This window comes from Wyeomyia smithii, chromosome 2, assembly GCF_029784165.1.
Source record: "Wyeomyia smithii strain HCP4-BCI-WySm-NY-G18 chromosome 2, ASM2978416v1, whole genome shotgun sequence".
In the NCBI taxonomy this organism is placed as follows: domain Eukaryota; kingdom Metazoa; phylum Arthropoda; class Insecta; order Diptera; family Culicidae; genus Wyeomyia; species Wyeomyia smithii.
Genome location: NC_073695.1, coordinates 73,025,587 through 73,169,765, shown reverse-complemented (window position 1 = coordinate 73,169,765; position 144,179 = coordinate 73,025,587). Strand labels below are relative to the sequence as shown.

At 38.6% G+C, this 144,179-nt stretch overlaps 2 protein-coding genes across 8 annotated transcripts; one reads left to right on the top strand and one right to left on the bottom strand.

Annotated features, from left to right (window-relative positions):
* Positions 1–75,417: 75,417 nt before the first annotated feature.
* LOC129723403 (uncharacterized) lies at positions 75,418–75,869 on the top strand. Its single transcript, XM_055677600.1, has one exon. The coding sequence runs from the start codon at positions 75,466–75,468 to the stop codon at positions 75,796–75,798; it is 333 nt and encodes a 110-aa protein (XP_055533575.1). The 5' UTR covers positions 75,418–75,465; the 3' UTR covers positions 75,799–75,869.
* An 11,514-nt stretch (positions 75,870–87,383) lies between these two features.
* On the bottom strand, positions 87,384–142,083 carry LOC129726205 (calcium-binding mitochondrial carrier protein SCaMC-2). Of its 7 annotated transcripts, none has more exons than XM_055682950.1 (7): positions 141,469–142,083; positions 134,459–134,700; positions 134,284–134,395; positions 133,766–134,149; positions 91,831–91,989; positions 91,198–91,765; positions 87,384–91,103 (listed from the first exon to the last, which is right to left on the bottom strand). In XM_055682950.1, exons 1-7 carry the CDS (start codon positions 141,673–141,675, stop codon positions 90,889–90,891), a joined length of 1,887 nt encoding a protein of 628 aa, XP_055538925.1. In that variant the 5' UTR covers positions 141,676–142,083; the 3' UTR covers positions 87,384–90,888. The 7 variants fall into 7 exon arrangements, with proteins under 7 accessions (XP_055538925.1, XP_055538926.1, XP_055538928.1 ...); XM_055682951.1 differs by having other exon boundaries at positions 134,459–134,673; XM_055682953.1 differs by lacking the exon at positions 133,766–134,149.
* Between the last annotated feature and the right edge of the window lie 2,096 nt (positions 142,084–144,179).

The window sequence follows — 144,179 nt, the reverse complement described above, 5'->3', positions numbered from 1 at the left end:
AAGAAAGGTGCACATACACACGTACACACCCACACACAAACACCTATACATGCATATATGCATATATGCAGAAAATGCTCGATTCGTCGAACTGAGTTGAGTAGTATATGACATTCGGCCATTTCAATCATTTTTCTACCTCTTAATTAGCCAGTGATCGTTAGGAGAAAGTCAATATATTTACTTTCATTATGTCATTTCACATTTTTATGAACAACGGACAAAGTTACAATCCGATTGCAGTGAAATTCAATAGCAACCTATGGGGCAACTAGACCTTTCATTTGACACTAATTTTATGAAAATCGGTTCAGCCTTCACTGAGAAAAATGAGTGAGCTTAAACAACCTCATGATAACTTTTCTTTACATAACTTTTAAACCATATGTTCAATCATAACGAAATTCAAAAGTTAAGGGTTCTGGGGACAGCCCAATCATTTGAAACCAATTTTATTGAAATCGGTTGTGAGGTTTCTGAGATATTGATGTTTCGTGATTTTTGCATTTTGATACATAACCTCTAAACTAAAAATCCGATTACAATGAAATTCAATAGCAACCTATGGCGCAACTAGACCTTTCATTTGCATTTAATTTTATGAGAATCGGTCCAGCCATCTCTGAGAAAAGTGAGTGAGAAAAAAAAGTTGCACATACACACACAAACACACACACACATACACACATACATACATACATACATACAGGAAATGCTCAGTTCGTCGAAAGTAGTCGAGTGGTATATGGCATTCGGCCATTGGGACCACTTTTATACCTTCGGTTTATCCAGTGATTGCTATACCTTTCTAGGAGAAAGGCAAAAATGATTTCCTCGGATTTTTATGCTGGACGAGTGAATTAGGGTGGAGGATTGGAGTACAATTGCTGAGATATATTCTGTATCATCGTACGACACTGCTATGGAATGTAGAACAAGGATTTTGTGAAATTCCTAATTCTTGTAAATTTGGTTTAGCTTACTATGACACACCTGTTCTGAGGGGAACCATAGAATAATTACACAAAAAGCGAAGCATTTCTGCAACTGCCACTCAACTAAAAGGCTGAGGATTACACGGACAACATCGGTGGAACAAGCATCAAATAAGAAAGAAATCAGGTTCCAGGTTCCAATTACAGGGAGTTTAACCTTACAGACAATTTATCTGGTCTACCACGTCGAAAAGCTTGTGTTAACTAGTTACATCAGCCGGCCAACGGCGGTACAGTGGATTTGGGAACCGAAGTGCGGAACCTCTTGTAGAGCACACGCTCACACTGGCCATGAGAAAATTGGTCTCCTCTCGCGTCATTAGTTATATCCAGCTGTTCAACAAAAAATCCGACATTAGTGTGGCCAATGAATGGTTTGTGTTTGCGTTGTTTACCAGACCAACCCAGACGAGTCGACTTTAAATTAGGTTTCGCGCACTTTTGGCCCTCAATACTCGGAGGGAAGCAAGCTCCAATTGGCCCTAAGCATACATACGGGAGAAAGCATGGAAATTTCTTCCAAAGGGTTATACGCAAAGAAAGCTAGGAATTTGAATAAATTTCGACTTGATGTGACCCGGCGACAAAGCTTTTATAGTCATATGATTTACTTCCACATCGTTGAAATAAGTTTCTCCGTGACCTCGTTAGAACTGAGTTGGATTAGTTGGGATTTTACGATTGACTTCTGGTGGATCAAAATATCAAATTGGTCTATTTTGGACGGACAAAAGCAGAGACGACGAGAAAAAAAACGTGAACTGAACATGAAGTTCGTTCGTTTTAGGCATTCAAGAGCATTTTCGAGGCCATCAAATGTTTGTCAGCTAATCAGCAATAATCCATGCTTTGGGTTGTGTTATCTGTTCTGCGACATGGATCAGTTTGAATTGATGTGAGAAATTGGTTGGACTAATTCGGTGATGCATTGGAGTAGGTACCTATGCCTGTTGGTCTGCTTGCACAGTAAATTTATGTCAATCGTTGAAATGAAAAATGTGTAAGATGAGACGAGAAAAGGATTTTATCAGTTTGATGTGCATGGCCCATGTAAATCTACGTAAATTAGAAGCGTTGAAAGTAGTGACTATGTATCTAAGCGGCAGAATATTCGTTCGAGGGCGAAAAAGATTTTTTTAGATGAAATTTCAGGTTTTCGAAATTAGTTGATAAATTTTTACTTGCTCGATTGACTTTTTTACTCAATCTCGATTCTACCTTATTTGTTTTTGTCAGTGCTCTATTATTCATGTAAATTTGTGACTGCTGTTTTTGTTTTATGAATTGTCTCATCATATGTAGGCGGTACGTTTAAAAACAAAACACTGAAGGTCTTTCGAGGGCACGGCAGAAATAAACCCTCGAGTGGAAGAAAAAAGAAAAAAAAAAACCGCTTACCTTCGTTGATCCACTTGCAGGGCACCTGGTCGGAAACCTACAGCAACGGCACTTGGAGCCTTTGTTTATTTGCTATGCTCTGCCTCCCCCGAACTCACAATTGGCACAAAATTGCGATTTTTCTGTTATAGCAATTTTTTCGCGCGCGCGCATCTGCTAATGTTTTCTGAAGTACATCCATTCCGCAGCTACTCTTAGTCTTTTTTTTAGTTGTATTTTCCAATCAGTAGCAACAACACACATCGAATTGCAGTTTTACATGTCAATAGTGGATGTGTCCGAACGAGGAAGGCACTCGGTACGTCCGAATTCAAGTGTGGCACTCAGGTGGCCTCTCGACTTACCTCTACAGGTTTTGGGAGGCTGAAGGTACATTCGAACAATTGTTTGCTGTGATGAAAAGAAGTACTACTGCAAACATTGTTTTGCATACCGAAGGCTCGGCTGCTTTGGGTGATTTTCAGCTCTCGTCCACTGGTCAACACTAATGTATTGAATTTCCCCCCACTGCTCGACTGGAGAGCCCTCCTTAACCTTGAGTGCGATGGGAAGTGGACCGGGCGAAACGTCTCGGAAGAAATTATTGGATTTTTGTTTCGCTGCATATGCAAGCCACTGTTTGAGAAGTGAAATTTACCTTCCGATGATGAATCCGATGGCGATTCGAGTAATTGGAGTAAAAAGTTACCATGCATTGAAGTTTTCGTTAATTGAAAGAAGTTTCTGCTGGCTTCACTGAATTTTAGTCTTTCTCATGCATTGTTGGTACTTCACCAATATTTATGATGCCACCTGACGATGCATTTAACATTCAACGAGTAGATGCAATTTGATGTTGAAGCAGTCTATATGTACGCTTTTATGTTGTGGTTTTATTCTTGTTTTCGGTGTTATGGTTTGTGAGGTCTACTGCCTCATTGTGATTTAAATTTGCAGTAAATAAAACATAAAAACAATAAAAATCACGCAACTAGATAAACATCCGCTTATAGATTCCTGAATCAATCAAGTGCCTATCATAAATTTATTTTTATCTGCTACAGGTCCAAGTAAATCGAAAGCTAGTCATTCCAACGTAAACGATTAGGAACAAAATTGAAAATAAAATTGAATCAATCTGCTACAACTTCAATGAAAACTCATGAAACTTTGAGTTTGTTTCCACCGATTAAAAATGCATCAGCCAGTTTGAAATTTTCCACTAGATTTTGCGTGTATTGTAATATTTTGGAACTGCTAAGAATGTTATACAACATCAATATTCATTGTAGAATTTCGACTAATTTTCCAAATCATGTTAGAAATATTTGAACTAAATTCGTAAAATATGAAAACATGAGAACATCTGGGGTCAAATGAACAACAATGTATGTTAAATCTCAACCCAAATTGAGACAGAATAAAGTTTCCATTGCAAGGGAAAAAATAAGCCAAAAAAGCAAGAAAATTTAAACAAGTTCAGCAATTTTACCACAATAATAACAAAAAAAGTTTAAGCCTGAATTAGTTGCTATTATTTCCAAAATTTTGTTTTGCCATATAGAGCGAACTAAAAAGTATGGGTACCTTGAAAAAAGGGCACCTTTCAAACGTAAGTCGATTTCTGTGGTTCGAATTGGCTGCGTACGTTTGTTTACATTAGTCAACTCCGTGCGACCACAGTGTTTTTTCCGGTCTAGTTTTAAAATGCGAGGACTTTCCCCAGAACGCCGTAAAATACAACAAGGTATACAGCCCTATGGGTTGTATGAAATGGTGACGTAGGACTTAATGTATATATTATATGCTGCGATAAACTTTTCATAGGCAACACTACCGTTTATTTGATTTGATGATTTTTGATGGTCGTTATTGTATAACTAACGATGCATGAATACATGAAAATTTTACACTAGTAGTAGTTGCGAAAATTCTCATAACTCTTATCTTCAAGCATCTATAGTTCTAAAAAGAACCCATTCCATAATCTTCAGTTAGAAATTCGTGCTACAGAACGCTGATGATTGCACCATCGGTAGCATTGAATATTTTGCTCGACCGCGCATAATAAAATTTGCTCTCCGCTGTGCCCTCCAGTAGCTGTGCCAGCTAAATATTCTGCAGCGTACGATGGTAACTGTTGCTGCCGTATGCAAAATAAAGGTAACATGTTCCGCAGTGCCTGGAAGATGACTCGTATGCAGCTCTCGTTTCTCGATATCGCGTACCTCCACTCGCTATTGTATGACAAACTAGACTGAAGCTGAATTTTCTACACGCAATGTTTTGTATCGAGTTCAGCGTAGATTTTTGCCATGAGGGCGTGGCCATCACTCAATTTAGCAGTGAAAATTCTTGAAATGAGAGTTATATGTTGCTGAGATAACCTATTCATAGGCAACACTACCATAATTCTTTGGTGCGCCCTGGGCGTTATTGTAAAAATTATTATTGAAAAATAGATGAACATTTCACACTAGTAGTAGTTGTGAAAATTCTCATAACTCTTATCTTCAAACAATTATAATTCTGAAAAGAACTGATTCCATAATCTTCAGCTCGAAATGTGTGCTACAGAACGCTGATGATCGCACCACCACCGTTAGCATTGAATATTTTGTTGGTCGCGCATAAAATTTGCTCTCCGCTGTTCCCCTCAAAACATCCTGCAGCGTACGATGGTGCCTATTGCTGCCGTATGCAAAATAAAACCGAACCGATTCCATAATCTTCACGTGTGCTACAGAACGCTGATGATCGCACCAACGGTAGCTTTGAATATTTTGCTTGGCCGCGCATAATAAATTTTGCTCTTCGCTGTGCCCTCCAGTTGCTGTGCCAGCAAAATATCCTGCAGCGTACGATGGTAGTTGTTGCTGCCGTATGCAAAATGAAGGTGACGTGTTCCGCAGTGCCTGGAAGTTGACTCGCATGCTGCTCTCGTTTCTCAATGTCGCGTACCTCTAACAGCTCCACTCGCTATTGTGTGACAAACTAGACTGAAGCTGAATTTTCTACGCGCAAACTTTTGTATCGAGTTCAGCGTAGATTTTTGCCATGAGGGCGTGGCCACGCAGTTTCGAGAAAGACAAACGGAACAAAACACTTTTTTGGGTCGAAATATATAGGCCGTGGAATTTATTCCGTTCATTTTATTGTTATCCGTGCTCGGGAAGCAAGCCAATAGCGAGGGAAATGTATGGGAAATCTTGATCTTGGAACTTTTCATCTTTTTCCACCAGCAAGCAGTAAAGCAACAATGGTAAACATTATTTTAAACAATTGTTACACATTTTATCTATCCACCGACATACGAATGACTAAGATTCATTAAGTCGTACGCTTGCTATAATCTTTCGAAATCTAACGTAACATTTGCCAGTTTAATTTTAAATTTCACAAAATGTAATCTAGTATAGAAAACAAAGACGTATTCCTACGTCAAAAATCGTGCCCAAATGGTCTACTGTGCCAGGATTGTCGCTGAGAAAGTTGGCGAAAGATGAAGGAGTAAGCGTCTAAGCCGTTCGTACTTCGATCCGCAAGTATGCTAAGGAGAACTCTTTAAAGGATTTACCGAAAAGTAACCGAAAAAGTGGTCCAGTATGACCGGAAATTGACAAGAAAATCAAGGAAATGTTTGATCGTAAAAGCCCACTGTCTGAACGTGATGAGGCGTAAAAAGTGGATATATCTGTATCGAACGTTGTACGTGCTAAAAAGAGACTTGGACAGACGACATACAAGAAAGAAAAAACATATGCCGAGAAGTCTGAAACGACACGCAAAAGTTGGATGGAGCGAAACCAGTACAGAGTTGTGCGTTTTTAGCGCATTTGTTAATGTAGTTTGGAACAATGATTGCCTGTTGTGCATAACGCAAATCATACTCTAGCGTTTTTTCAATGTATTTGCGGCTCCTATTTACTACACTTAAAAAGTTTCCACTGGTGTTAGTATCGTCAGGTAGATTTGTACTGGTATTGATAATATTTTTCAGAAGGTTGCTCTCGTTGAAACAGTGCAACCATCAATCAATACTGATAATTTGAATACTGACTAGATTAATGAAAATATTAACTGATCGGTTCACTTTCATGAATCCGTTCTTTCGAAAACATCATTGAATCTTCTTACTTTACTTACTTCACTTTTACGGCGACAGACCGATTATCGATCCAATGCCGAATCCAAAATACGTCGCCATGTCACTCGGTCTTGGGCTGCTATCCTCCAATCTCCCCTAACACCTATTTTGTGGGCATCCTCGTAATCAGTTACTCAAAATGTAATGTTATGGGTACTTTTACGCTGAAAAAGAATAAAAACTCAACGGATTATACTCAAATTTTGGAATTTTGCCCCAGAAGGATTAAGGGGTAATATCTACCAAAAAGATTTTTTTCATGTCATTTTTTTTACTGGCTTAAATCATGCTAAAACTAACCTAGAATCAAAATCTACATCGTCCAAGGACTGATCTAAACTCAAAATTCGTTCAAATCAATTTCTATCGAACAACTTTTATGCTCCAAAATAACATTTTTCGATTGTTTTGGCGATGCTCGTCTTTCTAGGCTTTGTAAACTAGCAGAAGTTACCTCTGATCGTTATCGTGTTTCAAATTTGAAGTACAGAGGTCGCTGCATCAAGTTTCGATCGTTATAGCGTCTCTACAGCACGTGTTTACTCACAATTTCCCTTTGTTACGTCGATCAGTCATTCTCGTTGTGTACGTTCTTTGTTTGAGTTTTTCCATACTTGTTAACTGTGAGTTATATTCAAAAGTACTCAAATATGAGTGACAAGTTTGAGTTTTGCGTGGGATTAAACGCCAACCACGTCAAAGTCGCTTCGCATCGCATGTCTGATATCGCGAAAGAGGCTAAACCTAACACCAGATAACAAAAAGGAAGAAGAGGAAAATAAAGCCTAGGAAGGAAAACTTTACGGCGCAGGGATAGCTGACTGAAGTTAGAAAAATTATTAGAGGCTTTTTTTTGCGATTTTAAAGATTTTTAGCATATTGAAACTTTGAACGCGTTTTTACAAAACCATGTTTTCAAAATTGGCGAGCAGTAGAATTGAAAAATTTTTACATCCGATTGACTTGAAATTTCAGCTGTAGCTTCTTCGTTAGATTATCCAGTGAAGTACACACGATGTTGGTGATTGATTAACAACAACAAAGGTTATAAACAATAAAAGTCGATTTTTTGTCTAAAGGTTTTTTTTTTTTTCAAACCGTTGCCATTTCTCGAAGAAAAAATCTATAAATCTAATCATGTGTACTTCACTAGCAACATTTATGTAGATAATGAAAAACTTTTTGTTTTGTTTATAGGTGGCGTTGGGCACGACTTCTACTGCTCGCCGCGGAAAAGCGTTTCACGGCAATCGCTGCACAGCCGCCGTTTTGTAAAAAAATAGCAATACATTTTTTTTTCTATTCTCCAAGAGTAACTTAATCCAATGATATATTATTTATATACCTTACATCTCAAATATCCTTAAAAAAAATCACGAAAATAGCCTTGGTTTTTGAGCATTTGGTAGATATTACCACTTAAAGAAGCCTTGAAAGATTTAATTTGACAAATTGGTTCACTTTGACTTTTGAGGTTTTGGCTGCCCTTGGACCACTTTGCACTGGTTACGCAATCCGTAGAAGGCCCTATTTGCAGCTGCTTTCCACCTTTTTATCTCACGACTAACCTCGTTGCCACATGTCACTCATGTACCCAGGAAAAAAAAATTCGTCGACTACTTCAAAAGTTTCCCCATGAAACACCACCCGTTATGCATTTCACAAATTTATTGTGCGATTTCAGTGCAAAATTTGTGCGAATCGGGAAGACACATTGATTGTACAAGACTTGAACTTTTGCGTGAAGCAGCATCGGTCACCACGAGAGCCAGAAAGTTGTACGACGACATCTTTTGCGAAAATGATACCTGCATTATAATGGATGATGAGACCTACGTAAAACTGGACTATAAAACTTTACTAGGACCACAGTTCTACACGCTACGGGAAGGAGAAACCCTTGAGAAAGAAAAGACGTCTATTTACACCGAAATATTTGGGAAAAGGCTATAGTATGATAAGCAATATGCGAATGTAGTGAATTTTCTCAGCCCTTCATTACAATTGATACTATGAACACTAAAACATACATTAAAGAATGCTTGCAAACGAGATTTCTGCCCATGATTCGTCAACAGACAGGCTCAGTAGTGTTTTGGCCTGGTTTCGTACATCACGTTTTTGTCATCGGCAGCACAGAAAGGCGATAATTTTGGAGATCAAAACCGACGAGCTGATTGTCGTTTGACTAAATTGATTTAGAAGATGGCTAGTTTAAGATTTCTTCTTACTTTAATGTTCATATTCTGTTAGAAAAAATAGAAAAACAGAATTCATGAAAAGCTGAAGTTTTCTAGGATTTCATCAACTTCTCTCTTCTTTGTCTCTACCTTCTGGACTATTATTTTGTCGCAATTCTGAGACCCAACCCACACCTACACGATGATAAAAACTCAAATTAATCCACCTAGCGGTCAGACCAAGCCTTTTTCATTCGAACTTATTATTTTTTAAAACAGATTTACACGAACACTTCAATTTTCAGAGAAAATACCCCGTAATAACATATACAGGATTTATTTTTCACTCTAAGTAACAAATTTTTGGTAGCCAACAGTGAAACTATATCGAACATTTAAACGTAACATTCAAACACATATGAACATACATTAACACATGCAAATGACATGAAATAAAAATATTTCAAATATATGACGCGATTTTTTTTCAATCGTAGTATAATCGATGTTTAAGTTGGACTCGGTTATATATAGACTTGATTATATATCATACGATAAAATATCATTTTAGATTGGGTTATTAAAAGCAGGATTTTTTTTCTATATCAAATATGACTTTCTTTTCACAACTTTTAAACCACTTGTTCAATCATAAAAATTCAACAGTTAACTCTCACCTATCCCGTACATCTGATACCAGTATTGTTTTAATCGGTTGTGAAGTTTCAAGATAATAAATTTGTGTGATTTTCACATTTTGATGCATTAGAGACGAAGTTACGGTCCGATCACAGTAAGATTCAATGGGGAATTATGAGGCAACTAGCCCTTCCATATGATAATGATTTTATGAAAATCGGTCCAGCCATCTCTGAGAAACATGAGTGAGATTGAATAGTCTCCAGAACACGTTTCTTTTCATAACTTTTGAACCACACGTCTAATCTTTATGGAATTGAAAAGTTAAGGGTTTTTTGGGTAGCCCGTTCATTTAAAACCAATTTTGTTGAAATCGGTTGTGTAGTTTCTGAGATAATGAACTTTCGTTATTTTCACACTTTGATAAATAACATACAAACTAAAAATCCAAATACTATAAAATTTAATAGAGTTTTATGGGGCAATTAGACCTTTTTATTTGAGAAAAACTAAAAAAAAATATTCAACTGTTCTGATCGTCATGACTCCATTCCATTTTTTTTTACATTCATCATAACTACATCAGTGACGATACGCCCGTAGAAATCACAACCCTTTTTGACTGTCAATCTGACGTGGCCTGTCATCAGATGGAAGCGGGCGAACGTCCGTGCCATCTTTGCGAGATAGAAGTAGCAAGGAAGTCTGTGCGCAACTGTACAATTATTATCAAATTAAATAATAATGAACAATATCTATTATTTAAAATTAAAGAAAATCTATTGATTAAATGATATTCGGGTAAGGAGTTATGGTAAATTATTGTTACAAACTAGTTATCAATTATCAATCTTAATGATAGAAAACACAAATCTTAACCTTAATTTTCTCAAGCATAAAACGTGCAGAATGGAATTAGTGGCACTAAACGTAATTTTATGTTAAAGAATATTTTAACCAATCAAAAATCCAGTATGTTCAACCTACATACATATCAAACACAACTGTTTACGAAATCATGTCTAGGGTGAAGAAAAAGTTGGTGGTCCGTACTCGTGAACAGATTTACTTCAATTATTTGCAAATCATCAACCTAATTGATGGAGAAAACCTCCCAAATTGACCAAAGTAACAACTGAACTGCGCACAAATTTATGTACAACCGGATTCGTTATTCGGAAAATGATGTGAATTGTAGATATTGTCGAGCAGAGTAAAACAAATCTAAAAAATGACGAAATTTAAACCAATCACGGCTAGATTGTATTTTTTTTCTTCATCTATAATTTATTTGACACGGCACAAATACAAATTAATGTTTAACGACGCTAATTATATCTGGTAACTTACTTGTTAAAGTATCTTAATAACTAGAAGCAAATTTTTTATCCTCGCTGCCGACTACGAGCTGAAACTAAATCTAACTTAAAGCTAGAATGTTTTGCGTTAAAAGCACTGTTTTGTTGTTTGATGGTTTTCCATTATCATAGGTAAGCAGCATATGTAATATGTTCCGCTACTGGGCCAAGATATTACGGACTGGCATATTGGGCTGTCTCTCTCGGGCCCTGAGAGTATCGTGCGGGTCTGGTTGCTTTTTCCGGATCCGGGGTTCTCATGTGTTCTTGTCGTTTGGTTGGATGTAGGCGGAAGGGAATAGGACTAGACTGGGGCGTGGATGGATTTCCATCCATCGCCAGTACATCACGAACAGGAACAGCCGGCTGTCTACCCTCGGCCTGCAGGGAAGCTATTAATTTAGACCTGGCGTCACGGTGTACAGGGCATGACCAAACAACGTGCTCTATGTCGTGATAACCTTCACCACAGGCACAGATACCACTTTCCCCGGCCCAACACGACGGAGATGCGCGTCAAATCTATAGTGATTGGACATGAAATGAAATCCCGACCTACATCCAACCCCTTGAACCACGGGTTCGTCGATACCTTGGGGATTATGGAATGTATCCAACTTCCCAGTTCCTCTTTAGTCCATGAATTTTGCCAACTGATCATCGTATTCTGACGTACAAATGCGATAAAATTCATTGTAAGCAATTAGTCTTTCATAAATATCGCCGTTCGTTGCGCCCACCTTAGCCAAAGAGTCCGCTTTCTCATTGCCCGGTATCGAGCAGTGAGAAGGGACCCACGCTAAGGTAATCTGAAACGATTTTTCGGATAAAGCACTCAGATGTTCCCGTATTTTCCCCAGGAAATACGGAGAGTGCTTAACATCTTTCATCGATCGGAGAGCCTCAATGGAACTGAGACTGTCCGTAAAGATGAAATTATGGTCCGTGGGCATTTTTTCGATAATCCCTAGGGTGTTCTTAATTGCAGCCAATTCTGCGACGTAAACAGAAGCAGGATTATCGAGATTATGGGAGACAGTTAAATTGTTATTGAAAATACCGAAGCCAGTGGATCCATCAAGAAGTGATCCGTCAGTGTAGAACATATTGTTGCAGTTGATGTTTCGATATTTATTGGAAAAAATTTTGGGGATCTGCTGCACGCGTAAATGATCCGGGATTCCACGAGTTTCTTCTATCATGGATGTATCGAAAAACACAGTAGAATCAGAAGTATTTGATAAGTCGACACGATTTGGAATATTCGAAGAAGGGTTAATATTTTGGAACATGTGATGGAAATACAATGTCATAAAACGGGTTTGAGAATTAAGTTCGATTAACCTTTCAAAATTTTCAATCACAGGACGGTACATTCTGTGCCGAACACGCATCAGTACTGGACGTGTTTGGTGATCGGTCCGATAGAGTATAAAACAAAAGACGTGTGAACAAGTGTTGGCATTGTTTGCCTGGTCGAGTGAAATAAATCCGGGTTCAAGGTCGTTCCTTTGTGCAACTGTTTCGCATCGTGACTGCCAGCTGGTGCGTAAGCCGATTTGGCTGCTGGCTGGATTGTGCTACAGCAGTGGACGAGACACAAACGAGGAAAAAGAAGAAGCCATCAGTGTCAGCGAGTCGTATCGCTGTGTGGAGTGATCTCACACCTGGCTCGCTGCTGGTGGCTGTTTGGTGCTGCTGTATTGGTGCTGCTGGCTGTAACGGCTGCTACTTCGAACGATCGGACAACCAACCTTACTGGAAGGGAGAAATAAAAAGGTACGTGTTCTTGTCAGCGCTAGTGCGCTAAACATAGCGCGATGGATGTAGATCCCTCGCCTCCCGCGCCACCATCCCCGAACCCCTCTGACCCTGACCCTTCTGTTACCCCCTCCCCTGTTCATTCTTCAGTCCCCCCTCGCCCCAGGCTTTACCCAGACGGAGCCCAGGGCAGCTATACTGTTTATTTTCGGCCAAAGGCAGGACCGAAATCGAAAAAGTTGAACCTCTTGCAGATTTCTAAAGACCTGACGAAGGAGTACAAGGGCGTGACCGAAATTTCCAAGGTCCGGCCTAACAAGCTCCGTGTCGTGGTCGGTAACCTGAAAGAGGCCAACGATATAGCTTGCTCTGAGCTCTTCACACGCGAGTATCGCGTTTACATACCCGCACGAGACGTGGAGATCGACGGTGTCATAACCGATTCGAGTCTGTCCGTCGAGTGTATACTGCAAAGTGCCAAAGGGTGCTTTAAGAACAAAACGTGTCCCGAAGTAAAGGTGCTCGACTGCAAGCAATTGCGGTCAGCATCGATCATCGGTGGCAAAACAGTATACACTCCGTCAGACTCGTTTCGAGTTACGTTCGCCGGGTCTGCACTACCAAGCCACGTCTCGATCCACCGGGTTCGTCTCCCTGTGAGGCTCTACGTGCCCCGCGTCATGAACTGCCTGAATTGCAAGCAGTTAGGCCATACAGCCGCCTACTGCTGCAATAAGGCACGTTGTGGCAAGTGTGGGGAGTCTCATGCGGAAGACTCTTGCAGTGTTAACGCTGAAAAGTGTATTCACTGCGGAGAAAATCTGCATGAGCTCTCGACATGTGCGGTGTACATGCAGCGCAGGGATAAAATAAAACGGTCTCTCAAAGAGCGTTCAAAGCGTTCCTACGCTGACATGCTGAAGAAGACCGTTACCACTTCTCCCGTTACTTCGAACCCCTTCGATCTGTTGCCCTCTGAGGAAACCGATTCTGACGATTCACCAGCGGGAGCATCTTACGCCAATCCTGGGGAGTCTAGAAAGAGGAAAAGTGTTTCCTCTCCTAAACTTCCCAGAAAAGGTCCTAAGATTTCTCAAAGTGAAATGAAGGTTACAAACAAACCAAACAGTGCTGCGGAAAAACCGAAGCAAACTCCTCCTGGGCTGGCAAATTTAAAGTCCCAGAAGGAGTTCCCAGCACTGCCAGGAACATCTAAAACCCCAGTTGCTCCTTTTACACTCCCAGTTGATGAAACAAACTCTGGATTAGTGAAATTTTCTGACATTGTGGACTGGATTTTTGAAACTTTCAATGTACCCGATCCAATTAAAATTTTTCTTACAGCATTCCTCCCAACAGTTAGATCATTTTTGAAGCAGTTGACTGCCCAATGGCCTCTCCTTGCAGCGATTGTATCCTTCGATGCCTAATTCAACTGCGTATATGAAGGATTCTATCTCTGTCTTACAGTGGAATTGTAGAAGTATTTTACCAAAAATTGATTCGTTTAAAGTTTTGATAAATAAAAACAAATGCGATGCATTTTCCCTTTGTGAAACTTGGCTTACTTCAAATATTGATCTCAACTTCCATGATTTTAATATTATTCGCCTTGATCGAGACACCCCATATGGAGGAGTACTTTTAGGGATTAAAAAGTGCTATTCTTTCTATCGTATTAACCTCCCCTCGATTCCAGGCATCGAAGTTGTCGCATGTCAAATGACAATACAAGGTAAAGAGCTTTGTATTGCCTCAATATATATTCCCCCCAGAGCACAGGTTGGGCAACGGCTGCTCTTTGATTTAATAGAACTTCTTCCCTCGCCACGTTTGATTTTGGGAGACTTCAACTCTCATGGCGTGGCTTGGGGTTCCCCATACAATGATAACCGCTCCTCTTTAATCTATAACCTTTGCGATGACTTCGACATGACTATTTTAAACAACGGTGAAATGACACGTATCCCGAAACCTCCAGCGCGCCCAAGCGCTTTGGATCTATCCTTATGTTCGACGTCGCTACGGTTGGATTGCACATGGAAGGTAATCCTCGATCCTCACGGTAGCGACCATCTGCCTATTCTTATTTCAATTACTAACGGGTCAACTCGCATGCGACCAATTGACATTCCGTATGACCTCACACGAAATGTCGATTGGAAGTTATACGAGGAAATGATTTCAAAAGCGGTCGAGTCGATTCAACATCATTCACCACTTGAAGAATACAACCTCCTCGCGGGCTTGATTCTCGACGCCGCGTTGCAAGCCCAAACGAAGAAATATCCCGGCGTAACGATCAAAGAACGGCCTCCCACTCCGTGGTGGGACCAAGAGTGCTCCGATGTCTACACGCAAAGATCCGACGCGTTTAAGGCCTACCAGACGGGAGGTATACCTGGCGACTATTTACGGTACTCGGAGCTTGATACCAAGCTTAAAAGCTTGGCTAAAGCAAAGAAACGTGGATATTGGCGTCGGTTCGTGAACGAGACGTCGAGGGAGACATCGATGAGCACTCTTTGGAACACAGCCCGAAGAATGCGGAATCGCGTAACGGTCAACGAAAGCGAGGAGTCTTCAAGTAGGTGGATATTTGATTTTGCCAGGAAAGTATGTCCGGACTCTGTTCCTGAGCAAAATATTGTTCGCGATGCGTCTCCGGGCCACGACGCGATAGAATCACCTTTTACGATGGCAGAACTTTCAGTTGCCCTCCTGTCCTGTAACAATAACGCGCCTGGATTAGATAGAATCAAATTCAACTTGTTGAAGAATCTACCCGGCAATGCCAAGAGGCGCTTGTTGAACTTGTTCAATAAGTTCCTGGAGCAAAACATTGTACCGCAGGATTGGAGGCAAGTGAAGGTGATCGCCATCCAAAAACCAGGGAAACCAGCTTCTAATCACAACTCTTATAGGCCGATTGCAATGCTATCCTGTATCCGGAAATTGATGGAAAAAATGATACTCCGTCGTTTAGACCACTGGGTCGAATCAAATGGTCTACTATCAGAAACTCAATTTGGCTTCCGCCGTGCCAAAGGGACGAATGATTGTCTTGCGTTGCTTTCAACAGATATTCAGCTGGCGTATGCTCGTAAAGAACAAATGGCGTCTGCGTTCTTGGACATTAAGGGGGCTTTTGATTCCGTTTCTATTGACATTCTTTCGGGTAAACTTCACCGACAAGGATTTTCTCCAATTTTGAACAATTTTTTGCACAACTTGTTGTCCGAAAAGCACATGCATTTTACGCATGGCGATTTGGCAACTTTTCGCATTAGCTACATGGGTCTTCCCCAGGGCTCATGTTTAAGCCCCCTTCTTTACAACTTTTATGTAAATGACATCGACGAATGTCTGGCAAATTCATGCACGATAAGACAACTTGCAGACGACAGTGTAATCTCTGTTACAGGAGCCAAAGCTGCCGATTTGCAAGGACCATTGCAAGATACCTTGGACAATTTGTCTGCTTGGGCTTTACAGCTAGGTATCGAATTCTCTCCGGAGAAGACTGAGATAGTAGTTTTTTCTAGGAAGCATGAACCTGCTCAGCTTCAAACACAATTAATGGGTAAAACGATTTCTCAGGTTTTGGTACACAAATATCTTGGTGTCTGGTTCGACTCTAAAGGCACCTGGGGTTGTCACGTGAGGTATCTGATGAAAAAATGTCAACAAAGAGTGAATTTTCTTCGTACAATAACCGGACAATGGTGGGGAGCCCATCCAGGAGACCTTATAAGGCTTTACCAAACAACGATATTGTCTGTTATTGAATACGGGTGTTTCTGCTTCCGCTCCGCAGCAAACACACATTTGATCAAACTGGAGCGAATACAATATCGTTGTTTGCGTATCGCCTTAGGTTGCATGCAGTCGACCCATACGATGAGTTTGGAGGTTTTAGCTGGAGTACTACCATTGAAAAACCGCTTCTGGAGCCTGTCTTCTCGTATTCTAATCAAATGTGAGGTCTTGAACCGTCCCGTGATTGAAAATTTTGAAAGGTTAATCGAACTTAATTCTCAAACCCGTTTTATGACATTGTATTTCAATCACATGTCCCAAAATATTAACCCTTCTTCGAATATTCCAAATCGTGTCGACTTATCAAATACTTCTGATTCTACTGTGTTTTTCGATACATCCATGATAGAAGAAACTCGTGGAATCCCGGATCATTTACGCGTGCAGCAGATCCCTAAAATTTTTTCCAATAAATATCGAAACATCAACTGCGACAATATGTACTACACTGACGGATCACTTCTTGATGGGTCCACTGGCTTCGGTATCTTCAATAACAATTTAACCGTCTCCCATAAGCTCGATAATCCTGCTTCTGTTTACGTCGCAGAATTAGCTGCAATTCAGTACACCCTAGGGATTATCGAAAAAATGCCCACGGACCATTATTTCATCTTTACGGACAGTCTCAGTTCCATTGAGGCTCTCCGATCGATGAAAGATGTTAAGCACTCTCCGTATTTCCTGGGGAAAATACGGGAACATCTGAGTGCTTTATCCGAAAAATCTACTCAGATTACCTTAGCGTGGGTCCCTTCTCACTGCTCGATACCGGGTAATGAGAAAGCGGACTCTTTGGCTAAGGTGGGCGCAACAAACGGTGATATTTATGAAAGACCAATTGCCTTTAATGAATTTTTCGCACTTGTACGTCAGAATACGATCATCAGTTGGCAAAATGCTTGGACCAGAGGGGAATTGGGAAGGTGGTTACATTCCATAATCCCCAAAGTATCGACGAACCCGTGGTTCAAGGGGTTGGATGTAGGTCGGGATTTCATTTGCGTGATGTCCCGGCTTATGTCCAATCACTATAGATTTGACGCGCTCCTCCGTCGTGTTGGGCTCGGGGAAAGTGGTATCTGTGCCTGTGGTGAAGGTTATCACGACATAGAGCATGTGGTTTGGTCATGCCCTGTACACCGTGACGCCAGGTCTAAATTAATAGCTTCCCTGCAGGCCGAGGGTAGACAGCCGGCTGTTCCTGTTCGTGATGTCTTGGCGAGCCGTGACCTATCCTACATGTCCCTTATATACGTTTTCCTGAAATCCATCCACGCCCCAGTCTAGTCCCGTTCCCCTCCGTCTACACCCAACAAAACGACAAGAACACGTTTGAACCTTAAGCACAAAACCAGCAACCAGACCCCGCACAACAGAACCAGGACCCAAGGACTACGAGCCTCTGTCCCAACTCACGACATCGTGGCTCAGCAGAACGAATCCATACATGCCATTCGACGATTATCAGACGACCATTGAACAACAAAACACTGATTGGAAATCCTATGCTAGTTTTAAGTTAGACTTAATTTCAGCTCGTAGTCGGCAGCGAGGATAAAAAATTTGCTTTAGTTTTTAAGTCATCAGATATAATTGGCGCCGTTAAACATTAAATTGTATTTGTGCCGTGTCAAATAAATGTTATGTAAAGAAAAAAAAAAAAATCACAGGACGGTTCAAGACCTCACATTTGATAAGAATACGAGAAGACAGGCTCCAGTCGCGGTTTTTCAATGGTAGTACTCTAGCTAAGACCTCCAAACTCATCGTATGGGTGGGTCGACTGCATGCAACCCAAGGCGACACGCAAACAACGATACTGTATTCGCTCCAGTTTGATCAAATGTGTGTTTGCTGCGGAGCGGAAGCAGAAACACCCGTATTCAATTACAGACAATATCGTTGTTTGGTAAAGCCTTATAAGGTCTTCTTGGTGGGCTCCCCACCATGATCCGGTTATTGTACGAAGAAAATTCACTCTTTGTTGGCTTTTTTTCATCAGATACCTAATGTGACTACCCCAGGTGCCTTTAGAGTCGAACCAGACAGCAATATACTTGTGTACCAAACCCTGAGAAATCGTTTTACCCAATAATTGTGGCTGGAGCTGAGCAAGTTCATGCTTCCTAGAAAAAACTACTATCTCAGTCTTCTCCGGAGAGAATTCGATACCTAGCTGTAGAGCCCAAGCAGAAAAATTGTCCAAGGTATCATGCAATGGTCCTTGCAAATCGGCAGCTTTGGCTCCTATAACAGAAACCACGCTGTCGTCTGCAAGATGTCTTATCGTGCATGAATTTGCCAGACATTCGTCGATGTCATTTACATAAAAATTGTAAAGAAGGGGGCTTAAGCATGAACCCTGGGGAAAACCCGTGTAACTAATTCGAAAAGTTGCCAAATCGCCATGCGTAAAATGCATATGCTTTTTGGACGACAAATTGTGCAAAAAATTGTTCAAAATTGGAGAAAATCCTTGTCGGTGAAGTTTGCCCGGAAGAATGTCAATAGAAACGGAATCAAAAGCCCCCTTAATGTCCAAGAACGCAGACGCCATTCGTTCTTTGCGAGCATACGCCAGCTGAATATCTGTTGAAAGCAACGCAAGACAATCATTCGTCTATTTGGCACGGCGGAAGCCAATTGCGTATCTGATAGTAGACCATTTGATTCAACCCAGTGGTCTAAGCGACGTAGTATCATTTTTTCCATCAATTTTCGAATACAGGATAGCATTGCAATCGGCCTATAAGAGTTGTGATCAGAAGCTGGTTTCCCTGGTTTTTGGATGGCGATCACCTTCACTTGCCTCCAATCTTGCGGTACAATGTTTTGCTCCAGGAACTTATTGAACAAGTTCAACAAGCGCCTCTTGGCATTGCCGGGTAGATTCTTCAACAAGTTGAATTTGATTCTATCTAACCCAGGCGCGTTGTTGTTACAGGATACTAGGGCAACTGACAATTCTGCCATCGTAAAAGGTGATTCTGTCGCGTCATGGCCCGGAGACGCATCACGAACAATGTTTTGCTCTGGAACAGAGACCGGACATACTTTCCTGGCAAAATCAAATACCCACCTACTTAAAGACTCCTTGCTTTCGTTGACTGTTACGCGATTCTGCATTCTTCGGGATTTGTTCCAAAGAGTGCTCATCGATGTCTCCCTCGACGTCTCGTTCACGAATCGACGCTAATATCCGCGCTTCTTTGCTTTAGCCAAGCTTTTAAGCTAGGTATCAAGCTCCGAATACCGTAAATAGTCGCCAGGTATACCTCCCTTCTGGAAGGCCAAAAACGCGTCGGATCTTTGCGTGTAGACATCGGAGCACTCTTGGTCCCACCACGGAGTGGAAGGCCGTTCTTTAATCGTTACGCCGGGATATTTCTTCGTTTGGGCTTGCAACGCGGCGTCGAGAATCAAGCCCGCGAGGAGGTTGTATTCTTCAAGTGGTGGATGATGTTGAATCGACTCGACCGCTTTTGAAATCATTTCCTCGTATAACTTCCAATCGACATTCCGTGTGAGGTCAGACGGAACGTCAATTGGTCATGCGAGTTGACCCGCTAATAATTGAAATAAGAATAGGCAAATGGTCGCTACCGTGAGGATCGAGAATTACCTTCCATGTGCAATCCAACCGTAGCGACGTCGAACATAAGGATAGATCCAAAGCGCTTGGGCGCGCTGGAGGTTTCGGGATACGTGTCATTTCACCGTTGTTCAAAATAGTCATGTCGAAGTCATCACAAAGGTTATAGATTAAAGAGGAGCGGTTATCATTGTAAGGGGAACCCCAAGCCACACCATGAGAGTTGAAGTCTCCCAAAATCAAACGTGGCGAGGAAAGAAGTTCTATTAAATCAAAGAGCAGCCGTTGCCCAACCTGTGCTCTGAGAGGAATATATATTGAGGCAATACAAAGCTCTTTACTTTGTATTGTCATTTGACATGCGGCAACTTCGATGCCTGGAATCGAGGGGAGGTTATAACGATAGAAAGAATAGCACTTTTAGCTAGATCGAATCAAAATCGAATTCACACTCCAAAAGGCAGTTCAGTTGTCTTTTATTAAGGGGATTCAATATATATATATATATATATATATATATATATATATATATATATATATATATATATATATATATATATATATATATATATATATATATATATATATATATATATATATATATATATATATATATATATTATATATATATATATATATATATATATATATATATATATATATATATATATATATATATATATATATATATATTTATATATATATACATATATATATGAAACAACAATGTGATTCAATCACACTGAGTACTAATAACTTGCCTATTATGACTACCTACTGATGGAAACAGAAAATTACCCATTACAGTGTAATATTAAATCATAAAAAAGGAGATGAGTCAATTTGCACGCAATCCTATTTACCTGATGCAATTGACTTTCTTAAGAACCTGTGGCACTACAAGTGTGTAACAATAATGGGGCATAAACTGGAATGTAAATTATACCAAAAATTTTCAAGTGATCTCTTAACGATCTAGACTGATAAATATTATGTGAACAAATGATTGTCTCCAATCCTCCATGGCAAACATTCTCTAGCATTTTATATCACAGCTGAATAAAAGGTGGCCTTACCCGTTAAAGGAGATTTCAATTAAGTTGGAAATTGGCACTGTGATTGACAGACTATCATAAAATGTATTTTTATAAAAACAAAAAACCTATGTTTATATATACTATAACCATTGTTTATGTCATATAAATAGCAGCTGTTGTTGCTGTACGACTTAAAAAAAAGTCCATTGAGGTGAAAAAAGGTTATTTCACAACCCGTTCTAACCTACATTCCGCAATGAAGCACTTTTTCTTGTTTCCTCCGAAGCAAGTCGCACATACATCACTGCTACTATGTATAGGAAAGTTTTTTTATCACCGGATAATTGGGGTAATTCAGTGCAAAATAAGTTCGCTTCCTTCTACGGAACTGGGTGATTAGGTAAATTTGCCCGGCCTTAGGGCAGCCTCGTTCGACATGACATGATTTGTCCGAAAGCTCAGCCGAAAAGAGTTGAATAATCTGCTGCTCTAGCAAATCACTCTGGCTATGCTACGCAACAATGTAGGTAATGGTCAGGTACTAAGCCATTAACGTGTGGAGAAATTCGCTAACCGACGATAATCTATCGTGAATCGAATCGGGAAATTGCGATAAGAGTGCACTCGAACTTTAAAATAATGGGAGTTTTTTGATGAGTGCGTTCAATTTCCATTCAACTACGGCTCCCCGTTTCGGGATAGGTTTTTTGTTATTTGTGTTTCGAGGATGATTTAATTCTATGTTTCCGCAGATGCACGCGCTTTCGGTGCACTAGCACCATTTTCACTGCTCCCGAAACTAACATTTTAATTGTTAAATATTCGCATCAATCCATTCGCCATGCAGCAGCAGAAATGGAACTTGCAAGTATGGCTTTCTAAGTCAGTTGCTGATTTTTACTAGACACGAAGGCGGGTTTGTAGATGGGGTTTTTCCTTTTTGGTTCATAATACAATCAGTATCAGAAAAACAGCAGCCAAATGAACATTGAACCTAAACTGGAATTTAAACTAGAACAAAATAATAGAACTAAAAAAACTGAACAGTAAATCAATGCAGTTGAACTATCTACGACTAGTAATTTTAAAAAACTATAAGCGATTAGAATTATGTATTATTAAATCATTAAATTAAAAATTTTAATCTAATTTTGCATCCACACAAAGCTTCCACATGACACTGAAAGCAGCTGGGACCGGGGTGCTCAATTAGCCCTAAAAGCTTTTTTTTCGGCTATTCAAAAACTGTCGGATCTTTTGATGAAGATTGACTTGTTAAGCCGAACACCTCAACTGTGCTGTGAAAGAGTGACGTCGGCATTTCAGGTCACGACACGAAAAACCTCACCAGCCAAAGTAGTAACTGATTACACTGCCTGCTCTACGTCCCGAAAATGCAAATCGCTGTCAGATCGAAAATTAAATTCGCAAAATTACCCGAGCTTAGGTGTTAGATTACAGTTAGACAAAACTTGTTAGACTTCCCGTCTATTTGTCCTACTGATTTGACCAAAAGGTGATGACCGAAACCATCACTCAAATTTGCATACTTGTAGTTATTGCTACTTTTACCACCCACAGCCACATCTGATCATTCCGCCGGAGAAGAAATTCGGTCATCCAGTATGATCGGCTCGGTGTGAAAATAGGTTATTATCATGTAGGTTAGCCGACGAAACACCATTGAATGGGTTGCTTACTGAGGGGAACCTTTCCGACTCAAGGGGATATCGCATTCGAAAGTGATGGTCATACTTCCCGTAATGACCACCAAAAACATTGGTTTGAGTATCTCCGCCCAGTACGCACTCTTTGGGTTGAGTCGCGACGGTCCCAAAATGAGAAATGACGTCCTGTACTTATGGGTGGCACACACTTTGTGTTTATAGGTATACATAAACAAATTGAAATTTCGAACCTGCTATGCCTCTTCACTTCCACACGGAAAAAATTGTTTAAACTGTAGCAGAATCAAATTGCAAATAAGGTAGTTTAACGCCATAAACAAATTCGAGAGAATAAGTATGGGCCAAATTAGTTTTACATATGGTTTATGATTTGCTTTTCATCAGTTGTCAGTACTTTCATACTTCGTCCTCAACGGACGATTAAATTATAATGCCGATTCCTCTCTATCCAATGGAAATGTGCGTCTTGTCGGCACGAATTAATACCTTAATTAAAAAGTGGGTAGCAAGTGGATAATTGTTTACTTCGCTCGGTTCACACCGTGTAATTTGGGAGGATATCAAATTTGATGTTGATGAAGCGAGGAAATCGTTGGTCCGAAACGTATAACACTGACCTGTGCAGGGTACAACGTCGTCATCTCTTCGACACGGCTCAGGTCAGTCATCTTTTAGTTGACTACGGGAGAAGTCGATGCGATTCAGTGCCTGGAGCTAATCGAAAAGAAATGCACGATGTGGGATTTAAATTCGGTCAACGAAAAGATGCTGATGAATTTTATTGACGTCATCTAGTGTGATTCTCTGCACTTAATAGCAAGCTAAAAGTAAAGGATGAAGTATTAAAATTTGCCATTAACATCAGCTGTGCAGTAGTTTCGATATCTTAATCTTCTTACGCTTTCAACTGGTATTGATATTTCTACTTTCAGACTAGCATCCCGTTCGTAGAAAGGTTTTATTGTTTTTTGTTTTTTTTTTTTGTTGCTGGACCGACACAAAGCTTGAACTTTTCTATTTGCGAATTATTGACCTTGTACTTCGGATGCTTTCCATTCACTGCGGCATACCAAATTCGGAAACCGCTAGACCATTGACGGTGCGCGTAACATCGGTACATCAGTTTTGCCTCCTTCTCTGATTCAGCTCAGTTTCATTTGACAAGTCACCTGCCTCTTAATCTAGCAAAATAACAAAGTCATTTCACCTTTGGAAATCTTCATATTGACCCATTAAATGTATATATTCTCAATGATACAGAGATACAAAACTCTACGCTTTCACTTTCCTGCTGATTCACGCAATCATTAATATATTGTGCACCTACTGTCAATTTCGTTTGTTGCGCTCTTTTCTGGTTGGTGCAATTTTTGATTTTCGCGACCACTTTGGGTGGATGATTTATTACCAAACTCCTTCAGTTCGGAACAAAACAGCACGATGACTGGGAGTTTTTGTTATATTTTGACCTATTTACTCGCAACTCCGCTTGATTTGTTGTTTTGAAAGTTTCGCTAACGCCTACAACTGAACTGAGACAAGCTTTCAACAACAAAAGAAACAGAGCAAGTGAAACATAAAGAGTAAAAGGTAGAAATCAAATAGCAAATAGCAAAAAGTAAAAAGTAAAAAGTAAAAAGTAAAAAGTAAAAAGTAAAAAGTAAAAAGTAAAAAGTAAAAAGTAAAAAGTAAAAAGTAAAAAGTAAAAAGTAAAAAGTAAAAAGTAAAAAGTAAAAAGTAAAAAGTAAAAAGTAAAAAGTAAAAAGTAAAAAGTAAAAAGTAAAAAGTAAAAAGTAAAAAGTAAAAAGTAAAAAGTAAAAAGTAAAAAGTAAAAAGTAAAAAGTAAAAAGTAAAAAGTAAAAAGTAAAAAGTAAAAAGTAAAAAGTAAAAAGTAAAAAGTGAAAAGTAAAAAGTAAAAAGTAAAAAGTAAAAAGTAAAAAGTAAAAAGTAAAAAGTAAAAAGTAAAAAGTAAAAAGTAAAAAGTAAAAAGTAAAAAGTAAAAAGTAAAAAGTAAAAAGTAAAAAGTAAAAAGTAAAAAGTAAAAAGTAAAAAGTAAAAAGTAAAAAGTAAAAAGTAAAAAGTAAAAAGTAAAAAGTAAAAAGTAAAAAGTAAAAAGTAAAAAGTAAAAAGTAAAAAGTAAAAAGTAAAAAGTAAAAAGTAAAAAGTAAAAAGTAAAAAGTAAAAAGTTAAAAGTAAAAAGTAAAAAGTAAAAAGTAAAAAGTAAAAAGTAAAAAGTAAATAGTAATAAGTAAAAAGTAAAAAGTAAAAAGTAAAAAGTAAAAAGTAAAGAGTAAAAAGTAAAAAGTAAAAAGTAAAAAGTAAAAAGTAAAAAGTATGTACTTCTAAAGATAGTGGTGAAAAGTGAAAAGATTTAAAAAAAATGAGACTTAAAAAAGATAATAATAAGAGGGCAAACCAAAATGAAAATTAAAATGGAGAAGGCAAAAACTGTAATTTTCCTGAGCAGCTTTCAACAGATTTTATTTCACCGCGTAGAAACTTCTTGAAAAAGCATGTCATTACTTTTTATAACCCTAAGAAACAACTTTCTAGTACTTTCAGTTAGATAAATTTTATTAACATTGATGCGGAAATGATACTGATAACGGCTTAAAACTATAATTTCCTTCTTCTAACCATCAACTTCTAATGCGCCTAGCGTAGATGATGACTCAATTTCAAACGTCCATAGGTGGACCTACTTTCAACTGTTAATAAATGCGGATGCTTCTCAGAGATCATTAAAATCGAATGATAAATCGTGCGGCTTGGGAAGTAATTGATGTTCGATGCACCGAAACATGCTTTAATAGTTTCATTCCCGTTTAGTTTCCTCTCCTTCATGGTTAAACTGATTTTTATGTGTGTGCGAAGCTATACCCACTCCTAGCTGCACTTTAACATTGGCTTAAACATTAATTAATAACTGCGAAAGCTATATTTTGCAACAAAAAATATTCTCGAAACACCTTGCTTCTTTCACCGCCACTATCCTCGTAGGTTTCAAGAGGTATTTTCTTCAAACAGTTGAAACGAAATAAAAAACGTAGATAGATACACGCTTGTAGCCGGTGTTCAGTTTAATTAGTTGTTCTTGCTCATTTGATTAGTTTTTGCACAGTGTGGTCGGAAACCTTGAAAAGCTCCAACGGTACAATTTTAGTTTTACTGAAAATATTTGTGAAACACTGCAAAAGTTATGGCTTCAAAGTAACGTTGCATTACTTATCCATACTGAAATACGATAATTTTATATCGTCAATATAACTGAAACATTTATTTGAATGTGTGCCGCCCAAATGCTTAAGTTTTGGCTGCCTCGCAAAATGAGCGGAAACTGACTATTCGATGCTCGTTTTTTACGAATTCTAATCAATGGATTCCATATCCCTTCGGAAATCGGCGCACATTCAAGTGTGCTAACGATAAATGGATCAATAAAAGCGGCTACCTGCAAAGATTTTTGCCCAACGATGAGTGCGGTAAAGAGTAGCTAAAAGATGGCCCTAAAGGGGCGATACACTGTGAGCTTAAAGTATACTTACAACCAGATGTGCGGTTTTGCCGTGGTGAACCTGTTGATAGCATGGTGCTAACATGTTCTGGCTTGAAATTATTACCGCATCGACATCCGCCGCCTGCCAGAGCAGCCTGCCGAGCACGATGGTGTAGTATGCTAAATATCAATTTAGTTTTTATTTTACCGCTTCAGTTTATACCCCCTCACACTGCCGTCGCACTAACGTTTTCTACAACTCTATTAGAAAATGATTAATATGGATATTGTTTATCGAAAAAGTTGCTTATTATTTCCATCTTTACCGCAAGGTTAATGACCTCATCTGGACACACACCAATTTCACGATTGCTAGGCTAATTATTTATCCACTTATTTTTACTTAACCGTATCTCTTGATTGACAGTTGCCGAAAAGTTTCCAATAAACAACCGCTGACCCTATTCGACCCAATAAAATTTGCACCTCGGCAACAGATCACACCCACCAGGCACGTGAAAGTTAACCCATTCAATCAACTTTTTGTCTTTATTTTTAGCCCGTATCGAATATCGCCAGAAAGGCACTTAGCTGCCCAGGTTTCCGGAATGGAGTCTGGAGTACCGGTCTTTGTCTGATCCAAAATTAAAACAGATCAGCGCCGGCCTGCAACACTTCTGCACATCATTCTCCTACAGACTGACCGATGGCACACGATTCTCACGCGTTGGCTTCACCCTCGCATCTCGCCTCCCACGGGCAATCATTGGCGGCAGACGATGGCGCTGACAGTGGTTTGCAAAAATCAGGAACAAATCAGTCTAATATACTAACGCCACAGGAAATTAACCCTCGGTTGCTATCAGAATACCGCTCAACTTCGAGATTTTAATAGGTAGAGACTAGAGAAAAATCTTCTTTAGAGACAAATAGGTTTCAATTCGTTGCTATTAATTTGTTGCTCTATCTATGTGACATATGACACCCTCATATTAATCAATCTTTTTCCTTATTTTGTTTTTGAACAACGCAAAACATTATATCTTATCGTGCATCTCAATATTTTCTCTTTAAAACACAGTTTTCATTGACGGCTTTGCCCACAAAAATTGTCCAAAACCAATATTCATATAAAAATTCTGGCTTAGAAATGTAAATTTAGAGAGTTGCACAAAGTGCTGGACTAGTTTAAAATGGTTAACACAGTTTGATAGTGTTGTGTGTCAAGTTCTTTAAAAACATTGTTTGTTTCCTACTCTACCTCTTCATTCGAGTGAAATCGCTTCTAGAGAGCCACATTTCCAACCGGTAAATCTAGAGAATACGGAGGGTGAAGAACCAGTTCGTAGCGCAATTCTTTTATTTTATCGATTCTATCGCGAGCAGGATGAGCGACAGAGTTATCTCGGTGAAAGAGCACTTTTTTCGATCAAACCCGAACCCGAAAATTTTATTTTTGTGAAACCCGAACCCGACCCGAACCCGAAACTCTGAAACCCGAACCCGAGATTTTTTTTGGGGGTCGATTTTTTGTACTAACTTAAGGCTGCCTTGAAACTTTAAGCCTCGAATGGTATTGGAATGTTAGTGATTGTTACTATGTATTGCATGAAATTAGACATCATTATCTTATAAAAATGCGTCTTTGATATATCAGGTTTCGTGTTTTCAGACTTAATCCGACATTTTCAAACCCGAACCCGTCTCAAACCCAACGGGTCGCTGAATCGTTCGGTTATATCCCAATTCCTTGGCTCGCTTTGCCGGGTAAACAGAAGGGTTGTATACAATGCCACGACCACAAAATTGACGTAGAGCTACATAAAGTAGTTTGTTAAATTACTTCCATTGTTGTGTTCGAGAGAGATCATTCACAACAGCCTTTTATCCAACACGAATAAAATAACTTTCTGCAAATAATGTTCCTGGAAAATAGCCAGAAAAGGCAACTTAATGATAAGTGTTTTTCCAGAACGACACGCAAAAATTGGATGGTGCGGAACCACATCAATATTGTGTTTTATTAGCACATCTCCTGTACTATTTTGGAACCAGTACAACGGATGTGTATTGTTCATAACGCATTTGGTGCTCTAGCGAATGTTCAATGTATTTAACGGCTCAAAAGCATTACACTTATGAAGTATTAACCTATGCTTGTATTGACATAATGATTTGTACTGGTACTGGTAATATTTTTCAGAATGCTGCTATCGTTAAGGGGGGACCCTACTCTAGAAGGTCGAAAAATCATGAATTTTCATATTTTTTTTGGCTGTCTAGAGTAAAGTGGCTATTTTGGCTATTGATTAAGGTATATTTGAAGACGTATTTTCCATGTCGTGAATGTAAATATTGTGAGTATTACACTGTTGGCAGCTGGGAACGTGGATGCTCTCTCTAAATCAGTACCTAACTGGTGGTAAGCTTTTCTCAGCTTCTAGTAGACCGATCGGGCTGAAATTTTTTTTCAATATTTAGAAACATATTATCTATCTTGTTACGTAGCCGTTTTTGAAAATTTCAAAAATTGCCAAAATGGCGGCCATTTTAGTAAAAAAATTGTTTTTTTTTTCATGAAAAATCACTATTTAAAAAATCATAAAACATTGAAAAACTCAGATATCAAAAAACGGCTACGTAACAAGTTAGATAATCCATTTTTACATGTTAAAAAAAAATCTGCAAAATCGGTTCAGTAGATGCTGAGAAAAATTTACCACCAGTTGAAAAAACATGGTTTCGAGAGAAACGCTGCTTACAGCGTAATCCTCACTATATTTGTATCCAGAACGTGCAAAATATATCTTCAAATATACCTTTATCAATAGCCACAATATCCGAACACATCACTCTACTCTAAGCATCCGAAAAAAAATACGAAAATTTATTATTTTTCGACTTTCCAGAGTAGGGTCCCCCCTTAAAGCAACCAGTAATCAATACTGATGATTTTGGTAATGCAAATATTAACTGATCGATTCACTATCATGAAGCCAGTCATTCAAAAACATCATTGAATCAATAACAATTAAAAGGACATTGGGTTTGTTCAAAACATTTTGCATTTAACGACGAATCTGGTTTTATCCATATGCCTTCAGTTCCACGTTACTGGCACCAGCATTAGTAAATTCTGTTGCAACAAGGCTCGCTATTGGCTGTCTCGGTTGCTGACGGTCAGGGGCGAATTAACGCGTAGGCGAAGCAGGCGGTCGCCTGCTCGTCAATCATCGAGGGGCGGCAAACAGACGGCTAATGCGTGTGTTTATTTTTTAAGCGACGAGGAAATTTTTTCTCTCTCTAGCAGGATTTCCATTCACGTGCGACGCGACCATCCACATTTTCATGTACTAACATTGTACTAACACTCCACATGCCACAGTCTTCTTGCAAAATTTCAGCTCAGTCGGACTTCGAAAAGTGGTGCCTCGAAGCGGTCAAAGTTTCACTTTTTCGGCCGATAAAAAATGCACAGGTAGTTCGTAAAATGTTCGATATTGAAAAAAATGGTCTCAGAAATGCATGAAACGTCGAGATCTGTCATAATCTCTTAAGCTAGTTATCTTAAACTTTTTTTGTAAAAATCTATATTTGTGAAAATCAATCCGTTCCATGCAGCAACCATTCTCTCAATCTTGTTGTTAGCGATGGTGCCAAGTCATGTTTTGATGCAGTAGACTTTTTCAGTGTCGTGCAAGAAATTTTCAACTTCTTTTCTGCTTCAACTCATCGTTCAAAAAACACATTACTTCTCTTACGGTAGAGCCTCTGAGTGGAACGCGTTGGAAAGTCGAATTGATGCTGTCACTCCCTTGAGGTTTGATATAGGAGAAATTTATTATGCCCTATATGAAGCAATCGAGGATCTGAAGCAAGATGCGTTTGCAAGAAATACTGCAAAAAGCCCAGCAAAAAAATTAAAAAAATCAAATTCTTATGCAGTTTAGTAGCTTGGCATTCAATTTTGTTCAAAATCAATTTAGTGAGTAAGTACCTTCAAAAAATAAATAGCAGTCTCGGAAACACTATAGACTTGATAGGCAGCGTTTAAAACTTTTTGAAAAATATGAGAAATGAAGGTTTGAATAGCGACATTACTGATGCTAAAGAACGTACCGACATTTTAGAAGTAAATCCGGAGTTTCAAACAGAAACACGAATTCGGCCGAGAATGATAAAGAAACAGTTTGCATACGAACAGTCAGATGAACCAATTACATCGAAAAAACTCTCTTTCGAAGTGAATTTCTTCTATTCTGTATTGGATGTAGCTATTGCATCGTTCGATGATCGATTCCAGTTAATGAAAAATCACAGTGACAATTTCAGCTTCTTGTATGATATTCACAGTTTAATGGGTTGTAGTACAGATCAGTTAGAGAAAAGTTGTCTACATTTACAGAAAATCCTCACACACAAAAAAGAGTGTGACATCGATGGACATGAAATGCACCAAGAACTTGTTATTTTATCACCTATGTTGCCAGCTGAGACGACTCCAATGAATGCGTTAAACTACATCACAAAAAATCAACTGATTGATACTTTTTCAAATGTTTTTGTATCTTTGAGAATTTTACTCACTTTACCCATTAGTGTAACAAGTGGTGTTCTCTGAGCTCCTGGAAAAGACATACAATGAAAGCGCGGGAGACACATCCACAGTTCGATGAGCACTACAGCGCGAGAAGTGTTGGGTACAACTGCGGCAGCTGCGTCCGATGAGTGGTTTGACGCTGGGTGCCAGCGAGTGACGGAGGAGAAGAACCGCGCCAGGGGTCACATGTTGGCCACGGCTGTGACTCGTCAGAGCGTGGGTAGATATCGAGATGCTAGAGCCGCTGAAAAGAGACTCCATCGCCGGAAGAAACGACAGCATTGGGAGCGTCTTCTTGCGGAGGCGGAAGGTTGCTTCTCCAGGCACGATGCGAGGAGCTTCTACAAGAAGGTCAACGGAATTAGGAATCGAAACGTGTCAGCTCCTGTCATGTGCAACGATAGGGAGGAGAACCTGATAACCGATAAAACAGAGGTGGCCAGGCGTTGGAAGGAACACTTCAGTGTGCTGTTGAACGGTGAGGGAAACAGTGGAGTCGAGAGGAGCAGGATGACTATTGAGGATGATGGTCAAGCTGTGGATCCACCATCCATGGACGAGGTGAAGAAAGCAGTGAAAGAGCTGAGAAACTGCAAGGCAGCTGGGAAGGCCGGCATTCCCGCCGAACTCTTCAAAGTCGGGAGCGAACAGCTGTATCGTGCCATCCATCGGATCATGCTGAGAGTGTGGTCTGATGAAGAATTGCCCTCGGACTGGTTGGAGGGTCTCATATGCCCGATCTACAAAAAAAGGTCATCGCCTGGACTGTAGCAATTATCGGGGCATAACTCTTCTCAATACCGTGTACAAAATTCTCTCCCGCATCCTGTTCCACAGACTGAGGCCGTTGCAGGAGACCTTTGTTGCCGAGTACCAATGCGGTTTTCGAGGGGGACGCTCCACGACGGACCAAATGTTTACCTTGCGACAAATCCTGGATAAATTTCGAGAATTCAACTTACAGACGCACCATCTGTTAATAGACTTCAGGGCAGCGTACGATTCAGTTAAGAGAAATGAGTTATGGCGGATCATGCTCGAACATGGCTTCCCAACAAAGCTGATTAGGCTGATTCGTGCCACCCTTGAAGGTTCTACATCAAGCGTCAGGATAGCCGGTAAGATATCGGACTCGTTCGTGACGTTAGATGGTTTGAAGCAGGGTGACGGGCTGTCGAACTTATTGTTCAACATCGCATTGGAAGGTGCTATACGGAGAGCTGGTGGGCAGAGAAGTGGCACCATCATTACGAAATCGCACATGGTTCTAGGTGGTCCCCGTGGTTCTGTGGTTAGCGATGTCGGTCGGCTAGCTCTCCCACACGGTTGTGATATTGGGTTCGATTCCCGATCAGGTCGAGGAACTTTTCGAGCGAAAAATTTTCTCGACTCAGCACAGGGGCACGGTGTATCGTTGTACTTATCCTACAACATGCAAAATGTGCCGAAAAACAATATCGATAACGAATTCTCTCAACTAATCTAGTTGATCGAGGCCGCATTAGCCCCCAGGCTAGCGTGCGATAGTGTTGTTTGTTCTAGGTTTTGCGGATGATATCGACATTGTTGGTTTTAATCGCAGAGCAGTGGAAGAGGCCTTCGGACCTCTCAGGCGAGAAGCTGCGAGATTAGGGCTTGTCATAAACTCTGCCTAAACGAAATACATGGTGGCTGGCAGAGTGCGTGGTAGTCCGTTGGAGGTTGATGCTGCGGTGGTGCTAGATGGGGAAACATTTGAAGTAGTCGACGAATTTATTTACCTGGGAACATTAGTGACATGTGACAACGAGGTTAGCCGTGGGATAAAGAGGCGGATAGCAGCCGCAAACAGGGCCTTTTACGGATTACGTAACCAGCTAAGGTCCCGCTGTCTGCAAATCCGTACAAAACTTGCACTCTATAAGACACTGATTCTTCCGGTGGCTCTCCACGGCCATGAATCATGGACGCTGAAAGAGGCTGATCGGCGAGCTCTTGGTGTTTTTGAGCGTAGGGTTTTTTTTTTCAAACCTTGGCGGCAAACTAGAAAATGCGGGGTAGACCCCGCACTTGTTGGATCTGTGCTGTCGACGAGCATGCACGCGAAATAGGTGTTAGGGGCGATTGGAGGATAGCAGCCCAAGACCGAGTGACATGGCGACGTATTCTGGATTCAGCACTGGATTGATGGTCTGTCGCCCTAAAAGTAAAGTAAAGTAAAGTAAAGTAAGTAACAAGTGGCGAGAGAAGTTTCTCAAAATAAAAATCTATGAAGACGTAACTACGATCGACCATGTCGCAAGAACGTTTGTGTGGCTTGGCGATAATATCGATAGAAAGACAGGTGCTTCAAGAAATTGATTGAAAGCATTAAAAGCATGAAACATTGAAAGCATGAAAAGGTAATTTTTGAATTGTTAACACAACACATGCTGTCTAATCAAATTTTCGAGTCTATAGAAAATGCGTTTCATATAAAATAAAAACTTGAGGGGGGGCGGCAAAATCAGTCTTCGCCTGCAGCTCAAATCAGCCTTCGTCCGCCCCTGCACTGACGGTGATTAGGGATGCACGAGCCTTCGATACGCACCGACTCGCAAAAGTAACCAGTGCCAAAACTGATCGTTTGGCCGAAACCGAAGCCTACCGAAACATCACGATTTTGTGTATAATACATATGGGTCATGTCATACGAAGTGACCACGAAAAAGCACAAACTTGGACACGACCATCACAGATTTTGCTCAAAGTTGGGAGAATTATTCATCTACTGTCACTTTGGAAAAATCCCAAATTTGGTGTCGATTGGAATACCCCCCGCTCTGTAGGACCCCCCTGTTTATTGCAACGCACAGTGTTTTATTTTGCTGATTTCGTGCCCAAAATTAATAGCGTCTTCAAATTTGGTTTTAGTCATATAGGGTAATCGCTCCATTATTCATCTCAACAGCTTGGTGCACCTATATTCATCTTGTTTCTCTCATTTGTCCAATTTTCCGTCAAATTTCTACAAATTTTTGGAAGTAAATCTATTTGCTTCTCGAATTTCCCAAGTGGCTGAAAGTTTTGCGTTGAAAATATGGTAAAATTTGACGAAAAATTGATTTAAAAAGCGTGAAGAGATGAGTATAGGTACTGAGATGAATATAGGAGCGGTTACCCTACTTTATTCGGAAAAGTTTATATGTATTTTATTGTTCTTCTTTTAGAATGTTCGATTTAGTGATTAATTCACCTAGAAGTGATATGGAAAATTTATATTTTCAGGACAGTGAGATAGACAGCTAGTGTCTTCGAAAAAGTTGTGGCAAATAGTTTTACTAGCAACTTTGTCGAAGTTGTCGAATTTCTATCTGTTATGTTAAAAACGATATAAAAAGTTTTATATGGAAAAATCACTCAAATCATAATTTTAAATATAACTGTTTTCCTGGGTTTTTTAAATATTTTATACCTTCTACAAAATTATTGGCCAAACAGAAATACACATTTTTACTGAACATTTGATCTAGCTATGGTTCAAAATAAAAAAGTTATTCAACCATTAACGGTTTTTCAAGGGTTAGTTTCACTTCAAATTACTCAGCCGTACGCAAAAATACGCAGATAACTTCTTGATGTTCTGAAAGCACGTCTATTCTACTTCCAAAAGAAAATAAAATCATTTGTCTAATAGAGTTTTTTCGATTGTTTCAATGAAAAAAATCTTTTGCATTAAAATTCTAACTTTATCAAATAACTTTTTATTTCTAAATATAGCGTTTTTCAATCTTCAGCATAAATATAAATCCAATAAAATCGCGTAATTTTTTAGAAGGTCATAAAAATATAGAAAATTCTGAGAAAGAGTTGTAATGAAAAATATGAATTTTTAGTCACAGTTAATTGTCATCCTTGCTGTATTCTTCATCGGTTGTTTCAAATTGCCTTGTGGAGTTTATGCAGCTTCTGGAATTCTTATGAGCGGCTGTTGTAATGAAGTTATAAACTAGTGATAATTTTTAAAAAATTCTCGGTTAAGTCGCGGGAGAAAAGAGACAATTGGAAAAAAACTTCGAGCGTCTTAGCAGAATCGCTTCACATCATTGAGAAGAGAAAAAATCAGTTAGTTTCTATTTCTACTCTTATATTTCGCATTTATTTTTAATACGATTTTCGATTCACTTTAGATGACGTCTTGTGTTAAACTTTGACCAAAATTCATATTTTTTATTATAACTCTTTCCCATGATTTTCTATATATTTATGACCTTCTCAAAATTACGTGATTTTATTGGATTTATATTTTTGCTGAAGATTGTAAAACGCTATATTTAGAAATAACAAAGTTATTTGATAAAGTTAGAATTTTAATGCAAAAGATTTTTTCATTGAAACAATCGAAAAGACTCTATTAGACAAATGATTTTATATTCTTTTGGAAGTAGAATAGACGTGCTTTCAGATCATCAATAAGTTATCAAAAACTAACCCTTGAAAACCCGTTAATGGTTGAATAACTTTTTTATTTTGAACCATAGCTAGATCAAATGTTCAGCAAAAATGTGTATATCTGTTTGGCCAATAATTTTGTAGAAGGTATAAAATATGTAGAAAATCCAGGAAAAAAAGTTATATTTAAAATTATGATTTGAGTGAACTTTGCATAAAAACTTTTTATCTTTTTTAACATAACAGATAGAAATCCGACACCTTGACAAAGTTGCTAGTAAAACCATTTGCCACAACTTTTTCAAAGACACTGACTGTCTATCTCACTGTCCTGAATAAATTAATTTTCCAGATCACTTCTAGGTGAATTAATCACTAAATCGTACACTCTAAATGAAGCACAATAAAATACATAGAAACTTTTCCGAATAAAGTATATCATTAAAATCAAATTTGAAGACGCTATTAATTTTGCGCACGAAATCAGCAAAATAAAACACTGTGCAACGTCACGCAATTTTTTGTTCAAAATCTCTTTTATTCTTTTTCTTATAATTCATAAACGTAAGATGCCCGAAAAATACTGATAGATGATTTTTGAAGAAAATAAATCAAGGAATCCAGAAAAAATATAACTTTTGACCAGAAGTGTTGTCAGAGAAATTATTTTTGTATTTGAAAACAAAATTCACATTTTTCGGCAAATGCAGCTATTTTTATTTTTAATTTGATAATCTCATCATGTTCCTTGGAAAATTTCACTTATGAAACAACTATCATCCCGGGGTAAGATGAGCCAATCTTGAGATATAACATTTTTACGAAAAAAGTTGTAAATTTCGTAAATATTTTTTTTACAATTTATAGACGTAAGACACCAGAAAAATATTAATAGGTAAGTTTTGAAGAAAATAAACCAAGAAATCCAGAAAAAATATTGTTTTTGGCCGGAAGTGTTGCCAGATAGGTTATTTTTGTATTTTCAAACTCATTTTGCATTTTTCGGCAAATGCAGCTAATTTTATTATAAATTTGATGGTTTCATCGTATTTCTCGGAAAATTTAACGTAAGAAACACCTATCACCCCGTGGTAATATAAGCCTCTCTCGAGATATAGCATTTTTACGAAAATAGTTTTAAATTTCGTAATTAATTTTTCGTAAAAATGTTATATCTCGAGATTGGCTCTAATTACCACGGGGTGTTTCTTACGTAAAGTTTTCCAAGGAACACGATAAAATTTTCAAATTTAAAATAAAAATGGCTGCATTTGCCGAAAGATGTAAATTTAATTTTCAAATTCCAAAATAATTCATCTGGGAACACTTCCGGTCAAAAGTAACATTTTTTCTGGATTCCTTGGTTTATTTTATTCAAAAATTCGTCTATCAGTATTTTTCCGACATCTTACGTCTATGAATTACAAGAAAAAGAAAAAAGAGATTTTTAACAAAATTGCGTGACTTTGTAATAAAGAGGAAGATCCTACAGAGCGGGGGGTATTCCAATCGACACCAAAATTGAGATTTTTCCAAACAGACAGTAGATGAATAATTGCCCCAACTTTGAGCAAAATTTGTGATGGTCGTGTCAAAGTGGCATGTACACTTCGTATGGAATGACCCATACGAACATGCCAACAGCCTTGAAATACGAGGATCTGCTCGGCAATTCATTTGACCCAAAACGTTTCTGGGTACCTCCACATACGCCATTCAAGGTGAACTAAGTACACGGGAATGACTAGAAATAGCATCGCAATGGCAACATTCGCAGAGTTTCATACAAACCAAACAGTCTATCTACGTCAACCTTGTGTTTACCAGAAGGCTACTTAGTTCAACTCGTAGTAAACTACGCATCGTCACGGGATTCATCTCTGGTCTTTGCTCTGCAATGTGCTATTGTTCGACATGTTCATTATGAATGATGGTTTCTGAACTGAAAAAAATATCAATCACACCTAGTTTGAAAACGAAAATAGCGATATTTCAGATTGAAATTTACTTTACGAAGTGCTGTTTACTAAATTTGTTTTCACTTTGATCATTTTTTTTTCTTCATCTATAATTTATTTGACACGGCACAAATACAATTCAATGTTTAACGGCGCCAATTATATCTGGTAGCTTACTTTCTAAAGTATCTTAATAACTAAAAGCAAATTTTTTATCCTCGCTGCCGACTACGAGCTGAAACTAAATCTAACTTAAAGCTAGAATGTTTTGCATTAAAAGCACTGATTTGTTGTTTGATGGTTTTCCATTATCATAGGTAAGCAGCATATGTAATATGTTCCGCTACTGGGCCAAGATATTACGGACTGGCATATTGGGCTGTCTCTCTCGGGCCCTGAGAGTATCGTGCGGGTCTGGTTGCTTTTTCCGGATCCGGGGTTCTCATGTGTTCTTGTCGTTTGGTTGGATGTAGGCGGAAGGGAATAGGACTAGACTGGGGCGTGGATGGATTTCCATCCATCGCCAGTACATCACGAACAGGAACAGCCGGCTGTCTACCCTCGGCCTGCAGGGAAGCTATTAATTTAGACCTGGCGTCACGGTGTACAGGGCATGACCAAACCACATGCTCTATGTCGTGATAACCCTCACCACAGGCACAGATACCACTTTCCCCGAGCCCAACACGACGGAGATGCGCGTCAAATCTATAGTGATTGGACATAAGCCGGGACATCACGCAAATGAAATCCCGACCTACATCCAACCCCTTGAACCACGGGTTCGTCGATACCTTGGGGATTATGGAATGTAACCACCTTCCCAATTCCCCTCTGGTCCAAGCATTTTGCCAACTGATGATCGTATTCTGACGTTCAAGTGCGAAAAATTCATTAAAAGCAATTGGTCTTTCATAAATATCACCGTTTGTTGCGCCCACCTTAGCCAAAGAGTCCGCTTTCTCATTGCCCGGTATCGAGCAGTGAGAAGGGACCCACGCTAAGGTAATCTGAAACGATTTTTCGGATAAAGCACTCAGATGTTCCCGTATTTTCCCCAGGAAATACGGAGAGTGCTTAACATCTTTCATCGATCGGAGAGCCTCAATGGAACTGAGACTGTCCGTGAAGATGAAATAATGGTCCGTGGGCATTTTTTCGATAATCCCTAGGGTGTACTTAATTGCAGCCAATTCTGCGACGTAAACAGAAGCAGGATTATCGAGATTATGGGAGACAGTTAAATTGTTATTGAAAATACCGAAGCCAGTGGATCCATCAAGAAGTGATCCGTCAGTGTAGAACATATTGTTGCAGTTGATGTTTCGATATTTATTGGAAAAAATTTTGGGGATCTGCTGCACGCGTAAATGATCCGGGATTCCACGAGTTTCTTCTATCATGGATGTATCGAAAAACACAGTAGAATCAGAAGTATTTGATAAGTCGACACGATTTGGAATATTCGAAGAAGGGTTAATATTTTGGAACATGTGATGGAAATACAATGTCATAAAACGGGTTTGAGAATTAAGTTCGATTAACCTTTCAAAATTTTCAATCACGGGACGGTTCAAGACCTCACATTTGATAAGAATACGAGAAGACAGGCTCCAGAAGCGGTTTTTCAATGGTAGTACTCCAGCTAAGACCTCCAAACTCATCGTATGGGTCGACTGCATGCAACCTAAGGCGATACGCAAACAACGATATTGTATTCGCTCCAGTTTGATCAGATGTGTGTTTGCTGCGGAGCGGAAGCAGAAACACCCGTATTCAATAACAGACAATATCGTTGTTTGGTGAAGCCTTATAAGGTCTCCTGGATGGGCTCCCCACCATTGTCCGGTTATTGTACGAAGAAAATTCACTCTTTGTTGACATTTTTTCATCAGATACCTCACGCGACAACCCTAGGTGCCTTTAGAGTCGAACCAGATACCAAGATATTTGTGTACCAAAACCTGAGAAATCGTTTTACCCATTAACTGTAAGTGGAGCTGAGCAGGCTCGCGCTTCCTAGAAAAAACTACTATCTCAGTCTTCTCCGGAGAGAATTCGATACCTAGCTGTAAAGCCCAAGCAGACAAATTGTCCAAGGTATCTTGCAATGGTCCTTGCAAATCGGCAGCTTTGGCTCCTGTAACAGAGATTACACTGTCGTCTGCAAGTTGTCTTATCGTGCATGAATTTGCCAGACATTCGTCGATGTCATTTACATAAAAGTTGTAAAGAAGGGGGCTTAAACAACTTCGATCATTGTTGAACCGATTTCAATTCGGTGTGTTGCAGAAGGTCAAAAACTAGCTCTGGATTATTTTTTTGTAATTTTTTGCGAAAACATCAGTATTACATTAATGGAAAATTAATTATTGAAAATTATATTTTTTGAGCTTTTATCAAACTTTACTCCTATCTCCAAATTGCATTTTAGGACACGTCGACATTGGCTAGTGTTATAAGATCAATATCTTTTTCATCAGTATTTTTTTTTCACGAATTTTCAGGCGACCAACTTCACTCCACAGATCGATTTTACCCCATTCCACGGTAGTACCGAAACGGGACACAGGTTTGCAACCAACAAGCTCAACTCCATTAATGAGCAATGAGTTTAGTTAGGCCTACATAGCCATAAACTTCCATTGACCTTAGCCGAGTTGGAGTGAAATCCGTCTTATGGGCAATTCAAGTTAAAGGGTTATGTACCTTTTGTTTTATCAAAAAAATCAACATAAAAAATATTGCTCTATTTTAAAGTAGGTATAACTTCCAAACTTTCATTAAGATTTGAGCCTTTTTTTTTGTTCAGCAGCAGCTCAATACTAGCACCATTCTTTGTTTATTTACTTGCATCACTTCGAACACAAAACAAAAATTGCCGTTTCATAAATAACTCATAACTTGTAGTGAAGATTTAAGAATAACACTGGTCAACATAGGTGCACCCCAAAAGCTCAAAGCGGAAAAAAATGAAAGATTATAAGCGACGAACCCGGCGAGCAATTTCTAATAATATTAATTGCTGAAATAACAGTATTGTGTCACTCGAACGTCTGTGCACAAACGACGACGCTTGGCATCGGAAGAGGAAGTAAATGAACCTTTTTTCTTAGGAACAGAATCTCTAATTAAAAAAAAATATTTGCTTCTACCAATGAAAACATGTAGGTCTAATACGAGCAAGAGGTAAGTGGAAGGTAGAATCTAACCAAAGTTAAAGGTGAAGCTCGCCATCGTCAAACTAGCGCTCTTCGTTATGAGTAAAACACAACTTTCGCGAGTGCAATGGTCAATAATTATATGAAATAATAGGACACATTATCACACGACGAAACGGTTCTATTTTGCGTGCAATTTTAACAATGCGAAGCACACATGCAATCAACAGCTATTTTTCAAATCTCCTCTCCAAAGAGTAAAGGGGCTAAGTAGCAAGAAATTAAAACTGTTTCGCTAGATTGGACAGATATTCAGAACAAGACTTAAGATTCTAATTCTTGAGCGGTACTATCTGTGAAACTGTTTCCATGCGATACATTGTGATAGCCATAGATCTGCTGCATGGAAGCAAGAAAAAACGCGGAGAAGCGTTGTGAATGAAACTGACAATTATGTAAAAGCGGTAGATTAAGATAAGAGCGAGATGGATATGCAAATGCGTTAATTTAGGCATATTTCAACTGGCGTACTCGAGGCTTAACGGTCCCGCTCGAACCGTTAAATATTGCAATTTGTAACAGTGCAGAACTGCAACAGTGTAGCAACTGTTTAATTTTTTACTGCTCTATCTTACTGTGTACCTCAGTCAATCCATTGCTTATTCAAATCATGTGACTAAACAAAGCATTCCAAAAAGCTAACCTTGAACTTTTTCAATTTTCATGTCGGTTAGCCTATTTAGAAAGTTACGTCAACGGTGCGATGCACGTTGGAAAAAAATGTGCAAAATCAGCTATGTAATAGCAGCAACGCGCCGTGCAAAATAATGACGTTTGCCTAGAGTCATCATTATTCCTCTGGTTGAAGTAAAAAATCAGCATGCTATACATATCAATGCCCAGTTTCTGAAGTTGGCAGCGCACTACTACCGAACGAAGGGTTATCAGTCTGTCCTACACCTACAACAATGGATCGATCAGTCGATGGGCTAGCCGCAAGCTGGCCCCTTTTTTGGTAATAACGCACTTTTTTTTTACATAACCGTTGGAAACGGCAAGTCCGCGTAGATACGCAAAAAACACTATCATATTCTGCTGCAGTAACGGCAGAAAGTGGGAAGCAAAACGCGACCAACATATTTGGACCTTGAGCTTACGAACATAGAGACACGACTTAGGTTTGAATTGGTTTTACCGTTGCCTGAGCTTATGAAAAATGGCATTGGAAATTATGATTGTAGATAAGTCGATTGTTGTAGTCCAACTACCGGTAGGTGTGTTATAATTGTAGATTCTGTTGGTTCGAAAAACATGTTTTCACAATCATACAAATGTAACTGAGTTCTAATAATTCTAGTAAACAGAATCGACAAACACGGCCAAAACAACTGTATCAACAAATTATTAACATACGAATGATAAACAAATCGATCGTATAAAAACTGGCAGATATCGTTCCACAAAAAAAAACGCTGTCACAGTTTTAGAATGAGGATCCTTATCATAGCAAGTTTAGCCCTGGTCGTTTTGGTGGCAGCTTCGCCGGCACCGCATCATCATCCCGATCATCACGGTACCGAAGAAGATTGGCCAGTCTGGGCCGGAATTGGACCGAAAATTCCACCAGCACGTATTCATGGCTGGGCTGCAAACCGAACTGCATCTGGACCAGGACGACTGAACATTACCAATATTCGTCGCCCAAGGCCCATCAGGATCAGCCCTGAAGTACGCAATCAGACAGATGAAAATATTTCCAATTAATGTGGTAGTTAGATGTCATATTTACTAGATCAATAATAAATTTAACTCTGTAAACGTTGTTTTTTATTCAAAAAAAAAACTTTTTTCAAAGTTTTCTTGCTAGCGAAAAATCTGAACCCACTTTATCAGCTGAACGTTTCCGTGCTAAATGACAAACTTTGCACGCGTATTTTACTAAGCAAACTTAATATGTTTATCAAGCGGAGGAATTTTTCAGAGTCAAGAGCAATTTTCTAAAGAGGCATGCGTATTTTGGCATAGGTTTTATTCAAAGCATTGTAGCTTAGAAAACTTCAGTTCTAAAAATAAATTGTGAAAACTCATAATGCTTTTAAAAAAATGTACAACCGTGAAAAAATATATTTTGCCGCAAAAAAATTTAAAGTCTATAAATTTTAATTTTGATTTTTTTAACGAAACCTTTGGTAAAAAATCCAAGTTGTGGAAATGGAAGACAATTTGAGCATTTTTTAATTGTACTCCAATGATATTAAATGATTCAAGCACAATTTAAAATCAAAAAGTTTATTTGGATTGAGTTCTTAAATGCATTCGTTTCTAAGTTATTTTAAAAATCGTAGGTTCAAATCAGATTAACCATGTAAAAAAAACGAAAAACAAAATTATATTTAGACCTACTTTAAACGAATATCCACGAAGATTTTCGTGTAACTGAATCAATGAACCAATTGTGGAGAAAAGTAAAGTTTCAAACAGCAATTGTTTTTATTCATGCACAAAATTTATTTATTCGTACCAGAAACAAATTAAACTATGTCAACTGGCTTCAAGTTTTGAGAGTCGAAGGAAATTTTTAATTATCTGTTGGCGTCTTCTACGAAATTCTGTACAAATATCATGTCGGTTGCAAGCTGTTTTTAAACTATTTCCAAGAAATCTATACCACATCTTTGGAAAAATATCGCGACCGCGATGCTTTTGCTTTATATCCAAAATATCCGACGAATGTTGTTACCTCGAAGGGTTCCGGACCCAACGAAATCCCTTCAGCACTTATGAAGGATCTTGTGAAGGAATTGGAAAGTTTACAAAAAAATGAAAAACATAAAAAAGTTCATGTTGGTGCCTTTTTCCAAATCTTGGCGACAATCTGATATACGTAATTATCGTGAAATGACTATTACCTTTTGGATTCTCAAACATTTTGAAATAAATGTCAATGAAAAAAATATTTCTTTCAATCAAAAATTACAAAATTACAGACAAACAACACAATTTTTTCAAAGGCCGCTCGACAACTACAAATATACTTGAATTTATAGGTTACTCTCAAAGTGCAAAACACATTCCATTCAAGTTACTTCCGAGGTCAACCAAAGTTTCCATTTAGGATTACTTCTTTTTATTTTGTACGACATTTCCCTTTATTTTTTAAACGACATTTTCCTTATAATCAACACTGCGAAGTCATTTTTTAGAATGTCTTGGCATAAATTGGAACAGTATTTTAGGTCAGAGAGGCAGGGGATACTAAATTAATTATTTTTTCTATATACATTAAAGTCGTTTTTTACGCAGGGGATGCGTTCCAAATTTGTATGGGCCCGTGAAAAAAACGACTTTTTGGAGTTGCAAATATAACAAAGAAAACCATCCTAAAACGTTTAAACCTCGTTTGAATATGATAGTAGCCAATCTAGAGACCAAAATGCAATATTTTAAATTTTGAGTATTTACACCAAAAATTGTGATTTTTTTTTAAAACTGATATATGACCACTCGTGGCCAAAAACGGAAAACGTGATTGAAATGAGGTCGATATCTTGTACCGTTTTTTAGCAATGGAGGAAAGCAACCCGCGTGAAAAAAACCGCGTAAGAAACGACCTTACTGTTTATGTATAGTTTTGAAAAAAAAAATAACGTATATTTATTTATTTATTTTTTTTTTTTTTGTAAAGCAATAAACTGGTCGACAAAAGCAAAAAAAAGTGCTGTCCTAAAGCTCGGAATAGCTTATCAAGAAAGATTATAGCTTTTTAACCTTTTTAACCATTCCACCCCTAGTGATTACCAAAACGCGTCAGCTTACGTGAGAGTTCCCATAGTAATTGCCCGCCGGGTTCGTCGCTTCAATGTTATGTTGAAATGTTAGTGTCTGCGGGCACCAAAATTCGCAGGAATGGCTAAAAACTAATAATCTTTTATTTTTTTTCAGTTTGAGCTGGAGGAAAACATCTGTTTACCATAGTTAACAATTTCCTTTAAATTTTTTTTAGACAGATTTTTATATATCCACCAAGTGTCTGTGCTACGAAAAGATTAAAAAAAATTTCTAGTGTTTAAAATATTCCTCTATCCCTGGAAAATACTCAGTTTGCTTAGCCAAATACGTGTGAAAACTTTCTAATCGAAAACGATCATTGATAAGGTGATATGGAAACAATTGGTAAACTCTCTAACCATTAAGAATTCATTAATTCATTCGACAAAATATTGTCAACTCAACAGTTTACTTAGAAGGTCAATATTGAAGCAATTTGTTAACTTTATGGCTATTAAATTACGCAACCAGAAATGAAGACTCTCTATAAAATGCAGCTCATCTTCTGAGCAATTTATACTGTTCTACTGACAGCTTTAATATGAAGACACTCGTCATATCAACACTAGCTCTGCTCGTCCTAGTTGCGGCTTGTTCAGCTTATCATCGACATCATGATAGAAATCATGATAACGACGACAGCCAGCAGTGGCCTGCTCGCGGAAGACGAGTCATACCGGGGGGCTCGGGTCATCACTTCAACCGGACAGCACCCGGCGGTGCTGCATCTAACTTTACCGGTGGCCCTCATCGCCCGTGGATCAACCGCCACAATCGGACCAGGCTTCCCAATCGTAATCAAACAATTGAATATGGTTATTGACATGATGAAGAACTATTAAACTGAATAAAATTTCTTTTGGCAGCAACATATAATATTTATAATGAAATGCGAACTGACAGGTTTTCAATTTACGAAAAGAAAAGGGTTATAGACTTTCACTTTTTTAGATGAAAGTTCTACGACGCTTACTTTCTATAGCGTTGCTCAGAACTAGAAGCCATACTTTTTTCATAGAAGAGAAAAGATATAACAGAAAGAGTATGTGTGTTTTCCGCCATACATAAATAATTATAGGGTTTCATCCATCAAACGCGTCGGATGAATAGTGCACCAACCAAAAGGCAAATATAGATAACATTCAAGGAAACGGAACAAATGTTTCCAGCTAATGGCTATCTTTAGCTAACAAATTAGGTTAGTGCGCTTTTCGAGCAATTCTATCGATGTGCCCGGACTATATTTCCGGCTGGAAACCTAATGTGGAGCGTGCGTGTGGCTTGTTTACGCTTTCGCTAGTGTCTCCTCTCTTCAACGCAGGAAATTATCACTGGAACAAATCAGCTGTTGAGCACGCGTTCCAGCATTATGTCGTAGGTTTTAACCCAAATAATCACGGTACGGTTGCGTTTCGTTTTCAAACCGATAGAAGGGTCAATGTTTTGATTCCTCATTGTTAATTCTGGTGATTAATTGTAGCTACTTTGTTGAATAAAACTGTTCATGCATCATTCGATCCCAAGTGACCACACCAGTTGAGATCAACCTTTCCTGATTTAGACTTCAACCGGTGGAGATACTTATTTCGTTCCCACAATATATTTTGTTTGTTAATTCACAAAGCTTCCTAAAATCTTAACATGTAGTGCTCATCTTTTTACAAAATTTAATTAGACATATGCACCAAATTATACTAATATAATTATTGAGAATAGTAATTACAATATTGCAAATATCGGACAAAATATAGTGAACTAACGTAAATTAAAATTCTCTAGGTAGTACAACCCGTCGCCGTGAAAACAATTCTCAAACGCAAATACTGAATTTGTAAAATATTGCCGGTGACTACAGTAATGGAACAAGACAGACGGAAAATAAACGAGATTTTAAAAAAGTGATTTAAAAAAAGCCTCCGTGTGCTCGCCGGTCGGCCTCCTACATCGACCAACGCGACCAACGGGATAATCAGCGTCTTGTTTGCTAGTGTCACTACACTTGAGTGCCAAAGTATACAAACTCATCGACAACTTAATAGATTTCTATTCGTATTTTTGATTTAGAATCATTGAACATCTGGGTCTTTACGAAGTATTTTTTTTCTAACTTAGAGTAACATGGAACCCAAACGCTGACGAAAAGTAACAATTGACAAATTGAAATCAAACAAATCGTATACATCCTGAAAATCTTCTGTTTTTTTTTTGTTTTGTTTGGAATCGTTTGAGCATATCTTATATTCCTAAGCGTGACTTGAATAATTTGCCTAGGCCGAAGAACACATGTTGGTGCATAAAGTCCCATACAACGCAATAATTCAGTACTGTCAGTTTCAGCCTTAAGTATTTTTGTGCCAAAAACTGCTTGATTGATCACACATCTGCTATGAAATGTTTCGAGACCGAGCAATGCACACCGACTTTCATATGGCGGAAGATTTAGTGGATCACTCCAGTTCAAAGTTACAAGTTACAATGCCCATGCCTAACGAATTTATGTTGCACAGTCTCAATCCACATACCCCGAACCGCTTTGTGGAGACACCACATAACAGCTGCGTATACCAGAATTGGTTACAATAAAGATAAAAAAAAAGCTCGCAGACATGTGGAATCGTGTGAATCTTCGTCAATTGTTACAATGAATCTCAACTGCCGATTTGTTTTGTCAATTATGGCCGAGTAGTGGTTTAACAAAACACCTTAATCCTTAACTTTATCGACTCGATTCAGCTGGCCACCTTGGACCGTGTAGTTGAGAGCAATAGATTGTTTACGTCTTCGGAAAGTTATCACGGAACATTTTGCAACACTCAATTTAAAAAAGCTTGAAGTGCGCCAAAATTCAAAACGATCTATGAGTTTCTTTAATTTTCGTGTAAACAACAAGAATCTTAGGTTGTTTCCTTGGGGCACCCCAGAGCAAATAAATAAAGAAGCTGTTTCATTTGCACCAATTTTCACGCATAGTAATTTGTTACTCAAATATTAACAAAGCCAGTTGCACATCTTATTAGATGCTCTCCTATTCGAGATAATTTAGCAACAAAATATATCATAGTTCATTGTGTTGAATGTGACCTTAATGTCGGTATACTATTCAGGTCAATCTATCCACCGTAATCGATAGTTCCGTCACAAGTCGATGTGGACTCGTATAAATTAATTCCCGGCACCTTGCTTCAGACAGTTCACCTACGTCACGAACGGGTCCGAAATTACTTCCGCTCTCTTGAAACTATTAAAAACTATCAGGCTCCTGAAATTGACTGTATTTCCGTGACAGCAAATTGCAAACTAGATCGGCTCTCATTTTATTGCACAGCTGTCTCTGCTCTCCATACGTTCGTCAAACATTTCGACAGCGACTAACGACAGCACACACATGCAATGCCAAACGAGCTGTTATTTTTCATCCTCTTAAGTCTGTTGGTTTTTCCAAGCTGTCGCTAATGACAGCCTTTACAGCGAGAAATTCTTCGGCACAAATCCGAGTGGGCTGTCAGGTGATTCTGATTCACGAGAGTAAGGCCGGGCATCATGGCATCGGCCTAAGAAAAAGAAGAAACGAAGGAGTGTGAGCTTAATATCATCGATGACTGATCAGCAGGCTATCAACAGCGCAGGTAAAACCAACAGAATATTTTCAAAATTAACAAAACTAGGCTGTCATGTCTGAACGAACAAAATACATGTGCAAGAATGAGCTGTCGTGTGCAACACAAAACAGCTTCGTTGCCTGTGTAAGCTTTACCTGTATGTGAGCTCTCATGAATAACTTATTCATGAGGCGTTTAGAGTAGAAAGAGAGAGCAGTCGTCAGTACAGTGTCACATTGCAGTCTTTTTTCGAAGTCTGGTCAAACGTGACACGAATCAGCTTAATCAGTTTTGTTAGGAAACCGTGTTCAAGTATAATCTGCCATAACTCGTTTCGCTTGATTGAATCAAATGCCGCCTTGAAGTCTATCAACAGATTATGAGTCTGCAAGTTCATTTCTCTTAAATTGTCAAGGATTCGATGCAATGTGAACATTTGGTCCGTTGTAGAACGCCCTAGCCGGAAACTGGCCAACAAAGACTTCTTGAAACGGTTTCAGTCTATGGAACAGGAAGCGAGAAAGAATCCTTTAAGCAGAATTGAGGAGTAACTGTTATGCCTCGATAATTGCTCCATCGACTCGTTGACTCTTTTTACAGACTGGGCAAATGCGTCCATCCGGCTCGAACTTTCAAGATTAAGAGAGCCGATGGATTGCGCGCAACAGCTGCTCACTCCCAACATTAAAAATTTCGACTGTGGTTTTTTAGCTCTTTTCAAGCTTCCCTGACCAAGCTTTGCGGATCCACAGCTTGTCCATCCTACTCTATTTCTCTTCTATTTGTGTCTACGGCTCTATTTTTTTCGCCGTTCAACAGCAGACAGCACCATGAAATATTGTTTCCAATGCATGGCCACAAGTTCCCTTTCCTCTCGTTGCACATGGCAGGTAAGGACACAGCCCAGTTCCTGATTCTGTTAATCAGTTTGTAGAAACTTCTCGTACCGCAACTAGAGAGGCATAGTTGCGCCTTCGCAAGAGATCGTTCGCAATGCTCAGGTTTTTTGCGTTGGTAAAGTCTCTTTTCGACCGCTCTCCCTCATCTGGCGTGTCTCAAAATTTGCTTCCACTAGGGCAGATTCTTCAATTACAGCCTAATCAACGTGTACGCACCGACAAACGATAAAACCGATGACGTAAAGAAGAAGTTCTATGAGCTGCACGCTGATCGACGGCCGGCACTTTTCAGACGTCGTAGATGTGCGGTCCTGTCGAGGCCCAAACATCGACTCGGATCACTATCTCGTGATAGGCAAGATTCAAGCCCGGTTGTTCAACGTATTTAAAACTAGATCGGCGAGGAAAATACGTCTGGACATCCAGAGGAGTTGCTGCAGAGTATACTCGGTAAGTTGATAGATGGATCGGTGAACCTGAACGGGCAGTGGAAGCACATCATGATGCGGTAAGCGCAACAGCGCAAGAAGTGATAGGCATGACAAAGGGAACCACGCGTAGTGGGTCGTTCAATGCTGAGTGTCTAGAGGTGACGGAAGAGAAGAACCGAACCTATGCCAACACGTTAGTAGCAGCTAATCGTGTGACGCGTCAGATGCAGGACCGGGAGACAAGAGCTTCCGAAAAGAGGCTTCACCGCCGTAAGTAACGTGAGGTGCGTCCTCGCGCTGGTGGAGAATTGCTTCATCAGGCACGACACGAAGAGCTTCTATAGAATGATCATCGAAATCAGGAACCGGACCGTCCCAGTACCTGCCATGTGTAATAACAGGGAGGGGAATCGGATTACCGATAAATCGCAGGTGGCCAGGCGTTGGAAGCAACATTTTGATGTGGTGTTAAACGGTGAGGAAGGTAGAAGAGTGGTCGAGGGGGAGGACGGGCAAGCTGTGGACCCAGCAACATTAGACGAGATGAAGAGTGCTTGCAAAAAGCTAAAGAACCACAAAGCCGCTGGGAAAGATGGCTTACCGGCTGAACTTTCCAAAGTCGGGAGCGAACGGTTGTGTAGTGCAATTCACCAGATTATCCTAAGGGTATGGTCTGAGGAACAACTACCTACGGACTGGTTGGAAGGACTCATATGACCTATCTACAAGAAGGATAGGACTCCCGTATCCTAGTCCAGCGATTGAGGCCGTTGCAGGAAGCCTTTGTTAGAGAATATCAATGCTTTTTTAGAGTGGGACGATCAACAACGGACCTGATGTTTACCTTGAGACAGGTCCCCGACAGTTTCCAACAACACAACTTGCCGACACATCATCTGTTTATTGACTTTAAGGCGGTGTACGATACGGTGAAACGCAAAGAGCTGTGGCAAATTATGCTTGAACGTGGTTTTCCAACAATACTAATTAGGCTGTTACGTGCGATGCTTGATGGTTCCAAATCAAGTGTCAGGACTGCGGGCGAGTTTTCGGACACGTTTGTGACGTCAGATGGTCTGATTCAAGGTGATGGGCTCTCGAACTTGCTGTTCAAAATAGCTTTGGAAGGTGCAATACGAAGGGCAGGTGTGCAGAGAAGCGGCACCATCATCACTATGTAAGTCTCACATGCTTCTGGGCTTCGCGGACGACATTGATTTAATTGGTGTTAATCGTAGAGCAGTTGAGGAGGCCTTTTCGGTGCTGCGGTGGAGATGGATGGGGATACTTTCGAAGTGGTCGACGAATTTGTTTATCTTAGTACTCTCGTGACATGTGACAACGAGGTGAGCCGCGATGTGAAGAGATGCATTGCGGCAGCGAAAAGGGCTTATTATGGATTGCGTAGCCAGCTGCGGTCCTGTAGCCAACAGATCCGTACGAAATTCGCGCTCTATAGGACTCTGATCCTCCCGGTGGCGCTCTACAGACATGAATCGTGGACGTGGAAAGAGGCCGATCGACGAGCGCTTGGAGTCTTCGAGCGTAGAATCGTAGCGATCAATACTCGGAGGCAAACTAGAAGCAAACTAGCGCAGGCTCATAAATCACGAGCTGTACGAGGTATACAAACACGTTGATGTTGTCAAGCTGATGAAACATGGCAGGTTGCAGTGGGCTGGCCACGTAGCACGAATAGCGGACGAGCGACCGGCAAAGATAATTTTTAGCAGAAAACCAGATAGAGGCCGACGGCTTCGAAGCAGACCTCGCACGCGCTGGATGTGTGCTGTTAACGAGGATGCCAGAGCAGCGGGTGGAAGGAGAGACTGGAGAGGAGCAGCCCAAGACCGAGTTTTGTGGAGACGTATTCTGGATTCGGCAGAGGATCTCAACGATCTGGGCTAGTCTTCAGGTACCGGGTATCAGGTAGGTCGGCTCAAAAGCCAGGGCTTGTAACAGCACGTGACAAGAATGCTCGATATCACACCCGTAACTGAACAGCTCGTGCAGTGGCAACGTACCACAAACCGACATTTGCGGCATTTGCCGCGGAAGGAAATCTCCTGACGAACGAGTGCAATCGGAAGGTGGAAACAGTACTACGACGTGCAACTTAACGGTGATGTTACAGCAGACGATGGAGGTAGGGCAATCAATTAAGGAGTACGTGCAGATGACGACAGGTTACCGGCCCCAAGCCTCCAAGAGACTGAGAAGGAAGTCGGCAGGTTGAAAAACAACAAAAGTTGCTGTCAGCGACCAATTACCAAGCGAGCCTCTAAAACACGGTGGTGAAGCACTGGCTAGAGTGCTAGGCGCTTACTTTGGACTGCGGAAAAGGAAACGGTTCGATCGAACAAAATTCGCCGCTGCACAATGTTGACCATCTATAAAAACACTTATTGGACCCTTTGACCACTTATTATCTTCTATGGACAATAAACATGGATCTTGCTCTGGGAGGACCAGCGTACCCTTGAGATTTTCGAACGATCTACGGTGGGGTGCAGATGAAAGATGGGACATGGTGATGACGAATCAACCCCGAGTTGCATTAGTTGCCATACGGCTAAAATCGAAAGTTCAGCCATACGGCTAAAATCGAAAGGCTACGGTGAGATGTAAAGATGTTGGATGAAAGCCTAGTCAAAATGCTTCTGGATAACGACAGAACCAAGGATTAACAGTATTCATGATGATTAACTCTTCTAGAAGAGTGCGACAAGCGATGACCAACTTCGACCTAAAATTTTGAGAACCAAGTGCTCTGACAGAACAAACATACATTATTTGTCCAAATACCTTTTGTGGGAGGGCTGCCAGAACTGCACATATAATGGGATTGACTTCAGCTTGACAGACTGTGCAGTAAATACCTAATGAAAACGATTATTGCAATCTTAATTCACTCGAGTAAACTGCGGCTTCAGCTTTTCCATCAAGCAGAGATCTAGATCAGTATTATAACTTACGCTGCTTCTTAGGTTGCTATCTTCATTACAAAAAATCGATGGCAAAGTAACCCACAACTTAATTTCACTTTCGAATTATTTTCAGGAAGTATAACTAAACAATCAAGCGGAAACTATCACTAGCGATTTGGTTTCCAAACAATCGCAATCTATCAAAATTAGATAATTTGCGCGTTCGTTTTCAGCGCCATATTTGCATCACAAAACGAACGGAAGAAATAAAAACACAAAATTACCTTTTCCAAATCAGATATGCAGAAATTAGATAAACCGAATCAATTTTCAATTTAAACCACACCTGCGAACGCAATCGGGCCGAAACCAACGCGGGAAGAAACCAGTCAAAATTTACGCTGCCAAATTGAAACTACCTCACGGTTTCGCGAGTCGAGAGCTATCGGCTGGCATGCCTTCGAGATATCTTTTTCGCCATTCGGGTTACGCGTGTGACTGGCTCAACTTTGACTTTTGAAAGTGTGTAGATCTCAGAACAAGATAAGTAAGATCCTAGCCAGGTCCGAACGACCTACATCTCTTGCAAAGGAACCGATCGTGATTAAGTAGGGCTGACTTTTTTTCCCGATCCCAGCGGGTGTGCGATCGCTCGTTAACCTCGTCTTTGACTGCACTTATTTGGGAAGGAATCATTTCGATCTTTGCCATTAGTCATTAATCTGAACGGTTCGGGAAACTTTGGCATTTTATTTCAATTTTATTGGTGCTGGAGAAAGTGAAAGGTTGTAATGTGAAATTGAGAAATATTGTCAATGAGTCACATCATTAGCACCCGCTTGTTATCTACTAGATTAACTAAAAATCATCGTAAAACCAACGAAACAAATCAAGGCTAACAGTGTTGTAATGTTATGGATAAACGCGCCAAAAATAGTATTCTCAGCCACACTGTTGCTGTGCTTGGAATGTAAGTTAAATATGCAAAACCTGGCACTAATAATGTACGTCGTGTTATCATTTCAAAATGAAATGTCTCAACAGTTTCGCACCAGTTACTTCAGTTCGGGGTGAGAAAGCCGTCAATCAATTTGGGGCCCCTATTTGCTGCGGCTATGTGAATTTGCTGCTCCCCCACGGGTAATGCAAAATTCATATTATATTTCAATTAGGTCCAAACGACGAACGATGAGTTTTCGCTTTTTTTTATCCAATCTATCATGCAGCTTGTTTCATTTTCGTTCAATTCCGGTATCCGCCCCCTCCTAGCGATAAAAAAACACGCCAACACATGTACTCGCTTTTCGAATTAGTTGTGATTACAATATTGTTAACTCGGTATCGACCGACCGATCGGCAATTGAAGCGAAAATCGAAAGCAATAAAATTATGTACGGGACGTCACGATTTTGGTCATTTCGTGGAATCGCTGCTGGCTACGGCAGCGGTTGCTCTCCAAGCCCAAATGTTTGCACTTATTAAAATTGCAAACACATTTGGACCTTTATCCCCGTGATTGGGTCGCTCCACCCGCCCTTCGCCGAGCGTGCTTTAGTTTGGCAAGCTGTCTGTTCGATACGCATGATAATCAATTGGCTATTGCTGTGCTTATCGAAAAGTAGGCTCTTCAAACATGAATGAAGTGGAACACATTTATAACGACTGTGACTCCACTCCAGCGCTGTCGTTTATTGTTATGTAAATTTTTAACCAATCAATGTTTGGTTAGCGTAAATCATTTTATTGAACAGGACAGGTGCTTGATGCATCATTTTAGGAGTGGTAATATTGTGTTTTATTATCGAATGGATCTTTAATTAATATAATTTGGACATATTTTCTGCGATATTATGTAAAATTAACACCTATTACGGTCAATTCTGGTTCCCTGCTGTCCAATTGGCAGCCACATCGCTGATGTTTAAACCGTTGAACCATGCAGCAGAATTTTGCTGCCAATTTTCACCAAATTGTTGATAACTTGTAGCATTGTACGTATTGTTGGCAATGCTTTCGAAGAAAGCAAACGGAATACGGAATCCAAAGGGGGGAATCGGGATATGCTGCCACCAATGATGATGATGGTGGTGATGGTGATGATGGTGTTTGCTTGAAACAGGCAAAACTACAGCCAAAGCCACCAGAGCTAGAAGTGATAGAATAAACTTCATTTTTTTTATTGAATATATTAATTCATTCGAAAATATCGCCCCTTTATATACGCGTTGAGAGATATATTACGTAATGCTTCACTCAACAAAAAATATTGCTACACTTGTTTCATTACAAACCATTACTTTCGAACAAATTGTTTAAAATTCAACTATTGTTTAAATATGTTAATTTGCGCGAAACTCAAAGTGAAAAAAAAGTATTGGAAAGAAGAGATGGTATTTATAATTTTATTGCATAAAGCTATGAGTAAAAACAAACGGAAATATGATAAATTATTTGTTTGTTGGAAATTATAATATTTGTTTAGTAGAAAGTGGTTTACATTTGTTGGCAATTATAATACGAGGCGACAATATGATAAAGATAATTTTGCTAAAAGCGTGCTTAAAAATGTAAAATGAGAACTTTTCAAAGCAAAAATCTAAATTTAAGGCCCACTCAACCTTTTTTAAAAAAAAACAAGGCACGTCGGAGACAACATTAGTTGGGAATAGATTTCTAAGTTTTATGTTTCAGTGAAGAGCTCCCAAAACCCCAGGGAGACTGTTGTAAAATGGAAGCAAAATTGAAAAGAATCGATTAAACCCCTTTGCCAGGAATCCTGCGTAACAAAATATGGCATAACTTCGCAAACTAACTGTACAAAGTTATTAGGACGAACGTGCGCTCACATTCTTCGTACTTATTCGAATTTCAACTCCAAATAGGTAAATGACAACATATATTTCCAGTACATATGCAGGTCTTTATATAGTTTTTTTGAAATTTTAGCAAGGTAACAAGATTTTCTGAACTTTAAAACATATACGAAAATTTGGCATCACCGGATCGACCCCAACCGGTGGTAGCTTTGGTCGTATACTAACTGAGCATGGCTTGTCGCGAGACCCTTACGCTACTACGAATAATTTTTTATTTATATATTTATCTAATCATTTGCTACACAAATAACCTAATAATGGTTTTCAAAGCTTGTGCACACAACATTGTGAGTAACCTCTGCAGATCAGTTCAATTTATTTTTATTTAATTCAATCCAAATGAGCAAAATACAATTTGCACGATCTTTTAAATGTTGAGTAACTCATGGCTCGTTTGCACACGTCTGGCAGGCGGTTCCATAAACAGACACTACGATGGCGGAAAGCTTTTTTACCAATATCGGTAGCATATCTGATTAAAAGAAGATTTCTTGATCGGGGCATTTGAGAAAACGTGTAGAATCTCGAGAAATACGGAGGTCCGTCGAATAATATTTTGTAGGTCTGAGTGCATAGTCTAAAATCTAAGTAGTTTTTGAAAGTACACCCAACCAATGATTTCTGGTAACTAGAGATATGATCAAACCGGCGAACGTTATGTACATAGCGGGTGACAGAATTGAAAGCCAATTTCAATTTTTCGAAGTTTTCGTGAGAAACATTTGCGTAAAGTACATTGCCATAATCGAACAGGGGAACAATAAGAGATCTCGCGAGTTGTAACCGGATAGCCTGAGGAGTGAAATGCCGCAATGCAACTAAAGATTGCATTGACCCATATACTTTTTTACATGCCGCCGATACTTGCGCATCCCACTTCATGTGATTGTCCATGAGTATACCCAAATTTTTGACGATTCGAGAAAAAGCGATGATATCTTCACCAACTTTAATACGAGAGTCTACATTGAGAACCATTCGTTCCGTTTTAAATACAATTGCTTGAGTTAATCTAGAATAATAATCTAGAAATAAATACGAATTTGAACAAACGACCCAGGCGAATGAAATGAGACAACGCACACTGTTTCCAAATTGATTGGAAAATTGATTTTAGAGCCGCAGTGTCTTGAAAAAATTGTTTCATGAATTATTCTCCATGTTATAGAAGCTACAATTTTGTGATTAATCCACTTAACAGTGGGAAAGGAATTTTAATTTTCTCATTTTGGAATTTGAAAATACACTTTACTCGGCGAAATTTCAGCACATTTCAGAAGAAACAACTTTGTTGAAGACATCATACTTCTATCTACCTCACAGTGCTCCCACAGACCGTTATTATAAAATAAATGCACTAAAGGATCTGAGTACACCATCCGATTCGTTATGACGTCCTGGATCTCTGGTCAAAATTTCAAAATCATCGTACGGTACATTTTTGAGTAATGCCCTTTTGAAGATTGTAAAGTGCAAAAAAGTGATATAAAAACACGAAATATTTGTTGTAAATCTCGTTTTTCAACAACTTTCCAAATATTTTCTACACATCTCAAGTGCACAGTGATCCAAACTGGAAAAATCGTGATCGTTTTAGATTTGACTGTGAAAAATTGATTTTATGTACTCAATGTCTTCAGCAAAATTATTTTATATAACAAGGCCTTTCCTTTAACGTTTTAGGTTTTTCGATCAATCCACCTAACAGTTGAATAAAAAAAATATTTTTTCTAATTTTCAATATACCAGATTGCTTCCTTCGGCAAAGTTGTGGAAAAAATTAAAAGTGAAAAACTTGCTGAACATTGCGATGTCCTACCTGTACGTTGGACACGAAAAATAGAGTTTTTTGAGGAAAAAACTAAGAGTAAAAACCGCAGTATTCAGCAACTTTTTTACTTTTAAACCTTTGATCTGGTCGATTGAGAATTAAAAAACATATTTATTTCATCTAACTGTTAAGTGGATTAATCGAAAAACCGAAAACGCTGAAAATAAGGCCCTTTTCTATGAAACAATTATGCTGAAGACATTGAGTACATAAAATCAATTTTTCACAGTCAAATCTAAAACAATCACGATTTTTCGAGTTTAGACCACTGTGCACTGTGAGATTTCCAGATGAATATTAGTCAATGTGATGAATATTAGTGGAACTGATGTCATGGAATATAATTGTTGGGATGTATAGAAAATATTTTGGAAATTATTTCATAAAATGATGGTTGGAAAACGTGCTTTACAACAAATATTTCATCGTTCTTATATGAACTTTTTTGTACTTTACAACCTTCAAAAAAGCATAATTCACAAATGTACCGTACGACGATTTTGAAATATTGACCGAGATCCAGGACGTCATGTCATGACTGATGCAAGTTCAACTTTCCATCTACCATCACCAAGGATAAGTGGCCTCCAAACTCGCCAGATCTCAACGTGACTTCTCGATTTGGGGGATGTTAGAAGCAAAGGCCTGGTCACGGACACACACTAGTTTGGACGAGTTGAAGAAGTCTTTGCTCAATTTACTGGAAGGAATTTCCTCAAAATGACATTCGGTCCGTCGCACAGTGGGACGAAACCAAGTGGGTCGTACCCCAAATTTCACCATTATTGAAGTTTTGATTTTAAGCTATAATTAGTTTATACACTTATGTTCGAGCGTCTTGATAGAAAAATTTTCACTACACTTTTCACTTTTTATTCACTTTCACTATTTAATTCTATCACTTTTCACTTTTCACTTGCAAATACGTATTTCGGCACTGACATAGTGCCTTCGTCAGTGCTTATTTGGACTGTGGAGAAAATAGCGAAACCCCAAGAATTTTATACCTAATTAGGTAAACGACTGGGGCAAATTTTAACTCAAAAAACGTAAACAACTTGAGTTAGGTAGAGAAATGTGCGGCCTGGTGATCCATGCCTTGTCGGGGAGTTTTCGGTAGAAATTTAAAAAGTCAAGAGAAATGATTACCCTGATCTCTGTTAAGGAGGGTAGCTGGGTTTTGTTTGAAAATTTCTAAACTTTCTGCGACATCTAATTTCCAAGGGGATGTTACTGATCGAACTAGACTAATGTTGTCGGTAGTCATAGCGTGATCTTCATGAAATATATGTTTGGCTATTTTGGATCTGAAATGGTGAGTTATTCCTTTTTCTGAGTCTTTCTTAGCCTTTACAAGTTCTGAAGTATGTTCCTTAAACCGGATGTCTAAATTTCTTTTTGTTTAGCCAATGTAAACTTTATCACAATGTGGACATGCAACTTTATAAACACCCGCCCTATGTAATTTGTCAATAGTGTCTTTAGTAGACCCCAACTTTGTTTTCATTTGATTATTTCTACTACTGTAGATAATATCGATACCAAATTTTCTAAATTTTTTACGACGTTGACGAGTGAAACTGACGTCATATTCAACCACTACTCTTTTCCGATCTTCTGTTAGCGGAGTGAGTGTTGTGTGAGATTTCCTATGTTGGATTCGTTTCTTTTTGTCATAAATGGCTTGTATGGTTCTTCTGTTATATCCATTCTGCTCACCAATATCAAAAATATATTCCATTTCGTTTCTCTTACCTTCATTACTGAGAGGCAAAGATTCCATACGGTGGATCATATTGTGGAAAGAAGCCATTTATGCTGGGAGGAGTGGTTAGAGGTGTTAGGTATTACCCGCTTAGTATGTGTGGGTTTCCTAAAGATTTCGAATTCAAAGTGGTTGGAGTTTTTAACTTTTTAATTCCCAAAAAACTTTCCAAGTCCCCCTGTTGTAAAATACAAAAAATATCATCAACATACCTCCACCAACGATCTGGTAAGCAGTCTTTTTCATTTAGTTTATTTTCCAAATGTGCCATAAAAAGCTCACATAAGAAAGGTGAAAGAGGATTCCCCATCGGTGCTCCTTTTGTTTGTTTGTAAAATTTCCCACGAAATGAAAAATAATTGTCTTCCATGCAAAGTCGAGTTAACTTCAAGTAACTGCGTACTTTAGTTTTCCAAAAGAAACTTGACGTTAATACGCAACTTTTGAAAAAAAGTTCAGGATGGAGAAATGAAAATAATTTTTTTATGGTAGATGATTTTTTTATGAAAATTCTGATTCAAACATTTTTCAAAATATTTGTATTCTGATGATTTTAAAAGATACAGAAAGTCATTTTGAATCAAAAAGCTCTTGATAGTAAACATTCTAAAGGCATCGGTTTTCGAGTTATTTTAAATTTTAGCTCAATAAATTATTAATATTTCGGAAAATACACGTTTTTTTTTAATTTGTCCATGGTTCTCCAGCAAAAACCATACGTTCATTGGAATGCTTGATCAAAAATATACAATTCATTCTTCGACAACAAAACGATTGGATAAATAACTCAAGCGCTAAACCTTAGCCTACCTACACGTTCCCCCTTGCCGAATGTTTTATAAAAAAATATGTTCGTCGTGCAACACTACCTACTTGTTTACTAATAATAACTGTTTGTAAAGTACGCAACCAATAACTACTAAGTTACCTATAATATCTGTTTTCGTTTATAAATACGATTGCACTACTCCAGATGTGTTAGTAACAGTTTGCATTTTGTGAAGATGAATAAAGTGAAAATGGAATATACCAAGCCCAAATGCAGTTAACCCTTTCCTGATCATCGGTGCTCATCAAGCTTACGCAAGTTAAACGAAAACGTTATTGCAAAATTAAAAATATTGAACAGTCAAGCTCATTTTAATACGTCTCTATCAATTTGTGATTCGTATAGTTATTGGAATGATAGTCAAGTCACCATTCATCCCTTCGTTGTTTACTATTCAGAATCTGGAACTCTTAAGAATATCAGCTTCATCATAATATCGGAAGTACTCCATCATGATACTGTTGCGGTTCAGGTGTTCATTGCCAAATTAATGAGTTTTTTGAAAACAACAATAGAGTTGAAAAAAGCGATATTTATGTCTGATGGAGCTGCCTCACAATATAAAAATAGAAAAAACTTTGCAAGTCTTTGCAAGTTCGAAACAAAATATAACGTCGATGCAGAGTGGCATTTTTTGCGACTTCTCATGGTAAAGGCCCATGCGATGCATTTGGTGGCATATTAAAACGAATGGCAGGAAATGCAAGTTTAGCTAAAGAACATGAACATCCGATTACAAGCGCAAAAGAATTGTATGATTGGTCTAATCAGAAAAGTAATAAAAATTCATCAAAAATGTCATTTAGTTGGGTATCATATGAAGAATATGAACAAGGAGTAACAGAATGGAGCAATATTTTCAAAAAATCAATAATAATAGCTGCCACACAAAAGTATTACTCTTTTGTTCCGATTTCAGAAAATAAGATACAAACGAAGCTTTTTTCAAAAGATGACGAATCATTTACTTATGATGTATATAAAATATAAGGTGAAACTAGTTCTGTAAAGTATCTATGTCATAAAAAATATGTTCCTAAGATAATGAAACTCGAAAATAAATATTTGATTCTTATATATATTTATATCACTTAGAACATTTAACTTTTTTCTTGAGAACCGTTCACCCAATCGTTTTGTTGTCAAAGAATGAATTGTATATTTTTGATCAAGCATTCCAATGAACGTATGGTTTTTGCTGGAGAACCATAGACAAATTAAGAAAAACGTGTATGTTCCTAAATAATTTTAATTTTTCGAGCTTTAATTAGAAATAACTCGAAAACCGATGCCTTTAGAATGTTCACTACCAAGAGCTTTTTGATTCAAAATGACTCTCTGCATCTTTTAAAATCATCAGATTACAAATGTTTTGAAAAATGTTTGAATTAGAATTTTCATAAAAAAATTAATCTACCATAAAAAAATTATTTTTCATTTCTCCATTCTGGACTTTTTTTTAAAAGTTGCGTATTAACGTCAGGTTTCTTTAAAAATAAATAAAAAAAAATCAACTCTTTTTTAAATTGAAATTTAATGTTTATTTTTAATTTTTTTTGGGCAAAAAAATTTTTTTTTGTACAGTGTGTATTTTTTTATGGTGCATTTTTAATTCCCTACAATTCATTCTCAGACAGTTTTTCTATACAACCAACGGTTTCTGGGCCACAATGCTTCGAATAAAACCTATGCCAAAAGGCATACGCCCTTTTAGAATGTAACTCATGGGTGTAAAAAATCTCTCCACCTGTGAAAAATGCTCAGTTTGCTAAGCCAAATACGTGTGCAAAAGTTCATTCAAATCAAAAATGGTCGATTAAATTTTCGCGTATTTCCAGGCGATTTTAAATGATTTAGCTCAGCTGATTCTTTTCTGCATCCTGTTTCATAGACTGAGGTAAGTGCAGGAAGTCTTTGATGGAGAGTATTAGTGCGATTTCCGGAAAAGGCGATCTACAACAGACCTTGCGTCAAATCCTCGACAAGTTCAGAGAAGTAAACTTGCAGACTTACCATCTGTTTACAGACTTTCAGGCGGCATACGATTCAGTTAAGTGCAATGAGTTATGGCAGATTTTGCTTGAATATGGCTTCCAAATTTAATTAGGTGATTCGCACCCACTTTTGACGATTTCTCTTCAAGTGTCCGGATAGCGGGCGTAATTTCCGGCACGTTCGTAATGTTAGACTAGTTCTCGAATTTAAAATTACCTTGGAGGGTGTAGTACGAAGAACTGACGTGCACTGATGTCTCAAATGCTTCTTGGTTTTGCGGATGATAACGATATCGTCAGTAATAACCGCAGAGCAGTGACAGCCATTTGTGCCTTTTGGAAGGGGCTGTGAAAATTGGTACTGAGCTAGTAATAGATGGGGATATCTATGAAATAGTGGATGAATTTGACGTGCGGGTATCAAGGTACGTGCGACAACAATGTCAGTCACGAAGTGAAAAGACGGATAGCAGCCGCAAACTAGACCTTCTACGGTTTACATAGTCAGCTGAGATCCCTCAGCATGCATGTCCGCATGAAATTTGCGCCCTGCAGGACGCTGATGCATCCGGTGGCACTCTACAACTATGAGTGTTGCTCGATGAAAAAGGCCGACCGGTGAGCACTTGAAGTTTTCAAGCGTTGGATCCTGCGTTCAATACTTGGCGGAAAATTCGGTTTGGTAGTGAGTTGGCAACGACCTGTCAACTCAAAAGTTAGGCAAGTAAGAGAAAATTATATTTCAAAAGTAGTTTTAATTTCCACTAATATGTCGTCTATAGAAAACTGATTGCTAAACATGTAAAAAAATATACACTGAATAACAACCCACTATATTTTTTCCATAATAATAATTGTGCTCCAAATTTGCAAAAAAGTAGCTTTTTTCAAATTTATTTTTAATTATATTCATGTCAAATTAATACCTTTCAGAAACTAATAAAACATGTCGCAAGGTGGAGAAAAAATTATTTTTGATTTTTTTGGAAGAACAAATCTTTGCACATTTTCGAAAAGTATGTAAGTTATACGTTTTGATTGCAAATAATGATTTCCGATGTAGTTTAAATCAAGGTGGCTCTGAGTGAACACATCCCTAAGCTTAGTCAATTTTGCAAGAGAACACTTTTCTTACATTCTTTCTTTTTTTTGAGATAAAATTACGGTTTTTTACATTTTCAAAGCAAAAACATGTAGAAAAGGTGGTCAGAATATATGTCTATAACCGGCAAATCTGCAGTCACAAAACCTCCAATAATTTTGATATTTCTCATAACATTCAGGATTTTGCGAATAAAAAAGTCAATGGAAATTACAACAATAATGACAATATATTTTATTTTAAATAATTCTGATCTAGACAATTTACTAACTGGTTTTTTGGGTAGAGTTGTTACTCAGGTCCACCGTTGGCAGTAATGTCTGAAGTATTGTTAGCGTAGCTGTCGGAATCGTCCCATGCGATTCCGACAAAACGTAATATATCTTCAAGCGGAACAGTTCCATTGTATGTACTGTTTAGGGTGGAATCAATCGAGCTCTCATTCACTGCCCATGGACGACGAACGATCCAAGGCCGTACAGGACGCCATGGATTCCATGGACTCCACGGGCGCCATGGTCGAATCGCCGCTTCATTTTTTGAGACAAAGCTTGCAATAACAATGACACCGAAGACTAGAAAAGTTAGCGCTTTCATGATGAGTACTCGATTCAATATGCACTCTCAAGGAAAGACAGTTATTTTATATATGAACCCCAAGCTACTAAGGAAAAGTTTTGTTTGATTTAGGTGCACTTGGGTAAACATTGTAATATACGGAAGTAATAGTTTTGGTTGTCAACACTTCATACGGATCAACCCAGAGCCTTGTTTGTCATGTTTTGTGTAGCCTTATTCATAGATTCATGAAAGTGTTTGAACAAATGTTAAATTGTGCAAATTCCGTATGAAATTTCAATTGGTTGACGCAAATACCGATTCAATCATACCTTGCCTATAATTTACGTCTTAACAAAAAATGTTATGAAAAAATAAATTCAAAGTTTTATCGTATATCAAATTAAATCAAATGCAATGTTTTCAACAGTGAATGAAGAACCAGGAACAAAGAAATTCGGACTGGAACAATCGGTGCAGACCCACGCGACGAGAACAGACTAATGCTAAACTCGGGGAGTAGAACTGCCCATCTCTCAATTTCCTAGGGAGCACACGAGTTCAAGGGTAACAAGGGTAAATTCTACGCCCAGTTGGAGCGTGAGTACGACCACTGCCCAAAACATGATATCAAGATCGTCATCGGGGATTTCAACGCTCAGGTCGGCCAGGAAAAGGGATACAAATCGGTGATTGAAGGTTCAGCGCGCTTCTACCGTTACGATTACCGTAAAGGATAGGAACCGTCAGAAAGGTGCGACGCGCCAAAATGGCGGAGCGGCCAGAGGACCAAAAAAGGCCAAGAAGGCGCGGAGTAGGGGGGACGCCCTCACACTCAAAACGGGTGGGTCTAAATACTCAGGAGTTTTGAAGAAGATGAGGGGCGAAACCCAGATCAAAAAGGAGTATCCGCCGATCTCGCACTGGCGAGATGATAGGGTAATGTATCATGATCCGACCAATTTAGACTATTTTCAAGGTACATCGCTTTTCATGTCACATTTTCACCATTAATATAACATGTAATCATGAATAATATATATTTATCGGAAAAGTCTATCTGTCTAGTTTACAAAAATAACAATTAATAGCAAATCTGACGTAAATTCATTTAAATATATCGTTTTTCCTGACAATAGAATTTGTATCATGATCGGACCAGGGTGAATCATGATCGGACCAAAAAATGTATCACCAGTCGGACCAGTGTGCTTCTGAGACTTCAAGCGATTTTCCGCTTCGCGTGCTGGGCTTTACATGCACGGTGTTTGGTTTGGGCTTAATAAATTAGATATTTTTTCGTGATTCTCAAATTATTGTCAAACATTTCTCAAATTGTTGCGAAAACGTTATGAATTATATTCGAGCTTCCAATAGGGCAAATTTGCTTATTCAATTTGTGAGTGTTTTTTCGGTTGCAGTTTCGTTTTACCGATAGCTCACTCCACCAGCACAATTTTGAGAAACGATGTATGACCAACCTGTAGTCCCCAAGTAGTACTACAAATTTCCGAATATTGCAATGCTCTAACTTTTATACCTGACGTGCGATATTCAGCCAATGGTACTTGTTACGGGAGTTACCTCATAGTGATGTCCGATTACTTCTCGATTAATCGAGTTAATCGATTATTTGCAAAAATATTCGAATTATTTTTAATCGATTAACCGACTTTTTGATTATTGAATAATCGAATAGTTGACCCCGATTATTGTTCGATTATAGTTCAACTTTATCCGAAAATGGGAAAATTGGCTATGCCAGCGGTGACGAAAACACAAGAGATTTCGAAACCTCTGTTCTCACTTATTTTATATTATCCATTTAGGTTGAAAATTGTAGTTGTCCACTGGCGACAATTGATTTTACTCGCATGCCGCACATTATACCTTACGTCGCAAATAGTGCGCTGTATAGCCTATCTGATGTGCTGTACAGCGCACTACTTCCCACGTACCTAAGGATATTTAAAGTCGCAGCGAAAAGTCGCGCGCAACAAAAGTCGCGATTTCGATTTGTGCTGCGACGTTAATATTTCATTCAAAATTATAAAAATGCGCGCACGAACGAAAACTAAACTTGTTTTTTGAGTGTTTACAAACAAAGCTCTGGGCGTCGCGGCTACGAAGTTAAAAAAGATTTTCAGGGCTGTTCGCACTTACGCGAACTCACATAAGCGATTGTTAAAATATGTGTGAGTGCCAGAGCTAAAATATTTCCTTCCCTCTTTTTCGCATGCAAGAACCGAACGAATTCGCGTTGACGGTGTTGCTGATATTTTGTTTGTTTTTGCATGCGAAAATGAAGAAATGAAACATTTTTGCTTTTGTCATCACGCAGAGGTGATGATGATGAGGATGGTCCCGCCACATACCCCTACACAGGTTTGAGCTGGACGATTTATCTATAGATAATTGATGTAGTCACATTTTAATCAGTTATACAAAAAAAAACGAACTGATTTTACCTTCAGATATAAACTTCTTCAAAAACTGTATACTTGATTCATAGAGCACACAAAACTAGCACAGGGTTTCAAACACAATCAGATCCGTTCGTATAAAACTTTGTCATTTACAAGCTTCAATAAAACAATCCATATATGAATAGAAACCAAAACAAATTGTTCATCTAAAATAAATCCCGTTGTTAAAACTTCGTCATTCAAAATCCGTTTGTTCAAACTTCGCCAGGTAAACTCTACATCATTTTGAAAAACTTAGTGTCGTTCTATACAAGAGAAACTTTTCCGTGTGAAATACATTGTCTCTTAAACTCCGCAAGTGTTGGTGCACGTTTAACATGTCTTGGCATCGGTTTGAAAAATTTATACCTTTATAAAACAATGAATTTTGTGAAGCTCTCGTTAGAAAAAAGGTGTTCTTATTTCATCCGCGTTTCTAGTGTTATATCTATGAAAATCTCTTTCTCTTTCAATTCGATCACTCAAATATTGAGGTAGCAAACCATTAATTATTTTAAAAATGAACACCATAGACAAATAAACAATTCGTTGCTTCACGGATAGCCATTGCAAAGCGTCCAACATGAAATCAGAGGAAGTTAATCAACAACAACAGGAAGCAAGTCAGGCTAACAAAGTATGTCAATTATCTCTGGCAGATTTTGAGAGCTGAACACTGAACAGTCACATCTAAAACGATTTCTTGGATTGGTGAGTATGACAAAAAATGTTGCTTTTCTTAGTATGAACATATGACACATTTAATATAATTTTAGTTAATATGATGCAAAAAATTACTAGGCAGTGTAGAGAGGAGCAACCTGAACCAGTCAACATCGAACCAAGTAATGACCTGTGGGCTGCCCACGGTACTCTTGCTAGAGAAGCATTATGATACAAAAACATCAACCATATGGTTAGATTACCCGGGGAGCTACGGCAGTATTTGCATGGCGATTTGGCACCAATAAATTCTGACCCAATTATAGTATGGAACTGAATTCAAGGACAGATTACAACGCTTTATGAAATACCGATGAAATACATGTCAGTTCTAGGAACATCTGTTCCTTCAGAAGTTTATTCAGCAAAGCCGGTCGAACGTTTACAAAGCTGCGAAATCGGCTCCCAAGACCCCACTTAAAAATGTTCCTAATCTAACAGTCGAGAGGAGAGGATGCATGGTCCCACTGACGGCACCTACTCACGTCACAGGATGTCTAGGGCCATTCATTGTAATTTGAATGTTTAGCAAACGAATGCACAATTGCAAAATTGAAGAACTAATTGAATCGGAAAAATACTTTCTCGAAGATTCATAAAGAACTAGGCAAATTGAATTAATAAATATATTAAATAATGTGATTTCAAACCGAATAGCCAAAAAGTCTCTTAAAGAAAGTTTTAATATGTTGTAAAATTGTACAATATTTTTTGCTGCAAAAAAGCAAAGTTTAGGTGTTACACTATTTTACACAGAATTTGCAGTAGAGATTCGATCATACACACTTGATAAAAAAAATCGTTCGGTAATATTTTTTACAACAATCCATCGGTAAAGTGTAATAATACCGGTATTCCGGTAAAAAAGCATTAGATTAACGAGTGTTCTGTAATATCTGCAAGTTTTACCATAATTTCGTTAATTTTTACCGAAATATTCGCATAATTTTACATTCACGGAGATCTGTATAACTTTAGAGCTTTCTGCCAGATTTGTCAGTGAAATCTAGAGCTCAAGTTTATTGGTAACTGACTGTTGGTCAGCACTAACATTTTATTTTTGAACGTAGAGCTCTCGCAATCAGATAATCGATTATCTCGATTAATCAAATATCTCGCGTCAGCCAATCGAGTCCATTTAGCGGACACAAGCAAAATAATCGATTAACAATTAATCGATTAGTTGAAAAATCGAACATCACTATTACCTCACGGTGAAATATATTTCACTCTCACGCTCACTTCATTTTTTGAGACCTATTTCCGATTCCATCTAAAGTGAAGTGACAAAATTAGCTCCGTGAAGTGAGATTGACAGTGAAGTGAAAATGAGAGTGTGACAAGTGAAATGAGTTTCCCAGCAAAAAAAATTCCAAGTCCCAGAGAGTCAATTTTTTCCAATAATTTTTTTCCCGAGAAAACACCAGATCTCGGCGTTTTACGCAAGTCTAAGATATTTGGTATCAACAAAAATTTCCATATTGACAATTGCATGAATGACTTTCGTCATCAGTCGAAAAAGTGAGACTCAAAGCGGTCAATTTGAGACACTACTTCCTTAAGTTCGATTGAGTTGAAATTTTGTATGAGGACATTTTTCGGAGAGACAAAACTTTTAAGCCTTATCGCTAAATGAAATTCAAAGATAGTTTTTTGCCTTACGTTTCCTTAGTCGCAGCTTAAAAAGTAGTCTCAAAGAGAGTCTTATTACTGAAAAACAACTTTGATATACATATTATCATTAGATCACAAATCAATCAATTTTTAAACCTTTCTTGTCTTCGTGAAATCATATTGCCGTTCAAAAATATCGTGGAAAAAATCCACGCTAAACGTCGCATATAAATATTCCTAGATTTTAATTTATCACTCTTTCGTAGACTGTTCGAAAATTCGCGGGAAAAAGTGCTACCTAAATAAGGATGACACTGAGTTATATTTTCCCTATTTCAAGCATAGTGGGCTATTTATAGTGAAGTTTTAAATGGTTTTGCTTTAGTTTGCGAACCTTACGTCGTTTTAGAGAGGTTTTATTCTATAAAAAATAGGCTTCATCATTTATATTCCAGTTCCAATCATGCAAACGTGAAATCCTTCATTGGGTTTATCAAGCATAAGCAAAGTAAAGCGGTGATGTCTCAGGAGTAGGCTGGTCCGATCATGGTTCAAAGCTGGTCCGATCATGACACAAAACTGGCCTTTGCGTTTCACCAATAATTCAAAATTTAAAGCAAATATTTCATACAAAAAGTGTTCCTACATTGAATTTAAATGTTATAGAAGCATATTACTGGAAAATATACTACAATCTTTGAATATTCGATTCTAAAATCACTGCTTAAAAACAAGACTTGGTAACAATTGTAAGGGCAAATTGTGCCCGAAAATAAACCATATTTCAAAGCTATTTTAATTATAGTAATGCTTAAGTTATCTAAATGAAACCTTCTGAACATCATCAGAAGAAGTTTTTTGATGATGCGGGTACATATTTGATACAGTTTTATTCAATAGTTGAGAAATCTCGCATATAAAAAAATGGTCCGATCATGGTACATTTTCTGACTGGTCCGATCATGATACAACACCCTACTTTAGCTGCAAAATGACGTCGAGAATAAGGGAGCTACCTACAAAACGGTAGCCTAGAAAGTCCTAAATAAGGTTGTGCAAGTGCGGGCACTCACCTCAGAGGTGACTCTCCAGCTTAAAAACCTAAACGAAATCACCATGGGGTGCAACATTGCACAAGTCTTCAAAGCGAAGTGTAGGGTGGAGGTGGCCAAGGAGTCAATCCGCCTCCGAAAAGGTCTGGTGGGGACCCAGGGCCATCCAACTAGCGTCGGCGGATGCTAACGTGGTCCTGAAGGAAGGTAAATTGAAGGTTGGCTGCTCTGTATGCCCCCTGAGCATACTTCAGCAACTAGACATTTGCTTCCGGTGCTCCTCCTCAGGACTGATCAAGGAGTGAAGGGTAGACGATGGCTACGCTATTAGCAACCACCAGCCGGTTTGCTATAGTGTAGACAACACCGAGAGGCAGCAAGCGACAGGGCCAACACTCCGACCGTCCGCGGGTGGAAGACATCGCATTTCGATACCGAGGTATTCGAAGAGGCAATGATAAAAGAGCGGAAGGGGGCAGTTGGTTCTGCCCGACTGCTGACCAACTAATTGCCACGCTATCGCGGGGGTGTGACGCCACCATGCCTAGGACTCGCCAATCTAGGAATAGGAAGACACCGGTTTACTGGTGGATGGACGCGATAGCCGACCTTCGCAGTGCGTGCTTCCGTGCAAGACGAAGCATACAGCGTGCGCAAAACGAAGAAGAGAGGACAAAGCGCCGGGTAGCTTTCGGTTCTGCAAGATCGATGCTAAAGAGTGCGATAAAGACAAGCAAGAGGGCCTGCTTCGATAGGCTATGTGCAATGCCAATACAAACCCGTGGGGTGGCGCCTACAGGATCGTAAAGGTCAAAACCAAAGGCGTCTGCAGAGCTGGCGCCTGCAGAGTGATCACCAGCGATGCTGGAGCGTATCATCGAGAGACTCTTTCTGCGCCACGAGCCAAGCCATTGGCCTCCGGCGGTCGAGTCTCACGTCTGACGTTCCAGTATCTCAGACATAGACCAGGGATGGTCAGTCCGTGAGCGACGACAGCCGTGTCGAGGTTGAGGAGGAGGCAAGGGTTACAAATGAGGGACTCATCGTGATCGCCAAATCCCTAAAGGTCAGCAAGGCACCGGGACCAGATAGTATCCCTAACCTGGCAACCAACCTGGCGATTAAAACGGCCCCGGGCTGTTCCGGGCAGTCATGCAGAGGTGCCTGGATGACTGAGTCTTTACGGATAGACAGGTGGAAGCGGCAGAGACTGGTCACACTACCGGAGGCTGGAAAGATTCTTCAAAAATACTTCCAGAATTGAGTACTTGTTTACAACACGAAGGACGGTCAGAAATGCGTCCCAATCACCGCAAGAGTCCGCTGATGTGGAATGGCATGTATGACTGGGTGTTGAAACTCATGTTCCCTGTAGGGGTTGTGATCGCCGGCTTTGCAGACATAACGCTAGACATTACGCTAGAGGATTATGGCGAGTCGATCGAGGAGGTCGAGCAAGCGCATCATAAGACGGAAGTCACGATTGTGAACAACCGTCAATCGGAGCAACAGGCGGTGGTCAGAGTCGGAGACTGCACCATCACCTCAAAGTGATGTCTGAAGCTCTTGAAGGTTATGGTTGACGACAAGCTCACGTTCGGGAGTCACGTCGACTATGCCTGTAAGAGGCCTTATCGGCTGTTGCAGCACTATCTCGTATGATGTCCAATAGCTCAGCGGTTTATGACAGCAAGCGAAGACTTAGCGATGGTTTCGTCCATACTTAGGTATGGTGGGCCAGTGTGGCCCAGAGCGCTAGGTACTAACAGTTACCGCGGTAAACTGGAAACCTCATGTACCTAAGAGTTGCGAGTGCCACTACTAGTCTCCAGGTAGTTAGCTAGGGTGTTATAAGGGAACATGCTTAAATGACGTAGCATTCGAGGGGGGATGAGGGGTTAGCAGTTTAATGACGAATCGTGACAAGGGGAGGGTGGGGGGTCAAGCCAAGCTACGCAGCAAATATGAAGCTAAGAAAAAAATTTGAATTTTTTTCTTATTAATCTTTTTTATCGATGTTTTGTATGTTTAGGGTCATTTTTATCACGTTCATTTATGATACAAGGTATGTTTTTGATAAAAGAAATTGCAAAAAAATAGTCATGGGAGGGGGGTTGTTTCAAATGTACGTAAGGGGCCATCCACATACCACGTGGACAGATTTTCAACGATTTTGATATTCTAAGTAGCTTTAGGAACCGCTTGTGTATTGAGACTAATTACTCGAAATGTGTTGGGTGAAATTCAAACAGAAGTATATCAATCTGTTCTCTCTCTTTTTTCTCTGCCAGAACTTGTTTCCAGATTGTAAAACTAAGCTAGTAAACTTCAACAATAATCAATTAAAGTTACCAATCCACAATGGTCAGAAAATTGAAATTTCTGGCCAAAATTCATTTTTTATTGCCAAATTGTTGGTTTTCCATTGCAGATGATTATGACATATAAGAAAAGTTTTGTACTGACAAGGGGCTGTCTTTAAACCACGTAAACTGAAGCAAATGTCTTGTGTTTTCCAATAAACGTAAATAACTCGTTAGTGGAACGAGATAAACGATTACTGTTCTCAGCAAAGATGCACATAATAGTAAAACTCTTCTTATGACTTTGAGAGTTAGTTCGCGATTTCACCGCAGAGATGGCGCACGAATTTAACTTTTGATAAAAACATCCAAGAGATATGGTTTCTTCAGCCAAGCTATTCAATTCAAACAAAACTACTGAAGACGAAACGATTCAGCAAATCTCAATTGTAGAGCCACTAAATGTTGATACAGTTTCCTATGGTCTTGTTTGTAAAAACTGTTTTTAAACGATGCTTGATCAATTCAATGCAATCATTTATAACATTTTCTGTTCTAGGTTGTATGAACAAACTCACTAAATCGATCTTATTACCTTCCTCGTAAGAAATTGCTCGCTTCTTCGTAAAACACTTGAATAAAACTTCAGAACTGTAAAGCACACATAAAACTTTGTTTCCTCCACATACACAAGCAATCAGACAAACTCAAAGATATGAACCAGAATCAGTCAGCCATAAAAGACATATGAGCCACATGATTCAAGAGCATAACAATATGTGTGAGATTGCGGGTTTACGCGTGGGAGTAGCTGTGAGATTGACGGTTAACTCAATGGAATTTTGTGTATGAAAAACCTGACTGCAATGTTGGAAAGTTCGACCATGAGAACCTCCATTTGTTTACGCTGTATGCCGACATATCCGGTAAACAGCTTCTACTTCGGCTGTAACTGACGAGTAAATGCCAAATGCAAGCTCGAACCAATTTTTTAACTCTGGCAGTGATATTTGTGTTTGGTGAGAGAAGTTTGCGTGTGGTGTTTCATGGCCGTGTTTTCATAAAACAAACACTGGGAATTATTTTTGGGTTAATAATTCATTTTTTTATTTGGTTTAGTATGATTTCATATGAATAATCGCTAAGTCTCTTAGCGATGTTGTAATGGGTTAACAAAATAAATTTTAGAACCAAACTTAGGGTTGATAAAAAAAAATTGTTTGAAAACAATAAAGATACACACGAAAATCAATTTATTGCTAATATTAACCATTTTTTTCCAAACAAAATGAAAAAATTATTTTTTTTACTAAAGTGTGTAAAACTGAATAATCATACTAATTTTAAGTTTTCCAGTATATTTTTGAACCTAATTGCTATGACATACGTTGATAAGTCTCCATAAAACTCCAAAAAATTACATAAAAAATTAAAATTTTTAAATTATCTTCTTCCACAAAAACGCAAATTTTATTCAAACTTTTAACATATGTTTTAAGCAACGTATATTCTAATAAACCAATTAATCTAATAATTTCACGTTTTTTAGTGTGTTTTGAACCAAATTGCTATAATATACGAAAAACTTTGTTGGTAAATCACCCAAAAATTCAAAAATTTAAAAAAAATGGAAAATTTTTAATCACCTTTTTCTACCAAAACGCAAATTTTCCGCAAACTTTTAACACATATTCTTGAAGGGCACAAGTAGGGCTCTCAGACACAATGTTTTTGATGGTCAAAATTAGGAAAATTACGCATATTTTCAATGTGGCATGCGACTGACTCTGTAGGGTTGAAATCCATTACCCATCCTGTTTTAGGAAGCTTTCAATCATATGTGAACATACCATGATAGCTTCAGTAGGTTTTTATGTATTCCAAAATATTCAGAAAAACTATTTTTCTCCGTTTCTGAAACAGGTAACTTTGAAAGCGTTTTTCAACATGAACCGTTTTTTGTATCAAGATTTCATTCTAAATTATGAAAATATAGATAAAATACTACAAAATCATGTGCTCAAAACATCCTGAATATGAAATTGGTAATTTGGTAATTTTGGCCACTCTTTTATATACGGACCGTCTTATGTGCAATCGAGGGGCACTATTCCAATCACCCCGAACCTATTTTAAGCAGTTTCCATCTATTTTGCAGGCGTTTTTTTTCAGCACCCGAAGTTGGTTTGTTTCAAATGATGTTTGTTCACAGATTTCTTTGTGATTAACGGTATTTCTTATACTCGCAAGGCAGCTAGACAATCAAAGTTTTCGTTTCCATCATTGAAATTGTCGATATTGATCAAAATTCAGGTGTTTAAGGCCTGTTTTCTTCGCTGATTAAAATAGGCGCCACTGCTTAAGCCGTTCCTTACCCTATTAAACAATGCGGAATACCATTTGAATTGGCATTCACTTGTTTTTGTAGTTCTACGTCACAACCCAAAAGAACGTGTTGTTCGCCTATTGTTTGCCAGTAATACAGACAAATATCTTCTGCTTCCCTACCTGTAGATACCTCATTGGACTCCAGGCACGATGCTCATCATTGTAGGTTCGAGTCCCAGTTCGGGAGAAGAATGTTAGTGTCAGTGGGATCGTAGCGCTATCACTAAGACTAAACAGTTAGCTGTAAGGCCTTCGTTAAATCAACAAAACAAAAATAAACAATCTACTTTCTGGAAATCAACCGATCCACAGCGTCTGTGTAATTTTTAAATAATATTCTCTAAGATTTATTTATTATTTCTTCATCAGTTTGCTTCCACTCAAATGCGACTGTTTTTTATCGTTTTTTTTTTTTTTTTGTCAAGAGCAGAATTATTTCACGTGCACCCCAGAAAACCGATGTGAAGAGCTTGCCGGCGGATGTAATCAGCTTCAATATTGGTTAAAACTGAAGATTCAAATAACAGTTTTGAATCTCATAACGTTATTTTTTCAAAGACTAATGCACTTTCAACTTTTAATGACTAAATATCGGAGCGTTTTCAAACTTAAGCTGCATAATGTTGCTACCACAAAAATAAATACTACAACCCGACTTTTCAGAAGTTAACAATTAACAGAATTCTGCGTAAAGCCAGGTATGAGGCCATCTTTTTCATCTCAAATTGTACTGCAGATTTCAAAGATAACAAAGCTGTCCACACAGGGAGACTCAGAAGACAAAATTCGGAATCAGAAATTCAAAACAAAACGGGATGATGGATTGCCAAAAATGTTTTAAATTGAAGCCAAACAAAAATTTGAATTGCTGATGTGCTCTTGTTATTATTGAAAAAGTTTTTCCAAAACAACACAAGGGCTGGAAAATTTTGAGCTTCAAATATTATGAAACTTCGGAGTATTAGGAAATTCTCATTACGCGAAAACTTTAAGAAGATCATCAGTGCGTTAACAGCCGGGAATCTGAAAAGGAGGCATCTGAAATACTTAATAAATTACCAGTGTAAAATTCTGCAATTTAATCATGATGGTAACAGTTAGCAATTATTCAATTGAACCACTTAAAAACAATAATAAAAAATAATGTTTAACTGCAATTTAAATCTTTCACAGCTCTGGTGTCTTAAACAAACTCGGATTAACGACATAATCTGAAAATGACTCAAAGCGAGAACTTTTTTTCAATAAATTTGAGTTCAAACAATATAAATTGGTCAAGAACAGTGCAGAAAACTATGCAAAGTTGAATAAAGCGAATTTTTGTTTTGTACCCTACCTTCGGCGAGAAATTCTCCCGATAAAACGTGAGATTGGCAAAGAAATCCGTTCAGGTTTCCCGCCTGCAAATGACCGTAATTTTCACTTTCATAGCAATAACGGGATTCAATCAATTGCATAATCACCATTTTTAATCATAACTTTTCATCAACCATGTTTCGTGAGAAATTTGGGATTTTTTTATAGTGAAACTGTTTCAGGTGAGTTTTTTATGCTCTCTTCATTAGGAAATTAGTTTCATTAGTTTGCCATTCAGGGAATTTTGTAATGAGCGAATGGGAAAAAATCGCTAGGTAGCTCACGAGCAGGGTGGAGAATGAGACAAAATTTATCGTTTTTCGCGGTTCGCATTTGCAATTAAAATTAGAGGAATAGTTTGGGGTGCGTACATAAAGTGCAATATTTTTTTAAATGTAACACTGCTGTTTACGATGAGATGCATTCACACACGAAAGTTTGAAACGATGGAAATGCATCAATTGCTTGTTGAAATTCAATTAGATAGCCAATGCAAACAACGCTAAATTTGAACAGTTGTTTTTTGTTACATATTTGAATCGAATTATTCAGTGTAACTAAATATGTTGCTGTTTGATATTCATTTACATTGTTAGTTCAACTGCAACAGGGCACATCAACGAAGAGCTTAGTCCACTATAAATTCACGAAAACTTCCCCATCAAACATCACTTGTTGGAAACCACCCTTTGGACAACTCCAAAATGAAGATAATCTTTTTCACGCTACTGGCTGCACTGGTCGTGTTGGCCGTTGTCGCAGACACCCCGGATGATGAAAACGATTCGGAGGTCATTCCCCACCGTTATCACCCCCGTCATAATCCCCACCATCCACGCTTCCACCCTCGCCGTCCGTGGCGACCAGCACCAGCACCGGTTAACTTGACGGCGATAATCGAAGAAGTCTGGAGGGTGATCCGTGCCGATATCGGCCGCATTGCAGCAAACGGAACAGCTTCTGCCAACCCTGGTGCAGCTAACTCTTCGTCTTCTTCGTCCGCTAATGCTACCAGCAGCAATGGAGGCAGTCGTTAAAGTTTATTTGTCTGTTCTCTTCGACGATGACTTTTGGCTGAATTATAATTAAATACAAGCATGAAATGAAATATTTGGGCGATATTTTTGTTCCGAAATATGCACAAGAAGATTGTGCCTAAATAGCTTTTGAATTTTTCAGCAAACGATTATGTTTGCAATCCCGCTCATACTTACTTATTTACTTAAATGGCCGTACGTCCTAACTCTGAGGCCTTTGATATAGATATATATTTATACCACAGAGAACAGACGTTCATCTTCTTTTCAAAAGATGTGTAAAAACTTGCAACCGTCATTTACCACTAAGTGGTAATGCTCCCGCTATGTGGCGCTTTTGTCACTTACAAACCAAGCACTGATATCGATAAAATATCGACACAGCAATATTTATGCAATGCAACTGGGGCACCACAAGACAGATGTCGTTAGTGTATTAACGTATTTTGATTCAAATTTTTACACACGATTTTCAAATTTGTTTATATGAACATGAATGTCTGTTCTCTGTGTTTATACACTGGACCCAGGTTTGGCTGTAGACAGGTCACGAATAGCCTTCCGGAAGATCCAGGATACCGTAATTGAGGTCAATTTTCTAAAGTGATCCTAGAGCTTCCTAGTTTTTCGAAACTGCTTCTGCGGGATTGACTAGAAACGAAATGATCTTTCGATCGAAAAGTGGTTCAAGGTGGCCACCAGATGGTTCACCGAAAGATCCGGAACTAGCGTAAAATGTCAATTTTCAAAAGTGTTCCTAAAATATATTAAATTTTAAGAACAGTCCCACTTTTTTTCTAAACCACACCCAGTCGAAAATAAATGATCTCATGACAGAATGTTACTCAAATTTAGCATCAGATAGCCCTCCGAAAGATCCGGAGTTACCGTAAACAAGTTAAATTTTGAAAAACAGGTCCTAGTCCCGTCTGGATACGGTGTATATTTTCCCAAGGCTGTATCATATTTTCAGTTCACTCATTTGTCGCTCCTCTAGCTAAATACACTGTCTACCTTAATGAACAGGTCCTAGTATTTTCCGTGTTTTTTTTTTCGAAACTATCACATGCAAAAATATACCATAATATCAAAGAAAAGCTTAGATTTGATAACTTATACCAGAGTTATAGCCAAAACAATTTTCAGTTTTGCCCTTCTACGGTATTTCTGGATCCGGAGGGCTACCGGTAGTCTACCGAAAGTTGAACCTGGGTTCAACGTGTAGTTATTATCGACCAAATAGCAATGCTAAAGATACCAGGGTATTTTCATTTGAATTGGCCCCAGTCGATCTAGATTATGTGAAATGTCTTCTGTTACCAAATTCATATACACTAGCGCCACGAAGTGACAGAATTCCTTAACAAACAGATTATCATTCTATAGTACTCAATCACATGAACAACTCTGCTGAAGACATAAATGCTCTATGTCCTAAGATTAGCGAGCATCAAGGGGGCACCAACTTTGAAAGCCCATATCTTTTGATGAAAAAATAACACCACCGCGAAATTTTCAGGGAAGTTTCAAAAATACTTGTGATTTTTTTCAGATTTTTCAGTGCCCTAGAACATAGATTTTCAACATATTGTTTTGAATAGTTACTATTAAAAAAAAAAATTCTCCGAAACAAATATTTTCGTAAACTACAACTCAGGATGCACCTGCTGTGAAAATTTCATCAAATTCGATGCAATATTTTTAAAGCTATGTCTATTTTAAAACAATTTTGACCTAAATTTTAAATGACAATAACATCTTGGAAACTTATTCAAATTCAATAAAAATTGGAAAATCAACTTTCCGAGTGAAACTTTTGAAGTTTTTAATGCTTTTTTGAAAAAACAAGACATCGTGATTTTTAGTGATCCGTTTCACGAATTTTGACCCAGGTTTAAATTTTTTTGTTTATAAACAAAGAAAAATCAAGCAACTATCCGCTTAGTAGTAAACTCACTAGCAAAAAAAGACATTAGAAAATATTTCTTAATTTTTCGTTTACTGAATAAGACAGCAGAAATTTTTGACAAATAATTTAAGCAAATAATTTGATATAACACGGCAAGCAAATATTGATCGTCATTTCAAGCAAATATTTGCTTCGTATAATGCACACTTTGAAGCTGCTTTACACTTCTACGACGTAAGTTTCCTGTTTCGATACGATATTTAGTTTTCTTGCAATATTGTATGGAAAATTTTTCGAGAAGCTCGGGAATCCCGGGATCCCGGGAAAAGGTAATTCTCGGGAAATCGTTTCCGGGATTGCAAACCCTAGTAAAAACCAACAGAAACAGCCTGTTCGAGGGGCAACGACTGAGGGCGAACAACACGAGCACCCAAAAACACCCATGAACAACCATTGTCAACTCCATTATCAACCATTATCAAATCAAACTATTGGGCAAAGGGGGAGCGGAAGAAGCCCCCAGGAACAAAGTCAGTCCGAAAAGAAAGACGAGAACATTAGATTCATCCGAGTGAACCTGCATCACGCAAAAGAGGCTAGTGGAATCCTTTGCCGCAGGTTCACCAGAGGAAACTTCAACGTGGCTATTGTGCAAGAGCCATGGGTGAACAAAAATAAAGTCTTGGGATTTTTAACAAATACGGGTAAGCTCCTTTATGATGATTCTGCCCTAGCACCAAGGGCAGCGCTTTTGATAAGTAGTAGCACTAACTTTACGCCAATTACAGAATTCATTAGACGGGATATAGTCGCTGTACAGGTGGAACTGCCAACGACACGAGGAAAAGCTGAAGTAATGATGACCTCCGCCTACTTTCCAGGGGAACTAGAAGAAGCCTAGGGTAGTTCAGGAGTTTATAGCGCACTGCAGGCTGAATAAACAGTAGGGTGGGGAAAAGTGATCGATTTTCCAGAACCAAGTTGTTTGGTTCCTTTTGAAGCCCCAAGTAACCCTAAACTTACCGGAAGTTGATTGATTTTGTCTCCGCTTGGCGCATTGCATTTCAAATTTGTATGAAAATTTATATGGGAAAACCTACTTTCTTGCATTTACCTTTCTAGAGAGCTCAATAATGATCTAAGCCTGTCCAAAGACCACACAAATGGCTTGTGCAGAATAAAGAAGGACGACGGTACTTTTACTGTTGATTCTCTTGAAACACTTAATGTTATGATGGAGAAACATTTCCCAGGATCACGATGTTGTAATATGCTGCATGATGCTGGCTCGCTACCCTGCTGCCAGATTTTTATTGTCGTTCATTTGTCATTACACGTTAAATATATAGCGAACATATTTTAATAAAATTAACTCATAACATCTTCCCTTTCATCCAAAAATCCTTTTTTACTACTCTTCGAGCACATAGTCATCAAAGCGGAGAGGGCGCCTGGTTAACCTAACCGGTCGTCTTGGAGTTTCACCTAACTGATTAGTTTTATCTGCTTCCGGGTACACTGGTTGGTTGCTTGTTGAAGTTTCCGACTTGGCGACCGCTGTATCGTTTCCTGGCCACTCGTAGTGATTCTTGATGCGTCCAAAACCATCCTGTTCAAAACCTGGAGATGATATGTCGTTGAATACTGAAGAGTTTTCTCGTGTTCCAGAATCTAATTAAGCATATGAATCTCTAATATTTCTTCTGTTTCTACGATACTCTGCTCCCCTCACATCAATTAGATAATCCCGATCACTCAGTATACCGTTTACTTTCCCTCTGGTCCATTCGGATGAGCTTTCTGGTTTCAACTGTACGTAAACTTCCTGTCCTCGCACCAGCGATGGCAATTCTTGAGATCGGCGGTCGTGGTAGAATTTTGATTTTACCTTTCGTAACTCTATTTCTTCGCGGACTCTGTTCCCATCAATCGGCATGAGCTTCAACCGTTTCTGTGTCAGTGGAAGCAGCCCTCTGGAACTCCTCCCCATGAGTTTTTGAATCGGAGAATATCCATCAGCCTGTGGTGTGTTGCGCCATTCCAGTAATGCCAGCCAAATGTCTTTTCCATCCTCCAATGCCTTCTTCAGTACGTTCTTCGCTATTTTAATCGACGACTCCGCCTTCCCGTTTGCCTCGTGGTGGTATGATGCGCTTGTAGTGTGACGAATACCGTAAGTCTTTACAAATTGCTGCCATTCCTGGCTGGTAAATTGTTTTCCAGAGTCCGTGATAACCTGGCGAGGAATCCCAAGTCTGCTGAAGTTTCTTTTAGAACATTCTAAAACTGCGCTTGTATTTTGACTGTTCAAGAAGTCCACGTCAAAATGATTGGGATAGTGGTCAACTGATACAAGAATGATAATTTTTTTCCATTGCGTGTAATTTCTCCTAGATCCATGGAAACTATGTCGTACGGATACTCCGGAATCGCTGAACTTTGCATTGATTCACATTGCTGGAACGGTCGGAACTTATTGCAAATCGCACACTTCTTTACAAAATTTTTTATATGGTCAGTCATGTTTGACCAATATACTAACTCTCTGGCCTTCCGAAGCGTTGCCTGTTCTCCTTGATGACAATAATGCAGCATCTCCAAAATCAAAGGACGACTTTGAGCTGGAATTATAATCCTATCGCCTCGAAGTATCACCCCGTCCTGCACTATCAGTTCAAAATGGAAGGGAAAATACGGCTTTGCACACTGCTCCACTTCATCTTTAACCTTAGGCCATCCTGTCATGATGTACTCTTTCAAAACACGGCTTACGGGATCCTGCGTTGTCGCCTGTTGAATGTTCGCTAAAATATCCGTATGCAGTTCAAATATGTCTAGTACACTCACTTCCTCAATAGATTTCCACAAATGATCTACTTTACTTAACTCCGCCGTTTGATTTTTGTTCACGTTTCGAGATAATGTATCCGCAATTATCACCATACTTCCTTTAACATACTTGACGTTTAGGTCGTATCTTTGTAGACTGAGCAGCATTCTCTGGATTCTCTTTGGTACTACGGACAGAGGTTTTTTGAAAATGGCTTGTAGCGGCAGATGGTCGGTTTCTACAGTGACTTGCTTGTTTCCGAAAATATATTGATCGAACCGCTTGCAGGCAAATAAAATCGCAAGTGTCTCTTTTTCGATTTGAGCGTATTTTTGCTCCGTCGCCGTAAGCATTCTGGAAGCAAACATGATGGGTTGTCCTTCCTGCATAAGTACCGCTCCCAATGCGTAGCTACTAGCGTCGCATTGAATCGTTGTAGCTGTCATCGGATTAAAGAACTTCAACGTTGCCATACTGCAAATTTTCTTTTTTAGCTCATCAAATGCTTTCTCCTGTCGTTCCCCCTAAGTCCAGTCATTTGACATTAATGCTCTTCGCAAAGGTGCACTCGTCTCCGACAGTTTTGGTAAGAACTTTGCCATGTAATTGACTAGTCCTGAGAATCGCTGTAACGCTGCAGGATCTTTTGGCGACTTCATGTGGCTGATTGCAACTGCCTTCTGTGGATCCGGTTTTAAACCATCCCTTGACAGTACATGCCCGAAAAAACAAACCTCCGTTTGATTCAGCTTCATTTTCCCTTTGTTTAGCTTAATTCCGAAGTCTCGGCATCGCTGAAGTAGCGCGATAAGGTTCCGATTATGATCTTTTGCAGCTTCTGATTCAGTGTTACCTCTTCCAACTATAAGGATGTCGTCCACCAGCACCTCTATTCCATTAAGCCCTTGTAGTGCTTGTTGAAGTTTTTGCTGGAAGATCTCCGATGAGCAGGATAAACCGAATGGTAGTCTCTTCTAAATGTACCTGCCGAACGGTGTCCAAAAGGCTGTTATTCTGCTGCTTTTATCCGTCAATTGTACATGCCAAAACCCGTTTCTCACGTCGAGTGTTGAGAACACCTTCACGTTATGCAATTCCGGCAAAATCTTTTCTAACGTTGACATTTGCAATCTTGGTCGCTTGATTGCTTGGTTCAATTGTACTGGGTCTAAACAAATCCTGACCTTATCATTACGCACCACTAATTCTACGTTATTCGTCCACTCCGTAAACTCCTCGACTTTTTCTATAATACCTCGTTTCTCCAAATCTTCCAATTCATGTTGCAGTTTCTGCCGCAGGGACACCGGTACTCTTCTTGGTTCTTGTTGTTTCGGTGGTAAATCATTCAGCTCAATCTCGACTTCAGCTTTAAATCGCCCATCTCCTGAGAACACGTCTCTGAACTTTTTGATTATCGTTTCACATTCCGGATTGTGAACTTCTTCGTTACTGTTTTCTTCCACTTTACATTCATTTATTTTATGTACGCTAATAATACCCAAAGCAACGCATGTATTATAGCCCAATAGTGGCATTTGAAGTACTTTTGGCGAAAGGTCCACTACTTGAAACACAACTTTCGAACACTTATCACCGTTCTTATGTCTCAAAACAACCCGTCTTACAGCAGGAACAATTTGCCCTCCAAATCCTTTGAGCTTTGTGCCGCTTGGTTTCAACTCGACTTCGCTTTTGGTTAACTGACTCAGTTAATATCGCGTGATTACATTGCATGACGCACCGGTGTCAATCTGACAGCGCACTCCCTTTGGCTCTTCATGTTTATTGATCGCAAATTTCACTTCGGTCGTCATTTTTTTCCACTACATTCACTTCCTCTACACTTGTTATGTAGTCCGAATCATCACTGTTTTCTTCTTCGTCGACTATTTTCACCTTGTTTATCTTTTTTTCCAGCTCGTCGAAGGTCCTGCACCCGTATCTCCCCAAGTTGTCTCGCTCGGCAAACTTTTGAAAAGTGATTCATTTTTTCGCACCTTCTGCATGTTGCCCCATTTGCTGGACAGCGTTCACGATCCCCGATTCTATGTTCTCTTCTTCCACAGTACTTACAGGATCCCGACCAATCAGCAGCTCGCACTTTCGCTATAACTTCAGAATATTTGTCTGCCTCCGTTGACTCTACCTTAATTTTCATCGTTGTAACTCGATCTTCCACTAGCTTTTGAGCCCGACATGTGTCGATAGCCATTGCCAATGTTAAATTCGCCGTCTTTAGTAAAGCTTTCCTGGTATCATCCGATCTGATACCCACAACAATTCTATCTCGTATCAAAGAATCTTTTAAATCGCCGTAGTTGCATGTTGCTGCAAGTGAACGAACTCTGCTCACGAATTGATTAATATCTTCATTCGGATTTTGGGTTGCTGTATTGAACAAAAATCGTTCATATGTCCCGTTGAGGTAAACAATACCCCTCCAACGCCGTCAAAACAGCAGCCGGTGTGTTTTGATTTTCTGGAGCCAACAACGTATTCAATATTTGTACTGCACCGGTACCCAAAAAGTTTTTGAGCAACGCCACTTTCACTGCATCCGATTTTTCTCCTATCTCTGCTGCCAACACAAAGATTTCCCACGATTGCTTGAAATCGCGGAAATCATTTGCCAGTTGATGACTATCAATATTTAAAAACCCCGGTGGGTGCACTCCCATAACATTCATGATGATAAGTTTCCTCTTCGTTTAAACCGTTATCTTCTTCACTAAATGTTGCGTCATCCACAGCCTCATGCAGATTTCCAAACTTAGCGATCACGGCGGATGGTTTTCCGACGAAACTTCACTTGTCAGTAACTTCTCAGCTTTTGACCTCTTTTTTCGAACTTCTTTACGCTATTTTCCCGGCTTTTTACGCGAAAATAAACAAAATATTATTTACTTCTGACACCATGTTGTAATATGCTGCATGATGCTGGCTCGCTACCCTGCTGCCAGATTTTTATTGTCGTTCATTTGTCATTACACGTTAAATATACAGCGAACATATTTTAATAAAATTAACTCATAACACACGATCTATTCAAGAAGAAGAAATTCAGGATTCAAATGCGTTATGTGCTGGTTCGACTATCGCTAACACAAATGTGCATAATATAGCCTGCGATATCTTCACTGAATCGAGAGTGGAATGGGCAATTAACCCTCTAGTGCCCAAATTAATTTCTAGACGGGCTTCGGTAAAATCACTATGAATCAATATAAACACTTTTTAAGTATTTATTGAAGCTTTTTAGAGGTTTGACTGAAGCCCGCCAAAAGGCGGCATTGGGCACTAGAGGGTTAACTCCTTTGAGCCCTATAAGTCCCCAGGACTGGATGGATTATTACCAATTATGCTTCAACCAGGGCCGGATTTAGATGCTGGGGGCCCGGTGCAAATTGGTTTGTGAAGCCCTCTTTTCTTTAAACATTTAGAGGTAACGTTCTGGAAGGTGACGAGCAAAAAAAAGGGTCGCCCTAGGTCTAGGGGGGCCCCTTCAATCGAGAGGCCCGGAGCATTTGCCCCCCCTCAAATCCGGGCCTGGCTTCAACGGTGTAAAAGGGCAATAATTCTATCCATAACCGAGATATTTAGGGCTATTCTAACACTTGATTTTATGCCCACTAATTGGGTCCTAAAGTTTAAAACGGATTTCTGATTTTTATATATCAGCTGAAAGAGTGCAGTTTTCTGAGCAAAACGTGATTTTTAAAAAATGTTTATCGTTTTCCTTCGATTTTTAAATGAAAAATAAAAAACTGCTCGAAACGCCTTAAATGACAGTTCTCTCATATACCGTACATGGGCGAAACGTCAACTTAGACCTTTCGAGCAGTTTTTTTACTCTTCATTTAAAAATCGAAGGAAAACGATAAACATTTTTTAAAAAGCACGTTTTGTTCAGAAAACGCGGCTTTTCAAATGATATATAAAAAATGGTATAGCTTTAGGACCCAATTGGAGAAAAACGAGAGTGATCTTTATACCGAAGGCTGGGAAGCCCGATAGAACGCTTCCAAAAGCCTTCAGACCAATTAGTCTAACATCCATTATGTTGCATATTATGGAAAAACTCATTGATTACGACGTCAAATAAACTTACATCAAAACCTCTCCGCTAAGCAAGTATCAATTTGCATACCGAAGCAACATGTCAACAGTGGATGCGTTACACATGCTGACTACAAAAATAGAAAAATCCATAGAAGCAAAAGAAGTCGCACTTGCTGCGTTTTTAGACATAGAGGGAGCTTTTGATAATGTATCCCATCACTCAATGCTCACAGCAATGAGATGTCAGGGATTCGATACATATACTTCAAAATGGATTCAAACAATGCTGAACAGTCGTGAAATAACTGCAGTAGTACTGGGAAATACCACTCTCACAAGACAAACAACGAAGGGATGCTCGCAAGGTAAGGTTTTATCGCCTTTGCTGTGGTCACTGATTGTAGACCAGCTGCTTAGAAACCTGACTGAACAAAGTTCGAAGTAGTCGGCTTCGCCGACGATGTAGTAATTCTTGTGAGGGGAAAATTTGACAGTATAGTATCGGAAAGAATGCAGTTAGCTCTGAACTGCACTTTAGAATGGTGTAGACGAGAGGGGCTAACCATTAACCCCTCTAAAACAACCATTATTCCCTTCACTCGGAAAAGAAGGTATAACATAGATAGCCTGAAATTGGGTGAGACCACACTTATGCTTGAGACCAAACACCTTGGAGTGGTTTTGTATCAGAAACTCAGTTGGAATGCACATGTTGAATACGTCATTGGTAAAGCTACAAGTGCCCTTTGGGCAAAACATAGGCAGGAAATGGAGATTAAGGCCATGTATGATCAATTGGTTGTACCAGGCAATAATAAGGCCAAGAATAACCTATGCCTCGCTTGTGTGGTGGCCTAAAACCAAAGAAAGGTCAACGCAGAATAAGGATGGCAGATTACAAAGGCTAATATGTAACGCAATTACTGGAGCAATGCGTAGTGCTTTATCGAAAGCCTTAAATGCAATTCTGCATCTGTTACCACTCCATCAGGTAGTACAACTAGAGGCGGAAAAAGTGCACTAAAACTAACACGCCTTAAAGAAGTATTTGAGGAAGATCAGAGAGGCCAGCTAGCAATCCTTAAAGATTTTCAGCTGAGCAAACTTATACTAGGGAACGAAGATTGGATGGAAACTAAACCAAACTTCGAAACACCTTTTAAAATTATAGAGACCGAACGGGAAATTTGGGAACAATGTGGCCCGAATATCCGTCAAGCCTCTGTCGTCTTTTACACAGACGGCTCAAAAATGAACGATTCAACAGGAGCAGGTATCAATGGGCCAGGAATAAGTATTTCGATACCAATGGGTCGTTGGCCTACAGTGTTTCAGGCTGAAATATTTGCAAATTTTGAATGTGCACAAATCTCTTTGGCTAGGAAGTAGAAGCATGCCATTTCCATTTTCTGCCATTTGCATTTTCTTCGATAGCCAAGCAGCACTAAACGCAATGAAAGCCTTCACAACAACCGGCAGAAAGGAACCAAGTCAAGTTATTCTGGGTTCCGGGTCATTGTGGAGTGGAAGGTAATGAAAAAGCCGATACGTTAGCCAGACAGGGGTCATGCTCCGATTTCATAGGCCCAGAACCATTCTGCGGGGTGTCATCAAGTGCCTTAAAAGCAGAATTGATGAAAACCTGGGAACATCGGACAATATAAGAGAACTGGATATGCTCTGAAGGGCTACGACAGTCGAAACACTTTATAACACCAAACGTGAAAAAAGCCAACAACTGCTTAGTTTAAACAAAAAGGAATTAAGCACAATAATAGGTCTGTTCACCGGACATTGTCCAAGTAAGCATCACCTAAAACAAATTGGTCAGTCAGATGACGAGATTTGTCGCCTCTATGGGTTCGAATGTGAAACCGCAGAGCATTTGCTCTGCCAATGCAGTGCCTTAATACAGCGCAGAATAAGAGCCTTTGGAAAAGGAACTATGGAGCCTTTCGAGGTCTGGTCTGCAAATCCTAATGAGGTAATACATTTCATACGAAATTCAGTGCCAAATTGGGAGAAAGGGTGCGATATGACAAGGACGATCACTTCTATCAATAGTAATATGTCTGCCACAAGTACCTAGACTAAAGAAGAGGCATACCACAAAAGATCAAAACAATGGTCGCAGTGGTGCAAATCTTACAAAAAAAAGTTGTTGAAAAATTCAACCCGCGTAAAAACGCGTAAAAAAACTTGACTGTATACTGTTTTTGCAGTAAACTATCTTTGCGTTATTCACGACTTTTTTTACATTTTCATACCGCCACTGTTTATGGCACCTAAGTAAGCATTACTTACATGCATAATTCATCGCGCAAATTTATTATCATTTTCACGCCAAGTGCAATCCGTTAGCAGTTTATTTCCTTACTTTCGCTTCGACACAATGGCAACGAAAATTCTGCTTCCACTTCTTGCGTTGAGCCACTTAGGTTCGGCAGCTCCTACCTCTTCCTACCAACAACCAGCACTTCTGTCACGTATCATCAACTGGAATTATCCATCACCGCAGCTTCAACCAATTATAATCGGTAACCCTTTAGCGCCAGTTGCCTACTGCCCACCGGCGGTGGTCGTTCCGGTGATCATCAATCCGCAAGTGCCGATCTTCGTTACACCCCAAACTGGGAGCACCACCACCCTAGGACCCATCGTATTTCCCAGCTGAAACGTCTTTAAAGCTTACCATCCAATGCCGAAATGCGCCTGCATTTAGATGTCGGACAGAACAGGAGGGGGTGTGATATTTTTCAAGATAAAGCGAATCAATAAATGGTGTTTGTTTTTAGTTCCTTTGTTTGGATTCTGTATTCGAGAGACAGTTTTGCAATCCCATTTGAAGAAATAATTAGACTTTATGGTCTACATTTCATTATTAGTTTCGCTAACTAGGAATATGTTATACACATTCCGCGTTTGTTTTCTATCCTTTCTTGAATTCAATTACTATGCGGATGTTCAATCGTTTCGAAACGTGTTTCATAGACTTTCATTATCGGTAACCAGAGAGTAAAAGAAAGTGGCAATGCGATTGTTCAACTTTGTGCTAAGTTTTGCTTCATTTTTTTTTTAAACAGGACTATTATAGTATACCGACGGATTGCGTCAGTGTTGCATCGTTTAACCGCTATCGTAACACGTTAGAAGCTGAAATTTGCTGGTTCTAGGTAATCAAAAATTTGTTGGATATTCTAGGGTAATCATTTTCATCATTAACAACAACTAGGATTGTATGGAATGTAGCAAACTTGATTTCGTTCAATATATTGGCGTATGAAAATTGAATTAAGTTTGGAATGAACCATGTTACTCGTTGGGGTTTATATTCTAAATAGTGGTTACATTTATATTTTTTGTTTTTCAATTGTATCACTGGTATAATGTCAGTTGAGATTAAATTCTCCTTACACACGCTTATTTTGGTTACAAGAGCTATCAGTTCGAAATACTTACAACTGTATTGCTAGGATATAAGAAAACTGTCGACTTTTACGTTTTTTGTTAATATTTCTTTGTGTTCCTCACACAGTACCGCTAACTAACAGGCTTTAGCACATGGTCTACGGTTCGTCTTGTGCATTATCTCAGTTGGACCAGTTTTAGCAATCACTCCGATTCAAATCGTGGAAACCTACATCAAAAACTCATAAAGAATAAAGGGATTAGCGAAAAAACAGGTCATGTCAAATCGAAATAAAAATAACCAGACTTCTGTTTAATTCATTGAAGTATAACTCTGACAACTTTGAAAACTAAATTTCCGTTACTTGAACACGAATGTGAAACACGGGTGTATAAGCATTATGGTTCATTGTTTAGTTTTTCATCATTAAACGATTAGAATTTATCCAGATTTTAATTCACTGATATTCAAAGTTAATTTGAAAATTGCATGCAAAAATCAAATTTTCTATAATTCGCCGTATTTTATCATTGAATTTCTCATACTTTTAAAAATAATTAGTATGATCAAACTTAACTGAGCTCGATATCAGTTTGGAATCAGTTCAAAAATTATCAAAATTTTATTCTGATTTTCAGACTAACTTTTTCCCAGTTAACCCTTTAGTGCCCTGTAGACGGTCTTCAGTTAAACCTCTAAAAAGCTTCAATCAATACTTAAAAAATGTTTATAAAGTTTTCTGAAAATAAACTTGGGTACTAGAGAGTTTAAGATCAACTTGACCAGTTTGGTGTGGCATGAATTATTGGAGGACTTGGAATTAAAGTTTCTTTTTCTGAAAGAATGCAAAAATCACATTTTTTGGTTAAAAATTCACTTTAGAAACATTTGGACATATTTTCCAATTTCGCACATAACTTGCAAGTTATTTAAACTTTTTTGCAATCAACTGCATATTATATAAATACAATGGCTTTGGGTTTGGGTTTTTGAGTGTTTCTTTCTTCTCGTAACATATAACCAGGTCGAGAGAATCGCAAATGTTTAAGAAACTCTTAAAATAAACTTTATTCAGAAACCTCGTAAAGATTATACCAGCAATATCGCAAATTCGGGCTCTAGCATCTTTAGAGAACATTTCAAAAAGAATAGTCTTTACTGCATCTAATATTACACCTAGAAATCAATTGTCTGCTTGCAAAACGTAGTAACGTACTCCTCCCTCAGTTGTTTCAAATCCTTGTCATTGGCAATGTAGTTTTGCTTAACAAAAGCCCAAAGGGCAGCTAATTTCTTGCATGTACAACTGTTAGGATTTTCCACCCCACGACTGTTAAAAAAATAAGTTCAAACTGAGCAGAAGTCCAGCAGAAAATAAACAAATATAACCGACACTAGTGTACACGAACAGAGGACATTTTTTTGGGAAACTCACAAAAAACATAATAGCTTTCAAAAAAGATCTTTTATATTTCAAAAATAAAAAATTTCACCTTTCATCATTTTTTGTCACTTTGCCTATGACTTTTTTTCCTTTTTTCTCTGTGTTTTTCTTCCTTTCATTTGACAGATCTTTTCATTTTATACCTCAACATTTTCACTGTTGTGCCGTCGCAGAACCATGCCAACTTCTTCGGTTCAACCAAACCATAAATAATGTATATAGTTACCCTAATAGCGGGTGGCCATACGAGAAAGCACCTCTTTCAGATTTTCAATTTCTACGACACCTCTAAAACAAGATTAACAAATCGCTCACTCATACGCGCTCATGTGTGGGGTCGACGCTAGTCATTTATTTTCAAGTGTGGTGGAAAATTTAAAATCTTTTGCCGTTTTTTTTTGTCTGTTTCACTCTGGCCTTGTGTATATGTTTCTATCAGTATTTCCCGGAAGCATAAAAAAAACGAAAAACGAAACTCCTAGCTAAGCTGAAATCGCATTAGAACACTATTCGCACCTGTCTTAAAATGCATTCATACAATTCGGTACCAGGCACACACGCCTCTGTAACTTCCGCCTACACGCGGAACCTGCCGCGACGAAATCACTTCCAGCTACCACCTCCGACCGAAGACAACAACCGCAAGCAAAATGCAATTTTTTCTTGCAGGTGTGTCTTTGAGGTGGGAGTGCTAATTGGACAATTGTCTAATACATCTAATGCTGGGCGCAACTAAAAGGTAGAATATATAACTTAAGCTTGGCATAACTATTGGTTATTTTTTCTGTCTGTTCTGTTTCAATTTGTCTATTACAGTTGTGGTTATATTTTTAGAGAGTCTTGAACGGTTCGGTTTAACATGTTCTTTACTGTATGGAAATTAAAGGGGGCTGTCTCTTGATTGGTGATCATTATTATCGCTAAACATAAAGAAACAAATCTGAATGATTCTGTTTTTTGCTAAAAAGAGGGTTCAATTTGTTGGTACTAGTAAAAAAAAGCTAATAATTGTAAGGAAAATAAATTAACTTGCAGTATGTACACCTTAAACGCAGACAAAGCACAGGCCAGTATGACTCGGTATTCCGTTCCATCGGTGTCCGTTGCACATTTCTTGCTGGTTCCTTTCTTCTGGTTACTATTCTGGAATCTTGTATACTAGCTTCGGTAGCAGCAAGAGGGCAGAAGCGTTAATTCAGGAAACGGTTTCAATATAATAAATAGCTAGATGACTGGGGAGCCATCCAGGGCGTGATGAAGCAGCAAGAATAGTGACGCGGTGATGACTGCGAATGACAACGACGGAGATGACGGATGGCTGTTGGTGTTAGGAAGACCGCTACAGCGGTAGCTAGCATACCAAGCAACGCTGGTAGTAGCAGCGGTAGCAGCAGTAGCTGAGTAGCTGAGAATGACGATTGCGCGGCCGCAGCAAATCACGTCATGTTCACGCCCAGAGCCCGGCTCGAGTATTCGTACACGACATAGCTAATGGAGACGGCCGGTAGCACCTTGATGAAGTTGGGCGTGATGCCTCGGTACAGCCCCAATGGGCCCTCGGTTTGCAGTATGCGCTTGAACACGTTCGTCATGTTCGGCTGCATTTGAGCCGTGATTCCGTCCGCTGGGTTCTGCGATCCGATGGTGACCGCTAGAAGAATAGTAACAAAAAAAAGTGTAAAATGGTTTTCGGAAAATTGTTTTCAGAGTGGGGAAGTCAATTCACATTTTTTAATGATACCAACCTTGTGCTTGCAGTCGAGTTCGCACCAATGCCAGCGGGTACGAGCACACCTGTCCGAGCGTACTGGAGGCGCTACCGCACGCCAGCAGAAGCCAAAAGCTAGGCTGTTCCGTCTCGTGATGGCTCAGATACTTCTTCTTCAACGTTTCGTACACGGCTAGATCGATACCGGCATACGGTATAATGCCGAGCATGTTTGGAATGTAGCCACGGTAAAACGAGCGCAGACCCTCGCGGCGGTAGATCTTGTTGGCCGCGTCCATTATACTACTGTATTGTCCGGTTTTTCTTAACGCTAGTCGGGTTTTTAATACTTCTAGTGGATAGATGGCGGTCTGGGAAACACCACCAGCGCAGGCTCCCGCCACAAAACGCTCGTAGATCGTCATCTGGCGTTTGTCGTTGCCGCGGATCAACCGCTTCACCTGTTCGTACGCGGCGAACTTGATGGCCGACTCGGGGGCAATTTTAAGCACGTTGATGAAATTGCCTCGCCAAAGACTCTGCACGCCGCCCTCCTTCAGCATGTACTGTAGACAGTCTGAGATTCGCTGCTTGCTGGATTGAACCTGAAATTCGGTTAGAGAATGGTTAGATTTTTGCTTCAAACGCTGGATAGTGAAAATGACGTTACCTGCAGGAACACTTTGAGTCGATCGAGCGGAGCGGTGCATGTTCGCGATACAGCTCCCGCGATTCCTCCCGCGGCCAGGTGTCGCCACCACATGCCCGTCTGCATCTCGCTCTGCGTGAAGTCATCAGGTACGTTCAGATCTTCGCCGATGTCCAAATACTGAAAGTAGCGATAATAACGGAGAAACGAATCACAGTTAGTTTGACTGCTAACGGTACGGGGACGTCTACGCTTGGTGTTCCAAGTCATAATAACGGAGTGCTAGCTATACAACAAGGATAACGAGGGGGTGTTTTGGTGTTTTTGGGACAATGTAAACAAACAACAATGGGATTGTTGAACTACCAGAAAAGGAAGCATTTTCAGCGATTCTGCATGGAGATGAGCCTACTTGGATGAAAGTGCATCACAAAGGTGACCTAGAAAAAGAGGGTGAATGACGTTTGATTATTTTAGACGGCTGGGCGAGTGTGAGACGGATGACGCAAACAGGACTATAAATTTCACTGCTTCATTGGCCCGTGAGCCGATTCAAACCGGCTCGAAGTTCGCTAGTTGAGAGTAAATTAACAGTCTGACAGATGATAACGTTCACGCGCTGTCTTGGTTGCGCGCTGTGTTTATGTTTGTACGCCAAGGGTAAACATCAAACGATCGCTCTGATGGTATTGAGCGCGTGTAACGTCACAGTAGTGCGCGATTGACGTTTACACATCGCAGTAGTTAACTCGTTTGTTTGAGTAGGTTATGATGCGGAATCACATGCCACAGACGCGTGGCCGGGTAATTTTACAGGGCCAAAGTTCAATCGGTGGATGGTTTTGAGCCATAGAGATATTTTAACAATCATACGTACGACTTCTACGAACAAGCGATTATGTCGATTGAGGTTTGATCCCGTTTAGAAGTAGGTACGCCTTGAACTGGATTTTATGCGCTAGAGGAAGTCAGCGTTCTAAGGCAAATACCTTTTGGAACATTAATCCATAGCCATAGGTTAATACGAACGGGATCTGATGAGGTAGAATTGACGCGTTTTACAGCTGAGCAGCACACAAAGAATAGTTTTACTGATAACAAATATTTGCGCGAATCGGCAGACTTTGCAGCGCTCGGTCAGCTAGCGATCAGACATAAACATCATGCATTACAGATAATATAGTTTTCCCCCTGTAACGGTGAAGTGTGTTTTTGTTTTTCCCCGTTTATTAAGAGAGAGTGGCTCAGCATGAATTGAGCGAATGCTAAGCTGGTAAATATTTATTTTTTGATAATATGACGCTCGCCTCACATAAAGGCAAGTAGAGATCCGGGAGGTGCGTCATCTGTTGTTGAGTGATGAATTAGCTTATCCGAACCTAACTAGCGAAATCTGGTTGAGGGATCCGAGGGAATTGAGTTCATCCGAAAAATGCTTGAACGATTTTACCGGATAAGTGTGCTAATCGAAAAGTCAATCGATTTCGAGGATGGTGTTTCATTCGCTTAGTACTGAATCAAAACGGATACAGAAAACTGATAATTTATTTTTTGTTAGCACCATCTACTCCACCGAAGCTCTCGACAGCACACGAATTCATTTAGCGAGTTGATCCTGGTTCTAGCCAATGTTTGAACAGCCTCTATATAACAACTGCGTCGTAGATTATTGTCCACTGAACCGTTGCGAAATCCATTAATTAGCATTCCATGAAATTATAGAGTGAGAACTGATGAACAGTTCTCCACGATTTCTCAATGAAAAAAAAATTAAAAGTTTGAAAAGATGAAAAAAATATAAAAATCAGATCACCGTTCGCAATCAGGAGAAGAACCTAGGGAATAACGGAAATACGAAAGATAGACTTGTGTATCACGAAAATAAATAAATCTTTGAACGCAAAACCACAAAATAAAATTATGGGACCTGATTTTTTTTATTAGATTGCAAACATCTTAAACAATCCGTGATGGAATCACAAAAAAACAGTCAAAATAACAAACTTAACGATTTTATAGATTTAAGTGGCTTAGGAACATCAATCCCAGAAACTGCTTTTCATTGTACAATTTCAAACAACGCTACCATCAAACATTTACCTGCTGGCAGTACCACAAATCCCCTTCCGCTTCCAAGAAACTTTTGATCTTGTATCCTAGCAACAATTTAAGTAGAAAACATTACACAACACTCGACCCCGCTGTGTCCGAATTGAAAATCTAGTAAATTGGCTGCCTTATCGTATCAGCTGAATTTCAGCTGACCTAGCGTGCTTCGAACACTAAGCTGGTTGCCAGGCGAATTCGTACCTTCGAGTCAAGCAAAAGTCGGTTCCCACTGATAAGCGTCGATCACGCCCCTTTGTTGTTTGTTGCTGTGCCCATTCGGACATCGAGTGAGTGTTTCTGGATGCCGGTTACTTCCAGCCTGAGCGTTCTTTTGTTTTTGGGAAGGTGTGTCTATCAACACACGAGTGACCTTCGATCCGTCCATTTCAGTTTAATTTGTCTGTTCACCTGATTATTTATAGATTGTAGGAACAAAGCTGTAGCATGCAAAAGCAAACATTTCCTATGAATTCAAGCACATACAAACCAAATCAAGTATCATCATGACAATAATTATTACAAAACAAAGCAAAAACAACCAAATCTATTGAATGGAAGATTGAAGTGAAATAATGATGAACGACTTTTCATCTAATTCTTCTATAGAACACTTTAACTTCGTCGATCACCCTAAAGCACATTACCGCACGTAAGCTAGGTTATGTAATGCTCAAAACAGATTGATTTCCCCTCGCGAAAGCGCGTTTATTGCAAACAACAAAATTCTACCGTCAAACCTTCAGCACGACTTCCACGTAGAAATCGCTATCTAGGGTATCCATGACGCTACGTCCTCTGCGTTCGAGGACTCAGCTGTACTGGTTCCGGCAATCGATAAATCTCGCACTTGCTGCAATACCTCTTTTTTTCGTCTGAGCCGGTAGCGAAAATTTACACCATCAAAGTCAACCAACAAACAAACACTGCTCTGGTAAAACCAATACCGGCACCAGCGATTACGACGATTCGTGTTATGCAAACACTTTCGGCACATGGCCAAATCCTAGCGCTTGCACCTGGTAACACTGTTCTCTACAGTTCGTAACCGATGGGAGGTAACAGAGAAAAAATAAAACGGACCGTTTCGAGGCAGCAGTACCATTCAACTGTTCCGATGGATGCGCCGTGTCGCATCCAAACACCGACCATGACAGCCATTGCCCTATAGCTATGTGTTGAAAGGTACAACACCTCTACTGGAAACATAGAAATATGCTGTTTCTCTAGACTGACCTTTCCCGCTTGAGTTTCTGAATGAAATCGTTGTCATGGTGCCCGTGAAGTGCATGATTAAAAGCATTTCACATAAGGTCAGTTTATCTAACACAGTGGCCTGACCTTTTACAGCCTGCTTATAGACAAAATGTATCTTTTCATCTTGGGTTTTTACTTAGTATCTGTGAATTTACAGTGTAAGTGATATTTTAGTATCTCAGAAGAGATACCTAAATACTCAAAGAGCACAAGTTTCTAAAAATAGTCAACAAGACCGACATTCGAATGAATGACACCGTTTTTGTTCAATAAAAAAAAAGCAAGATCGACAGAAGACTACAGGAAATTGTTACCAAATCGAACAGCCATTTTCTCGATTACCCAGAGTACATATTGTTTCGAAAGTTTACATTGAAATTAATGATCAATTCCAAGAAAATAAGTACGCAGAGTCACGCAGCACTTTCCTGCCAAAGCCTCATTAAGGCTAAATCAATTGGAAGGAAAAACGATCAACACTGTCAACAAATTGGTCGGAAAAGTAATTGTCCACTTGTTTGAATACTGGAAGTACACCAACCACTTGCTAGCAGCCCCCAGGACGAGTAAAGCGTGCTTTCGCGTCCTTGAGCAGGCGGAGACGGGGTACCGCATTCCTGACTGCCTTACAAATGAAAACGGCCCCCGCATAGACAGTAACACACGCATACACACACATTGCAATGAGTACCATGCCCTGCAGGGCTTCCACCTCCACGTCATACCACAAGCGAGTGGAATGACGACGTTGTTAGTAAACAACTTCCGTGGTTGTATATCCAGTAAGACGTTTATAAGATAGTTAATCGATAAGCAAAATTTTCAAGGCTATCATTAAGAAAATACATTTTGGTTTACTTTGAAAACGGGAATTCTAGAACCACCCCATTTGTCTATATCTGCTAGTCAGTCAAACCCATCCAACAACGGTAAAATGCAATTGCTTACGGACAATTGCGCGAACTGCAAATAGGATAACAGTGCAGCTTTGATTACCCGTAACAAAATGCATAACCGGGTATCCATCCAACTTACGACGAAAAGAAACCCATAAAGTGGACATTAAAATAAAATACTGGCCTCGCCTAGGAGATTGGATTAAATGGAAAATGCCGTTCATCCTTGGATGCATTCAACATTGTGGTTTGTCTGCACCTTTAGCAGCCTTAAATTTTAGTTTTTCATTTTCAATAAAATGGTCCAGCATCCATTTTGTTGTTGCCAAAAAAAACAATAGCACATGTGTTAGGTACTTCTAATACAAAAGACAGCTAACGGTAAACGTTCAGAAAACGGAGCAATGTACAATTAAAAACACAACAAACTTCTGGTGTTAGGTTTATAGTTAAATTACAGTCAAATATATTATGATATATTATGTCCAGACAAAGTGGTCATAAACGTGACAAGACAAATAAACTTCTGATAAGCAATCATCATCCTGCGAAACCTTCGCGTCATTCTAACGTCTCTACTCGCATACGAGTATCTCGCTTGTAATCATGAACAGATAACAGCAATTATGTCTAGCTTCCGCCATGACACCTTCTCAGGGCTCGAGTAGGAAACGAAAACTAGGAAGCGATAAAAATCACTTCCCGCGGTGGCAAGTGAGAAACTTGAAGGTTGGAATTTCCTAAGAATTCCAGTTAGTCCATCCGTCGTATGAGTAATCGCCTCAAACTGGATCCAACCAGAATTCGATTAAACAAGGATTCACGCGCGGAACCGCTATCGCGTCGTTTGGTGGGTTGCTTGTACAAGGTCAAAACAATCAATTTTTCCTGACGATTTTAAGGGGTTCACGGAGAATGGGGGACATTTTTTGGCGCCGAACAATCGACAGTTTCATTATCAAATTACCTTCGAAAGCAGCTCTTTGAAAATCAGCACAAAGTCCTCCAGAACATCTCCGGTGACGTGGACGGCATTAGCTTGTTCCAGCGCCATCGTGGGATCGATTTCTTTTATCTTCCGAATTTTACTATCGAACTCGTTATACCGCACAGACAGCGCCCACACAGGGGTCAATGTTTTCTTTACTTTTTCAATTGGTCGCTTTTATCTAGTAGCTTCACTAAGTGCACTAATATGACAACTTTCGGTGGATCAGCTGTGAGGCCGCACGTAGAGTCGGTATTTTAACCTCGCGAACGGCCAGGTATTGGTTGAACTCACTAAAACACACCTTCTCCTCCTTTATTCGGACCGGTTAAAGGGCGCCTTCTATTCACACACTCTCTCACACCGAAGCCGCCAGCTGTTCACAGGCTGCTAACCGCTTTCTTGCTTAGCAACAGCGTGCTTTTTAACGTTCTCTTTTATATTTAAAACCCACCAACACTTCGTTCCACGTCCGCTGAATACCACGCGCGCTTGCACGGTGGGAAAGGTGTTGGCTAGATCGATTTTTCTAGAAACTCACGAAACTGATGCTACTTTTACACATGTTCTTTTCACCACCCCGAACTGGGAAGCATTATGCACTATTCGGTTGAATGCAAAAGTTGACCTAGAATCTTTTACTATCTTAACTACTCAGGTAATGGCACAGCACAATTTACACCCAGACAACTGGTTCGTTGGGATTCGTGTTTCCGAGGAAACACGACCAGTCTTATCAGCAGCAATTTCAGACTGACTAGCAGGAGCCGTCACTTCTACTTATTGCTTTAGCAGCCAACGCTCGAATGAAATGCCACCGTCCCTTTACGGTAGATCTATAAAGCAAGCGACAGACGTTAGTGTTTGTGCTCGGAAAATATGGGTGAGTGCTTGTCTGACGCCTAGTAAGAATCACATTTTTGGCATGTTTTTATGTTTACCATAAAATAACACAAAACAAGTGGTTACTAAATGGGTAGAAATTCTACCTACAGAAAATTGTTAGGGTAAAAAATTAGCAAAATAAAAACCAATTTCGAGCAGGCGGAAAGTTCGCACACCATCACAGGAGAAGTAATCTCAGCTTTCTGTGTAGTGAATCAACACAAAGTAACACACAGGGCGAACATTCACATTGTCAACTGTGACGTAGAGGCACGTGAGTTAATCTTGTACCCGGTTTGAGCGCTTGTGGCGGCAATCCGATTATCTCTGGTACGGTATATGTGTTTGCCGCCAAAAAAAAACGGTCAGATCAGGATTTTACGACAAAGACGGTTACACCAATAATTCACGTTTCAAGATCAACTGCAACAAATGCCCGCTCTACTACCCTTGTGTAGGCAGGAGTAATGAACTAATACACGAGCACAACACAATGTACTAGCTGCTAGGCCAATGATAAAATAATTTTGGTATTTTTATCTAGAGTAAATAAAGTCGGTAGCGTTCAGAATCAGATCTATCATATAACTATCGGTAGACAAACCATGACCTACCTATGATGGTTATTTGAAAAAAATGTTATCGCTAGAGCACGGAAACGATGACTAATAATATTAGCTAATGTAATTCGTTAAGAGATTTCCACTTGAATATGACGAGCATTAATTGTGATGATAACATACATCGGTTTTGAATCGAATGTTTTAAATATCATCGATTGAAATTATAATCTCTCGGATTCAAATTGTAATAACAAATGCCTTCCTCTGTAACCTACCTATAAAAATTGTCAGAAAGAGTAAAAACAAACTTCAAATAAAATCGTTGCCTAAAGGGTGGTTCATCAAGCAAGTCATCGTATCAGCTAGCTGGCATCCCGCCATGTTTCGAGGACTAACATCTCAGCGTGTGTGTAAACGAGATAGCATATCACCGCAACTTTTCATACGCATAACATAGCATCTGTCAATGGGGCCCGCAAATTGCGGATCCGCAGTGATGTTAGCTCCTAACGAAGCAAAGCAAATAAGATAAAGATGCCAGCTAGCTGCATCGTATGCTTTAATCTCTACTGAAATAGTCTTCGGAATAAGAAAACTAAAGAATGGCAAAAAAGTTTTCAAAAATCCCTGATTTTCTCCGACATGCAAAATTAGTTTCCCTGAAACTTTTAGCATTCGGAACGCGGAATGTGCAATGCGGATGAACACAACTCTGAAATTTCAGTTAAAATAGTATTCGATCAGACCAAACAAAAGAGACCCCGCATTGGCGTTCAACGATGGAATAAATCTTTCTCTGGTCCAACAATCAATTCTTTGATTTTTCAGATTATCCACAAATTCAATAAATCTGTGTAATAAATGTTGGCTATGAATCGTCTTCTTTATCTTCTGACGTTGACCATGCTCACTGTCTTTATACATTCCTGAACAAACATATCAAACGACATGTACACCGCGCCGTTTTTCCCTAAACGTATTTTGATATTTTTGGAATTTAATTATATCATTGATCTTGTGATAACACTTTTCATCAGAAACGGAATAAAGTAGACAAAAATAAAACGAAATAACATCACCAAACGGATAACAATTGGCATCTCATAGGGTGTCACCGTGAAGGTGAAACACTTTGTTTTTGCCATATAATTATTACAGAATTTCTTCTCTGATTATTTTTATTAGCATGGTAGAGTAGCTAAGTTACAGTTAAATCGGTTCAATCCAAATCTTTCGCCTTCGCATTTAATTACGGCCCGCTTCTCAGAATTATCACAAGCCGCATGAACGACTTCGACAGGCATTTCATTCCAAATTTTCACGGAACGGTTCTCAAAAGTGTCCGAAGTTATGTGTTTTACTCCACCCTGCTTTCCTAGCATGTACCCACAGAACAGATATGCAACATCGAACAAAACTCTGCTGCAAATCCTAGTCCACGCTTTCGCATTCGTTTTTCGCTATTCTATCCTACATTGATTCTACAGTGCATCGTTGAAACAGTTCGCTCCAATAGTTTCAACATTTTGATCTCATCACGAGCCGATATCCCGTTGAAAACGTTCTTGCTATTAGTGTCCAATTCAGAATTCACCGATCCGTTTTTGTCTCCACCTCGTAATTTATACTAAAATCACATGGGTTGTGTGCAAAGCCACGACCCCAAGGTTTACGTAGAACTACATAAGGTTAAATAATTGCTAATTCCAATTTGCACATATTTAACAGGAAAGGAACAAAGACTATACAACGCAAACAACAGTCAGAGTACATGCAGATTAAAGTAACATTCTACTTTCAACTCTAGTGAAAAACGAGTTGTCCTGATAAGGACAATTGCTGTTAAATTTAATATCGGATATAATGTCGCATCCGTGTGCTACCCTGACAGTGGAGATTTTGGTATTTTTTCTGATAGCACAGTGAAAAGCTGTTACTTAAACTTGACAGGCCGCTTATTTTGAATGCCAGCATCCCAAAACATTTGTGTGTTGTCAAAAAACGACAACTTTTCATTAGAGTAATTACTTGCTAACGCTCATATTACTGATGCTGCCCGCTACCGCACAAGGGCAGCTTTTTACTAGAGGAAGTACCACTGCACCAGCTGGCCCTGTCACTATCACTGCTACTATCCGCTGCCACTGCTGCTGCTACTGCTGCTTAGTAAGGACCGTCCTAGTCGCTGTCTAGAACTAATATGACTAGTTTAGGCACGAAGATGAAGTCAAATTTATAGCCGTTTAACATTTAAAATGAAGTGTAATAAATTAACGAGAAAATATTACCGCTTCAATTATGTATTTTATTTATCCTGAAAAGGACAGTTTGTTGTTTAATTTAACTTTGGATATGATGCTGACATTATCTTGGCGTTTTCACTGACACTACGAATAAGGCATTCCTGCTGATAACATAGTGAAAAGCTGTTTTTACACTGAAAATTTGACGGCTCACATACTTTGAATGCTAACATTCCAGAACGTTAGTGTTGTCAAAATACGGCAGCCTTTCCGCCGGCTGATGTATCTATTACTGATGCTGCCCGCTACCGCACAAAGACAGCTTTTCACTAAAGGAAGTACCGCTACACCAGCGTTTTTCAACCTGCTGTATGCGTGTTCCTAGAGGTACGCGAAAGAAAAATCAGTAATGGCGGACAAAGCATTTTTTCTTTACAATACTTCATTTGTTGTTCAAACTTGCTTTTAAAACATGGCTGTAGCAATCAAACAAACCATATTTCAATTTGAAACCTGAACTAGACTATCACAACAGGATCTACCACTACTCTCTCGCACGCTGCGCGAACATATCAAACCCAGGGGGTACAATTGATTTGGAAAATATCACCAAGGGGTACGCGGACAAAAAAAGGTTGAGAACCGCTGCGCTACACCATTGGCCGGGTTCAGGATATCTGTCGCTTTTGTAATACGGGAAGCGAGACATCGGAACATTTGCTGTGCAGTTGTGGTGCATTATTTAAACGCAGATCAAGGTTTCTTGGCAGTGGTTATTTACAGCCCAAAGAGATTTGGTCTTTGAATCCTGGGAAGGTGATTGGCTTCATGAACCATATTTTACCTGACTTGGAGCATGTCGGTGCAGGTACCTGGTCACTCAAAAATAGTGGTCATTGTATGTTGCAAGGGGACACGTATCGCAATTGGCTGGGATATATTACAAAAAAACAAAAAAACAAAAAAAGCTACACCAACTGGCCTTGCCACTATTGCTGCTGATACCCGCTACCACTGTTGCTGCTATCCGCTGCCACTGCTGCTGCTGCTAGAGGCCGTTCAATAATTACGTAAGCAAGTAGGGGAGAGGGGGGGTGTGCAATTTTCTTACGCTATCTTACAGGAGAGGGAGGGGGGTGAATTGATTATCTTACGTAAGAAAAACATTGCTGATGGAACTATTCAAAAAACCATGTTCATGAAAGTGTGGACGGTAAAAATCATAAAAAAATACGGAAGGCCGATTAACTCGAATTAGAGACAGAAAAGGAAAAGAAGTATTGTGCTTGCTTCAGGATGATAAAACCATAATAAGAATCTATATTTAGTATATATAGTAAGATCTTACTAGGGGGGAGGGGGGTATCAAAAAATCTTACGATGTCTTACAAGGCGGGAAGGGAGGATTGAAAAAGTGGAAAAATATGCTTACGTAATTATTGAACGGCCCCTAAGCAAGTACTGTTGTAGTCGCGGTCTAGAACTAATTTGACCAGTTTAGGTTGAAGCAGGCTCTGATATAGGCCAGTACCTTCCCGATTTACTAGGTCTATGGTTCTGTCGACCGTGCTTGGGAAAGTAAGCATTAAGCGACCAATCAGAGGTCGAATTTTGCGTTTTAACAAGGATTGACAATTTGCAATAGCTCAATAGTTACATTTTTCTGCATTTGGGAAGAGATTTGTTTCGTCAAAAAAAGAAAAAGATGAAGGCCCCGCAATTGGCGAGAGGTTGTCCGATTGATCAAAAACTTTCAGTTTTCGATTTTTCAGTTTCGACCAAAACCAAGTCATTTTTTTTTCATTTTGGAGCGAATCGGAGAGGGTCGTCGCATTTGCCTGATCACTTGATATGGAATGACCCATATGGATTCCAAGGCGACGTTCCAGTGTTTTTGGATATATTAATTCAAATAACGTTGGTTGCATTGAAACTATGCATACGAATACGGTGACACATTTAAAAGTTTTAAATTAGGTAGACTTAAGTTAAAAACTCAAATTAATCATTGAGCAATGTCGAAGATAAATCAGTATAAAGAGGCTTTAGACCGTTCAAGAGAGCATGGGCCCAACTACGGGAGGATAGGGGGGGGGAGGTGCTTCAGCAACCCCTGGAAAGTTTTTAGAACCATTATCAGACTGATTAGAGCAGCAGGGAGGGTCTAAGGGAAAGCCCTCGGATTTTTAACTCCATGAGTGCTCGGTAGGTTACCCGGGTACCCAAAAAATGAAATGCTTCTTGCTTTTTCATTTCTTGAACGATTTTTGATCTTGACCTATCAAAAGATTGAAAAATCTGTCTACTTTTAGAATCCGAGACCGACATCAATCAGTGACCACATCTGGTACCTGTAAATCCGGATCTTCGGAAGCATGTTCCGGTGAGACAAATTAGTACAATTGTCAATAAAACCGACCAACATTGGTATCAAAATTCATAAAATCGTTCCAGGAGATTTTCATTTATTTGGAGGCCATCTGATAAGTTGTTCGTAATGGCCATTTCGGAGCAGATTCCCGATCTTGAACATGGTCCCGAAGATCCGGATTTACGGCAACCATATGGGGACCAATGGCTCTTTAGGTCCCGTATAATAAAAATAGATAAATTTTCCAATATTTTGACGGGTCCAGATTGAAAATCGGTCAAGAACTGAAGAAGTAAGAGGCATTTCATTTTGGTGGGTACCCGGGTAACCTGCCTAGTACTTACGTGTGTTAAAATAGCCGAGTACATAACGGTCAATTGCCAAAAATACTTTTTCAAACCTCTATGGAATGCTACAGATTTCGTTGATTCCCGTGAGCTCGGCAAGTGCGGAGAGAAGCTTCTCAGTAATTCATACAGTCAGCACCCAGGATCGATTCTCAAGCTCATAGCTCTCCTCAATATCAAAACAACGTTGCTGAAAGAGGTTGGCGTTGACGCTGTGGTCAAGATTTTCAATACATGTCTTCGGAGATTCAATCCCGATTGAAGTGATTTTTTCTACTGTTATGACACTGTTTTATACGTTTTTAAATAAGCGCCGTTTTACTCTTTTTTTTTTCTTTTTTTAAATAAATGTATGAAAACTAGCCCAGACACGGCAAGGTGGAGGCGCATCAACACTGATGTTAAGGTAGAGCTAATGGAAAATGTATTGAAGTGATCGAGGAATTCATAAGCCTTGATACGTGTTGTAATGACATGTGACACGAATGCGAACGAAAATTACTGCTGCTTGCAGAACTAAGGTAGCGAACTACGTAGGCTACTAGAATTCCAGGAAAAAAATCTGAACATCAACGAGATAAGGAGGAAAACCCCTATTTTTTTGTTCGACTCTCAGTTCAACCAAGCGATCTGCTACCCTCCCCATCTGAACATCTATTTGATTCAAATTAAAAAAAAACTGTACAAATGACAGCAAGTCTTATCGTATCGTATTTATATCTATTCGTGCTACATTTTAGGAAAAAGCCTTGAAAAAAAGCAAAACTAACGATAAGTAAAAATCGCTTAAGCCACCTTAGACCACAAAGCCTTGGAGATCTAGCCTTTTCATCCGTTAAAATTAACCAAGTATTAGCAGGCAGAAAAATTACTGGAATAAGCAGGTAGATAACAGTTGTGATTATTAAAAATTTATTTCCAGTGACGACTTTGTCATTGACATCAGCAAAAATACCAACACTCAGCGTCATCAATCATTTACCTAATAGTTGAGCATTTTCGTTTTTTTTAATTGACGATCTTCAATAACCTCACAATTGCAGTTTTTTTACTATTTGATGGGTTCACGATGCATGTATCATAAAACGATTGAAAAGAGCGTCACTTGATACCCAATAAAGCAATGATATGACAAAACTTTTATTACTTTATGTCTGGTAATTGTACAACGCAAATGGTACTAAGTTCTTATGTGCGTTATAGTAAACTAGATCTAGGTTGACCTTTACACACGCGTTTGAAACAATCGTTACGACCATGCATTTTTACCGTCCCTAATCCGTTGCACATGTCAGATTTACAGTGCCAACTTTAGAGGTTTCCCGGCTTCTCGTGTGGACTGCCATTCCAAAACAAACAATAAATTTTGCAGCAACGGAGGAAATATTAGACTAGAAATTTGAAGTAAAAGAGTATAAATAAATTTAATAGACTGGCAATTCAATGCCAGATAGTGTCACCGCCGTCAAGCTAAACTGAGACTTGATAAGAATGGCAACATCACTGTGACGCACAGGCTGATAAGATAAACAGAAACACTAGGAATTTGCCCGCTTGTAAATATAGAGATTAAATACTTTCTTTTGGTTTTTGCGCTATTTTCTATACGTTTCGGGAAATTTCCCACATGAAAATGGTCAATTTCAGAATTTTTCTCGAAACGGACAGATAATTCTGATTACGCAACCCCGCAAGCGAAACTACTACGTAGAAGTGGACTAGGTGGACTCGCCGTCGACGAAACGGTGACTCTTGTTAGCGATTGGAGGGCTGCCAAAATTATGGGCTATGTGCCAAAAGTTGCACAGCACTAACCATTCTGGCGCGACGAATACGCCGTCGTCGGCCTGACCAGATTTTAACGGCTAGCGCAGATTCGCTTGCGCGCACTCGATGATTAACCCTACACGGAGTGAAAATTAACGGATGTGTGACGAGCAGCTATTAGCATAGTTCATGGTTAAATGCTTGGCCGTTGAAACGCCAGTTCTTGTCGGTCATGTGATTAATAACCACTGATACTGCAAGGGTTTTGGGATAAACCGGAAATATGACCTTATTATGATGGAGAGCTTCGGTATTTTACTGCTTTGAAACTCATATTCGAAATGAGATTATAATACATACCATTATTATCTCTCGGAAATGTCTCTCACCGTCATTTCGAAGCTTACTTTTTATTATTAATACTTTGCACTGCCGTTCCAAGCATAGTTGTTCCAGTGTACATGAGGTTTATGTAGAACATGCGACAACTATGCTTGTAACGGCAGTACCACACGTGGTCGTGCCTAAAAATTATTCTGTGGATTTAGTTTCAATTTTACTTGAGAAAATATTTATCATAACAACGAGCACAATTTATCAACAAAAAAGATAAAAGCGAAGACATAGTAGGTGTTGTACGATACAATCTGCTTCGATCTCCGTGGCACAAAAGGTACACGAAGTACTATAAGATCACACTCGATGATTAAACAGCATCGAAAATGATCCAATTCTACGAAGAGCAGATGGACACTGACTAATTTCTGTGGTATTTACCTGTCACAGATCCTGTCAGTCCAAGGTTGCCTCAGGCAACATTTGCATAAGTTCGGACACACCGGATCCTATATGTGTCCCGACTCCCGAGTGTGTGGATACGGACGTATCGTATTCCTTCATTTCGTGCGTCCGAAAAGCGACATGATGACAGTGAGTGAGCCGGACACTATTCCGGACAAAAAAAAACAGTTGCGTCTCGAGATTGTTACCATTGTTCTTTTAAGAAAAAAAAAGTTGAGAAAAATTATTTCGCTACAGTTTCAAAATTTTTGACGCTCAGTTAACCTGAGCAGTTATTTTCTTCCACGATCTGTTCATACCTCAGCATCTCGAGTCATGTTGACACTTTTCTCCATTATTCCGCCTATTGGGGGCAATTGGAAGGTTTGAGATCTTTTTCCATGTAGGCAACCCCATTGCACTGAGTTTTATTCTATTGACTTCGTACTTCAGATTGATAGCGTCCTCACATTTGATATTGAGTTTGAACAACCGCACATTTCGTAGTGATAGATCTGAGCTAGTGAAGCTGGACAAAAAACCAATGTAAGATGGCTAATTTGGGATTTATTTACCATCTTCAATATACAACTATTCAGTAGCTTCTGCTTTGTAAACGGCGAAGGAAAGAAAGAAGTGTAGAAGTGTAGGTTTCTATGTATTTCATTAGTTTTGAAATGGATGATTTGATGATTAATCGACCTATAAGTGATATAACGAAGTAAAGAAAAATGCAAAGAGAAGTAAAAAACGCGGTGAATTTATTTAGTTTGTATTTTACTGTTGTCATATAGGAGAAAAGACCGACAAAAATGAAAAAGCGGCGATTTATCTAATTAGTATTTTTTAGTCATTTAGGCGAAAAGACTGAGACCATGATTTAATGATTCGAATTCACAAAAAAAACATTGAAACAATAAAAAAATGAACAATTTTCGAAAACAATCGCTTATGATAATGTTTTGTTTTTCAACGTCAATTCAACGAATCGAAGACGGATAGTCATTCAAAAAGAAAAGGGTTATGTTCTCGAAAAAAGTCCTCTTACAAAGTTTCAATAAAATGGACATGCCCAGCATTATGAAACTTTCGAAATCGAATCTTTTTGATGCCAAATGTTCAAAAATACTGGGAAACTCTCCTAGCTCGAAAATTTTATTAGTCGACATTTGTTATCAAAAATGATGTTCTAATTTCATTTCATTTCATGGAATGAAGTCAAAAATAAATGAAAATGAAGTGAAAATGAAGTGAAAAAACTGAAACTCTGACCACTCTGATGTTCCATATCCTGGAGCTCGATCGGGCATAGGTCTTTTTTCGAGAAGACGAAACTTTTTAACCCTGCCGCTAAACAAAATTCGAATTTTTTTTCCACATATTCAAAAGTCATTTTTCCATACACTCCATTAACGCCCTAAGAGCAAGCGCACCGGTGAGTTGCCATTTGAGTTGCTATTTTCACAACGCTGGCCGTTGCTATTTTGGATAGCAACCGATGTTCGCACCGGTCGTTGCTATAGACCTTTTTACGTACGAATGTGTTAGTGCCACTAGTTGGGGAAAATATTTATAAATAGCTGTTTTGTTAGCAATGCTATGTTTTTAGCAGCTGGACAAAAATTCAGTTGAACACTAATTATATGTTTTAAACTTGTTTCTGAATAAATTTTTTCATTCGTGATCAGAATTCGGAAGCAGGCGCTAAATATAATCGTCCAAAAATGCTGAAAAAGTGATAAAAGTCGAAGCAACGAGATGTGATGATTTACAGGTTGGAAAAAACAAAAGCAACTTTACACGGGTTTACACGTTTACTAGTGCGCGTAGATGAAAAATCACTTATCTCTAATGGGGCTTATCAATTCATCTATTTCTTTTTAACGCCGGCAGTTGCTAATTTCTAAAGACCGTCACTAGCTAGCATTAGTAAAATGTTTGTATGTGTCGTGTTTCCCAAAAATTCTGCGCATCTAGTAATAACCAATTTATCTGTCCGTCAATTGTTTCCAGAATGATCTGCGCTCTTTCTGCTCAATAAAATATCCTCTTTATTTCAAGCAACTCTGTTTTAACTTTGTTTCCGTTCTTCCAAATTATCGATAACACAATTCTGTTGCAGGTTTCTTCGTTTATGCGTGCATGGATTTTTTATCCTTGTATGTTTAATTAAAGTAATTGCGTTAGACCGTGGAACGTTTCGCAACGTTGCCTTCAATAACTATTATACTCAAAATTGGAGAACTGTCATTAATTGCATTTTGTACTTTGTGCTGTCTCGATTCCTACAATTTGATATTAATATTTGCAAATTTGCAGCCAAACAAAATTTAAATATAGAACGCGGAAATTGTTCTCGAGTATTTGGTTAATTCTAGTGACGAAGAAAATGATTTCGCGAAAGAAATCTTTGTATACGCGAGTATGAAATGATTTTTGGAAAGATTCGGGGTGGCTCTCAGCCTGGAAAACGGTAAAATATTGGCCGCTATGCTGAGGAAGTTTGCATCCAGCGTTTCAACAATGTTTTTTTTTTTTTTCGGAAACACCGGTCTATACCGAAGACCATTTCCGACGCCGCTTTCGAATTCGTCTTACGTTGTTTTCGAAGATTAAAACAGCTGTGGATGCGAAAAATGGTTTTTATTCAACAACCGGACGCAACGGAAAACTGAGACCAACATGCCTTCAAAAGAGTCAGCAGCACTAGTCGGTAATACTCCCGAGCAATTCGCTCAAACCTTCCAGTTCTATTGAAATATCGACATGGTTGACCAATCTTGTGAGGACTTGAGCTTTATGCTTCGTGTAGATCAGAGTGCCAACCAAAATGGTCGTTTCGAATTTCAAAAAAAAAAACTATAAATGTTTACCCGCCCGAAAAAACACCCTGTGTAAAATTTCAGCTCAATCGAAATTAAAATAGACTGGTTCACGCCGATAATTGCGTCCTACGATGTGTTTAACCAAGGCAAAGCGTTTCGTCTTCCGGGGCCGACCAATTATGTTCGAAACACTCATTATTTTCACAATATTGTTACGAACATTTACTATCGAGCACAACAAAACAAACAACAGTTTGACATTATTCATCAAATAGCAACGATGCGGCACATTGCTATCGCGTTGCCCAATTTAATAACTCGCTACTACCCGAGGTGGGGATTGCTATTTCCCAAACCAACATAGCAACGCCCGGTGCGGTTGCCGCGTTATGGTGGGAGTTGCCAAACTAGCTTTAGAAACTTCAATTGAGCCACTGGTGGGTTTGCTCTAAGGAGCGTATTCGTAGATGAAGAATGAAAAATATGATTGATACCACACGGTGCTCCCACAGTTTTTTTATAATGTGATTGTGAAAACCATGGAAATTGTTCTATGATTTTATTCATTCAGCTAAACTTCCCTCACGACTTTGTAAAATTTATTGTTTTGATAATCACAGAAAAAGTTATAGACAAAAGACCGATTTTGAGAAGGGGTACCCCGATTTTGAGAAGGGGTACACGTGTACCATAAAAAAAAAACTTCATTTCGTCGTGTCCGACGTACACATATGAAATCGCAGTAGGTATTCAGTCATTTTTTTTTCTCTTAAATTTTCCCACACCTTTGCTGAAAAAGCGAATCTGGTACTTAACGACCTTCAAAAAGGCATTACTCAAAAATGTACCGTACGACGATACGATTCTGAAATTTTGACTAGAGATTTAGGACGTCATAACAAATCGAATGTTGTATTCGAATCCTTTGATGCACCGTACCGTTTTTTATATAGGATTACAAATCAAAGGATAAGAGACGTGAATAAAAAGTCAGTCATAGGCTAATAAAAGCCCGTCACAAGTATGTAAATTGAAATCTATTTTCCAATAATTTCCTTCGTAGAAATTATTTTTCTGGATCACACGATTTGAATAAAAATTGCCTGGGATTTCAAAATTTTTCTGAAAGAATCAATTCCGAGACGTCTTGAGCAAAGTTCTAGATAATAATTTTGCCTTTCCGAAACAAATAAAAACGGTGAAAATTTTTTTTAACAAAATAAATAAAAAAATTAAGTTCATTAGGTAATGAACTTATTTTTTTTTAATTTATTTTGTTGAAGAAAATTATTTACTTCCAAGATAATTTAAAATCAATTAGTTAATATAGTTTCGTCGATTGTTTGAATGGAGGAGATTCTTTTGTATTGAAATTCGACCTTTTTTGAAAAAAATGTTATTTTGAAGATATTAATAGTTAATGGGTTCAATGATGGCAATTTCGGTCACGGGTTTCTTTAAAACACGTTTTATTATGTCAAAGCCGACGTTTCAAGGATATATTTCCTCGTCCTCAGGGCAACTACGATTAACAGTTTACAATTTACATAAATTAGTCACACGAATTAAGTTATTACATACACAACTTACAAACAAAACAAACAAGTTCTCGTCAAAATATGGTGCATTGGTGTAAAATTGCTTTAGGGTAACTGCACTACACTATGGATATAAAATATACAAAATATTAATTGGTTTGTGACTTTTCAAAATTTAAAAAAAAGCAAACGGATGAGCTACACTTACACAGTATCTTCCAACACACATCACACACTATTTAAGCCGTCGGGAAATGTTGCGTCAAAACGGAGAGAAATAATGTTGCAAGACAGAATTAGAGAGTGCTAGAGACTGTAGTAGTCTGCATCAACATGTGAGAGATCGCAGCGTGCCGGAGTAAGCGATGCTTAAGTTGTTCGTGTCCGTTCTATAATTTATTGCGGATCTGTCACATGCGATGTAACACATTTCTAACACCTGTAATACTTGAATCCTGTCATCCGAAGTTAAAATTCTAGTGTTGGCTACATTGAAACTGTGATTCTCTTCTATCGCATGCTTCATCAACGCCGTCTTTTTAAACTCATCTTCCCTTCCCTCCCTCTCAGTGCTAGAATCTCTATACTGTTCGTAGCGTTTCATGAGAGAGCGGTGCGCGGCAAGACGGTTCTTCAGTAGCTGTGTAGTCATACCAATGTATGAGCTATCGCAGTCTGCACACGGGATACGGTATATAACGTTTCTTTTTGAAAGATGCGAAGAAGAGTCTTTGAGTTTCGTGAAAAGTAGTCTGTTGGTTTTGACGCATTTGAAACTCAGACTGATATTTTCATGGTTCTTTTTAACGCTGCGTGCAAGTGCGGGTGTGAGGCCGTCAACATGGTGCAAAGATCGATATACTTTTGGTTCCGAGTTTACTTCTCAACAACGTTATTCGTGCTTTGGTTGATAAATCTGTTGATTAACCGATTTATCAGTGAGCTCGCGTATCGTAAGCAAGTGCTCGCGTACTATCTGATTATTTTCCGTGAGCGATTTGTTCGTCGATAATCGAAACACTCTCCCAATAAAACCGGTTGCCGTATTCAATTTCTGTGCATCTGAGCGGGTGCATCGATAGAAAATTAAGAATTCTCCCGGAAGCGACAGCTTTCTTATACCACTCGGTCACGATTTTTTGTTCGTTGGTTCTAATAAGAACCATATCTAAATACGGTAATCGGTTGTTATTTTCTACCTCATATGTGAATTGAATATGTGAGTCGAACCCGTTGAGAGCGTTCCTCACATATTCAATCTTGTCAGCTGGGAGAGCGGTGAACAAATCGTCGACGTATTTTTTAATACATGGAATGTGTACATCGATCTTCGCAAGCACATCATCAAGTAATGTAGTCATTACAAGATCAGCTAAAGCAGGTGACAAAGGATTCCCCATGGCTGTCCCCTCCTTTTGCCGGTAATAGGCCCCACGGAAGGTGAAATAACTGGACGAGATGTTAAACTCAATGAGCTTGATAAAAACATTTTGATCTTTGATCGTCGTATTTTTCTCGATCAAGTTCCAGTTATTTCTCACCGCTTGTACCACCAAGTCTCTCGGTATGCAAGTGAACAGGCTTACCACATCAAACGATACCAATACATAGTTGGGGGGAAGTGTGACGTTGTTAATAAACGTACAGAACTCATATGAGTTGCGTACGTTATATTTCTCGTGGTCTATCGATTGATGCAGAATGCTAGCAAGGTATTTTTAGAGATCATATGTTGGGCAGTTTATGCATGACAGTATGACCCTCAGTGGATTGCCGTCTTTATGAATCTTAGGTAGTCCTTAAATTTTAGGGCAAGTCGCGTTGTATGTAGTTAGCCGATTCTTGGTGGGTTGATCAATCATTTTTTGGTCGAATAGTGATTTCACCAGCGTGTTATTTTTCGTTTGAATTTTGCTTGTCCAATCCGCGTCGATCCTTTCGTATGTGTCGATGTCGTCAATAAGGGCTCTCATTTTTGACTCATAATCTTCTCTTTTCATTATAACTGTTTTATTACCCTTATCGGCGGTTACAACACATAAGTCTGGATTTTCTCGGATGAACTTTTTGCTGACATGAAATGCTTCGATCAAAAAACGATTGATAGTGTCTGGTGGTGATGTATGACCACCGTTCGTTGGCCTGTTCATATGATTTTGAATTATGTTGATGTACTGATTGCGACAAACCATTTGCAAACTCTCATCTCGTTCGGACTGTAGAATTGATTCCAAGTCCGCGATAATCTTGATAACCGCGATAACCAAAGCACGAATAACGTTGTTGAGGAAGTAAACTCGGAACCAAAAGTATATCGATCTTTGCACCATGTTGACGGCCTCACACCCGCACTTGCACGCAGCATTAAAAAGAACCATGAAAATATCAGTCTGAGTTTCAAATGCGTCAAAACCAACAGACTACTTTTCACGAAACTCAAAGACTCTTCTTCGCATCTTTCAAAAATAAACGTTATATACCGTATCCCGTGTGCAGACTGCGATAGCTCATACATTGGTATGACTACACAGCTACTGAAGAACCGTCTTGCCGCGCACCGCTCTCTCATGAAACGCTAAGAACAGTATAGAGATTCTAGCACTGAGAGGGAGGGAAGGGAAGATGAGTTTAAAAAGACGGCGTTGATGAAGCATGCGATAGAAGTCAATCACAGTTTCAATATAGCCAACACTAGAATTTTAACTTCGGGTGACAGGATTCAAGCATTACAGGTGTTAGAAATGTGTTACATCGCATGTGACTGATCCGCAATAAATTATAGAACGGACACGAACAACTTAAGCATCGCTTACTCCGGCACGCTGCGATCTCTCACATGTTGATGCAGACTACTACAGTCTCTAGCACTCTCTATCTCTGTCTTGCAACATTATTTCTCTCCGTTTTGACGCAACATTTCCCGACGGCTTTAATCGTGTGTGATGTGTGTTGGAAGATACTGTGTAAGTGTAGCTCATCCGTTTGCGTTTTTTTAAATTTTGAAAAGTCACAAACCAATTAATATTTTGTATATTTTATATCCATAGTGTAGTGCAGTTAACCTTAAGCAATTTTACACCAATGCACCATATTTTGACGAGAACTTGTTTGTTTTGTTTGTAAGTTGTGTATGTAATAACTTAATTCGTGTGACTAATTTATGTAAATTGTAAACTGTTAATCGTAGTTGCCCTGAGGACGAGGAAATATATCCTTGAAACGTCGGCTTTGACACAATAAAACGTGTTTTAAAGAAACCCGTGACCGAAATTGCCATCATTGAACCCATTAACTATTTATTGGTCAAACACCGCTTAAGATATTGATAGTCTTCAATAAAAATGTGAGCCCATAAAAATCGCATAATCTTGCAGAAAAATAGAAAAATATAAAAAATCTGAAAAAGTTATAATAAAAAAATAGCAGATTTTCCAACGACATTGGATAAAAAATGCGAATTTCTCATAATGTAACAGCAGCAATTTTTCAAAATTCAAACTCAAATCCTCATAATTTGTTTATAAACTTCAAGACGGCGTACGATTCAGTTGAGAGCAGCGAATTTTGGCAGATTATGCTTGAACACGGTTTCCCATCAAAACTGATTGAACTTATTCGTGCCACCCTTGATGTTTTATCATTATACGTAATCCGTTCGTGAAGTTGGACAGTTTGAAGCTACGCAACGGGCTCTCGAACCTATTGTTTAACATTGCCATGGAAGGTGCAGTACGGAGAGCTGGCGTGCAAATTAACGGTAATATTATCACGAGGTCAGAGCATTGGAAGAGGCATTCGTGCCTTTTAAGAGGAAAGCAGCAAGGAAAGGGCTCAGGTCTATCAAAATGAAGTACATGATGGCTGGTAGGGTGTGTGGAAATTCGTCGAGTCTTGGTTCTGAGTTCGTGATAGATGGAGGTATTCGATGACCTACTTTGGTACTCTCGTAACGTATGAGGACGATGTTAGCCGTGATGCGAAGAGCCGGATAACAACCGCAAACATGACATGTTTTACCGTTTACGTAACCAGTTGAGATCTCGCAGCTTACATGTCCACACGAAATTTACGCTCAACATGACGCTGATTCTCCCGGTGGTACACTACGGCCATGAGTCGTCACGAACTCATAACGTGGCACGAATGTCAAAGGAGCGATCAGCGAAGGTAATATTCATTAGAGAGCCCGACGGAGGTCGACGACTCCATGGTATACCCCGTACTCGTTGGATGTATTTGGTAGATGACTAGGGAACAATTTTAATATTTGAATGCATAAGAAATAATATTAGTTTCTTGGGATAAAATTCTTTCTAAACAGCAGAAAATCGCTGATTGTTCTAAAAATTGGCTTTTTAGGGTCCTCCAGATAAAATCAGGCTCCCAGATAATTCCAGGTTTTACCAGATGCTTTAAGGCTGGTGTAACAAAGATATTACTGAACATTCAAAATATGAAGCATCAAACAACCGGAATTATGACATTAAAATCACTAGCGTTAACCGTGGAAATGAGGAAGAACCCTTTACAGGATTAAGTTGCAAAACTTTGGCTCGTTATCAACTTAAAAGAAAGGTAAAACACTAGTGAACATGGATTTCTAAGAATGTCCCGCAATCTGCAAATCCCCATAAAATTTATTGAACCACTGCTTCACAATCATGGTGAAATTCAACTGTAACTGAACAAGTCTCAAAATCCCCCTCAAGCTGTAATCTATCAAATTGCCTGCGGAAAAATTGATAAACTTTTGACACATGCCGCTCCACTGAATTATCATCAGAGAGGTTTAATTGAAGAGTTAATGACAAAGTCGGTTGATGATCACAAAAATACCAAAAAATCATCCAACCTTCCAACAAAACTCTACGCACTCGAGTCTCAAGGAAAGACACCGAAGATGAAAACCTGTGGCAATTTCCGAAATGTTATACCACCAGGACCGTAGAAAAAACCATGTTTTCAGAGCATTTCATTGACTTGTTGACATCTCGAACCGGTACGCATTTTTCCACTGGCAAAATAATATGCCTCTAGCAACCAATGACGCACAAATTCCCAGAATGACGAATCTACTGGTCTGCGTCAACTCAATTTGTTTGCGCCGGTGCACACACTACTAACTCAGCTAACATCTCATGGTGTGCGTTTTCAAGTTTATAACTAGTGTTTACATACTGATAATTACAGAACGAGTATAGTTTGTTGGTCAGCCGTGCCCCTCTGATGTCATCGCAGACTAATGGGGCCAATGAAAATGAACCAGTTATCCTAGCCATGACTGTTTATTGCTGCGGGAGGACAAATGACATTCATTTGTACCTTGTCCAGGTTCAAGATCTCAATTAAAAAGTGATATAAATCACTCAGTTCAGTATCAAAAAATTCGACGGCAAGTTACAAATGACATAATTTGCGCTTGCCGATATCGGAGTACTAATCGTAACCAGAGCAGTGATGGAAACGAAACGAATATGATGCAATCGTCGTTTATTCATCATATGTGCACTTCGCGAAGTGTACAGGCTGGGACTTAACTCGAATCCTCTCAACCCATAATGAAATGATGATAGGGTGCATAGGTTTCTGGGAGAAAACAAACACATGACTAGACTATATCAGCTCTGAGAAGCGATTCGATCGTTGCGTTTGTCTCTCCATAGGCCGGTAGTTACGGGAAGAAAGGATAGCAACAGAAGAAAATCATGTCGCCTGAACAGCAGCAGAGGTGTGGTGCGGTGAGAGGGAATGTGTGGGGGTAGGAACTACTTCGGCAGTGGTTGAGTTTAAGCGAGAGTAGGAGAGCATACACTGTCATTTTCTTTCTTTTTCTGACAAAAAATCATATTCATGAGTCTAAAGAATAAGGATAAAACAAGTTCTGATCGCTCTCTGTAACAGAGACGAATAACTTCATATACCGAGTTGTGCACATTGAGAACCACGTATTGTGGTGTACACTAATGAATAGAAATATATCGTGAAGAGGAAAGCAAATAGAGTGCACCAGCACCGATACTTTGTTTTTCGCATACTGACGACGATGTCAACGCATCCTAGGCTTGTTTTATATGTATTCATTAATCGCTAGAGGTGAATTTTTTCCTTCGCTGAACCAGAGTTGATGTGCAAATCAGCATGACTATTTTTAACTGAATTACGACTTCATTTTCCACCTGTTCGGCTGGGCCGGTTTAAACTGAAAATTCTTAAAATACTCTGTGGGATCGCCCCTGCCAACGAGCCAGCAGACGTTGATCAAATATTCTAAGTAGATATCTTGTTGCACACATGCTACTGCAATATGAACCGTGGTTCAGTTTTGCATTTGACGCCAGTACCGGGACGGTGTATTATCTTAAATATATCAAGAAAATCACCAGGACTGATGGACGGTCCCACGTCATAGCACATACCAGACAGGCATCTAGGAGATATGCGTTTAGCAGAGGACGAACGCAATTTCGAGTCAACAACGTCGCAAAACAAAGATCGAATTGTTTTGCTCTTGACTTCGCTAAAAGAAGCGGCACAAGTGAGCTGACGCAAACACTTTCACTTGATAAAGTTTTTTTAAGGTAAGAGAAAAAAGTGAAAAAAGAGATACCGGAGCTATTTTTGCATCCATTCGGTTACGAATGAGGTGTGTCTTCGTCTTATTCTGAATGAAACTTAAAACTCGTGCGTAGAATGGCATGCATCACGTTACTAGAGTGTATAAAGTAACAGCACTTATTATAGCTTGTTACCAAATAATTTATTACAACCAGCTAGAACTTTCAAAGTGTCAATCAAAAACACCCCAGATTTGCCCATTATAAAATGCTTGGCATATATTCAACTAAAATTAGTAAGCTCCCCCATCCGCTTCACTTACCGGACACGACGTTAAGTGCACGGGGCTTCAAACGTGGCCCGGCCCCAACGGCAATCAAATTTGTTGATGATACGATCTGTCCCTATCTTTTCCACAGCGGGGCAGCGGCACTGGCTGACGTACTTGTGGCTGGCTGGCAACATGCGCGCGAAATTGATAAGAGCGTGGGATTTATTGGTGTCAATATTTAGCCTAGGCTTTGTAAACCAATTTTTTGCAGGATTCATGGATTAGCAATTATTTCGTATTATTTTCAAACATCCGGAACTTTCCCGACTGATGTTTTGCTCAAAATTGTCGTAGCAAAACCCAAAACCAAAACAATTAGCGATGTACCCGTGTACATTTGACAGCATCTGACCGTAAATCTGAGACTTTCAGTGAAGGTTTGATTGTTTCTGCGAAATTATTTTACAATCATTAGGGCATTCATACTCAGGTTAGAACGGTCGTAAGCGACTTGAATTAAATTCATAAATTTTACCAAAGCGTAACGGGATTCCTACAGGTGACTAGGGCAAGATATACATATCGAACGTTAGTCGATATGAATTAAAAAAAATCGCTATAGACGGGTTTTTCGCTGATTCGCAATATTATTGAGTTTTTTCTTAAACCGATTGATGATAACTTGATTCATTTGATTCTCGTTAAAAATCAAATAAAAAAATCGAACATAACAGGAGAATCGTCGAAATTGTAAAACAAAACAAATTGTTGCATGATGGGATAGAACAAACAGGTTGTTCTTGTTCAAAGGAATGAATACATAAAAATATCATGAATCACATCCACATATTGAATTCAAAAGGCGAAATCAAATGCAGCTGCGAGATTGTACCGGTCTTTCTGCCCGGCATATCAGATTGAAATTGCCACCAACATCGTTACATTTTATGCTTCCATATATGTGCTAATACACTGAATGACTGAATGAAAAAAAGGTCAAAGCGCAAAACAACGTCCCTACTCTACTTTCACGCGCGTGCCAAATTAATTGACAGAATAGAAATATGATTGCACTCACAGAAAGTAAACAACAAGATGCGACCCAAAAGCGGAATTTTCCATCTGTGACGATGGATGGTAATTCCATCGAAACCGGATTAAACCGGACGAGACGAAACTGACACCGAGAATCACAAAGCTCGCGGAAGCTGCACACCATCTCGCAATTTTTTATTCAAATGATTTTGGTAGGCTACCGCAGTAGAAAGTAGATCACAGCGATAGAGGCAATTGTCGTGTGATTTGACACGGTCGTCACGGATGTTATATAAAATTTTATAAAAAAAAAACAATCTCTCAATATTTTTTCTTTGTGCGTACGTACGTAAATTTTGTTTTGAAAGAATTTCATGAGATGAGATTAAAAAAAAGAAGAAAAAACGCCTTGATTTATTACGATCGTATTTATATTTATAAACTGAAACTTTTCCGCTCGTATCAAAATTTACACTTATTACCATGCGGAACGATTCCACGCGACTTCAAAAATCATTCAGCACCTGCTAAAATTCGCTTTGCAATTTGATAAATAAATAAACACTTTTATCCGAAGACTTGAAGGCCAACTTTGTGCCCATTAGCATAATGGTAATTGACACAGCAAAATAAGTTTACAATGGAAGAATTATGCACAGATACGTACTAACTGCGATATACATAAATAATACATTTCGGAAAAATTTAAATAACATTCAACTCCTCCTTTTTGTTATTGATGGCGACGATTGTTGCGAGTGTCATGTTAGTAAGCGAACTGTAAAAACAAGTATAATCATCTACCGAGTTCACTGGTCTGTTATTAAAAAGTTTCGACTTTCAAGACTGGCAGACGTAAACATGTATTTTTATACATGTACCTTGAGCATAAACAGTCTTGCGTTGACTTAGTAAACAAGCGCTGGATATCAGCTAGAATAGTCGATTCTAATCAATGTCTCTAACGCAGTGAAGCAGAAGTTGCTTGTAAAGAAATCAAAATAAAAAAATTTTTGAATCAAAATATAAAACTACCTTTTCAACCAAATGCCAAAATAAACAAAAATGAGTTTTTGAAGTTCTCAACAGATTGATAAACTAACGATTATGAACTGATTTTGATTATTACTCTAAAGTATAGGGTATCTCCAATTTATCCGATTGTTACTGACATCTGATTTGCATGAATTTGTCCACCCTGTAAATCTTGTCTGTTATTCTCCTATCTGCAATAAACTATTTATTCTTCACTTTTTTCAACCGACCATTTTTTCTACAACTTTGCAGAAGACACTATACCGATAAAACGGAATGTTCTGGCTCTAAAAATACTGCTATTATTATGCACTTGGCTCAGAAAAAAATTTATAAAACTTGATTTCCGGTTACCAAGAAAAAACAATTTCAGTTGACTATAAAAATGAGCTTCTGGAGATATTTTTCTGATTTAATATGTTAAATAAAATAAGCTTTTTACAGTATAGGGTAACGGGGGTATTTTGGCCAGCTTTGGGAAGTGTTCGCACAGTTCATCAAAAACAAACACAATGTTTCAACATAAATACCGACTCTATTATACCATTGTTAAAAGCTAAGTGTCTATTTTGATATACATTGTTCAACAATGCAATATATTGAAAAATATCCTAGAAATATCAAAATTTCTACGAAGTACTAAAGACATATTTTGGTCCACCAAATTTTCACTTTGGCCCACCTTTATATCTAGAGACGTGTATGGGAGTAGTTCGGACTAATCATATTCTAGATCATCATCGGTATTTTTAGAGCAAAAAATGTGGGTTTGAGGAGAACATCCTTCTGCTGTGAATTTTTGTAAATTCTAGGCATTTAAAAATGAAATGATTTGGCTCATAGCGGTTTGACAGGCATTCTCATCCAATTTCATATCGTTAAATGTGATAATTTACTGTAAATTGTCACAAGCCGCTTCTTTGTTCACGTGCAACGGCCGAACGGTAAACAAAGAGATGTCAAAACTTGGCATGGCCAAAATATGTTCGGTTCAGAAAGAGGGAAACATATTTCGGCTATGCGTTTAACCACTTTTTCAACTTTTTCCAACATGTTAGAATATACAAACTGTTTCTATGACATTTTATTGATGTTACTACAACAACGAATTGTTTCAAAAGCATACATATTTGCTACAATAGCTTCCGGACGTTGATTTGTATACAGCAACTGTTCGCTAACTGGGCGACGAGCACTTCCCAGTTATTGAAATCAGCTCGCTAACTGGGATATCATCTCAACGCCGAGGGGGAATTCGATGGACAACGCTGCTTCGCGACAATTTCATAAAAGGCTTTCGTTCTCAAGTTGATCACCAAATAGGGAAGCCACAACTACAAACTTATCTCTCAAATAAAGCTTTTAAACTTTAGTTTTATAAAGCGAGTACATTTACCAGCTATATTATTATTTTTGTATTTTAAATATTCTCGATTATAAAATCTTAAATTTTTCAGTTTTCGTTCCCAATCCACATGCCCCCCGTTCGTTTTGATATTTGACGTTTGTTGTCTTTTTAACTGGGAATCCTCCCAGTTAGCGAGCGCCCAGTTGAAAAGAAGCCCAGGTAAAGCGTGCTCAGTTAGCGAATAGTTACTGTATTACCACTTCCTCTTGACTTTGGATTGACTCAGCCATGACTTTGAATGTGTATGAACTAATTCCAAAATAACACTACCTAGAGCCAGTTTTTGCCGAAAATTATAGTGTAGTATGATTCTTAGGTGTGTTATTCAATTTTGCATGCATAGAACTCTAATATTCATTGAAATTCACAAATAAAATGCGTTAAATGTTACCGGGTGGGCCGAAATATGTATGTGGGCCAAAATACCCCCGTTACCCTACACCAAGCTTTTTGTATACGCGGGGGATGCGTTCCGAATTTGTATGGAACCGCGTTAAAGAGACTTTTTTGAGTTTAAAATACAAAGAAGAAAACAGCCCAAAAATGTTCAAACTTGGTTTGAATATGAAAGTGGACAATATAATGGCAAGAATGCAATAAAAAAATATTAAGTTTTCAGTATCTATACCACAAATCGTGATTTTTTTTAAATGGATATATAATCACTTTTGGCTTAAAACGGAAAACGTGATTGAAATGAGGTCTACATCTTGTACCGTTTTTGAGTAACGAAGAAATGCAACCCGCGCAGAAAAAAACGAGTGGAGGGACAAAATTATTATCTACAACTTTTTCGAAGACGTCACACCGATGAAACAAACTGTTCTGGCTCTAAAAATATTTGTCTTCATTAATCCCTTTTTTACAGAGACCCTTTTCAAAAACCAATCGTGATTCCAAAAAAAAATGCTATCAGCACAAAATGACATCTTTAGCCCATAAAAACATCTGTGCAAAGTTTTAGGTAAATCAAAAATAATAATAAAACCTAAGTTAATCCACCTAGCGGTCAGACCCAGCCTTTTTCATTCTTTTCTTATTCATTCTCATTTCTTTTCTCTCCATAACTTTTGAACCACATATTAAATTGTTATGAAGTTTGTTATTTGTAAGTTTGAGAGATGACTCGTTCGTATGACACTAGTTATGTTCAAATAAGTCATGTAATCTTTGAGATAATAGACTTTCGTTGTTTTAATAACAATTTAATACATAACGGTTGCTGCAAGTTCGATTATAATCAAGTGAAAAGGGAACGTATAGGGCAGCCAAACTTTGAAACCACGTGTTCAATAATAATTCATCAGTTAACCCCTAACTAGCCCGCTCATCTCATAATAATATTGATCAAATCGGTTGTGTAGATAATGAAGTTTCGTGATTTTCACATTTCGGTACATTACAGACGAAGTTACAGTCCGATTACAGTAAAATTCAATAGGGTATTATGAGGCAGCTAGACTTATTATTTGACACTAATTTTGTGGAAATCGGGTCAGCCATCTTTGAGAAAAGTGAGTGAGTTCAAGTAGTCTTCGGAACATGTTCCTTTTCATAGCAGGATTTCACATTTTTAAACATAAAAGGCAAAGTAATAGTCCGATTGTAAAACAAATCAATAGGGTCTCATGGGGCAACTAGACTTTCCATTTGACACTGATTTTATGAAAATCAGTCCAGCCATCTCTGAGAAACATGAGTGAGATTAAACAGTCTTCAGAACACGTTTCTTTTCATAACTTTTGAACCACAAGTTGAATCTTTATTAAATTCAACAGTTAAGGGTATATCAGGTAGCCCGTTCATTAGAAACAAATTTTGTTCAAATCGGTTGTGTAGTTTTCGAGATAATGATGTTTCATGATTTTTACATTTTTAAACATAACCTCTCTAAACTAAAAATCCGATTACAATTAAATTGAACAGGGTCTTATGGGACAATAAGATCTTTCATTTGCAATTAATTTCATGAAAATCGGGCCAGCCATCTCTGAGAAAAGTGAGTGAGAGTAAAAATCTGCACATACACACACACATACAGAAAATGCTCAGCTCGTCGAGCTGAGTCGAGTGATATATGCCATTCGGCCCTTTGGAGCACTTTTATACTTTCGGTTTTGCAAGTGATTGCTATACCTTTCTAGGAGAAAGGCAAAAATATACATTGAAATTGGAACATTTTTAATAGAATCGCTTATTCTAGACTATTGCTATAAATGACCGGCACGAATTTTCAACAAATCAACTTAAATTTTTTAAGTATATGATTTTACCAAAAATACAAATTCAACAGAATTAAAACAACGATAAATAAAAATTTATTTGCTTTAATTAAATGCGGCCGTAAATTATTTGTAAGCGTTTGCAGAGGTTAGGTATGTTTTAAAAGCAGGAAACTTGTTTCGTTCAAAGCAAACGTCCTCGTCGTCATTTTTCGCCAATAAACAACTGCTCTCACGGAAAAAGAGAAGGTTACTTTTCACCGCATTCTGACAAGTGCTTAAAAATGGATTTATTACATGAACTTAAAGATACGAAAGTCTTGGGGACCCGGTTAATTCTTCTGCTACGCACAGTGTTTTATTTTGCCGTTTTCGTGCGACTTATTAAATAGCGTTTCAAATGTTGATTATAGCCATAATTTATAATTGGAGGAAGATATTCAAAAATGCATCTTTCGATGTAGGAAGATAAGTGATCAATCCACCTAAAAGTGGAATAGAAAATTACTTTTTCATCAGATTGAGATAGATGCGTGGTGTTCGGCAAAATTTCAGGTGATCTTAAAACAAAAAACTTTATCGAAGACATCATATTTATATCTCTTATATATTACGAGCAACATAAAGTTTTCTATGAAAAGGCACTGAAAAACACAATTTCCGAATTTTCAAAACTTTTACAAAGTTATCAGCCATCCAAAACTGCATGTTTATGTTGAACATTGTTATTTTTTGTCTCCCAAAATAAAAAAGTTATTTGACATATTTCGATATTTTTGGGGATATTTTCACATCGACCATCTCCAAATTACGCAATTTTACGCAAGTGGCAGTTCCATACGATGAAATAACTATCTTCAGGCTTTCAATTTAAGGTACAGTCTTTTGTACAAAAATCGGTATCGAATAGCTTTGAAAAATAGGCGAAAAGGCTGTTTAGATAGTTTCGCCTATTTTTCAAAGCTATTTGATACCGATTTTTGAATAAAAAATATAAAAACAAAAAAGTTTTGGGTTTCGAAGGTAGCACTAAACGATCTTGAGCTAAACATGCATGCATACTTTGGTAAGTTTAGAAAAAAATGGGGAATATGTTAGAAATAGATTAACTCATCTTCCTACATCGAAAGATGCATTTTTGAAAATCTTGAAAGGCGTCGTACACAAATTACGTAACGCATGAAGGGGGGGGGGGAGGTGTGTTGAGTCTGCGTTACTTATGGTTACCAGTGGGGAGGGGAGTAAAGATAGTTACGTAACTGTGATGTTTGCTTGAAATTGAAAATTTTGGAGGAGGGTCAGGCTGTCCAGCGTTACGTAATTTTAGGGGGGGAGTCATATCGAACGTTACTTACCGTTACATAGGGGGGGAGGGGGTCTAAAATCCAGATTTTCAGCGTTACGTAATTTGTGTACGACGCCAAACTTCTCCGAACAAACATTGTGGCTATAATCATAATTTGAAACGCGATTTAATTAATTGTACGAAAACGGGAAAATAAAGCTGAACAAAACCATCACTGGACAACAGTATCGAATTCAATTCAAACGGCCAAAATATGTGCAAATTTCACCAGTTGTCGGTGCCGTTTTCCAGTTAACCCATACGGGTGTGTACGGCTTTTGTAGCAAACTTTATTTGCTATCAAGTGTTCCGAAGACTGACCGATGATATGAAGCTACTTTTGGCAGTTAATGTCTTTCTGCTGGTCCATGCGGTTGTGTATAGCTTTCGTGGCGATTTTTTTATAACCCCTAAAGCTATTTTAAAACTATAACTTTGATATCATTATAGCCAAAACAATCTATCATACCATTCATAGCCCTACGTGAACCATGCGTGTGCTAGGATACAAATCCCTTTTTTCTTGGATAAAAATTCATTGCTAGCTCTAGACGACTTTCAGAGGAGTAGCTGAACTTTTATAGAAAAATACTGCCGAAATTCTCAAAATTTCTTCTCGGATCTCAAAATTTAATTTTTCTATCATAGGTTTTATCACCTAAATCTTTAAGCTAAAATGGATCAGACTTCCTGCTAAAATTCTCATCAGTAATGAAAACAGTTTGGCTTCGCCTTTGCTAACTTGACTTTGAACAAAAACAATTTTTGTTGAAAAACACGTCGAGTTTGATAAAATTGAAAATAAAAATTATACTGGTCGACAAAAGTTAAAAAAGTTGTCCTAGAGCTCAAATAAGTTTCCTAGAAATATTATAGCTTTTTAACCTGTTCATTTGGTGCTCCTGCTGAATGCAAAAAAAATGCAGAAAAGGCCGCAGAGAAGAGTAATGGTTCATCGTTTTTCCGTTTACTTACGGGAAAGTTTTATTGAAGTCTCTGAAGACTTCTTGAGGCATTTCCGAAACTTCTAGGGGCACCAAAGTTCACAGGACAGTGTTATCAATTAACTATTAGCTTTGACAAGAAAATCAGTCAAATTTGGAATTCTGGTTGGATCAGTTGAATAATTGTTTTAAAATCTTGACTTTAAAAATCAGAAAATAAGAAATTAACAATTTCTCATTCAAACCTTCATGCTAAACACTATCGAATGCTTTTTCTATGTAAAGAAGAGCAGCTCCACTTGAATAAACTTCAGATTTATTAGCGCGTATCATTATAAATTGATTAGTCGACAACTTGAAACCTCAGCGGGTTTCTTATTCGGCTTAAAAATTTGAGTATTTTTGGCATTTTACCATAATTTGGCAAAACATTCATTTTGGAACTATTTCTGAGAATTTCATAAGAATAAATTTAATTAAACTGTTTGAAATCCCATCGTCATGATACTTTTGGAAATTTTAATGATAGATTTACTCTTTTTTAAGTTAGTTTCAATTAATTCTTCTGGTAAAATTCCGGGGTAGAAATTTGATAACATTAACGTGTGACTTCGTCTTTAATTAGACTCGCTATATTTCGAGTTATGAACACATTCAAACTACTGTACAAGTATTTGAGTCTCCAGTTAATTAACTGCAAGAAAGTAATCACCATTTTTGATTACTGGAATATGACAATGGCGATAGTGAAGCTTGCTCAGGCGATGTTAGAAGGTGCGTCAATAGTTCGGAAGCAATTGTGAACGTGATGATGATAAAGTGCAAGAAACCGAGGAAACAATCTCGTTTAACCACTGTTTTTTACAAAAAAAAACTAGTAATTAGCATAAAATGCGCGCACTACTTGATGACTTGTAAGTATTGTTAGATACTTTAAAAAAAAAAATTAAAGTCACTATTTCTTAATATTTTGGTCACTAAATCATTACTGTTGCATTGTCTAACCGTCTAAGCCCTGTACAAGGTATCATCAGTTCCCTGCAATTCATTCTCAAAAAGTTTATCTGTACATCAAAAAGTTCCAGTGCTACAATGTTTTATCCATTCCCCGCGGGAATTCAACTGAAATATAAACTTTGATTGCAATTCAACAAATATTCTTATATATTATACTTTTCAAGGATGGAACGGTTGGAGAACAGATTGATCTTTAATTTATTTAATTTTGTATTAGAGTTTGTGCAAACTGTGCATGTTATTGCTAAGTAAGAATAGTTTGAAGGTCATTTATCGAGGGAAACCCTATCACTCCGCGGAAATAGGGTTAAATAAAGCCTATGCTAAAAAGGATACGGTCTTCTGGAAAATTACTTTTCACGAAAATTCTTCTACCTGGAACAAATACTTAGTTTGCTGAGCCAAGTACGAGTGCATAGTTACTGTCAATTAAAAATGATCGATTATTTTTTGCATATTTTCAATTCATTTGGCATTGATTGGTACCGTAAACTGGGGTGACTTTGATCACTGTACCTCTTTTTTGAAAATGTGGTAAAAAAGCGCTCGTGGTGCTTGGGACTTGTCGTAATCTTCACTGAATGCGTGGATATAGGTTCGCATTGCTACTACTCATGCATTTCCTGCTATTTAAAGAGTGTTTTTCATGCTAAAATATTAATTGAAAATAAAGTGTATTTTTGGCGATTTTTGTTGCATACAAACAATCGGTTCAAGCAGATTCAAAACAACAAGTTGCAATACGTAAAGTTTTTTTTATTTTGTTCCCTGATTAGTTCTTAAGATAAACAAATATTTTAACAAAACATTTTATTGTTACTTTTGCAAGTTTTTCCTGAAACGCAATGTTGGGTCCCAATATTCTCCACAGCGTATTACATATTTCTTCTTAACAAAAACCCACGACGTGAAGTAACATGCAAATTTGGCCAATTTCATAAGTCATATTCCTCGTGGACTAGTTTTTTGATGATTTTAGACCACCTTCTCTCTCAGTGGATAACAATTCATATATATTCTAAAAATTTTGTATGAATCTCGTACATTCGCCGTTATAAACTGTTCACGTAGAATGTGAATGGCCCCCAAATTGCTTTCCATATTTATAAACTCGTTTAAGCCGTTTAAGGCTGTTCAATTTAGTGAAAATTTTTAGAGCATATTTAAAAACAGCAAAAATGTTGCTAAACTTTTGAAGTATTGACTGAATCTTTTTCAATGCATGCCAGGACTTATTTTAAAAATATCGAATAATATTGTTTTCAGTATATTCTGAAAATATTTTAGATACAATCAAAAAAGTGATCAAAGTCACCCCAGTTTGCGGTACTTTCGTTTTCGCGTCGGAAAGAGCAAACTGAGTAACCTAATTATTATTGAGTGTTGTTGTAGGGTTGCTGGTGGGCGTCCACATCGTATGCACTGAAATAAATTCAATTCAAAACTAACTTTGTAAAAAACTCCCAAGCCTCTGAAATTTTCCCTGATGACTTTTTAAATTCCATGATATTCCCTGATTTCCCTGATCGAAAAATTAAATCCCTGATATTCCCTGGTTCTCCCGGTTTTTCCCGGTAGTCGCCACCCTGAGTTAAAATGTGTTTTTTCCAGTGTAGAGTCTCAAATTATTTTTTCAATATCTTTAAATTGAAGTACATACAATTGCCTGAAAGTCACCCTTTTCACATGTTAGTACAGATAAATGTCTGAAAAAGAATATGCGAAGTAGCTTAGAGTTATAAGATCTGCGCACCGAAAAGTTTAATTGAATTTTGCAAGTGTGCAGTCAACAACTGAAGAATCGAGTTGGCGTGAAATCCTCCTAATATAATATTGAATAATAGCATTTTAACTAGCTTAGATCATTTTTTTTAACAAACTACTCGGAAAAAAATGGCAGGACATCTCTGCAGCTATACGCATTACAGTCCTTTGTAAAATTTGAGTGTTTTCTTGTTTTTTTTTTTGCAGGAATGAGTCTAATATGCTCTTCAAGAATGGCCAATAAAGAAGTACGCTTTGTTCAACGTAACGTTCAACGTTTTGTTTTCTGGATGAAATACGTACAAATTATTAGCATAACTGTCTTAAGTTTTTATTCGCAGATGACCCTTCTCCGAAATCATTTTCAATGGAGCTCAAAGTGAAACAGCTCTTAAAAAAGTATCCTTAAAACCGATTCAACCCTATTCCGTAGAATTGTGTGAAGGAATCTACAATAAATTACGAAAGAATGATAGAAGTTACTCGAAAGAATTTATACTCGAATTTGTAGCGATTAAGGGGGAACCCTACTCTGAAAAATCGAAAAATAATGAAGTTAGATAATCCATTTTTTCACATTAAAAAAAAATTCAGCCAAATCGGTTCAACAGATGCTGAGAAAAACTTACCATCCGTTGAAAAAACATGGTTTCGAGAAAAACGCTGTCAACAGCGTAATATTCATTATATTTGCATCCACGACATGCCACATACTTCTTCAAATATATCCTAATCAATAGCCAAAATACCCAAACACCTCACCTTACTCTAAACATCCAAAAAACAAATCACAAAAGTTCATTAGTTTCCAACCTTTCAGAGTAGGGTCGCCCCTTAAGAAAATTTTTGTGGGTCACTTGTCCAGAAGCCTTTCTGTAATCCAGAACAGCTGACCCAAGGATATCCGTAATCCCGGATTACATTTTTTCTACGTTGAGACGAGATTCGGAATAAGTTACCGTGATGTTGACAGAAACAACTTCACCGAAGCCGATAAAATTCTCATCGGAATTATTGTTTTCACTTCTCCTATAAATCTTTACCAATTCAAGAGCAGACACTTTCGAACACATTAGAGACAAATTTTCAAAACAAACTGCGGTTTAACAGAAAAAATGCTACTCTCGAACGTAGGACAGATGTGCAAAAATATTCGCCTAAGTCTCGCTGCTATTGTTTAGTAAAAACATTTTTTTTTTGTGTCTTTGCTTATGAAACATTCGTTTTAAATAAGGTGTGTGCCTTTTTAAAAAAAAAATGTAATGAGCGCAATAATACTCTTGTAAAATGATTATTATACACACTTAATAAAAAAATTTTTGTTCGGTAATTTATTTTACAGTATCGTATCTGTAAAGCAGGAAAATACCGAAAATCGGATAAAATTCCATTTTTTTCATGCATGTTATTTAAAATTGAATACCCAACCGGTAAAATTCATAATATATTACAGTATTCTGTAAAAGCGGCACCAAAGATCGGTAAACATATGGAACTACCAAATTCCGTAACATGTTTTACCGAAATCCTCAAAGCGTATAATGCCATCGACCACCATTTTGAAATTAGATAGCAGTATAAACTATCGCAATAAGTTCTACGTCATTTACATTAATAAAGTCTACTAGATGTTGTTTTTCGACATTGTTCTTTGGATTTCAATCAACTATACCCATCAGCAATGGACGTAGAAAAGTGGGATCAGCTCGAACCATTGAAATATCGAGAGGAATTTAGAGATTTGAAAAATGGTAACTTTTGTACAGTATAATTACAATTACCGTACTGAAAAGTGTATTTCAATTGGCAGATTTTTCACGAGCTTTAGCAATAGTTTGCATTGAAAATCCTTCGCGTGGTTCTAAAAAAACAAAAATGCTGATTCTAGAGAAAACCCTTTGTATGGAATCGTTGAATGGAAAGAGTTAAATTTTCTTTAATAATCTATTGTTACTTTTTAAAGATTACAGATGAGCCATCCAAAACACTTCAAGTTCCATTCATCGTGGTTCGGGGACAATTTTTAGATGATTCTGAAGACTGCGCCATGTACTGGCGAGGTGAATTAGTGACGACAGAAAACCTCAAGTCAGCGTTCAAGATTTTATTGCAGCTCTATTTAGTATTTAAACTTGCTACTAGTCTATCTGAAAAACTTTTCTTTCTTTTTTTTTCTGGGGAGCGATTTATAATATTCAACAATTAAGTACTACAGGCTTGTAATTTGTATTATTTATCTTTGGTCCTAACAAATGATTTTAATAAACGCTCAACCGAAAAAACGAATAAATATAAAAACAAACCTAATTTGAATTTTAGTGAAAAACTGAAATTGATCCGAAATTTCGTTTTATTTTTACGGTTTTTTCGATACGTGTAGCAGGAAAAATCATTCGAAAATACGTATAATTCTGTAAAGTTTACGAAATCATCGGTACATTTGACATTTCAACTCTGCAGATTTTTTCGGTAAATCAAAGATTTACAGAACAGTTTACCGAACGTTCAGCTGTTTGAAATTCGGTAAAATTTTACCGAAATCGGTGTTTTTTTCTAATGTCGTTTTCGTTTTTGCGGTGTAGCTACCCCGCGGACTACACTTTGTCCTATCACTGTTTTTTACATTTTCCGGACTATCCCGGACTACCCTTTTTCTGTCCCGGACAGTCCGTGCAAGAAACAGAGTGCAGTTTTGAAGACACCAACACAATCACACGTATGTGTCAAAATCAAAAAAAAAGTGTCAAAATCGGTTTGCTTTGATTATCGTTCTTCGCGTGTCAAACATCAGGTTGAGTTTTATTTATTTTATTTTGTTATTTTGTCATTTTTCAGTAAATTGCTAAATTGGCAATTTTTTTGTACAGTAACACAAACGCGATAAAAGACAATGGTGATAATGACCAAAACAAAAGTGACAGCAACCTCTGGTATTACGCACACCGTTGCAACTGCTCGGAAAGAGTTTTTTTTTCAGCTGCAAAGCGTAGTCCGGGACGGGATAGTCCTGCCGTAAAAACGAATTCGACATAAGTATGTAGGTATCGAAAAACTTCCAGTAGAATTTTCCTCGACTATCAGTTTTCAACATAGAACTGTTATGCTTTCATTTGTTTTCATAGAGTCGTTGACATCGCCATATCGAATAACGATGAATGACAACGAAATCGTGTCCTGGGCTCTAATTTATTTGTGCGATAATATGCTATCTCGCTACGTTGAGATGTTAACCCTTGAAACATAAAGCTGATTTTTATGGATAAAATTGACTGGTAATTATATAAGCTAGTATACTAATTCGATAAAAGACGAATAAAATCAACCAAGGAAAACAACGTTTTACCTTAGCACGAGTATTCTTCTTATACAATCCATCCGTTACAATTCGTTTTGATTTTGTTACCTTGAGCAGTCGACAATGAAAAACCGACATTAAAATCGCCTTTTCTCGCTTTTCCATATGGGACAGTGTTGCTTTTATGGGCAGCTTTGGGGTGTTTCAACACAGTCGCTAGAAGATTCTACCAATCGGTAATGAATAATGGTGATTTGATGATTCGAACACTATGTGTGAAGCTAGGAACTCATTTTTCAACACAGTTTACAAATGTTTCTACTCTTCATGTTATTCATTAACGATATTTTTTTACTAGTTCCGGATAAATGCCGTAAATTGTACGCTGACGACATCAAACTTTTTAACGTTATGAAAAATACTACGGACTGCGTTGAGTTTCAGCGAATAGTGGATGTTTTCAGCCAATGGTGAAAGAATATTTCTTTCTGTAACCGTGTCAGAAATGTAGCGTCATCTCCTTCTATCGGACAAAAAACCAACCTTTTTTATCATACTTACAAATTCACGATCTGTGAGTTTACGCTACTATGCTCTCTTTCAAACTAAACTACAGCGAAATCATCTCTAAAGCTAATTGACAACTCAGATTTATGTTCACAATAGCCAATGAGTTCCACGTTAAGTGCGATCTATCTTGGAATTCTGCTCCTGGAAGAACTGAACCCGTGCAACGAAAATTTGTGCGATACGTTCTGAGATTCCTCCCCTGGCACGACCACACACATCTGCCAGCCTACGCTGAACGCTGTCGGTTCTCAGGAATGCAAACCCCAGAACAAAGACGTTTTGAGGTTCAAGCTTTATTCATAGGTAAAGTTCTTCTAGGTGAAATCAACGCCCCGGGAATTCTCGACCGCCTGGACATACAGGGTGAGAAATAATTATCCGTGTTTTTTGTTTCAGTGTATAACCAAGATTTAACAGATGTTGAAATGAGCTTGCCTATGCAATTTTTAAACTTAACTATGTGTAAACAAAACCACGAAATCGAAATAAAGTCAAGTTCATTACGCAGTGCGGTGATCGAGTTGTATAAACAAGGAAAGCGTCCAGTAAGTATCGCTAGTATGTTAAAAATGTTATGACTAAAACATTGAACACGGATAATTTTTCCTCACCCTGTAAATGCCCCCGAACGATTTCTCAGACCCGGTTCCCTACTGAGCCTGCCCAACAAATGTTCGAAATGGTCATTTCGACCCAATACGCTTATGCCGGCCAGCTTCTTGACTTTGGTCTCGATCACACAGGTCTATAAGAGTTATCAGCGTCAGCTGACTCTTCTGTGTGTGATGAGACATTCCTTTCAGCCGTATAAATAACGCGTGTGTGTAGTTAGGGATGAGCAAAAGACTAAGTCGGCAGAAGAATGTGATACGCATACAGATTATAGAACAGTACCATCGTCCCCCGTAGTTTAATACGTCAAAACACCATGCCGGAGACAGGGAGATTGCGGGTTCAAGTCCCGTCGGGATGCGGTATATTTTTTCAAGTCTATATCATATTTCCAGTTCGCTTTTTTTCGCTTCCTCTGCTGCACACATTGTCTGCCTGAATGAACTTGTTAGAAATGCTTCAAACAATTTGAACTTCGTTCGGAGTTTTGAATGAAGAGATTTTCTACATTAGCATAACGAGCACTGGTAAAAAAGGCAAGTGCAAAATTTCAATCGAGTCTCAGTCGAACGATATTTAAACAACGCTGGATTAAATTACATAAACGGTAACATCGTAGGTGTAGGTTTTAGAGCACAATATATTAGATATGTGTAATAATATTGGTTTCTTGGTTTTCATGCTTGTATAATTTCCAATCCATTTGAAAATTTTCCAAAACCCCTTAACTAAGAATGAAGTATACTAACTTAATATGCACTACGATGGATGCAACTACTTTGCGTTGTTCAAGCATTCATATTCGTCTAGACATACAGTAACTAAGGCGAACAGTTGGTTGCACTTATCCTCCCCTAAAACCGAACATTAACTAGCACTAACAAGCACAAACATCAAGACATATTTGAACAATCTCTTATTCCATAGAGCTCTGTGCAGGAATGCAGGTGAGAGAACGTGACACAGGGTATGGATGGATACCAACCAAATTGTTTAATTTTGGTAGACATTTTAGTCATGATGAGGGATGAACGATTCATCAGACTATATTATAGTATAGCTGATAGACACGGTGAAAGGCACAGCGAAAAGAATTATTTTGAAACAGCGAATGAAAGTGCAGTTTGATTATTGAATTATAGGTATTACATTAAAAGCATCGAGGCGTTTTGTTTTATTATATCCATACATAATCTTTTGCAAGTCGGATGCTTGCAAAAGCGAATATTGAAATAGTTATTAAGATAATTAAAATCTAGCATTATTAGCAAGCGAATTGGTGTTTTTAGAATAAATTAAAGACATTGCTCACTGTACCTTACCATCGACCAGCAGATGCGTGTTGTTACACTTATGCATACCGGCAAGGGAAGAGTTTCGACTAAGAAGACTTGGGTTCAGTATCAGCTCAGTCACATGTTCAATCGCTTGTTCAAGATCGATCAGACTGAACAGTGATAGTTCATTATCTTCTTCGAGTGTTGTCCCCACTAGAACGTCACTAGTGATATTGCTGCCCGTAGTAGTAACAGGAGAGCTTGTCTCTTTTGTACCTACATCAGTATCGTTACTGATGTTTGCATTTTTGGAACTAAATACAGGCCAAATTTTAGGTAAAAACGAAGTATTGAAAAAAGGCATTTTATTACTGGTCACTCGTCGACCAATCATTGCCAGGTACGCACGATTATATCTTAAATTCTTTTTCCCATAGTGTAAGCAACATTAAAAAGCAACAAGAAAACGAAACAGAGATCAGGACGTAACTCCTCTGGGATTGAAACAATTCGAATTTTCATAAAATTTACACAGTAAAAAACTCTTAAGGTACTTACAGTAGAATGCCTCCAGTACTTCACGAGCTCATGAATATCCGAAGATGGGGCTAAGAGTAGAAAATCTCGCCACTCGTCATAACTTATATTAAGACTACCATCTTTGTCCATTCTACAAATAAAAAGATATATTAGCTGTATAACTAATAGGACAAATTTAAACAACAATTCTAACCTCTTAAGTAGTTTGGCCGCTTCGTGCCGATCCATGTCGATGCCCAAATCCTTAAAGGCGTCTATCAGCTCCTCCAGATCAACCATACCATCCCGGTTTTTGTCCAGGTGGGTGAACTGCAGGCGCAGATTCTTTTCGTGCTCCCGCACGTAGTGAATGAACTCGGCCAGACCGACATCGCCGCTCTGCGTCTGGTCCGACTGCTTGAGGAAACGCTGAAAGAATAACGAATGTCCGTATTCCTGCCGGGTGGGTGTGATAACAGCGGAGATCCCCGCCGATAACAATGGCGATGAATTTCGTGTGTTTTTTGTTTTTAGTGATGATAGCGCGGCATTTTGTCAGTTGAATATTGAATGATGCATCAGAGTAAGAGCATAGTATTGATGGCATAGCGTGCGTGTTTGGATGATATAATTCGAAATTATGCGAGAGAAAGAAAGAAATAATAAAACCATAAATTAATTTGATGTTAGTGACAATATGATTACACAGGAAAATGAAAAATAATGCTGCAAATCAAGCAACTTTTTTCCTACAAAAGGTTATTTAACAAGTAAAAATGAAATATTAAATATTGGGTTGACCAATGTCTAACGCGGATTATTGGACACTTTAGTTACTAATGAAAATACTTTTTTGTATATCTTCAACTTAGTGCAATATTGTATGAGACATTACACGTAATTTAAGACCATCCCTACGAGTGAATGATAAGCTGCCATCTGAACGGGAAGGTGGTGCTATAGAAATTGAATGCAAATTTTCGTACAAGTTATATATTGTATACAACAGCATTTTACTCTTGATATCCTAACACCACTATCTGATCAAGAAATACGATTCAATTGTTATTAATTTTTTTATAAGTAAATTGATAAGTTTAACAATAGGTTTGGTTTACTCACATACATAAATTAAAATATAATGGTGATGATAAATTTGTAAACGGTCAAAAAAAAAACATTTGAGAATAACTTAATACCTACATATTTTGCATTACAATTTATTACAAAAAGTAGCACGTTACTGAGAGAACATGAATCCAAAACTTTTAATCCTTACTCGATACTTTTAATAATATTGCCTTTCTGCAATGAACTTGCAAGGTTAATAAATGACCTGACAGCAAAATTTTATTTCGAGGGTCGAGACAGTTCAATTAAATCCTTTTTGAATTTCTGCTAACGCACATAAGAGCTCAAGTGTGGGTTGAATTTCGGAATGCCAGATTATCGCGTTGTTCCAAGAAACTTCAACACATTTTCTTTCTATTTGTTCTAGTTGGGTCAGAATTCGTGAAACGGATCACTAAAAATCGCGATGTCTAATTTTTCCAAATAAGTATTAAAAACTTCAAGAGTTTCACTCGGGAAGTTGATTTTCCAATTTTTATTGAAATTGAATAAATTTACAAGTTGTTATTGTCATTTGAAATTTAGGTCAAAATTGTTTTTAAATAGACATAGCTTTGAAAATATTGCATCGAATTTGATGAAATTTTCACAGCAGATGCATCCTGAGTTGTAGTTTACGGAAATATTGTTTTTGAAGAAAAAAATATTTTTTCAATAGTAACTATTTAAAACGATATGTTGAAAATCTATGTTCTGGGGCACTGAAAAATCTGAAAAAAAATCACAAGTATTTTTGACGAAATTTCTAAACTGCCCTGAAAATTTCGCGGTGGTGATATTTTTTGATCAAAAGATATGGGTCTTCAAAGTTGGTGCCGCAACGCATTTTTCATGCGAAAAATGCTCCTAAACCAAGTTTTCTTCAGTTCTCATACCAAAAAGTGCACCATAATGGCTAAAAGTAATAGCACGGGCGGTCGTAGCCCGCTGATGCGTTTTGTACGGTTGTCCCCTAACTAAATTTTGCATTAATTTTTAGTAAAATGTGTAGATAGGCTTGCGAGTTGTAAGGGGCATAAAATTTACAGTCTTCATCATTAAGTTGGGTAACAGACTAAGCATATTTTGACTATTTTGCGACTTAAAATCATTTCCATTAAACTAATTTTGCAAACCTTACAGAATTTTTGCATATAACTGAAACTGGGATTGTCAATAGTAGTACTGCTCACTCGCTTCTCGCTCTTTTGATCAAAAAATATCACCACCGCGAAATTTTCAGGGCAGTTTCGAAATTTCGTCAAAAATACTTGTGATTTTTTTTCCAGATTTTTCAGTGCCCCAGAACATAGATTTTCAACATATTGTTTTAAATAGTTACTATTGAAAAAATATTTTTTTCTCCAAAAAAAATATTTTCGTAAACTACAACTTAGGATACATCTGCTGTGAAAATTTCATCAAATTAGATACAATATTTTTAAAGCTATGTTTGTTTAAAAACAATTTTGACCTAATTTTCAAATGACAATAACAACTTGTAAACTTACTCAAATTCAATAAAAATTGGAAAATCAACTTCCCGAGTGAAACTCTTGAAGTTTTTAATACTTATTTGAAAAAATTAGACATCGCGATTTTTAGTGATCCGTTTCACGAATTCTGACCCAGTTGCCAACCGATGCGACAATCAAAATACTACAAGGTATACAGCCCTAGGGTTGTATGAAATGGTGACGTGGGACTAAACACTGTAATTAGGGGAGTTTTTGTTACAAAATATACAGGGCATGTTACAAAATATACAGGGCCTGGACCTTTTGCTTGACATTTTTTTTCATATACCTACAACTACATTCGCTGTATTACGAAGACTGCTAATATACATACGTTTATTATGGCAAAGCTCTGAATAATAATATATCTTCTAACAATTTTAAAATGTAAAAAGAGGTTCTAATGAAAAAAAATGGAATTTACTCTTTCGATACTATCCGGTCACGATTATTTAGTGAATATCGAAGATAAAATTAAATAGATATCCGTTGCAAAAGTTTACTATTCTTGTTGAATAATTTATGGTAATCATATTTATGAGATTAACTTTCAATCACCATCAACAGCATTGCAGTTTTTCCTCGATTGCACACGAATAGAAATGTACGAACAAAAGTGTACCACTGCAATACGAATATTACCGCTGCAGTATGAATTGAAGTGTACCACTGAAATGTACGAATAGAAGAGTACCGCTGCAATCATAGACGACGAGAGACGGTTCTTTACTCCACTGGTACTAGTACTGCTTTTACCGGCATGTTTTCTTTTAAGTCATCAGTTTTTATTAGGTTTTGAATGCAGGTTTAGAAATTGTTCAAGAATGGGGATTGTTTCAAACCTTTCGGAAAACTTTTACCTTCGAGCCATCATTGTAGTCTATGTTCATGAAAGCTAAAATAAATCGACCTATTGGGACGGGGAGACTCTGTCAATTTTTATATCGATATTGATACAGAGAATATCACGGGGAACGGATGGTGTCCATTCACGTCGTCTGTGCTAGGAATGCTCGCATGTAATTGGTACATTGTTTGCGTAAGTTTCCCTGTAACTTTTTATCAATTTTGACCGTTGAGCAGTGAAATAATAATGATAACTTGCGTGTTATAAAATTGTTACACATTTTATCTATCCAACAACATATTGGTTATTGTTATCCATCATGTGGTTATGCTGTTATTAACGTTTGAAATCTGACGCAACTTTTACCAGTTTCATTTCCAATTTTACAGAATGCATCCCAGTATAGTAAACAAAGACGTAGTCCCACGTCAAAATTGAAAAAAAAATCTATTCACCTACCAGGAGCAGAGAATTTGGATTCATAACCATGTGTGAAGCATAAGATCACCATTAAACCCCGAGAAAAGAAACATCGAAATTAATCCTGAAATCAATAGTGAAAATGTTGCTGAAAGATCCAACAAAAACTGAAGACAGTTTAAAAAAACGATTTAAAATTGTAGTCTGCTTGCTCAAATTGCTTGTTTCATACGTTAATGATGTTTGAGTTAACGTCCGAAAAATTTTTTAAACTGAGTTGATTTTCATTGTGATAGTAAATCAAGAGAAATTTGAGAATTACTGCAAAAGCTGGTATACAAACTTTTGCATTTCTGGTTGAACACTGCTTGATTTGGTTCACCACTTTATTGAAAAATGGATAACCTTTCCACTTTGGAAAAGGCAAAAGCGCGAATCGAATATTGTCGATGTGCAAAAAAGGAACACCACCAGCACGAGGAATCGTCGCTAAACTAACTCGCATTTCCAAGCAAGTTATAGCAAATATTTATACAATGCGGCGCAGAACAGGGAACAACCAAACACTACCACTGGGCTATAAATACACTACTAGCCCCGCAGTATAGCGAGTCAGAGACACATGTGGCAAGCTCCTAAGCCGTGCGGCTTTTTTTCGCTAGCTGCGTGTTTCAAAGGTGTATTGGACTAATGTAATGGGTGAAGTCCAGGCCGATTTTTTGTTCTTATCATACCGTGTCAAGCTAAAATTTGTGATCCGAGAATGACGATGATTCTCCTTTGGTTTCTACAGAATATCAATTGATAACAAGCTAGATCCTCCTATCCGCAGCTTAGCTGCAGCTTGCCGTTCTGCTTCTCCGCCCGGAAAAGGTGACAGGCAAAAAGCGCCAACGAAAGTGCGATAATTCAATTGCTAAACGCTGCCTGGCCCCAGTGCTGGGTACAGCAGTATACTAGACGCCCCAGCAGACGACGATTCATAGCGGAGTGCAGCTGTGTGCATTCTCACTTACTGCTGCAATTGACATTTCTGTAATGATACGTCGCGTGTCAGCTGGTTGGCTTAATCAACTCAACGAAAACGATCCCAGCGATAGAATGCTTCAGTTGGTTTTGCCTCATGCCATGTTTTATGTTTTCAGCACGTTTCAACAATAAAGAATTCCTCACTTATGTCGTCATTTATAGCCGAGCTACCGCTGGGTGTCCCAAACTATTTGGCGTTGATCCAAGGTTAATTGACAGCTAACTACAAGCAACAACAATTAGAAGTATTTTGCGATGATGTTTCGCAGATTTCGCAAACCTAATCTTTCACCCACGGTCAAGTGAGCGTTTACTTTTAACCACACCCAATTAGTGGGATGCATCCACTGATGCAAATATTAATCCAACAAATTGAAAAACAAGTCTAGATAACGCAAATGCCGGTCAACGATCGTTAGGATGTTTGCGCTGAGCGTCTTTTTTGTTTTGTCTCAATAGGAAGTACCGAAGACCTTATCAGCTTGCTTGCAAAGTTGTTTACATTGTTCCGCACGAGTGAACTTGAGGGCAACAAAGCACCTGGAATTGCTGGGTCGGTGCTGATACAACTTTTTTTTGCAAACATGTTTACGTACAAGATTGGTCTATTTGCTACATTGAACGTGATTACAAAATTGACTTCGAACTTTGGTTTCGGGTAGATATCAATTTTTTTTTCTTATGATCGTCAACCAAGCAAATCATAAGTAATCAGATCGTAACGAACGACCCGCTTACGAATCAATCGGAACAGCTGTTGCAGTTCGAGCAAGTTGCGCTGACTGGTTTCGATGCCGGCGATGACGGTTAGATAAGGGATTCCACGTGGTCAGCAGGCGATTAAGAAAACGCCCCCTCTTGGATCTCTCATCTGTAGACACGGAGCGATGGCAGGTGTGTCTATCGAATGTCTATCGAATGATACACACGTCAAGTGGTAATAAATTGATCGGTAGATAATCATATTAGCTTCAAACAAAAATTACCACTATCCAGCAAGCTCTTCAGTACGTTTTTTTTTTCTTTCATCACTGTTTTGGAATTTACACATGTTGTATACACCTATTGCACACGAACACACACCGAGTAACGGTGCAGGTTGTCATTCACGTGGAAGAGAAAGGCGTAGAGCTTATAAATTCGACTATCGACGAAAACGTCGAGTCTATTCAGTGTGCAGTATATGATTGAGCAAATCCGGATAAAATCGGATTCCAGTATGTGCTACTTCAATTTGACAGCTGTGTCAAGCATGGTGATGCAAGCCGCAATTTCCTTTGTTTGTCCAGTTTTTTAGCATCGAGGCGCTATTGAAAAGACCAAGTTGAATAACAAGCAATAGGTTTGTTATCTACAATTTGTACTTCTGAAAGATGCTACTAAGTATCTAAGTTAAAAAAAGAAAAAAAATATACACTAAGGTCGCTTCTTACGCGGCTTTTTTACGCGGATTCCGGAATTTACGCGGTTTTTTTTTACGCGGATTCCGGAATTTACGCGGTTTTTTTTACGCGGATTCCGGAATTTACGCGGTATTTTTTTTGCCCGGATTTCGATTCCCCTTCACTCGGAATGCAAAATTAAGGATGGTTTTTTTACGCGGATTCCGGAATTTACGCGTTTTTTTTTACGCGGATTCCGGAATTTACGCAGTTTTTTTTACGCGGATTCCGGAATTTACGCGGTTTTTTTACGCGGATTCCGGAATTTACACGGTTTTTTTACGCGCTTTTTTTACGCGGCACGTATTCCCCGCGTAAAAAGCGACTTTAGTGTATACGTTTCAAAACTTTCTAAAAACACCTGTTCGTATATAATGAATATTTTTGAAACAAAAATTGGTAGATTTCCATTTTCTAAGGCGAAGGCAATCTTCAAATAGTGTCTTAGTGCCAAAAGCTTTTTATCGTCTTCCGATAATAGAACATCATTCATAGAACATAAATCATTTGAAATCAATCATTCAATCATTTAGCTAGTTGAAAATTAAGGAACCATTTCAACTTAATAAGAAATTATAACGCAGCACAAAATATTGTTGAAAAATAAACATCCTTTTTACTATTTTCCCATCCGATGGCATCTTATCATCCAGATTATGTTTCGCATATTTAACTCCAAATCTAACGGTTCCACTATGTCCAAAATTTGCCACGGCGGAGCAAAAGCACATAAAATAGCAAACTACAGAGAAAAGCAGAAACCGATAATCTAAGCTTCGCCGCGTAACGATGACCTTCTTCCATCGTTTTTGCAGCGTCCACCTCCCCGCGAATTCCTCATATAGCAGGCATTAATTACCTCCGCATACTGATGGGACAAACCAAACTCCTTCAAAGCCGCTGACAGATCGTGTATATCGATGCGACCATTCCCGTCCCGATCGAGCTTGTTAAAGATTTTTTCCAGCCGCTCCTCATCCGCCTGGGGAAGCTCATGCAGGTAGTGCACCGCAGGGTATGCCTGATCCGGACTATGACTGTTGCTGTTGTTTCCCAGATTAACCATTGTACAACCCCACGCGGCCAGAAATTTCTCCCCAATTCCGATCGAAAATCACTTTTACCACCTTTTTTTCAACCAGTATCGGCGTTGGAGTCGCTGACTTTTTCACCGACCTCACAAGCTCTTTGCTGACTCACACTCGAGATTGTCTCACGTTTTCGCACAGCGAAAAAAAAATCAGACTGAAAAACTTTTTGCTTACTTAGCTAGACATACCAACGCGAACATTCCAGCTCTACATTTCGTTTTCTTGTAGCAGCTTTTATAACACTCTACTGAATATCGGGCAATGCATTCAACGCTGGAAGTAGAATTTTTCTTCTGCAATAAAAAAGCGTTTTTTTCTCACACGAAACGCGACAGCGATAATTGAAATCCACAATGCACAATCGCATGCAACCACGATCGAAGAAACACTAAACGCAAAGACCAGAAATAATTCGAAAATTGCATGGCAAATTGTCAAATGTGACGGTTAGAGGTAGCCCGCCTTTGAACTGAGGCGGGCTGGTAACGTGACAGAGTCGCAATCAGGGATAAAGGTGTTGTTCAGGTGTTGATGCGCCGAATGCAAGCGGATTTCTTATGCGATAAATCGGAAGTCGCGACTCGTTATTTCGATTTTCAACTGGAACAATAATAGTATCATTACCGACAATTCTTCTGTTGGTAGTGATGAAACCATAGTTTATGGTACAAATTCAGATACAATTAGGAATTGATTTCTGAAATACGTAACATTGTTGCGCATTCTCTGAGTTTTGTAATTCGTAACCCGAAAAAAAATTACGATGTATTTTGCGGTGAGAACAGCAAATGGACAATGTTTTTTATTGTAACCATAAAAAGCATGGTATTTTTATTGTAAGCTTGTGCAAACGTTTTTGTCATTACCATGTTTTAACAACGTTTTTTTGTTGTTGAATCTACCACCGACAATAATTTTACCATGAAAAACTTTGTCAATGGCTTTTAAATGTATGGGGAAAATGCCTGGAAAAATGCTGTTAAGATACATAACAACCTCCCTTTTTCATGGTAAAAATGGCAAAAACAATGTTTTTTATCGTTCTGAACAATGATATTTAATGTAAAATTGATGTATTTACATTGTAAGATTTGGACCACTGCGACCATTGTTTTGATTTTTACATTGAAAAACATAGTTAAATTATGGTATAACTATGTACAATTACAGCAATTTTCAAGGTTTTTTTACGTAATTTTTTTTCGGAAACGTAGACGCTTTGCTGATTAGAAGCAAGCACATAATGCTTTTAAATTAAAAAATACCTTATAAAAAATTATGAGACTCATATATCAATGAGTATTTAATCGTTTGAACTATTACCAACCAGTTTCTGCAAAGATGCATTGTAAAGTGTATATGGAAACGTATTTTCAACATATGCTCTTGACAAGTGCGGTGAATTAAGAATTTTGAAAATTTAGTTTCTGGCCGGGAAGGCTGATCAACAAACATTCGAAAACAAAATAAAATACTGTATCACTTGTTACATTTTATATGTTATCGATCGTTACCGCCGCACGAAGTTAACCATCTACAAAACACTGATCGGACCGGTAGTCCTCTACGGCCACGAAACCTGGACCATGCTCGTGGAGGACCAACGCGCCCTTGGGGTTTTCGAACGGAAGGTGCTACGTACCATCTGTGGTGGAGTGCAGATGAAAGATGGATCATGGCGGAGGCGGATGAATCACGAGTTGCATCAGCTGCTGGGAGAACCACTCATCGTACAAACGGCGGAAACCGGGAGATTACGGTGGGATGGGCATGTCGTTAGGATGTCGGACGACAATTCGGTGAAAATGGTTCTTGATAACGACCCGACTGGAACGAGGCGACGGGGCGCGCAGCGAGCAAGGTGACTCGATCAAGTTGAAGACGACCTGCGGGTCCTCCGCAGACGATATAGCAGGCGAGCTGCAGCCATGGACCGAATTGAATGGAGACGACTTCTTCGAACAGCAAATGGAGTGATTCATTCATGCGAACAGAAAAACTTCAACGTTCAAGGTAAGTTAACATACATTGAGTTTCTGAGTGGAATATAAGCAGTAGAGCTTGGCAAACTGAATCCTGCCCACAATGCATATCACCTGACGAAGCCGTCAGTTACCCTATGTCATCTCATTTTCATATTTTCCTTCACACATAATCGATAACATTACTTACCAGGCAGCTCCAGGCCGAAGTGTCCGGCGACTCTACCCAGGACCCTAACTCACGACCCATTAATTAACAGACCAGCGTCAACGACTTTACTTCCTCATGCGATTCGAACCCAGGCGTCGAGCGTGGTGATTGGCACAACAAAAGTGGCAGAACTAGACCGACGGAGTATAAAAAAAGCAAAAAAAAACTGTGCGGCCTCTCGCCGCTCTTTCGTCGAGAGAATTCTTTGTTTACTCCGGTACTGGTATAGACTCTCTCACCGAATCTCTTTAACCTCACTTTTCTGACAGTTAGTGGTAACTTTGTT

Excerpts from the sequence above, each read along its gene's own strand:
- LOC129723403 (XM_055677600.1), top strand. The coding sequence starts at position 75,466 with ATGAAGATAATCTTTTTCACGCTACTGGCTGCACTGGTCGTGTTGGCC.
- LOC129726205 (XM_055682950.1), bottom strand. The coding sequence starts at position 141,675 with ATGGTTAATCTGGGAAACAACAGCAACAGTCATAGTCCGGATCAGGCA. Across the intron at positions 91,766-91,830 it reads GACTCAAAGTGTTCCTGCAG|GTTCAATCCAGCAAGCAGCG; the intron begins GTAACGTCATTT and ends ACCGAATTTCAG. Across the intron at positions 91,104-91,197 it reads AACTCGACTGCAAGCACAAG|CGGTCACCATCGGATCGCAG; the intron begins GTTGGTATCATT and ends CTATTCTTCTAG.